This window comes from Pongo abelii, chromosome 3, assembly GCF_028885655.2.
Source record: "Pongo abelii isolate AG06213 chromosome 3, NHGRI_mPonAbe1-v2.0_pri, whole genome shotgun sequence".
NCBI classification, from domain to species: domain Eukaryota; kingdom Metazoa; phylum Chordata; class Mammalia; order Primates; family Hominidae; genus Pongo; species Pongo abelii.
Window position 1 is genome coordinate 31938280 of NC_071988.2, and position 144179 is coordinate 32082458.

Genomic DNA, 144179 nt, shown 5'->3' on the forward strand with positions numbered 1-144179 from the left:
CCTCCTTCCTATCATGTGGGGTAACCCATGCCCCTTAAGGTCTGTGAGCATAGTGTGTTTTTTCAATGATAGTTATCTCCTGAATTGTTGCCCTTACCATGCATAAATAACAAAGAAATCTTCATTAAAACAGTGTTATATTTTTCAAAGTAGAAAAAGTATAATATTATTTTTTGAAAATAAGCTTTGTTGACTTGGAACCAACCCAAATGTCCATCAATGATAGACTGGATTAAGAAAACGTGGCACACATACACCATGGAATACTATGCATCCATAAAAAAGGATGAGTTTATGTCCTCTGTAGGGACATGGATGAAGCTGGAAACCATCATTCTCAGCAAACTATGGCAAAGACAAAGAACCAAACACCGCATGTTCTCACTCATAGGTGGGAATTGAACAATGAGAACACATGGGCACAGGAAGGGGAACATCACACACCAGGGCCTGTTGTGGGGTGGGGGGAGGGGGGAGGGCTAACATTAGGAGATACACCTAATGTAAATGACGAGTTAATGGGTGCAGCACACAACGTGGCACATGTATACATATGTAACAAACCTGCACGTTGTGCACATGTACCCTAGACTAGACTTAAAGTATAATTAGAAAAAAAATTGGAAAAAAAAAAGAAAATAAGCTTTTTTTGGGGCGGGGGGGAGTTTTACATTCACAGCAAAAATGAATAGATGGTTCTCAGAGATTCCCCATATACCTACTGCCTCCACACATGCATAGTTTCTCCCATTATCAACATCCCCCACCAGACTGGTACATTTATTAAAACTGATGAAACTACACTGACATACCATTATCAGCTACAGTTCAGGATTTGCGTAAGGGTTCAACCTTGGCATTGTGCATTGTACAGGCTTGGAAAAATGTATAATGACATGTATCCACTATTACATATCATACAGAATAGTTTTATGGCACTAGCAATCCAATGTGCTCTGTCTGCTCTTATCTCTCTCCCCCCGACCCCCGGCAACTACTGGTCTTTCTTTTTTTTTTTTTGTCTCCAGGGTATTGCCTTTTCCAGAATGTCATATAGTTGGAATCATACAGTATATACCTTTACAGATTGGCTTCTTTCTCTTTGTAATATGCATTTAAGTTCCCTTCACGTTTTCATGGCTTGATAACTCTTTTTGTGTGCTTAATAATATTCCAGTGTCAGATATACCACAGTTTATTTATCTATCCCTGTGTTAGAGTAATGCTGGCCTCATAGAATGATTTAGGAAATACTGTCTCTGCTCCTACCTTCTGAAAGGGAATATATACAATTGGCATAATCTCTTCCTTAAATGTTTAGTACAATTCTCTAGTTAACCCATCTAGGACTAGTGACATTTGGCACCAGTGAGGGTCCAAGGAGGTTGGGAACTCCTTTGTCCTTGGTCAGGTCACAAAGCTCCTATAAATGTTAATTGTTTACATACTTCTCCTTTAATCCAAGAGTTTGTTTTAAAAACTACATGATTGCTGTTTCTGCATATTTTCTCAGTGCTCTAAAATTTTTTTAGCCTACCTGTAGGAAGAAGTAAACGCCCCATAAACAATAATTGAGTTAGTTGTGTTAGTTCCTTTGCTGTTTCACTGTTAAAATTTCCCACTGTCACAGACACATTCCATAGTCTTATGAGATTAGGTATATCAGGCATATTCTCTCATCTGGCTACTTATGTGCTGAATGGAGTTAATGTGGAGTGTTTGTGGAATGAAAGTTTGTGTTTAGGTTCTTGTTTCTTTTTCTTTTATTTTTTTACTCTTTAGGAAGATCTGATCTCCCAGTCAAAAAGGATGTAGTGCCACATCTGTGGGATGAGTCGTCTTGATAGAAGCAAACTCATGGACAGAAGTTAATACAGTGTCTAGAGTCTTGACATATTGCCAGTTGCTATGTTTCTTAAAGTATTAGCTGATTTTTTTCCACTAGGGCAGAAACCTGGAATGGCCTATCATATAATAATTTAAAAGGACTCGATTTGTGTCCACTTCAAGGAGCCATTCTATTCTACAACAGAGCAAATGACAACATCTTATTCCAAGTTAAAATTAGTTCCTTGACATATTTTGGCAATGCTTCTTTTTAGACTATGGTTCATCTTTTTTTTAGTTTTCCCTAGCAATTATGGTCTCCAACATGGCAATCTAAAGGCTCTAGGAAGAGATGAGTCAAAGTTTCTCTTGCATTTCTGTAGCCATCATATTCTCATTTGAATCAGGGAATAGACAGATGTTAACTACAAAATATATGTTCCTCATATCCATAAGCAAGTTAATAAATGTGTTCCCCACTGTCAGTGGTACCCAGGGCTCTAATGGGATATGAATACAAGTTGACTAAACATGCATATTCAACAAGTGAAGGGGCTATGAATATTTATAAAGGTGGTCCGACACATGCTTATTCAACAGACATGCATGTAACATAAAACACACTTTACTTTGGGGTGGAGACAACATTTAAATGTGCTACAATTAGGCCCTGTTAGTCAAAAGGCTTTTTTCAGGACACAAAATCACACTAGTGCACTATCTCCGTAAACTGGACAGAACTGGTCCGTGCTCAGTGGTCTTCTTATCTGGTTTTGAGAGATAAAATTAGTTCAGACCCTTCAAATCAAAGACGGGCCCATAGATGTCTAAACATCTGATAACACATAATATTTATAAACAAGTCATTTTGTCACCTTTCTTTTTTGGAATGTATGCCTGTCCAACTCCATTCTTACCTAGATTAGAACATTTAAATTGGTTCTAAGTCTTTTGATTCCAAGTCCCTTGGTCATAGGAATTCTTCACATCACTGTCTTGTACTTACTGGTTCCTTTCTACCTTCCTCTATAAATAACCTTTAAATAAACTTCTAATTTTAAAAAAAATATATATTTTTCTTAATTAGAACACAACTTACAGAATTACGATAGAATTCTTTTTCTTAGTAACCTTAAATGTTAGTGAAAACCTAGGAAGCAAGAAATCCTGAACTGTCAGATGCTACCATTGTATAGATAAAACCAAGACATAATTTTTAGAAACATGTTTCCCCATATCATAACCCTCTCTAAATTGGAAATGCCCCAGACATCCAATGAGCATTTATTATTTAATTCAAAATAATTTTCAGATTTTAAATTAAACAGAAATTCACTTATAAGAATTTATCCCATTTACATGTACTCAATTGTTTTTATTTTTCATAGCTTATCTAGATTACTTTTGAAAACTGAGATATTAGACAAAGCTAGTCATCATTTACACTTATTTTCCTGTTAACCATTTTTAAAGCCTGTGAGAATCAACTGTTCACCTGAATGTGAACCTTGAAGTTAAATACGTGGGCATTTTGCTGATAGCTCAGAAGATTCAGCTGTTTTCATTGAACAATCTTAAATTAGTCTTATTTGTCAAAAAAAAAAAAAAAGAGAATAACACAAAACACACACAAATAGATGTTCTGGTTTTGGCTGGATTTATAATCTTATAATCTTTATGCCAAACCGACAATTTAAATTATCTAGCAGAGGCAAATATAAAACAATCAGGAAACCCAGATAAACATTTATGCTTAGAATTCGGAAGGCATTTTTATTTTACCAATAATTTTAAAACAATTCTTATTTACTAATGATTACTAAATTCACATGAACTTAATAGGTTTTTGGACTTAATTTATGAGTAATCATTTACTTAGAAGCCAATTTGGTAGCATTCTAAACACAGGATCTAACATAATACATGTACGTATATGTAAATACCTCTAAACATGTATACCTACACACAGAGAGAGACTGAATACCTTTTAACCTGGAACTCTAGCTATGAGACAGCATCACAAACTCACCAGCCTACAAAAGATGGCTAGATCCAAATTATTTCTGAAAAAATTGGGACCTGTCCACATGGCTAAACTTTGTTTTCCTAATAGGTAATCCAATGAAGGCTGTGGATCAAAATTTTGGGTAAAGCAGTTTTCATGGCACTTTTGATTTAAAAAATGTCTTTTACCTTTCTTTTTTCAGTTTTAAATGAATTTCCAATGTCTTACATTTTAGCTAGAACTGGCTGAACTGTCCAAGAAAACTAAAATCTCCAAGTAACTTTGAATCAGTGATTTTTACCTCAACACCAGTAGCTTAATAAATGCAGATGCAAAGTAGGTAGAAACAAGAGAGAAATAGAGACTTTTAGAAAACCCTACTTAACTGTATAGTTGCAAATTAACCATTTGAGTGCTGAATTTTATTCACTGTAATTTGCTCATTAGTTTTAAAAATGTGTACAAATAGGCCATATTGTTTAATCAAATGGATTGCCAGAAATTCTAGCATGCCTTTGAACTTTTCCATGTTTTTAAACAATTTAAAACTAACAACACAGATACTGAAACAAAAAGAGCACTTCCGGAAGTAAAAGGGAGACTGAAGAGATGACGTTAAGCATCTTACATCACACCAAACAGTACCACAAATGACCCATGCTAGATCCAAATGGCACAAAAACCCAAACAGATGAGACAGAAGATTCACAGTGTACATACTGGTTTGACTTACCCAGTGTTGGAGCCGGTCAACTCTCAGATGCTGTTTTTCTTCTCACCAACTGAGCCTTTCTGGCAGCTGATGCTGAGAAGTGGGAAAGAATGAGAATTCCCAAGACAGATGCATTCCCAGCAGTTGCTGGGATATCCTTGGAATCCTAGTTGCAGGGTCAGCTAGCCACCAGCAGCTGGTACTCAGGAGTGGTTTTTGTTACCCCCAGGAGAGTGACGTCCTAGCATGCTGCCAGTGGCCAAGAAAACCAGGAAGGCTGGCCCACCCTAAGCACACAACCCCATGATGGGTGCCATTAAAATGTAACCAAACCTAGATTTGGCTGCTTGCTGCTCCAAAGACAAACACAAGAGATGAGAGTTGGCGGGAGAAAAGGCAGGTTTATTTGGAGAGTCAGGAAACCGAGAAGATGGCGGACTAGCATCCTAAGATACTCTCTGAGGTGGGCACAAATTCCGGACATCTTTTACGTTAGGGGAGATGGGATGAAACGGGGGTTGGCATCAAGAGATGACCAATGACCACAGATAATCTGAGTGCCACAGAGAGTCTAAGGAGGTTGGGAACTACTTTGTCATTGGTCAGGTCACAATTATGCTTGTATATATTTGAATAAAACATAGTTGTTGACATACTTCTCCTTTAATTCCAGAGTTTGTTTAAAATACAGCATGATTGCTCTTTTTGCATATTCTCAGTGCTCTAAAATTATCCTATCCTACGTGCAGGTATGAGTAAAGACCCCTTAAACAAAAACGGAATTAGTTATGTTAGTTCTTTTGCTGTTTCACTGTTACAGTTCACACATGCTTCTCACTCCCTTCCCTATTCCTTACATGCAGCAGGATGGCGAAAGTGGGCTGGAGATGAGTATTTCCTTTCTCACCAATGGAAAGCTCTGATAGGACTCCAGCAGGTTAGGTTCTGCTTAAATAGTTTCTCATGAAGGTAGACCAGTTAAGAAGGACAGAAACTGCTCTTCAATAAGCTTTGGCACATTTTTAAATGACTACTCTTTTTTTTCTTTTTTTTTTGAGACCGAGTCTCACTCTGCGGTGGTGCCATCTAGGCTCACTGCAACCTCCGCCACCCGGGTTGAAGTTATTCTCCTGCCTCAGCCTCCTGAGCAGCTGGGATTACAGGCGCCCACCACCACGGCCAGTTAATTTTTTGCATTTTTAGTAGAGACGGGGTTTCACCATGTTGGCCAGGCTGGTCCCGAACTCCTGACCTTGTGATTCGCTAGCCTCAGCCTCTCAAAGTGCTGGGACTACAGGCATGAGCCACCGCTCCCGGCCTCCTCTTATTTTTTCCTCTGTTGAAAACATGAGAAAATTTAATGATTTTTCTTTTTTTTTCCTTCTCCTGAAAACTTGAGAGGATTTTTCTCCAATATTCACTGCGATAACTAACTAGGTTGAGCTCCCGGAGGTAAAGCTCACGAAAGTGTGTGAGATTCTGTATGACTGGATGCCCCTTGATTTTTCAGCTTTCAGAGTTGACCACACTGAGCTTTCAGCAATTTGTCACTTAACATTTCAGTTCCTTCATTCCACGGCTGGATCCTGAGGAGGTTTCAGTTCATGAGTTTCTGTTTTGCGGAGTTGTGACTGGAATTGGCTCATGTGGTTGTAAGGGCTAGCAAGTTCAAAATGTTAAGGGCAGGCTGGCAGGCTTGAGACCCAGGGAAGAGTTGGTGTTGCAAGCTCGAGTCCAGAGGCAGTCTTGAAGCAGAACTGTTTCTTCCCCAAGGAACCTCAGTCTTTTTTCTTAGATCAATCAGCTGATTGAACAAGGCCTTCCATATTATGGAGGGTAATATGCTTTACTCAAAGTCTTAAATGTTAACCGTATCTAAAAACTATCTTCACAGCGATATCTAGACTTGGTTTTACCAAAAATTAGGTGTCATGGCCTAGCCAAAATGACACATAATAATTAACTATCATATTTATCACTTACAGATTCATATTGAAAAAAATGCCAAAGAATTTTCTTTCAAAAGAAACATGTTGAACTCTTATTTTCTCCTAAACATTTTCTGGAATTGATATTCTCAGAATAGTTCAGATAACATTGAATGATAATTTGTAGTGTCATATACATTCCATTTGACAAAAGCATCCAAAATGAAGACAAGTTTGCTATTCATGGCTCAGATATAGAAGCAGAGTGAAATTGATTCTTTAGTGTTTTTCTTTTACTGCATATGTATAAATTCTGAATTTTCTTTATACGATCTTTGAATTTTATTTCTGGATTTGTTTCTAATTATTTTACTCACCACAATATCAGACAATTATCATCATTGAGATCTTATTATCACCAAAGATCAGAGCTAATTCCTTTACATATTTACTAATAATTAATTATCTTAATCCCTAAGGATATGTTAGTCTAGATCTCCATATTCATCTTTTGATTTGAACGCCATCAAGACAATACTAGAAGGAGGTTCTATACCTTTCTTTGCCTTTCAAGAAATATACTATTAATTGTACACAAAAATATTGCTTTCTCTGGGATTAGGTATCAGAATTATCCATGTTAATTAATTGCACAACTAATTTTTTAAACAAAGAGAAGTTAGCAGGGAGTCTGCTAATATTCATAGTCAGGAGTATGTAATTATTTTGGGCAAACTTTGTTTTTCTGTTTGCATTTCTTGCTACTTTTCTAAGTTTGAACTTCTTTTTATTATTATTATTTTATTTGATTTTTCCATAAGTTATTGGAGTACAGGTGATATTTGGTTACATGAGTAAGTTCTTTAGTGGTGATTTGTGAAATCCTGGTGCACCCATCATCCAAGCAGTATACACTGCACCATATATGTTGTCTTTTATCCCTTGCCCCCTCCCACTCTTCCCCCCAAGTCCCCAAAGTCCATTGTATCGTTCTTATGCCTTCGTGTTCTCATAGCTTAGTTCCCACATATCAGTAAGAACATAAAATGTTTGGTTTTCCATTCCTGAGTTACTTCACTTAGAATAATAGTCTCCAATCTCATGCAGGTCATTGCAAATGCTGTTAATTCATTCCTTTTTTGGCTGAGCAGTATTCCATTATATATATATATGTGTATACATATATATGTGTGTGTATATATATGTGTGTGTGTATATATATGTGTGTATATATGTATATACGTGTGTATATATGTATATACATGTGTGTATATATGTATGTGTGTATATATATGTACACACACATATTCTATATATACACACACATATATATATATATATATATATGATGGGATACTGCTCAGCCAAAAAAGGAATGAATTATATATATGATATATATGATATATGAGATATATATATAAAAATGAATGATATATATGATATATATATCACAGTTTCTTTATCCACTCTTTGACTGATGTGCATTTGGGTTGTTTCCACGATTTTGTAATTGTGAATTGTGCTGCTATAAACATGCATGTGCAAGTATCTTTTTTGAATAATGATGTCTTTTCCTCTGGGTAGATACCCAGTAGTGGAATTGCTGGATCAAATGGTAGCTCCACTTTTAGTTCTTTAAGGAATCGCCACACTGCTTGGCATAGAGGCTGTACTAGTTTACATTTCCACCAACAGTGTGGGAGTACTCCCTGACCACTGCATCCACGCCAACATCTATTGTTTTTTGATATTTTGATTATGGCCATTCTTGCAGGAGTAAGGTGGTATCGCATTGTGGTTTTGATTTGCATTTGGAGAAAATCTTCACAATCTATACATCTGACAAAGGACTAATAGCCAGAATCTACAACAAACTCAAACAAATCGGAAAAAAACAAACAATCCTATCAAAAAGTGGGGCAACAACATGAATAGACAATTCTCAAAAGAGGATATACAAATAGCCAAGAAACATATGAAAAAATGCTCAACATAACTAATGATCAGGGAAACAAACTTCTCTATGCACTGTGAATCTTGTCCGTGTAAGCTGGGTTTCAGTTTTGTTTCCTCTATTTATCCAACTTATCTGCAACTTTTGTTGTTGTTGTTGTTGAGATGGAGTTTTGCTCTTATTGCCTAGGCTGGAGTGCAATGGCGTGACCTGGGCTCACTGCAACCTGGGCTTCCCAGGTTCAAGCGATTCTCCTGCCTCAGCCTCCTGAGTAGCTGGGATTACAGGCACCCACCACCACGCCCAGCTAATTTTTTTGTATTTTTAGTAGGGACGGGGTTTCACCATATTGGCCAGGCTGGTCTCGAACTCCTGACCTCAGGTGATCCACCCACCTCACCCTCCCAAAGTGCTGGGTTTACAGGCATGAGCCACCACGCCCACCCCTTATCTGTAACTTTGATCTTTGTTTAAAGATATTCCTAAGGGTTTTTATCACTCTGTTACTTACTACTTGGTGAAAAATCAAGAGAATGAGGACATCCTTGGACCTAAAATCAAATACACACCAGAGACAATTCTAAAGGGAAATTTGGAATGAGGCTTTTTGGTAAACATGTACAAAGAGAATATTAAAGTTCTAAATTACTCATACACTTCTTGACCCAATTTCTGCAAATCATGGGAAAAAGAAGAAAATAAAAAGAAAAAATTGAAATAAAGATACACTATTTGTTTGCTTTTTACCTTGCTTTGAGTAGATTTAGAATATAAATTTAAGACACACTGTATAATCACAATTTATTTACAAATTAACATTAATTTTGTCATGTAATATAAAACAAAGCTCTTTTTCAAAATAATTTACTTTCAAGGATAAACCTTAACATATTTTATATTACAAATAGGACACCTTAGAATTAAAAATGCAATACTTATTCTACTTTTGAGCATCTTTGTCATGGGAGCACAGTGGTTTTAAAACACTTTCATAAGTATTGTTTTTTTTGCATCAAAAAATCAACATTTTTCACTTTTGTTTTTCTTACAAGAAAATTGAACCTTTAGCTATTAAGAATTACATTAGAAATGTTATATTTGTCAAGTAAATGCAAATTTCCTAATAAGAATATATTTATTTAAAAAGTAGAATTTTTTAAAATTGTAGATGGAGATTAAAATGATAGTTTTAGTATAAAATTTTAGTTATTAGAATATTAGCATAAGAGAAGTTGCTTTGTATATTTTACAGTACCCTACCCATGTTTCTTTGGTTTATAACTTAGCCTACGAAAGATAACATTTAACTGAAATAATTTACTGGCTAGAAGCTCTTAGTAGGTCTTAGAAATATTCATTATTTTCCACAGGAAATCACATATGAAAATGATTAATTATGCCTTGAAACTTGTCATTAATTCTGAACTCTTAAAGCAAATTTGTGGATTTGAATTTTAGGAAAAGGTATCTGTAAGCTATAATTGATGTTTTTTACGGTAGACAATATTATATTGTGTTTCTGTTTATTTCTGATTCACTAAGCATTTGTATTTCTGGTATTCATGAAGAAATTTCTCTTCCTCTGGAATTACTTAGATGTTTCTCTGTTTTGGAAAACAATGGTCCCAAGCACAGCAAATTATTAATATTTATTATAATCATATATTTTTAAAAACGTTACACCTAGAGTCTTTCTTATGGCTGTTCTGGGGATCCTTTTGGATTTTCATTATTAATTACAATATTTTCTCTTGTAAACAGCTTATTCTTTTTCCTCTTTTCTGTAAGTCAATAAATCACTCAAAGGTCACATATAAAACTGAAAGATCCAAAGCCAGATGTGTCTGGATTCAACCAGGAAGCTGCCTCTTGCTCAAAAGTGAACCTGAGTAAGCTGTTGCTACACACAGAATGTTTCTAAATCATTATTTATTATAATTCACATTAATTTAACTCAGAATGCCCTGGATACAGACAGTAGGTACTGTCATGATAATATGAAAAATGGCAGGACATACTAAAATTTCTAGGCCATATTTAGTATCCTTCCTTGAATATATATTTTATTCCAAGATTTTTCTTAAATAAATAATTTTTAAGTTACATTAAAAATCACTTTTAGGTTCCTGTTTCTCTTCCAACATGTGAAGTGCTTTACAAGTTATCGTTTCCACCCTTACAACAACAACAACAGCAAAAAGCCAGACAAACTGAAAAAACACTTTCTAAAAACCCGTCAGAGATTTGAGGTCCCTGGACAGGCTGCCATTCTGAAAACTGGAGAGACAAGTGAATTCAGGGAATACAGATCAGTTACCTGAAGTGGAAGCCACTGGATCCTCTGAACAAACTTCAGTGAATTATTGCAAGCTGAGGGTGGATAAGCTTTAGAGGTGAAAACGCCTAGGTGCCCAGCTTGGGGAAGGACCACATATTTTGATGGATTTTTATCTACAGGGACCCTACTGAGATCTCCTAATGAAAATCAGAGAAAAATCCCTTTTTGTTTGGCTAGGGGAGAGAAAAAGTAACCATTTGGAAATGTACCCAAGGGAAAGGTAACCATTTTGAAAGAAATCCAGAATGATCTCTCCAAAAAAAAAAAAAAAGACCTACACAGAAAGTGAGAAGACTTCTCCAGAGCCTTATCCAACGTGAGGAAAGGAAAATTACACAACTCTAGTAGCCACCGCTAGCCTTCTGTCTCACAGAACGAGGGGTGCAAAGCTGAGAAAGACTTATGAAAATCACAGCAGACGATCACAGATCCACCGAATGACTGGAACCTCATTATACGTTTGCAGAATGCTTTTCTCCCCAACACAATACAGCAACAGGGCTACTATTTAATAACAGGAATACAGCTGAAAATTCTGCAAGGCTCAGACTCTACTTAAGGACTTTCTAGGAAAACCAAGGGCAACAGAAAAGACAAAAAGTAAAACAAAAGGATACTAGAAGAGATTGAAGCCACTGAAACCAACAACTAGAGCAGTTAACGCAGCTTAACTCCCAGCCAGTTAAAGGTAAAGATTCACATTAAAAGTCTATCTCAGTTCCTATTATCTATTACAAGCATGCTAAAAGGCAAAGTGTACATCCTCGTCCCACGCCCCACCCTGCACACACACGGGAGAGCATGCAAGCAAAATAAAATTGAATTTAAAGGGAACGTTTTTTGATTGTGGAAATCATTTCAATATTTCATAGCATATTTTAGAAATGTGGGGAAAAATTAAAATAAGCACAAGGTATGTACTCGGGTATTATTACATCTCTGAAAAAACCCACATCACACTTATTTTTTCCTACTTAACATATTTGCAGAATGTTTGACAGACATGAGCAATGCATCATTAAATTTTAATTTATTTTGATGCAACTGATCTCAGAGTTATGCCAAGTTCTTTTGGGATAGTTTTATAATTTATTATTTCTCCATCATCAATGAACCTAATATGATGAACAGAGAGGAAGAATAAGAATAATCAATGTTAACACTATCAAATATAGAAAGCCTATAATATAGTAGAGGAGTTTTAAATTTAAATGTCCATCTTATTGTGCTTTTTGCTACAATCTACAGATACTCATCTTTGGTACCTGGTAATCTAAAACCAATACATGTTTTGAAGTGTTTTATTTTAATTTCGTCCCAAGAGCATTAATATTTTTCAATTTAAGTTTATTGAATCTAAATAGTTGAACTCATTAAGTAAGATGAAAACACAAACTAGTCAATGTGATAAATATCACCCCAAATAAAACTTACATAATATTCTTACTATAATCAGTATCCTTATATTTTTAATATTTTCTGGCACTCGAGATATGACTTTTTCCTGAAATTTTTAATTATAAATATCCATACAGTTTTCTAAAATCAACCACTATAATAACAACCAACACAAATAATTACATTTTCTTTTTTCAAAATCAAAAATCAAGTTTGGTAAATGCCCCTTTTTATTCTCCATCTATACCCACCACCTTATAATTTGTAACTGTCTGATAAAAATATGATTCTCTGATTATATTACCTATATAAAAAGAACTGACTGTCAGCACCAAGAAAAGAAAAATTAGCCTCTTACAGTGTACTGGAATTAACAAGGATTAATCAGTTAAAGCTGTGTATTAATAGCACATAAATAGACAGAAGAATGGGAGAGAAACTTTATAAATATACCTAAATGTATTTATTAATTGAAGGTATTATCTCAATTTGTGGGGAATAAATGGGCTTGGGATGACTAATTGACCATGTGGGGAAAAATTAAATTCAAATCTATAACTTATAGAACAGAAATCTAAAACTAATTTAATATTTAAATTAAAAACAATAACTCATGAGAGACTATAAGAAATTGTGAGATAATTTAGTTACATTCTTGGAGTGGGGAAAATCACAAAACCAATAAGAAAAGATTGAAAATTTTAGCTGTGTTAAAGAAATAGATAGATATGAATATAGGCATAGAAATATGTTACTATACTTCCCATACATAAAAGGCTACTATCCCTAATAAAGATCTTTTACAAATTGATTTTTTAAAAAAAGCACTTCACATGTTGGAAGAGAAACAGGAACCTAAAAGTGATTTTTAATGTAACTTAAAAATTATTTATTTAAGAAAAATCTTGGAATAAAATATATATTCAAGGAAGGGTAGTAAATATGGCCTAGAAATTTTAGTATATCCTGCCATTTTTCATATTATCATGACAGTACCTACTGTCTGTATCCAGAGTGTTCTGAGTTAAATTAATGTGAACTATAATAAATAATAATTTAGAAACATTCTGTGTGTAGCAACAGCTTACTCGGGTTCACTTTTGAGCAAGAGGCAACTTCCTGGTTGAGTCCAGAGACATCTGGCTTTGGATCTTTCAGTTTTATATGTGACTTTTGAGTCATTTATTGACTTACAGAAAGTCATATTTTTAAAAATATGTATAAAGGGTATAAAGAGACAGTTTCCAAATAATAGAAGATCCATTTAATATAGAAAGAAGTATTGAACATTCCTCAAAATAAGTTAAAATACACTTCAGAAAGACATTGAGATGCTAATTTTCACCTGTCAGCTTGGTAAAAGCCAAATGTTGAATAATACCTCAAATTTGTGAAGGTGTGGAAAAATGAGCTGATATGAACATAAGTTAGAAACCGATTAAGGATATTTGATAGCTTTCAAAATATTTATTGTATTTTTAAATTGTGTGTGTATAAAGATAGTTGATAGATAGAAACATAGATGGATGGATGGATGGATGGATGGATAGAGAGATAGTTACATAGATGATAGATAGATAGATAGATAGATAGATAGATAGATAGATAGAGCTGCCTTGTAACTCAGTAATTGCACTACAGGAATTTATTCTACCAATACTAGATCCACATAACACATTCAAGAAGGAATAGAGATGCACAGGACTAAAATGACTAATGTACAGGTTTATTCATCATAGCATTTTTCACTATACCTAGCACCTGGAAACAAATGCATGCCAGTAGATACCTGTTAAATAAATTATAGCACATCCTTCAAACGAAATAATTCTTTAAAATATTATATCCACTTACAGATACTCAAATGAAGAGTGAGGAAGCTCTTTATGTATGGCTAGGTAAAGACATACTGTTAAATGAAAACGAACAAGGAGTCAAGGAAATGTTATGCTGTATATTACATTAAAAAAGAGTAAGCATGAATATATATTTTATTATTTAAAAAAGTACTCTGGAAGATTAAATAAGAGACTAATACAAGTGCTTGGCTCTGGGCAGTAGGATACTCAGGAATAAGTTAAGGAACCAGGAGGATTGAGAACAGGTATCAAAGCAAAACTCCATTTTTCACCTGTTTGCTTTTGGAATCATGTGGTTGTATGATCTATTTAAAAAATAATTTAGAGAAAAACAAAACTACACAGATGATTCCATGGCTGTAAGTCATTAGTTGCAGAACAACCTGGGGGCTTTGGTGCTTACCCAAGACTGTCATTGTAGCTTTGCAGGCTCAGCTGCATAACAATGCTGGCCAGAGGGTGTTTTTGTCTTTTCCTCTTTTTTGACCATTTTTCCCTGGAGCATTTTTCATTTTTTTCAGCTAATGTACAAGATTTTAAACTTCTTCAGGCATTGCTCACTATACATAGAAACAAAGAATTGTTAACCAATTTTTTAAAGCTGCGTTTTAAGGTTAATTGTATCCCGTTAGCAGTAAGTCCATAGAACAGTAAGTCTCTGAAAACACTGAGCATCCTACACAGGGAAAGAGAAACAGTGTTCACAATTATTACCTAATTTAATACTCAAACAACTCATATACTGTATTATTATTCCAAAAATAGAGGTAAGAATAGAGGCTGTCTTTGTGTATTTAGGCTACTATAACAAAATGCCATAAACTAGGTAGTTTATAAATAGCAGAAATGTATTTCTCATGGTTCTGGAGGCTGGGAAATCCAAGATCAAGGCATCACAGATTTAGTATCTGGTGAAGTACTTTTCCTGGTTCATGGGTGAGGCCTTCTCTCTGTGTCCTCACATGGTGGAAGGGGCAATATAGCTCTCTAGGGTCTCCTGTGTAAGAACACTAATCCCATTGTGAGGGCTCTACCTTGATGACCTAATCACCTTCCAAGGTGCCAACCTCTTAATACCATCACGCTGGTGATTAGGCTTCAATACATGAATATGGGAAAGACACAAACATTCAGACCATAGCAGAGTGTCAAACATGTTAAATTTTCTAAAGTCATAAAATAAGTGATTCAGGCTGAGTGCTAAACCACATCACTGATTTTTATACTCTTCTTCCAGAAAACCATGCTTCTAGCACAGAAGTCTTTAAGCAGGAACTAATTATTTAATGGATTATGGTGGTATTAGCAATTGCTCACAGCTCTAGATGCTGATTTTCTGCTCTGGAAATAAATGAAGACCATCCAGACGAGAAAAAGCAAAGACTATTTATTCAAAGCTTACCATAGCAAGGGAGTCAGCCACCATGACTTGTGTTTGACAAAGAATCAAAGGCAGATGGGGCGTTTCAAGTCCCTGCTCTGATTGGAGATTGTGGGCATAGACCAAGTGGAGGCAGACTAAAGGGAAACAGCAACCTATGTGCTTAGTCACAAGAACACATTTGGCTTTTTCCGGTTGGTTCTAAGTTGAAATTAGGGGCAAAAATTAGGGAAGCTGGCAGTTAGAACAAGTTCTGACCTGTTTACTGCCAAAGTTGTGAGTCAGAGTCCTATCTAGTGGCCTAGTCTTTGTATATTCTGTTCCTTGCTGTCCTCAAGGAACTCACTCTGTGTTGGAGAAATATCTGACCAAAATGGATGAAACATTCCCCTTACTGTGACAAAACTTTAGATAGGCTTCATCCTGACTCTAGGCCCTGATCTCCCTTTCTTTTAGAGAATATTTACTTTAGAAAACTTGTAAATTATTTCTTTTCCCCTTTGGTTGCAAGCCTTTTTAGAAGCCTCTTGCCAGTGTTACAACCCAGGACTGTCTTTCTCAAGGACCTGAGACTCATCCTTTGATGTGCAATCACTAAGGAAGATGGCACCCCTATCTCCCAGTCTCTGTGGGAGGGTGGGAGCCAAGTTTGGTGGGAGTCTTGCTCCAAGCTGTAAAATTACTTCCTATGAAAAAGAGAAAGTTGACTTTTCTTTTGGTTGAGGCCAGTTAACAAACATAGATGGCTTGTGATCTTCTAATATAAGTTCCACTAGAACTTATTCCTCCTGTATACTCTTAGAAACTCTCCCATCCTTTGTTTCACTTGAGCTGAGTTTAGACTCTCTCCCCCTTATGCAAAGCCTTGAGGGAAGCCTTTCCTACCTGTTTCACATTGGTGCAAATTTTGCTTTGACACACACATCAGAACTTTAGTGTTGCATTTTTTCTTTCTATTCCTTATTTTAAACATTAATATAAACAGTTATAGGTAGAAGATAAGAAGCTCGGATTAAAAATACGATTTAAAATGTTAACAGTGTAACAACACATAAATGAATATTGGTTAAAACCCCCAACTAACAAAATGAGTCTGATTTACATAATCATTTATTTAAAAAGAAAAAATAAAATTTGCTTAAAAGAATTAACAAATCCATGATTAAAATGGTAAATTAATGTGGAAATACAAAAATCTCAGACAAATGAGTGCAAGTTGAGTCACAACCGGTCTTTTGGATCAAACTGCTTTAGCTTTTTTTGTGGCATATTTCATAAAGAACTTGTGGTCACGGTGAGGGTATTACCCCCAGGGCACTTTTTTTGTGTGTAATTTTGTTTAAGATTATAGTAGTTTCTCAAACTTTGATCATGCTCCACAATTCTTTTAACACAATCATTTACAGAAAATGTAGGGTTCACAGTCAGCCTATACAGAAAGGGAGGAGTTTTTAAATGGCTGCCAAAATGAACAAAAAATATATATCTGTCCAAAACTGACTATGAGAATAGTGGTTACAAGTTTTTAGTTATATTACATCCATTAGGGATTGATAATTGTACAATCTTTGGAAAAGTCTTTCAGGTAGATGTATAAATTTTGGGTAGATATATAAATAGTTAAGGGTTATTGAAATTACACCATCCAGGAGAATTTTGTGAACCCAGGAGGCAGAGCTTGCTGTGAGCCGAGATTGTGCCACTGCACTCCAGCCTGGGCAACAGAGCGAGACTCCATTTCAAAAAAAAAAAAAAAACAAAAAAAAAACCCGAAAACTTTAACAAACCTACATAAAGAGAAAAAATATGCATATAGTAACTTGGAATACTTAATAGGCATTTCCTTATCTCTAGGGGAATTATTAGTCAGAAATATCTGCCAGGTCTTATGTGACTTGTTTTCTTTGCCTCCTGGTGTAGTGTTAACTCCCTCTAATCATTCATTTAGTGCCTAGTGCTCCTCATGACAAAGCCCTACATTAGAATGAGTGTCCCATTTTTTTGGGGAAATTAACATAATGACAGAGACATTTTTGTCTTTTTGGTCCATAATATCATAAAAATCTTAATTTAACCATATAATCTTCATAAAGTGTTTGTCTATAACTATCTACCTTTTTAATTTTAAGATTGACACAAAATTGTTCTTCTATATGGGGTACAGTATGATATTTCAATACATACATACAGTGTGTAATAATCAAATCAGGGTGCTTAACATATCTACCATCCCAAATATTTATTATTCCTTTGTGCTGGAAATAGTCAAAATCTTCTCTAGCTATTTGAAAATGTACAATAAATCAGTGTTAACTATAGTCACCTTCCAGTGCTGTGGAACACTAGAGCTTATTCCTCCTATTTGATTGCAATTTTGTATCTGTTAACCAAACTTTTCCTATCCTCCTCTTCCCACTATCCTTCCTAGACTCTAGTATGCTCTATTTTACTCTCTACTTCTATGACAACAATTTTTTAGCTACCAGATTTGAGTAGAAACATGCATTATTTATATATCTGTGCCTGGCTTTTTCCATCTAATATCATGTCCTCCAGAGTCATCCATGTTGCTGTGAATGACAGTGTGTTATTCTTTTCTATGGCTAAATAGTTTTCTCCTGTGTATATACACCACACTTTCTTTATTCATTTGTTGATAGACACTTAGGTTGACTCAATATCTTGGCTATTGTGACTAGTGCTTCAATAAACATGATAGTGCATATATGTCATAGATATACAAATTTCCTTTCCCTTGGATATGTACTTAGTAGTGGGATTGCTAGATTGTATGGTAATTTTATTTTTAATTTTTTGAGGAAACTTCGTAAGATTTTTCACAATGTTTGTACTAATTTACATTCTCACCAAGAGTGTATAGGAGTTCTAATTTCTCTGCATCTTCACTAGCATTTGTTATTTCTCGTTACATTGACAATATTTATTCTAATTGGTGTGAGATGATATTGCAAGGTGGTTCTGATTTGCATTTCCCAGATAACTAGTGATGCTGAGAATTTTTTCGTATACTTGTTAGCCATTTGTATGTCTTCTTTTGAGAAAAGTCTATTGAGATCATTTTCCCATTTTTAAAATCAGCTTATTTGTTTGCTTGATGTTAAGTTGTTTGAGATACTTATATATTCTGCATATTAATCTCTAGTTTGCAAATATGTTCTCCCATTCTGTAGCTTGTCTCGACACTCTGTGGATTGCTTTTTTTGCTGTGCAGAATCCTTTAGTTTGATATCATCCCATTTGTCTATTTTTCTTTTTCACTTGCGTTTTTGAGGTCTTATCCATAAGAATCAATGTTCTGAAGCGTTTGTCCTGTTTTCTTCATAGTTTCAGGTCTTACATTTAAGACTTTATATTGAGTTGATTTTTTTTATGTTGTGAGAGATAGAGGTATAGTTTTATTCTTTTGCATATGGATATCCAGTTTTTCCAGAATCATTTATTGAAGAAATTGTCCTTTCCCTCAGTGTATGTTCTTGGTGCCTTTGTAGAAAATCAATTGTTCGTAAATATGTGGATTTATTTCTGGGACTTTTATTCTGTTTCATTGGTCTATGTGTCTGTTTCTGTGCCAGTACCGTGCTGTTTTGGTTACATTAGCTTTTTAAGTCAGGTAGTATGATGCCTTCAATTTTGTTGTTTTGGTTCAAGATTGCTTTGGCTATACTGGGTCTCTTCTGGTTTCATATTATACAAATTTTAGGATTTTTTTGTATTTCTGTGAATAATGTCATTGACATTTTGATGGGGATTGCATTGAATCTGTAGCTTGCTTTGGGTAGTATGGTCATTTTAATAATGTTAATTCTTCCAATTTATGAACATGGAATGTCTTTTCATTTTGTATGTGTTTCCTCTTCAATTTCTTTTTCAGTGTTTTATAGTTTTTATTGTAAAGATCTTTTACTTCACTGGTTAAATTTATCCCTTGAGGTTTTTTTCTAGCTATTGTAAATTGGATTTCTTTCTTAATTTCTTTTTCATCAATCTTCTTAATTGTACTGAACTAGCAGAAATCTGATTCCCTGTTATACGCTTTGCTAAATGTCTAACGTTGCTATCAATTTCCCAGAGAATGGTTTCTCTGTATATATTCTGTATCCTTAAAACTGTCCTAATGAGAAGAGCTTATGTTTTTTTAGTTTTTGAGGGAAAGAGAAAAACTTGCAGAACACTTATAACCTAGAAAAGCTCTCTCGGTAAAAACAGCCACAGTTTATTGAATGTTTACTTACTATATGTCAAGAAATGTGTAAAAGCTTTAAAATATACAATTTTACTTTTTATAATTCTGTGACACAGGTAGTATGTGATGTAAATATTATTGCTTCTCAGTTATGGGCAGATCCCCTACCCACTACCGTGACATAATATTGACTCCTTGCAATACGCATGTCCCATGAAACAATACCAGGAACCTTAGAGGCTAGAACCACAGTGAAATATGATCCTAGTTTGTGATGGCCTTCGTCTATATACCATTGTTAAGTATATGGAATCTACATTCATTCTGTAAACCCTAACAAAATTATTCAAAACACATGACCAATATTATAATAAATATATGCATCAAATATTATAAGAGGATAGAATGAGACGCTTCTCAGCAGATAATAATTATAACCAATGAAAAGATAATTAATAATATTTATCTTGTCTTTTGTTTTGAATCACTATGAACCTCTAATAGTTCTAAATGAAAACATACAATTTTGACAATGTCTTTCTTTATTATTTTCAATGGCTTTTTATTTCTAAGTATTTCTTGGGCATTTTATCTCCTCATATAAAACATATCATGATTGATTTCCTCCAAAGACCCAACTACCTCAAATAACACCTGGACTTAAAAAAATCTATTTAAAGGTATTGACAAAATAGGACATTGTTCTGTTCTAATTATTTTAAATGAGTCTAAAAATATGTGCAGCTGACATATATTTCACCCCGCATCATCTCCAAACTTTTGTGAAGAAGATGTGAGAGTGGACCTGGTATTTTCCACTTTTCAAACTTATGTAAGCTTCCTTGAACTCAGTTGCTGGTTAAATTTCATCTTGTCCTAGTGAGTGAAAAGGTCTTTGTTGCTCTTTGCTTCATGACTTCATTCTTCTCTATAGAAGACTTAGAGATTTGTCATCAAACCCTTAAAAGATACAGCATTTGGGGCGAGGACAAGATGGCCATCTAGAAGCAGCAGCAATTAGAGGTTCCCATGGAAAATATCCAAAACAGTGAGCGGGTCCTGCACCAGCAATGGAGGTATCCAGGTTCTGTTGTTAGGACTGACTAGGTGGCCAGTGTGACCCATGGAGAGGAAGGAAGAGCAGTGTGGTGTCATGGGCCACCTGAGAGCTACACGGGGCAGGGGAGTCCCCAATGCCCTTCCAAGGGAGGCAGTGAGTGTGCATGGTACCCAGCCTGAGAAATTGTGCTTTTTCCATGGAACTGTGAAACCCACGGATCAGAAGATTCCACTCAGGAGCCCACGCCACCGGGACCTTGAGTCTCAACCATGGAGCTGTGCAGATTCTCAATAGCCACTGAAATAGAATTGGCCTAAGCCTGCCGAGTTCCATGGGGGAGGGGCAGCCATCACCACTGCTGCCAGCTGCCTTCTGTCTAAGCCACCTGAGCTCCTTGCAGGAAGGATGGCAGTCAACACTGCGGCTGCAGGGCCTCCCTGCAGGCACTCCAACTCCAGTCAGTGTCTCAGGGAGAGAACTCTGATCTCCCTGGGCCTGAGCCCCTGCGTGGGATGGGGTGTGGTGGCCACAGTCTCTGCAGACCAGCAGACTTAGTCTTTCCTCCTGCTAGCTCTGAGGAATCTGCGCAGCCCAGACAAGTGGGTTTCCCCACAGTGCAGCACACCCCCTCCGCCAAAGGACAGCAAAAATGCCTCATTAAATGGTTCCTGCTTCCCAAGCCACCGAACTGGGTGAGAACCCCAGAACAGGGGGTATCAGACATCTTATACAGAAGTATTCCTACTGACATCAGGTTGGTGCCACTCAAGGTCAGAGATCCCAGAGGAAGGAGCAGGCACCCATCTTTGCCATTCTCCAGTCTCCTCGAGTGACATCTCCAGGTGCGAGAGTGAACCAGATGAATAGGGCCTGAAGTGAACCCCCAGCAAACCACAGCAGACCTACAGAAGAGGGACCTCACTATGGAAAGAAAAACAAACAAACAGAAACAATAGCATCAACAAAAGAAAGTCCCCACAAAAACTTCATCCAAGAGTCAGCAGCCTCAAAGATCAAAACTAGACAAACTCAAGAAGATGAGAAAGAATCAACGAAAAAACAATGAAAACCCAAATGGCCAGAGTGCCTCTTCTCCTCCAGATGATTGTAACACCTCTCCAGCAAGGAAGCAGAGCTGGAAGGAGGATGAGATAGATGAATTGAAAGGAGTCGGCTTCAGAAGGTGGGTGATAACAAACTTTGCTGAGGTAAAGGAGCATGTTCTAACCCAATGCAGATAAGCTAAGAACGTTGATAAAAGTTTAGAGGAGCTGGTAACTAGAATAACCAGTTTAGAGAGGAACATAAATAACTTGATGGAACTGAAAAATGCATCAGGAAAAATTCGTGATGCATACACAAGTATCAATCCCATTACTGGTTCTATACCCAAAGGAATATCAATCATTCTATTATAAAGATACATGCACATATATGTTTATTGCAGCACTATTCACAGTAGCAAAGACATGGAACCAACTCAAATGCCCATCAATGATAGACTGGATAAAGAAAATGTGGTACATATACACCACAGAATACTACGAAGCCACAAAAGGGATGAGATCATGTCCTTTGCAGGGACATGGATGGAGCTGGAAGCCATTATTTTCAGCAACTAACACAGAAACAGAAAAGCAAATGCTGCATGTTCTCACTCATAAGTGGGAGATGAACAATGAGAACACATGGACACAAAGAGGGGAACAACACACTGGGGCCTGTTGGGGGTGGGAAAAGGGAAGGGAGAGCATCAGGATAAATAACTAATGCATGCAGGGCTTAAAACCTAAGTAATGCTTTGAAAGGTACAGCAACCAACCATGGCACATGGATACCTATGTAACGAACCTGCAAGTTTTGCACATGTATCAGGAACTTAACGTAAAAAAATAAAATATATATATGTATATATAATATATATTCTTTCTCATATATATAATATATAATATATAAATAAATATAAATATATATATAGCATTTACTCATCCTCTTGCCCATGGTCCTGGTCTGAGAATCACATAAAAGAAAAGTTCGTTTATAAGGAAGAAAGCAATGTTGATTCATGAAAAGCTAAATAGTGATTGACAAGAAATATCAAACCTATATAGACAGGGTTAAGATGAGTGAAAAATTCAAGAGAGAGAATTATGACTTACTGGGCTTAACTGTAGATGTGTAGATTTCAGAAAAGTGATAAACACTGAGAAATTCATATAAATAAAAACACAATTGTTACAGCTGTGTAAAAATCTGGGAAATATATAGAGAATGGATTGACAAATCCAATGTGTGCCTTTGAGACCAGCTGTTCTTTTTAATATCGTTTACTAGGAAGACTGTAGTTACACTTCTTGGACTGATAATATATAATAGTGTTCTGCAGATTGTGTCTCTTCATTGAGTACTTTGAAAATAAAAATAATATGAAGTTTAATGTTTAATATCATCCTATATTTTATTTATATTTTTGTTGGAAATATTCTCATGTTTTCTATATTTTCCTAATGTTCTGCAATAACTATATATGACTTTTTGATCAAAAAAATACATGCTATTAAAATTAGCTAATACATAGTTATGTTTAAACTTGCTAGATGAAGCAAATACTGAAAATTACAGCATTAAAATAATTTTCTTATTTGGGTAATTTTTAAAAATGGCTAGTGCAAAGTGAAGTTAATTTAGTGACTGTCCATATTTTATGTCATAAATATTTTCATGTGAGCTTGAATATATATATAGTGGAAACCGTTCTTATTGTGTTCTTTATCTGTATTCAGTAAAACATCATGAGACTACCCATAAACTTTTAAGAAGCTATGGAATAAAATACACTAAGTAAACAACTGAATCACTGAACAAATGAATGAATAATGTATCCCAATTTGAACGTGTGGCTTCAAAATAAATTATGTCATGTACAGGTAATGCAGAATGAAATGTTCCAAATAACTGAATGAATTTAGGGTATCCTTGTGACTGATCTCAAATATTCTGAAGTGAGAAATGCCCTCATAATTGACTTTCTGCAAAAGCCATCTCCATAAAGCCATCATGCTTGACTTACATCTTAAAGTTTAGAAAAATGCTGCATCCTCTGGCGTGCTACACAGCTTTTAGTGTACTTTATAGTATTTAGACACAATTGATAATGTCATTAAATTAGACACATACCTCCACAGAGTTTTAGAGGCCCAAAGTGTTTTTTAGAAATTATTTAATCCAACTCCCTTCATCTATTGGATCATAGGGAAGTGCTATAAATACTAAAAATATTTCCCTAGTTCACACAGTAAGTTAGCATTGATGCTAAGGTTAGACTCCAGACTATCTCTGCCCACTCCTCATTTCCTATATAGCAGTGAGACTGCTTTTCTTAAGAACACACAGATATACAATTATAGGAAAAATAGACATACACTATTATTTATATTTAATCCACTCCCACCCTCACTTTCTTTTGTAGTTGTGAGTCATAACTAAAATTGAGATACATCAGTCAAATAAAATGTAATGAAAAAAATCTAACAAAGGCTATTAATATCGAGAGCTGCAGAACTCTTAACATACTATAAACTCATCCTAATCTCTGCTCTGCGATGCTTGACCACACTCTAGCATGGCTTCTAGAAGCACTCAGCTATGTGCCCCTCAGATGACCGCCTTTAAAATATCTGCCTGAGAAACATCAGTGTTGCCAGGAAAATGTACCGTTTGCTCCAGCTAAAACCTGGTGATAGACAGATATCTCCCTCAATTCTCTATTAGGACAATTACTTTAGAAATCTCTCAATTATCAATCCTTTCTGTGCTTTTTTTTTTTTTTTTTTTTAAACAGTGCTGCTTTTTCACCCAGGCCAGAGTGAAGCGTAGTGGCACAACCATTGCTCACAGTAACCTCAAAGTCCTTGCCTCAAGCGATCCTCCTGCCTCAGTCTCCTGAGTAGCTGGGGCTACAGGAGCATGACACCAGGCATGGCTAATTTTTTTTAAAGACATGGTCTGGCTTTGTGCCCAGGTTGATCTCAAGCTATTATTCCACCTCCTTCCCAAATGCTGTAATTACTGCCATGAACCACCAAACCTGAGTCTCTGTGTTTTGAGAAGCAAATCTACCAGCCAAAACTGTTTTCTCAAAGACCTGAGAGCCACCTCTGAAACGGTGATAGTTAGGGAACTGACTCTCTCAATATAGCTCCCAGGCCTGGTGAAAGTGTAAGGGCCTACCATTTGTGGGCACCTAACTTCAACTTGTTATAAAGACAGACATTTGTTTCTCCTCCCAATAAGCAAATCCAGGTGGCCCGGTCACGTGGACCTGGTCCCTTCACACCAGTCAATGCCTTTCCTTTAGCACACCCAAGCCTGTAAAATGTTTCCTGCCTTTGTTTGCTGGGATCTAAGTTCAGTTCATGCTGGACTCTTTTTCTTATTGCAATAATGTTACTGAGTTAAATCTGTCCGTACGCTTTAATTAGTGTCTGACACTACTTATCCTTGATAATATATTGCTGGATGCATAACTGAGTGAGCCTATCTCATTTAACTAGCCAGGGAGAGTACCAGGGCCTATACTGCAATATGATAACATGCACATGAAATCATTGGCTTACCTCCAACGCCTTTATTCCATACCATATTTTGATATTAAATATTTTAAACATGTACATCGATTGCTGAATGGCTTCAGTGTAGGTTGAGAACTCTACTGTGGATGCTGGAGATAAGACTGACTCTAGACCCCGTCCAAACAGTTTTACTGAGAAAAATCACTGCTCCCTAACCTTGAGGCAGGCCAAGTACATGCTCAGCTTTCAAAGGCCAGGTGGATTAAATGTGTGAAATCTTTGTTACAAATCATAGGGAGTCCAGGGAACTGTAGCTAACCAGGGTGTAGAAGTCTTCCAAGAACATTTGAATATAGAATAAAAATAAATCTTAATATCCAAGTTAATTTTGAGCCTCAGATGGCTATATTTTTACCTATAGTTCAAGATAATAATTTTATTGTATGCATGAAAAAATATTAACTATTTGGGGTTATTTTGCTTTTAGGGCTATTAAATGCTAAGATACGCATTTTCTATGTTTATAGAAAATTGTTTCTCTTTTATTTATTTATTTAATTTTATTTTTCAAGACAGATCCTGTCTTCGGTTGCCCAGGCTGTACTGCAGTGGTGCAATCTCAACTCATTGCAGCCTTGGCCTCCTGAGCTCAGGTGATTCTCCCACCTCAGCCTCCTGAGTAGCTGGGACCACAGGTGTGTGCCACTATGCCCAGGTAGCTTTTTGTATTTTTAATAAATACATGGTTTTGCCATGTTGCCCAGGCTGGTCTCGAACTCCTGGATTCAAACAATCCACCTGCCTCGGCCTCCCACAGTGGGGGGATTACAGGCATGAACCTCTGCTTCCGGCCCTGTTTCTCTTTTAATTAAGGATTGAATTGATTTATTTATAAGAAAATCATTTTGTATCTAGTATATTTATAAATGTAGTTTCTGATATATGCTATATTTGAAGAAATAATTTGTTACTTTATTTATATTAAAGAAACAAATTTCATCTTTTAAAAATTACTTCACTGGGTTTTCAGAGATACATGAAAGCTATGAACTTATCAGACACTGAAAATAAGAGGGTTTGGTACAATTTGAGAGTTTTAAATATGTCAAATATAAAGCCCAACAGCAATAATTTTTTTCTGAAAGTATATTCTCATAAATATAATTCTCTTAACTAATATAAAAATGAAAACATTTTAAACATTAATCTAGCTTTTAGTTTCTTTAATTTTGTTGGGAATTACTACTAGAAGATATATTTTTCTAATAGGAATAAGAAATTGTGAGGTCTGCCTACATTAATTTTTATTTTTGTTTAACAGGAACAGGTGTTGAACTTTAACGTTGCACCAGGAAACCAAGTGTTCGGAGAAAAACTGTGCCAAGATTTAAGAGAGAATATGTGAACCAAACACAGCAAGAAATCAATGACAAACTTAAACAACTTGATAATTTCTCTACAGAAAGGCTGAGATATAAACTTGGCTTTGTTACCTACAGTAAACACTATCCTCAGAATAGCTAGGGGTACTGGGACTTATGGTAATTTCACACAACTAATATGAAGTATTTCTTGAGTGGCTATGATATTTAAGGCCGTAGGAATTATACAACACCTAAAAAGGTACTATTAAAAGAGTTAAATCATTTACACATGAGTAGAATGAAGGATCATATGTGAGCAATTAATTTTTTACTATTATTTGTAAGTTTATCTATTTTCTTTCTCCCATGTTGAATATTCAGAAATGTTGACAAAAATACTGGAAAATTACTAGAGCTTTGGTGAACAGGATGAGAAGTTGCTCATTCTTAGCAGAAGTTGTAGAAATGGTATACTTTAAACCATTTTTAATGACAGTGTATAGACACAAAAGTTTTTGACTTTGATGAAAACATATTAAAGAAAAGTAGCCAGCACACAGGTGCACAGAAGATGGCATTTTTTTTGTTGTTCTATGTGCATCTTTAGACCCCAAATCTCACTGCGGGATCTTACTCTCAGCTTTCATCCTTCTGAAGGATGATTGTGGCTACCATCTGCACATTACTTATTATATAGAGTACTTGAAAAATAGATAATATTTACTTGCTATAAACCTTTGAGATGTTTTAGAAAAAAGAAAGCAAAAGTAAAGAGAGGAGGACTTTTTTTGATAAATAGCAGACTGATATTCATGTGGCAAATGCCTTCTTAAGTCAGTATATACCCATCCCGCTCTACTCGCTATTGCACAGATAAGTTCATTTTGTGGCTGTTAATAGGAAGGATGCTGGCTTTTTTTTTTTTTTTTTTTTTTTTTTTTGAGACAGAGTCTTCCTCTGTCGCCCAGGCTGGAGTGCAGTGGCGCGATCTCAGCTCACTGCAAGCTCCACCTCCCAGATTCACGCCATTCTCCCGCCTCAGCCTCCAGAGTAGCTGGGACTACAGGCTCCCGCCACCACTCCCAGCTAATTTTTTGTATTTTTAGTAGGGACGGGGTTTCACCGTGTTAGCCAGGATGGTTTCGATTTCCTGACCTCGTGATCCGCCCGCCTTGGCCTTCCAAAGTGCTGGAATTACAGGAGTGAGCCACAGCGCCCGGCCCCAGGATGCTGTTATGTGAGTAGCTGTAGAACCCTTACACAGAAACCACGCGTAAGGAAAGAAAATACTGGCTCTTAAAAGGCATACATTGCTAGTATAATTCATATTTAGATTACCCCCCCTAAATATTGGAGTGCTACAAAGGCTGTGGTAAATGATGTTATCTAAACTGAAAAATCCATCATGCCTCTATAGATACCTATACTTGGAAGAGTGAAGTTTGAAGACAAAGAGTAATTTTCTGGGTTTAAGAATAAAAGACTGAGAATATTTAAACAGTAAAAATAGCAGTTAACCTTAAAGAGGCTCTTTCACGAATAACTTGCCTCAAGTAAAGGATCTAGGCCCCTGGAAATAAGTACACTGGAAAAATACAATTATCATATGCAATTGAAATAACATAGTGTGACTGAGCTGAATGAAGGTGGCTTACACCATTTATGTAGCACTTTAAGACTCAAACCAGAGGCAAAAGTGGAAAGGCCATTTATTCAATTCGCAACCAAATTAAAAAGTACAGAACCAATGTTCCCTAAAAATAACCACCTGAATTAACATTTAACAATTTGAAATCAAGGGATGCTTTTTACACAGACAATATACATTTAATGACTAAATTGGAACATACCTAGTTGACAGTTAATTTCTATTGAATACTCTTCATAGTATTTTCCAGTTTATATTGAGTCAAAAAACCAAGAAACCAATACCATAAATGAAAAGATGCAGAGAAACAAAGCCATTATTATTTCATCGGTAGGAGTCCAAAAGATTAGAATACATGAAACTACTTCTAGTGGGATGAACTATTGACATAATTAAGGTATTATAGAAACTCACCAAATCAAGCTATGAATAAACCAATACTTTTAATTCAGCAGCTTGCAGTTTGTACCATATGATGTTTCTCTCTCTCTTCCTTTTTCTTTTCTTTGAATAATAATATGTTCTAATAATCAGTAAAAATATCAAAGAAAAAATAAAACTTTTATGGTGATATAGTATTTTATAACAATATCAAATTAGTTTGATAAAGTAATAGCAAACATGACTTTAGACCTATGCTGTTGATAAAATAATGTGAAATATAACTTTAGACTTGCCCTATTCATTACTATAACCTATAGTCAGTCATGTGGCTATTGAACTCTTCAAATGGTTTAGTCCAAATTAAGATGTGCTATAAGTATAAAATATGCACAGAATATCAAAGGAAAAATGTAAACTATTTCATTTCATTAACAATTTTTATATTGATTACATACCGAAAGGATAATATTTTGGATATATTGGGCTAAATAAATATATTATAAGGTTAATTATTAACTATTACTTTTTCTGTCTCTAAATATGCCTAGTAGAAAATTTAAAATTATATATGTTATCACTTATTTCTACTAGACATCATTGTTTTCTAGTGCTAGGATATTAGTTAAGATGTTAGAAGAAATGAAGAAGTTTTATGTTCTAGAATTTGATCCAATATGATGTATACTTATAGCAAAACATGGCCAATAGTTTTTATAAGAAGTTATATTGAAGTTTTCTAAAAGACAACATGCATACAATATTATATTTCAAAACTTAGGTGGCTATTTTAATATAAAGTTGATACAACTAAAATTAGGCATGAGAGATTTGATTTTTGGCATTTGTAATTAAAATAATGTAGAATTTTATTGAAATATTGTTGACTTCAAAATCTTTGAAGGAGGATCATTCAATTACCTGACTTGTTAGTTCTTTTTCTTTTTCTCCTCCAATAAGCTTGTCTTTACCCTCACTTCAGCTACCTACTATTAGTCGTAGCCCATACTTTTTCCTACAGTACTTTCAATTTCCTCACTCATAATCTGCTTAAAACATTCAACTCTCCACCTCCTTCTATTATTCTAGTTCATGATCAGTCATTAAATTCACTTTGTTTCACATGTCCTCTGATATCTTGCTCCTTACTTGTCTAAACTCTAATCCCTTTAAAAGTTAACTCTCTGCCTACTGCTGCTGAACATGGCTGGAGAAAGACACACATCCACTGTATGGGTCTCATTTTAAACTAAAGATCATTTATTTGAAGAAGGTACTTGATGTTGCTCAGAAATAAGATTATTCTTCCCTTTACTCTTTCAATTCTTCTCTTCCACCATGTATCCAATAACTCCTCCTTCATCCCAAGTCCCTGTTAGTGACCTTCTTTACAGTTGCAGTGAAGGAAGCAAAGCTTTCCTGAAGACTCCACTACCGCAATCCTTTATTTTGAAAGCAGTATTATCTAGAGCTTTTGTGACACAGACCCAGAGAACAGAGACCATCAATCTTCAACACAATGTATCTCAAGGTATTGTTAAAATAGTTGTCAAATGGCAAATGCTTATTTTTATTTTTTTTGAGACAGAGTCTCACTCTGTCACCCAGGCTGCAGTGCAGCGATTCGATCATAACTCACTGCAGTCTTGAAGGCAAATGAATGAATAAAATACAATGTGTCAGTGGGATTTTCCCCTCTTATTCCACCAAATAACTTTCTTTTGTATTAATTTGCAAAATAATACATTACTAATTTCTATTTGATTTTGTTTTCAAGAATGGCTTATTTTCTTCCAGAATCCTTTGTTTATTTTTAGTCACAAATAGACAAAAAATTTGCTACTAATAGAAAGTAATCAATAATTTAATGTTTTGGAAAACAATAATATATGAAACTTGAATTACTATTTATATCATTTGTAATTAAATATATTTTACACAAGTATTAAATTTAATTTATTATATTGACTACTTTCTCAAAATGACCTCAAATTTATGAATTTTATGAACTTATTTTTTATATTTTTTCCCTTTTGAGAGATCCTCTTTTGAAAAAAACATTTTATTTACGTATTTTTGAATTTGTTTTTGTTTTCGAAAAGAAGCACTTTTCTTATGTAACCTTTATTAACTCGATTTTCACACTGCCCCTGACATTAATTGCTAAATATGACTTCGTTTTTGTCACGATTCACAATAAGCTGCATAGATTATAAGTCAATGTCCTTGAGTTACTCAATGTAAGAATTTTCAGAGACATTAAAAATTATCTTGTTCATTTCTCTGATTCCCATTATAATACATTCAAGAAAGTATTACAGATTTTGTTGTGTTTATTGCAAGATTGTCACTGATTTCAAAGGTAGTTTAAAAGCACATACTTTTAGATAGGAAACATAGCTGTGATATAATTTTGTTCACCATGTCATAAAATACATGTGAAAACTGCTACCCAGAGTTCCCAAAGCTTTGCCCATTAACATGTACAAGTAATGCTGTTTTTTTGTTTTGTTTTGTTTTGTTTTGTTTTTGAGAAGGAGTATCACTCTGTTGCCCAGGCTGGAGTGCAGTGGCGCCATCTGGGCTCACTGCAACCTTCACCTCCTGGGTCCCAGCAATTCTCCTGCCTCAGCCTCCCGAGTAGCTGGGACTACAATCACAGGCCACCACGCCCAGCTAACTTTTGTATTTTTGGTAGAGATGGGGTTTCACCATATTGGTCAGGCTGGTCTTGAACTCCTGACCTCAGGCAATCCACCCACCTCGGCCTCCCAAAGTGCTGGAATTACAGGTGTAAGCCACCGCACCCAGCAATGCTGGGTTTTATATCCCATAAACTTAATCTAATTTTTTGTCACTGACAGTTTATTGTAACAAAAATCTTCATTAGTCAAGATTTTTAAAAAATTACCTAAATAGCTACGTTTTAGATGCCTAAGAAACAAAAGGAGTTAGCATATTCCTTAATTCAGTCTAATTCAACTAGTTATTGAAAGATTCCATATGAAAGTTAGTAGGCTGAGTGTTGACAATGAAGGATAGCACCCTGATCACTCTGGTTCCTGCTCTCAAGTGTCTTATAACTGGGTTTGGCCTGGCAGAAAGACACATTTGGAATTATTTTGTGACTCCAAAAATTCAAATAAACTGGTTCTATTTGATAAGTGTAAATGATTTGCCTTTAAATTCTTCAATAAATGCCTTAAGACTATTTATACATTTAATTTTTAATAGTGACTCTTTAATTCCTGTGATATACTAGAAAGAAAAATAACTTTTGAATGATGCAGGCCTAAGTTTAAATTAGTTTCTGCAACTTAATGATGTCTGACTCTGGGCAAAATTTTGCCCTCTTTCCTGTCTTGATTTCTTAATTTCTGAAGTGTAAATGAATATCACCCTTTCAGATCAGCTGTAAGGATTATACGTTAGGTTTACAGGTGCCTGCACAGTGGTTGAAAGTCATTTAGCACTCAAAATATGGTAGCTATTTCTCTAGTATAATGTCTAAGTAGTAACAGATGCATGTTATTAAGATTGTCAGAGACACTGGAAGAAGTTAACATTTAAAAAATAATAAAAAAGAAGAGAAACATATTTCTTCTCAAACCTAATCAAATTCCACCAACTAATTATTCAACATTTGAGTGTTTGAGACAATTAGGGTAAAAACAACAACAAAAATAGGAGATTGAAAATAGAAAAAAAAAATCTTTCCACTAGAGATTCTCAAGAATAATATTTAAAGAAGTGAAGAAGTGAAAACAAATCCATAGATTATTACAGAATTGTAAAAGTAAGAATGATTTTATAAGCTACATAATACAAATCTCTTGTTGTACAGCTGAGAAAACCAAGGTCAAGACAACTTGGATTAATCCTTGTAGTCAACATAGTGAATGAGTTGAAGACTGTAAGTTTTCTTGCCCTCTGCCAAGACCTCTTACAAGACCAAGAGCCACTTCTACTTGGAAAAACACATACTCAAACATAGAGATTTACACCATACACAGAAATGAAGAAAGAGAAAAAATGCTAAAAAATAAAAAGTTAAAGTAAGAAGCTTAAGAATAATTTACAGGTAAAACATTGATGAACTTTATATTTCTTTATGTATCTTTACTACTCTCTTTAAACAGAATTTATATAATCTTGATCCTAATCACATGATTAAGACCATTTAATTTCTAAGAAGTTATTTATTCTTTCTTTATTCATTTATTAATGTGGTATTTTTCAGGCTATTTGACAACTACCATTACTTCTGCTTACCATATAATCAATGAACCATTATTCACTACTGAAAAACTATCCAAATTGCCATTGATAATCAGTCTTTTTGTGGTAGTCTTAAACAAAACGATTTGTTTTACACGTACCATATTTGTAACTAGGGCACACATGGAAACTTGGGACATTTTTGCCGATTAGGTATGATTTATAAATGTGATATTGAATATCTGTTATATCTTGATGTACGCTAATAAGTGAAGTTCATATTCATACGCAATTCAAATTTGATTTCTTAATTTTTCATTTATTTGAGATTAATATCCAGCATTGTGAATATAGCTAATAGTCGAGTATTGTACATATACATTTTACTCAGAGAAAATTTCAAATGTTTTATTCACAAATTGTTAAATATTTGAGGTGAGGAGTATGTAATAAATTTAATTTCACCATTCCACATTATGATAAAAAATCATAACACCGCTTTGTACCCCATAAACATATTACACCTATAATTTGTCAATATAAAAATAACATTTAAGTTTCAAAACTAAAAAAAAAATCCCTTTTTAGGTACCACATTTATTTACAATTAATTATAATAGAACATTAATAATTGCCGTAGTCTATTTGGGCTTCTATAACAAAGTACCACAGACAGGGTGGCTTATAAACAACAGATATATATATTTTTTCTTAGAGTTCTTGAAGCTGGGAAGTTCATGATCCAATCTGGCAAACTCAATGTCTGCTGAGCACTCATTTTCTAGTTCAAAGATGATGTATTTTCACTAGCTGTGTCCTCACATGACAAAGGGACAAAGGATCATTAAGAGGCCTCTTTTATAAGGCCCTTTGTCCTACTCATGAATGTTCCCCTCAGGACCTAATCACTGACCAAAAGCCCCACCTCCTAATAGTATCACATTGGGTATTAGGTTTCAATATAAAAATTTTGGAGACACAGACATTCAGTCAAGATCACACATCAAGTCAATTCTGCTTGTTAGAAAATATTTTTTAAAAGAATGAGTTTGTGTGTGTGCATTTTTTTTATTATTATACTTTAAGTTTTAGGGTACATGTGCACAACGTGCAGGTTAGTTACATATGAATACATGTGCCATGTTGGTGTGCTGCACCCATTAACTCGTCATTTAACATTAGGTATATCTCCTAATGCTGTCCCTTCCCCCTCCCCCGACCCGACAACAGGCCCCAGTGTGTGATGTTCCCCTTCCTGTGTCCATGGGTTCTCACTGTTCAATTCCCACCTATGAGTGAGAACATGCGGTGTTTGGTTTTTTGTCCTTGCAATAGTTTGCTGAGAATGATGGTTTCCAGCTTCATCTATGTCTCTACAAAGGACATGAACTCATCCTTTTTTATGGCTGCATAGTATTCCATGGTGTATATGTGCCACCTTTTCTTAATCCAGTCTATCATTTTTGGACATTTGGCTTGGTTCCAAGTCTTTGCTATCGTGAATCCTGCCACAATAAACATACGTGTGCATGTGTCTTTATAGCAGCATGATTTATAGTCCTTTGGGTATATACCCAGTAATGGGATGGCTGGGTCAAATGGTATTTCTAGTTCTAGATCCCTGAGGAATTGCCACACTGACTTCCACAAAGGTTATAGAAACTTTAAATCTAATAACTTGAGTTTATTAAAAGAACCAAAACTAGCATCTCATGGAAGAAAAAAAAAAGTTTTCTTTTTTCATTCTATCAAAAAACAAAGGTATTACAGGAGGTGAGATGTCTGCCCTCCAGAGATGATGAACATTTTGGGGGTGACAAAAATCATTTGGTTTATTGTCAAATTTATGCTAACATCCAAGTTGCCTGGCATTATAACTGTATATTATTCTGATTTTAAGATATACATTTTTTAAATGGTTTCATGGATTAAATAATATTCAGCAAAAAAATAGCCTAAAGATATTGCATTTCTGCCACATTCCATTGAAGTTCATAAACCTACTACTGCTACACACACACAACAGGCACATACACACATAATTTTAATCCTTAAAATATTACGCAACAATCTTTTGTAGTTGAATTTAATAGGTTCCTTAATTTTCAAGAAAATATGTTACATTACCTCAATTGATTTTTTGATATGTAAGAATTTTCCTCTATTGGTTTTTGCTATGAGAAGTCAAATAGTGTCAGTGTACTCCAGGCTATTTCCAGGGAATAGAACCTAAAATACTCAAATCATAATGTAAGGTTATAATGAATAAGTAATGCTCATAAAGGATTGACTGAGAGATAAGTAATACATATATTTCTGTACTTGTCTAATATTCATTGGAAGATCTAGGTGGTCCACCACAGGATTATACTATTGATTGGGTTATTATTTCTATCTTCTCCAAATCTGAATCATTTTAAACATTTTTTTTTTAGTAGTAGTTACCCTCTTTCTAATACAGGGCTGCTAAAATAAAAGTAAAAAATACATTCATTTCAGCATTGTTCTTCAAGATATTGCTGTCTCTATCTCTACACACACACACACACACATACATATGGAAAGTTTTTCTAAAATGTCAGTACGAGAAAAAGAATTATCTTCCTGAAATCCTGTTAGGTATTAAATGTTTAATACTGTCAACATACTTTATTTTTTGCATTTTGCTTAAGTGGTCAGTAAATTCATATTCAGACTATTTTTCATCATAAAAGATACATATTGTGCCGAACTAGGTAACATGTGCTTCTTTTGTATCTCTCTTGATTCTGATAATTTATAGTTAATTAAATAATCAATTAATTTTTTCAGTTTACCTCATATTTTTATCCAGAATAATTATATTTAAATGCTTATGATTTTGTAAGTTATATTTATTCTTGCTTGGCTAAAAGAAAAAATAATTTAATAAATACAAAATTTAAATCAAATGGTTTGATCAAAAACATGCTTACCCAATTCGTTTCTGTAGCACGTATTTTAAGACTACGATCATCATATATTTTATTTCCTCCAGTCTGTATACATCCACTGATAATTTTGACAAAATTATTAAGAAAAATAAAGTGTTTGAATATTAATCAAATGCTCTTTTTCAAGGAAAACGGCTCTGACAAGTTAGTCTTTTGATTTATTTCTTGCCTGTACACTAGAGATTTACATTGATTTACTCAAATCCGTGGTGAGCTTATTGAAACTAGAAACTGCCTTATTCTTCATTATACCTCCTGTGCCATACATGATGCTTTGCACAAATACGTGTTTTAAATGATTTGTTGGGTGTGGTACAGGATGGGGGCAGGGAAGTGCTGGGAAGAGAAAGGCAAGGACCCTGGATAGGGCTCCACTCTCTAGCCTGTGCCCAGGAACCTAAGTGAGAACAGGCACTCCTCTTTTCACGCCCCAATGTTGCATTCTCCAAGATCACTCTAGCCCGCCATGCCCCCCATTCTGTGCCCATAGAAATCTGAGACCGTAAGTGGTCACAGACACAAGTGGCTGGGCGTCAAGAGGAAAATGGGAGCACACTAGCAGACACCATAGACACCAGCCGACCAGCAATGGCAGAACGACGCAGACCCCAGGGGAATTCAGCCAGGGACAGTCGGAGAGAAGAGTCCGGCCCCTGGGCGGCGGGACTCCGGGAGAAGATCACCTTCCCACTCCATCCTCCGCTTCTGGCTCCCCATCCATGCCGCTGAAAGCCACCTCCACTATTCAATGAACCTTGCACTCAACCTTCCAGCCCACGTGTGATCTGATTCTTCAGGTACTCTGGGCAAGAATTCAGGTTGTCACACTGGTGCCCCTGTGGTTGCGACGAAGCAGAGAGTCTATTGGGCTAACACACGCCATCTGCAGACCGCATAGCTGAAAGAGCACACTGTAACACACGCCCACTTGGGCTTTGGGAGTTGTAAACACTCACCCCTAGACGCTGCCAAGTGCGGTCACAGCCCAAAAATGCTTCCCACGACTTTTGCAACTGCCTATCTGTGTGCTCCCCCTAGGAGTTTGAGCAGTGGACCACATAAGAAGTGAGCTACGCTCCTGTCACCCTCTGTGATGGGGATAAGGCAACACTCCTGTTTCAAACAGACACTCAAAATGATGTGCTATATTGTCAAAATTGTATGCTAAAACTAAATTTTAGTTAATTTTAGGATGACAGTGAAAGGTAATATTCTGGGATATTCGAGCACATTATAAAAGTAACAAAAACACTTTAATAGCTTATTTATTTATGTTATAAAATTGTCATTTAGATGTGTACCCCAGAAAGACATTCATGACATATCAAGTGTTTGACTATACAGCATTTTTAACAATAAATTACTTTTATTGATATATTGTACTATAGAGATTTTACTCAGTTGATGTTATAATGTTCTAAAATTAGATTTCTTGGTTTTGTGCCAATATAATCAAAATGGTTAAAATAAAAAATATGAAAATTATGTTTCTTAAAATGGTCAAAATTTAAAAAGTAGTGAAAATTATATTGCAAAAAGTCATATAAAACTATGCTGATTCCTTTGTTTCAGTCCTGTTAAACTTACCCATCTTTCTTTAATTCATATACTATGAAATTTGAGATTTAATGCAAAATTATAAATCATATGCTATATTAGTGAACACACTATTAATATCTCATTCTCAGAAAAATAGATGGAGTTTCAAACATTATGAAACAATTATATAATTTTCAACAAACATAAACTAACCTTAAGTGACATTGTTGAAATAGTAATCATCTTAGCAAAAACACAGCCGGAATTTTCAAAGAGCATAAAGATATAACATATAAATAAAAAAAAAAAGATACAACAATCACTGATATAATAAACAAGAAAATTTCATACTCATCATAACATTCCTAATTCTTAAGCTAATAGATTTTTGAGGAATGTGTATGTTGGGCAGTATTATTAGTTGCTCATGTCTTCAAAATTAAAAAAAAGAAATTTGTGTTTATCTACAGTTTGCTCTGACATGCCAGAATCTCAATTCTCAATAGACTTGCAAAGAGATAAGACACTTGAAGGATGAGGGCCAGGAGCAAACAACACATTGTTTTTATCCTGTAAGAGCTAAAATAAACTCAATCAGAAACCCAGAAGACAGTTCAAAAAGGACATCTGAGAAAAGTAAAATGTAGCTTCCTAATGAATAGATTAACGGACCATGTTTTTCTAAATGGCAATATTTATTGAAAGTTCAAAATATCTTGAGTCATAGATTTGGGTTCACAAAACTAATTACTAATCAATATTTTTTGCTTTCTACCATGTGATTTTTTTCATTAGATATACCATAAATTCCAAGGTTATTATTAAGATTATCAGATACCTGGAGAGATGAAGTTCAGGAAGACCTATTGCATAAAACACGGTTGCCCAATCTTTTGACTTCCGCAGGCCACACTGGAAGAAGCAGAATTCACTTGGGCCACACATGAAATACACTAACACTAATGATAGCTGACAAGCTAAAAAAAAAAAAAATTGCAAAAAATTCTCATAATGTTTTAAGAAAATTTACGAGTTTGTGTTAGGCTGCATTCAAAGCCATCCTGGGGTGCTTGTGGCCCATGGGCTATGGGTCGGACAAGCTTGTGTAATAGACAGTAATAGACAGTAAGTGTAACGAAGAGCTATGTCATAAAAGAGGTAGGATGTTTGCTTTCTCTTCAAAGATAAACACAAGGAAAAAAATGAACTACCACTGCAGTATAAAACTCTTTGTAAGTAGGCAAATTTCATAAATAAAAAAGTAAAAATAAAACAAAGCATATGCATGAAATTTAGATCAACCATGTCAAAAAATAGAATAAAAGTAAGTCCAGCATAGGGAAATAGTTAAATATCATTCAATATCAAAATATTTAAATCATGTTTGTAAAGATTACCGAAAAGTTTTGGAAGACTAATTTTTACCCAATTCATTAATATAAATATTCTCAAATTATTTTTTAATTGGCAGAACTGCTAATTGTAAAGATATTATTTTATTTGTGTAGAGTGATGTATTGAATAATGTTGCCCATGTGTTTAGTATAAGTTTTAATATTATATATGCATGATATAGTCTCACAAATTTTAGTGAGGCTAATTTGTTGGAAGCATCCTTAGTTTGAATCTGAAGGTTTATGATTAGCATCTGTTTGTCAGGAGGTATGTGATCAAATTACTTAAACTGTCCATTGTAATAATATTGTCTTCTTAGCTATATTACAAATACAGCATTAAATAGGACAATATATCGGGGCACACTCTGTGAATATTTTTATACAAATGTCAAATATAGTTTTAGGGAGGTAGAGAATACATATATGAAATTTAAAAGATTGGTTTGTGACAGACACTATATAAGTAGAACTTGATGGCTGACTAGATCAGAGAAAGAAGATGAAAAGAAAATTAGTAGGTTTATTCCAAGATGTAAACTAAGCATCTAGAGTTAATATAGTTGCTCAGTCATTCCTGACTACTAAATGTAATATAATCCAAGTTTGAAATTATATAACAAACTAATTAGACTGCCATTTTTATCAATATGATGGGAAAATTGCCATGGTCTAGAAGGCCTGGTCATAACTGGAGATTTTTAGAAAGTAGTTTCTTAGAATGAAAATAATAATAATAATTTAGACCTCCCTATTCAAAAGAAAGAGTGATTTTGGGGTCACAATGAATCCTGTAGCATGTTTGACTTGCTTACTCATTCTCAATTCAAATTGGCAACTTCCTACAAATGTTTTTGATTTACCTTTATTTTTTCTCCAATACTGTTGGTTTCATTGAATAAAACATAGCTTTTTTGAAAAAAAATAGAATTATGAATAACTCTCTTGTACCATAGGACGAATTTGAATGGCCAAGCAGATGCCTAAATGGGAAAAGTGGCAATGTACAGCGAATAGAAGACGAAATGCTACGTGATTAACCAAAGGAAAAAGTCTCATAAGATTTGCTTGGTAGCTATGGGTACTTTTGCTTCCAAAACTGTGAAATATCATGATAATGAAGACGGAGGCTCTGGAAAGTGGAGCAGGATAGAGGATTGAGAGTTGGAGGAGGGCTCAGAGAAGTAAGCCTTCAATTGATTGCCCTTTAAGCATGTACTACTGTTTTATAAACAGTATTGTACAGTAAGCAAAGAGATGATTATGAAATCTTAACACAGATTAGTATAAAATTATAGAATCATTGCTATAAAAATGTACAAATACATGAAAATAATTGCAAAGCTAGAACTTCATCCCTAATTACAAAAAAAATCTGTAAAATTAGAATTTCCTGTTTAATAAGCCTACCATAAAAATAAAACACATCTTCAAGATTACATATATGCATATATGTAGTCATACATATATACAAAATGAGAATATTACACTTTTAAAGTACTGAATCTATGAACATAAATGATAAATACGTTATTTGAAAGAAATGTTCAGCAATTAAATAAGTAATTATTAATACCCATGTGTATCAAGTCACCACTTTAAGACTGCAATTTGCTCTGATAAACAATTGCAGTTTATTTTAACAATCAATATTTCCCTGAATATAAGAATAGGCAAAATATATTTTGTTACATAAATAGTAATAGAGATAAAAACATAAAATTATCAAAGAAGCAAAAGAAAGTCTATTTATGGGAAATATATAAGAAAATATTTTGTGACAGTCCTTCACCTGACAGACAAAAGCAGGACTGTCACTGGATAATCAAAATCAACTTATTTTAAATTTAATATACCAAATTTATTTTATAGCAATTATATAGGTTATTTTGCCATTTGAATGAATGAATAAATCAGATAATTTCTTGGTGGTTTGTTTCACTTTTCTTGAACAGACAAAATATATGCAAATGTGAAGCCGCTATGTAAAACAGCAGAGAAAATTATATCCCCAGTTAAATATTTTCATATGTATTTAGTAGCAAAATATTATTCTTATAAGCATTAACTCAGGGACAAAATACATATTTTATGACATAAGAAATAAAAGGATAATAATATTCAATACTAAGAATTTTCAAGTGTTTTCATTGTGGAGAATTCTCCACTGAGAAAAAAGAATAGGTGTAAATAAATATATTAACCAGATATCAGAAATAAACATTTTTTTCTCAATACAGTGTAATTTAAGCAATGGAAATACAATATTTTGGTGACAATAACAGCAGTTATTACACCAGAATTGACAGCTATTTTTATTGCCTTCAGGGAATCTTAGTTATAGCAGCAGTAGTACTTCATTTTAAGTTGCCTCTGGGGATCAGGTGAAATACACATGACTGTTTTCTTTTTTTTTGAGATGGAGTCTTGCTCTGTCACCCAGGCTGGAGTGCGGATCACATGACTGTTTTCTAGGTTCAGGATTAATGAACCAACAAGCAGGAAAGTTCTTCAGGCTATTGTGCCCTCTTGAAATTATTTACCTAAGCCAGCATTTCCTAACATAGAGTTCTTCACAACACTACACAGAAAGAATAAAAAAAAAAAAGCATTTACTTTCATAATAGTTTGAGAGGTATTGCAACCTGTTTTCTGGAAATGTATAAGCATGCACGCACACATGTACACACACACGTACCGAATGAATATAATTATTTATAATTACAGCTATAGATAGATAGACAGATAGATAGATAGCGTAGTTATAGTTATGGATAAATGACCAGCAGTAAACAAACCTCCTTCATTTTTTAAAATTTATTAAAAATTCTGAAATTTTATGTACAGACTGACACGTTCTCTTTCTGCTTCCCCAAAGTGCACAGAGAACTTTGGTAAATGCTGAAGTAAACATTAGTGACAGCTGGTGAATCCTTCAACACTGATGAAGGCAACCTTTTACTTTAGGCCAAAGTCAACCAAAGCTGGCTTACATGAGGGCAAATCATGTATATCAGGAACAAATTAGGAAGTTCAGAACACATTAGCAGCTGAGAAACTCATATCCTGTACCTGGAGTCCTAATACTCTGTACATAGTGATTGCTCAGTAAATTTAATTAATCTAAACCAAAAATTAATTAATTATTTAAGAGATTATGTGCAGTGCAGAACTTATGCTAAGGAATATAGCATTCACTAAAGAAGGTATTAAGCGTGAGCACATGTCCTACAAAAGTTGTTGGATTACAATCACAGGCTTATACAAATTTATAATAGATAAATTTATTTCTATCTAAAATATTATGTATATCTAATATGTAACATTTCTAGTTCTACAAATTATGGAAATTATTTACATAAAGATCCTATTGTCTCAAAGTATAATTTATTTAGAAAGTCATTCCATCAGTCTACATGAAACTTTCTGGAAAACAGAGTTACTGCATCCCCACGAAAGAACACCCTCTAGGTTCAGGCTTCTAAAAAAGAATCACAATCTGACTCTAATCTGAATAGTTGCAGCACTGAGACAAGAGTGTGTCTGATAGGTGGCTAACTTTCCTGCTGAATGCCATGGGAGTTGAGGTGGCTCCAACCCTTCTCCCTGATAAGACCTCAGTGCAACTCACTGAGAGCTCCTACAGCCACCTCTTTCAAGGCTGGGAATGTGTTTACCTGCCTGCTTTAGCCACAGCTAATTACTACCCAAAAATACCTCCCGTACTGGTCTGAAGCCTGAACCATCAAACCAATAAATAAAATACTGGAGGAAAATGAATAAATAAATAAATAAATAAATAAGTGCATGAGGAATGAGATAAAGTTTAAGAGACCACACAGGAGATAGTAAACTTGTTCACTTACTGAACACATTGCTACTAAAACCAGCATATGAGAGAGCCATCATACAAAGACTCTCTATAACCAAAGAAATCTTACAGAGTCTTTACCCCTGAAAGCACTAATAAAAGAATTAGGCTACAATTAACTATAAGCATTAAAGTCTCATACTTAAGGGGAAAAAATAAATTTAAAAATAAACAAAAAAAGTCAAAGCAAACCTAAATTCAAGAATAATTAGAAGAAATAGTCTAACCAAGTGAGAAGGAACCAGAAAAATAACTCTGGTAATACAACAAAAACAGAGTGCTGTGATAACTACAAAAGTTCATACTAGCTCTCCAGCAATGGACTCATGCCAACATGAAATCTTTGAAATACCAGACAAAGAATTCAGAAGATGGGTTATTAAGCTACTTAAGGAGATATCAGAGAAAGGTGAAAACGATTATAAAGAAATTTTTAAAAGCAGTTCAGAATATGAATAAAAAACTTTCTAGAGAGATAGATATCATCCATAAAAACCAACCAGAACTTCTGGAAATTGAGGGAATTACAAAATGCATGACAAGTTTTAATAATAGCCTGGAACACATAGAAGAACAAATTTCAGAACTTGAAGACAAAGCTTTTGAATTAACACAATCAGACAAAAATAAATAAAAAGAATTAAACAAAAGAACAGTCTCCAAAAAATATGCAGTCATGTAAAATCGACAAGCTTAAGAATAACTCATGCTCCTGAAGGAGAAGAGAAAATAGTAAGTCCGACAAAAGTATCTGATGCAATAAATGAGGGAAACTTTCCTGGCCTGGCTAGAGATCTAGTTATCTAAATCTAAGAAGCTCAAAGAACTCCCGGGAAAGTTACTGCAAAAAGATCTTCACCAAGACATATAGTCATCAGGCTATCTAAAGTCAACATAAAAGAAAGAATTCTAAGAGCAGTAATAAAAAAGCATCAGGTAGCCTACAAAGGAAATCCTATTTGACTAACGGCAGACTTCTCAGTAGAAACTTTACAAGCCAGAGGGGTTGGGGTCCTATCTTTAATCTCCTTAAGCAGAACAACTGTCAGCCAAGAATTTTGTACCCTGCAAAACTACGTTTTATAAATGAAGGAGAAATAAAATCATTTTCAGACAAACAAATGATGAGGGAATTTGTCACTACTAAATCAGAAGTAGAAGAAATGCTAAAAGGACCTCCTAAACCTTGAAACAAAAGCCAGATACTCAGTAAAATGGAACTTCTTAAAAGTTTAAAACTCACAGGGCCTATAAAACATTAACACAATGAAAAAAACTATGTAGGTAATAATTATGAATGTAGAAAATAGTACCTCACATCTCAATATTAATATTGAATGTAAGTGCCCTAAAAGTTCCACTTAAAAGATACAGATGGCAAAATGGAGTAAAAATCACAATCCAAATATCTGCTGTCTTCAAGAGATTCATGTAACATGGAAGAATTCATATAAACTCAAGGTAAAAGGGTGTAAAATGGTATTGCACGCAAACAAAAACCAAAAGCAAGCAGGAATAGCTATTCTTAAATGAGGCAAAACAAACTTCAAAGAAACAATTAAAAAGGCATATTGATCACAATATAATGATAAAAGGACCAATTCAGCAAGAAGACACGACGATATTACAATCCTAAATTTATATGTATCAAACACCGGAGCTCCTAGGTTTATAAAACAATTACTACTAGACCTTAGAAATGAGACAGACAGTAAAAAATTAGTGGGAGACTTCAATACACCACTGAAAGCACTAGACAGATCTTCAAGACAGAAAGTCAACAGAGAAACAATAGATTTAAATGACACTTCAGAACAAGTGGACTGAACAAATATCTACAGAAAATTATGCCCAAGATCTACAGAATATGCATTCTTCCCATTGGCACATAGAACATTCTCAAAAATGGACCATGTGACAGGCCACAAAACACGTATCAATAAATTCTTAAAAAATGAAATCATATCAAGTATCTTCTCAGACCACAATGGAATAAAACTGGAAATCAAATCCAAAAGGAACTCTTAATACTATACAAATACGTAGAAATTAAATAATCTTCTCCTGAATGAACCCGGCTTAACAATGAAATCAAGATGAAAATTAAAAAAATTGTTTGAATCAAATGATAATAATGGTGTAAGTTACCGAAGCCTTTGAGATACAACCAAAGCAGTGCTAAGAGAAAAGCTTATAGCACTAAGTGCCTACATCATAAAGTCTGTAAAAGCATAAACTGACAACCTAATATCACACCTTAAGAAACCGGAGAAACAAGAACAAACTAAACCTAAAGACAGAAGAAGAAAATAAATAAGTTTAGAGCAGAACTAAATGAAATTCAAACAAACAAACAAAAACAACACAAAAGATCAAACAAAATCTGGTTCTTTGAAAAATTAACAAAATCAGTAGATCATTAGCTAGACTAACCAAGAAAAGAAGAGAAAAGTTTCAAATAAGCTCAATTAGAAATGAAACTGGAGAAATTACAACTGACACCAAAAAATACAAAAGATCATTCAATACCACTGTGAACATCTTTGTGCACACAAACTTGAAAACCTAGAGGAAATGAACAAATTCCTGGAAACATAAAACCCTCTCAGGTTAAATCAGGAAGAAATAGAAATCTTGAACTGACCAAAAATGAGCAGTGAGATTGAATCCATCATTTAAAAATTGCCAAGAACAACAACAGAAAGACTATGACCAGATGGATTCACAGATGTTATCTACAAGACATTCAAAGAAAAATTGGTACCTATCCTACTGAAACAATTCCAAAAGATTGAGAAAGAAGGAATCCTCCCTAACTTAATCTATGAAGCTAGTATCACACTGATACCAAAACTGGGAAAGGACATGCACAAAAAAAGAAAACTACAGACCAATTTCTGTGATAAAGAAAGATGCAAAAATTCTCAACAGAATATTAGTCAACTGAATCCAACAGCAGATCAAAAATACAATTCATTATGATCAAGTGGGCTTCATCCAGGGAGGCAGAGATGGTTTAACATATACAACTCAATAAATAAGATATATTACATAAACAGAATTGAAAACAAAAACTATATGATCATCTCAATAGATACAGAAAAAGCATTTGACAAAATTCAGCCTCCCATTATGATAAAAACCCCTAACAAACTAGGCATAAAAGTGACCTACCTCAAAACATTTCCTCCAAAAACCGGAACAACACAAGGATGCCCACTTTTACCATTTGTATTCAACATAGTCCTTGAGGTACTATCCAGAGCAATTTGGCAAAAGAAACAAGAAACGACATCCAAATTGGAAAAGAGGAAGTCCCCCAAAAGCCTTCCCCTTTAAAACAGGAACAAGACAAGGATGTCCACTTTCACCACTCCTATTCAACATAGTCCTGGGAGTACTAGTCAGAGCAATTAGACAAGAAAAAAAGGCTGGTTCAATATACACAAATCAATAAATGTAATCCAGCATATAAACAGAACCAAAGACAAAAACCACATGATTATCTCAATAGATGCAGAAAAGGCCTTTGACAAAATTCAACAACCCTTCATGCTAAAAACTCTCAATAAATTAGGTATTGATGGGACGTATCTCAAAATAATAAGAGCTATCTATGACAAACCCACAGCCAATATCATATTGAATGGGCAAAAACTGGAAGCATTCCCTTTGAAAACTGGCACAAGACAGGGATGCCCTCTCTCACCACTCCTATTCAACATAGTGTTGGAAGTTCTGGCCAGGGCAATTAGGCAGGAGAAGGAAATAATGGGTATTCAATTAGGAAAAGAGGAAGTCAAATTGTCCCTGGTTGCAGATGACATGATTGTTTATCTAGAAAACCCCATTGTCTCAGCCCAAAATCTCTGATAAGCAACTTCAGCAAAGTCTCAGGATACAAAATCAATGTACAAAAATCACAAGCATTCTTAAACACCAATAACAGACAAACAGAGAGCCAAATCATGAGTGAACTTCCATTCACAATTGCTTCAAAGAGAATAAAATACTTAGGAATATAACTTACAAAGGACGTGAAGGATCTCTTCAAGGAGAACTACAAACCACTGCTCAATGAAATAAAAGAGGATACAAACAAATGGAAGAACATTCCACGCTCATGGGTGGGAAGAATCAATATCAAGAAAATGGCCATACTGCGCAAGGTAATTTGCAGATTCAGTGCCATCCTCATCAAGCTACCAATGACTTTCTTCACAGAATTAGAAAAAACTACTTTAAAATTCATATGGAACCAAAAAAGAGCCTGCATCGCCAAGTCAATTCTAAGCCAAAAGAACAAAGCTACCTGACTTCAAACTATACTACATCAGGTAGCATCGCGCTACCTGACTTCAAACTATACTACAAGGCTACGGTAACCAAAACAGCATGGTACTGATACCAAAACAGAGATATTGATCAATGGAACAGAACAGAGCCCTCAGAAATAATGCCACTTATCTACAACTATCTGATCTTTGACAAACCTGAGAAAAACAAGCAATGGGGAAAGGATTCCCTATTTAATAAATGGTGCTGGGAAAACTGGCTAGCCATATGTAGAAAGCTGAAACTGGATCCCTTCCTTACACCTTATACAAAAATTAATTCAAGATGGATTAAAGACTTAAACATTAGACCTAAAACCATAAAAACCCTAGAAGAAAACCTAGGCATTACCATTCAGGACATAGGCATGGGTAAGGACTTCATGTCTAAAACATAAAAAGCAATGGCAACAAAAGCCAAAATTGACAAATGGGATCTCATTAAACTAAAGAGCTTCTGCACAGCAAAAGAAACTACCATCAAAGTGAACAGGCAACCTACAAAATGGGAGAAAATTTTCGCAACCTACTCATCTGACAAAGGGCTAATATCCAGAATCTACAACGATCTCAAACAAATTTACAATAAAAAAACAAACAACCTCATCAAAAAGTGGGCAAAGGACATGAACAGACACTTCTCAAAAGAAGACATTTATGCAGGAAAAAACACATGAAAAAATCCTCACCATCACTGGCCATCAGAGAAATGCAAATCAAAACCATAATGAGATACCATCTCACACCAGTTAGAATGGCAATCATTAAAAAGTCAGGAAACAACAGGTGCTGGAGAGGATGTGGAGAAATAGGAACACTTTTACACTGTGGATGGGACTGTAAATAGTTCAACCCTTGTGGAAGTCAGTGTGGCGATTCCTCAGGGATCTAGAACTAGAAATACCGTTTGACCCAGCCATCCCTTTACTGGGTATATACCCAAAGGATTATAAATCATGCTGCTATAAAGACACATGCACACATATGTTTATTGCGGCACTATTCACAATAGCAAAGACTTGGAACCAACCCAAATGTCCAACAATGATAGATTGGATTAAGAAAAGGTGGCACATATACACCATGGAATACTATGCAGCCATAAAAAATGATGAGTTCATGTCCTTTGTAGGGACATGGATGAAATTGGAAATCATCATTCTCAGTAAACTATCGCAAGAACAAAAAACCAAACACCGCACATTCTCACTCATAGGTGGGAATTGAACAATGAGAAGACATGGACACAGGAAGGGGAACATCACACTCTGAGGACTGTTGTGGGGTGGGGGAGGGGGGAGGGATAGCTTTAGGAGATATACCTAATGCTAAATGATGAGTTAATGGGTGCAGCACAGCAGCATGGCACATGTATACATATGTAACTAACCTGCACATTGTGCACATGTACCCTAAAACTTAAAGTATAATAATAATAAAAGAAAAAAAAGAAAAAAAAATGGCATCCAAATTGGAAAACAGGAAGCTAAACTATCACTGTTTGCAAATAATATGATTGCCTACCTAGAAAATCTTAAAGATTCCTCCAAAAGACTTTAAGGTCTCAGGTTACAAAATCAATGTAAAAAACCAGTAGCACACTATATACCAACAATGGTGAAGCTGAGAATCAAATCAAGAACTCAATCCAGTTATAATAGCTGCAAAAATTAAAATATCTAGGAATATAGCTAACCAAGGAATGAAAGATCTCTACAAGGAGAACTAGAAAACACTGCTGAAAGAAATCATAGATGACACAAACAAATGGAAACACATCCCATGCTCATGGATTGGAAGAATCAATATTATGAAAATGACCCTACTTTCCAAAGCAATCCACAGATTAATGCAATTCCCATCAAAATACCAACATAATTTTTCACTGAATTAAATAAATACTATCCAAAAATTCACATGGAACCAAAAAAGAGCCCAAATAGCCAAAGAAAACCTAAGCAAAAAGTTCAAATCTCGAGGTATCACATTACCAGACTTCAAATTATACTACAAGATTCTAGTTACTAAAACAGCATGGTACCAGCATAAAAGTTGACACATAGACCACGGAACAGAATAGAGAACCCGGAAATAAAGCTAAACACATACAGCAAATTGATTTTTGACAAAGCATACAAAAACATTGCAAAATGGACATCCTATTTAATAAATGGTACTGAGAAAATTGGCAAGCTACATGCGGAAGAATGAAATGAGATTCCTATCTTTCACCTTATACAAAAATTAACTCAAGATGGATCAAAGACTTAAATATAAGACATGAAACTGTAAAAATTCTAAAAGACAACACTGGAAAAACTCTTTAGACATCGGCCTTGGCAAAGAATTCATGACTAAGACCCCAAAGCACATGCAACAAAAACTAAATAGAAGGGACTTAATTAAACTGAAAAGCTTCTGCATAGCCAAAGAAATAATCAGCAGAGTAAACAGACAACCCACCGAATGGGAGAACATATTTGTAAACTATGCATCTGACAAAGGACTAGTATCCAGAATCTATAAGAAACTCAAGCAAATCGCCAAGAAATAAAAAACAAATAATCCCTTTAAAAAGTGGACAAAATACCTGAATAGTCATTTCTCAAAAGAAGGTATACAAATGGCCAACAAACATGAAAAATATGGTCAACATCATGAATCATTAGGGAAATGCAAATTGAAACTGCAGTGACATACCACGTTACTCCTATAAGAATGTCCATTACTAAAATGTCAAAGAACAATAGACGTTGACATGGATGTGAAGAAAAGGGAACACTTATATGCTGCTAGTGGGAATGTAAATTAGTACAACTTATATGGAAAACAGTGTGGAGATTCCTTAAAGAGCTAAAAGTAGATCTACCAATTGTTCCAGTAATAACACTATTTGATATCTATCCAAAGGTAAAGAAGTCATTATATGAAAAAGACTCTTGCACACTTATGTTTATAGAAGCACAATCCACAATTGGAAAGAAGTGGAACCAACTTAAGTGCCATCAACTAATGAGTTGATGAAGGAAATGTGCTATACATACACTATGGAATACTACTCAGCCATTAAAATGAATGAAATAGTTTCTTTTGCAGCAACTTGGATGGAGCTAGAGGCCATTATTTTAAGTAAAGTAACACAGGAGCACAAAACTCTAAACCGTATGTTCTTACTTATAAGTGGGAGCGAAGTTATGAGTACATGAAGGCATACAGTGATGTAATAGACTTTAGAGACTCAGAATTGGGAGGGTGTGAGAGGGGCTAGGAATTTCAAAACTACACATTCGGTACAATGTACTCTACTTGGGTGATGGGTGAACTGAAATCTCAGAATTCACTGCTATATAATTCATCCATATAACAAAAAGCCACCTGTATCCCAAATTTAAATAATAAAAAATTTAAAAAATTAAAAATAAAATAATACATATATCAAATATATTACATTTATACTTCTACAAATTATGAAAAATATTTATAGAAAGAGCCCATTTTATCAAAGTATAATTTATCTATAAAGTCATTCCATCAGTCTACATGAAACTGAAGCTATGCACTTTGCCTAGCATTAGGAGCAATAGGGATAAGGTGCTCATTAGTGTAGCGTCAAGTTAATTACTAGAATGGCATTCCTGATAACATTATTCAACTTTGTCAATGTTCTATTGTTGCTTACACATCTGAAAAATCAAAGGCTTAGGGCAGTGCTATCCATGCCTGTAATTCTAGCACTTTGTGAGACTGAGGCGTGTGGAGCACTTAAGAAAGGAGTTTGAGATCTGCGTGGGCAACATGGCAAAACCCCAGGTCAAAAAAAAAAAAAAAACCCACAAAAATTAGCTGAGTGTGGTGGCAAATGCCTGTGGTCCTAGCTACCCAGCTACTAGGCAAGCTCAGGGGGGAGAATCACCTGAGCCTGGGAAGTCAAGGCTACAGTGAGCTGTGATTGTGTCGCTACACTCCAGCCTGGGTGACAGATTGAGACTCTATCTCAAAAAATAAATAAATAAAATCAAAAAGAAAAATCAGCCCATTATACACCTCCCTATGTGAATATTTTACTTAACAATTGCAGAATGTAAGTTTTGGCCGTTTAAGAATCTGTAAATGTAAGCCTAAATATTTGTCTGTGTATGTATTTTAGGGGAAAATAGTTATCGTCCTTGAATATTAATATTTTCCCTTCAAAAACAAGGTATTTTAAATTTAAGCTTCTATTTCATAAAGGTACGATATAAAGATATAGGTCATTCTTATTTACAAAAGATTTCCCTTACAGTTCAGGCTCTACTCTTCTCCTGGCTAAATTGAATAGGCATTGATGAATAAAGAATCCAAAGACGTTGGCTTCAGGGCAACTGAGATAAATCTCATTACACAATATTGTTAAGAAAGCTGCTAGTTTTTCACAGGGCAGCTATTATATGTGACATACAGTAGGCAAAAGATTAAATGCATATTGTGAATTTAAAAAATAAAATCATTTCAAATTAAAATAGATTCCTAAAAAGAATATGTGCTGATATGAAAAAAATATATTTTATAAGCAATTCATCCTTTAGCTTAATTCATTTCACCATATTAAACTTACAAGATTGAATAAATGATATTTTTAACTAATTTAAAATAAAATATTAACTCCATCACAACATTCTTACTATATGTTAACTTTTATTGCTTCCATTGTATATTGGATTGATGGATACATTGAAGGATATGAAATTAACATGGTTTTTATCACAATGTGATTACAATAGGATATAATCATTTTCTTAAAAATTAGAAGCAATTTTAAACAGCCTAAAAACATTCAGGCTCTGTAAGAATCTGTATTTTCATTAAGTAGTTAAGTTGTGAAATGTGGGATTTAGATGAATTATTTTCAGGAGACCAAAAAAAGATTTTCACCAAAATTATAAAGATTGTTAATTTATATTGACCAGATTTTTATTGACCAAGATTAAGCAAAAATCAATAATTTTCCAGGTTGACTTTAATTTTAATTTTATTCACAGTTTGAATACATAACTATATCTCTATAAAAATAAAACATATTCTGAACACAAAATGCAATAGAATATTATGTTGACATATTAATGTGTAATATAATGAATAATATATATGAAAATATAACAAATTATTATGCAACACATTATTTAGAAACATATATTAAAGATATCTTATTTTTGGAATTGATGTTTTAAATAAAATGAAGGCATTTAAAGATTTAAAAACATTTTGTTGGAATGAGTATTTTGCATTTATTTACCTCTGAGGTTAGATTTAAACCACTGTGTCACACCTTTTTTTAGCACCTGGAACTAGTTTCTTTATAAAATATAACTACCTATCATTTTAAAACATGCAAAAATAAATGATTTATTAAGCAAGATGAAATTGTGTTCTGTGTCTAGATTCATCATAAAATTATAGGTATGTCAATACAAATTTGATGTGGTGAGTTGAAAGATTTCAATGCCATGAGCTATTTTCTTGATATTAAGAAAGAATAACTATCCAGGTGTGGTGATATTTTCAGTTAATGTTTCTGTGGAGGTAATTAAAGGCCTATCAAATTATGACAAAGATTTAATCATATGTTAGGTCACAAAGAACTAATCTAAATCTGTCCTCAAGGAAGTTTGTTAAAGTCAGTTTGAATGTGAACTTGTGTTCAAAACTGAGGTTTGCCATTGGGGATATATCAATCACCATTTTTTTCTTCAGTTCATCGAACTCTTTTCTATTTATGCTGGCAACCAATAGATGTGCATCTTGTATGCTAATGAAATGTATAAGTTAATTCATTTAGGCCAATGAATAAGCCACTTTTTTCATGTGACGCAAGTTTATTTCCAGCCTATATGTGTTTTTATGTTCTCTTTGAATTGCATAGTGAAAATACACAGTTCTGTTGTGGGTTGATACATCCTATAGAAGTCTTTATAGAGGGAGAAAACATTACTGGAGATTAAATAGGATTAGATTCATTTAAAATGCATTTTATATTAATACATGCATATAGATCACACTTTTAAATGTTGATTTTATGTTGGACAGCCAGAAAATAGCAGACAGGTCAATTGGATACTATTCTCTAAAAGCTGACTGAGGACAGGAATGACGTGTAACAGGACCTGTCACATAGCAGGTAGAAGGTATTCAGGTAATTTGTGCTGAATAAAGGAACCAGGGAAACTGAAATTTAATACAGTTTTAAAGATGTGTATGTGATGGCAAATATCCTGGTCACTAAAGGTAATGTTGCAAAGCTCCGTCAATGTATTAGAATTTTTATTACTTAGTATAAAAATATGTTTTTGGAAATAGCTATGTATTTTACAGAATTTTCCAGTTTGGATTTAAATGTTTAACATCTTGTGGTTGTACCTATATAACAGCATAATTGGGTATTTTGGTTTTATGTGACTTGAGGCTCAGGACATTTTTTAGAAAAGACAAAAAAATCAATAATCATTGCTGCTTGGGGGATTTAGTGATGACTGGGTATTTTAGTTACATCTTCCACCCAGCATTACTGGGAGCTGGAATAATTCCTTAAAGACAAAGTATTATATGAAGGATGCTCCACTTGAATCTCAATTCTAGTCAGGGATCCATCAAAAATATGTGAGTGAGGCCGGGTACGGTGGCTCATGTGCATAATCCTGGCACTTTGGGAGGCAGAGGCAGATGGATCACCTGAGGTCAGGAGTTTGAGACCAGCCAGGCCAGCATGGTGAAACTCCGTCTCTACTAAAAATACAAAATATTAGCCAGGCGTGGTGGTGCATGCCTGTAATCCTAGCTACTCAGGAGGCTGAGGCAAGAGAATCGCTTGAACCTGGGGAGTGGAGGTTGCAGTGAGCTGAGATCACACCACTGCACCCCAGGCTGAGCGACAGAGCAAGACCCTGTCTCAAAATATATATATATGTACGCCCACACACACACACACACACACACATATATGAGTGACAGGTGAGTGAGAGCACCCTTTTTAAAGTTGTTACTTGAAAGAAGTTGTTGATGAATTGTCAAATAATGTGATGGAGATCAGTGTTTCCAAAAGTTTTATCACATTATTGTGAGTCCTGAGAGATGCTCTATAAAAAAATGTTTGTTCTCAATGAGTTTAGGAAACACTGTGTGCTATTCCACACAAAGATTTAAAATACACATTAGCATATTAAATACTCATTGAAGTCATTCAATAAATTGTTGAAATGCACTACAGAAGTGCTGATGTAAGTAAATACACAAAGGATGAAATATTTTTGTCATTATTAAGTTATATTAAATAAGAGATCATTAGTATTCTAATCTTCTTGAAGTAGATGCCTTATAAAGAGCTACTGATTTATAACATTTCAGATAGCAAAGTACCACCTTGAGGCTATATCGTAAATAAACCCTCCAATGGGGAGTAACTTTTGACTTATCTGAATTACACCTGAACAGCTTGGAGACCTCCCAGAGATATGCAACTCTAACAGCTTGCAGACCTCCTGCATAAAATAAAATAAGATATCCGGAGTGCTATAAAAAAGCAAAATGCTGTCAGTCTGTGAACGTCTTCCTATTTTCTGTTTTATTTATACTGTTTATAAAGGTAAATTACTTGTTTGAAGTACTACTCTTGAAGCTGCCTGGATCTCTATGGGGAAGTACTCCTGTGAATCCTTTTTTATTGGAAGTGGTTGATCTTTAGCTCCGGGGATGAAATCTGCAAGGTTGAAAAGCTTTGCTTTTTAAGAAGAGAGTCAATCTGATTTGAGAATAGAGGGAGACCTTCTACGAAGACCCAAACCTGGTGGAAATTATCTCTTTTAAACTGACTTTGAATAGTGTACACAGAGCAGGTTTATTTCTGTAAATAGTTGGGTACGGCTCTTCTTTATGTTTCAGCTCCAAAGAAGAATTCCAAAGGTAACATGTAAAAGGAATTTGAAACTATTTTGCTATCAGAAAGAAAGTTTACTTAGTTTCTTTTTTATTTTTATTTTTCCTCTTATTTGCAGTTTTGGTTAAGAAACAAAAATGCTGTTTATTTGGATAAGTTATTTTAACTCAGGGGAATAATTCATTCTAAATATACAAATGACATTCCTGAATCTATTTATTTTATATGACAAGAATCCATACTATATTTTCTAATCATCATTTTAGTTTGATCATCTGAAACAAAATTACATATGTGCTCCTAGCTAACAAAGCTGACTTTTATGCCTTTAATAACACTAAAACAGGGATTTCAATCCTTGTTAGAAAACATTTTTTGAGAATCAGATAAAAGCTATGAATATCATTCCTAAGAGAATAAAATAGTTTTACAATCTAATATGAGTTTCCAAGACCTCAGATTAAGAAATGAGTAGGGGGTTAGGGGAGGAACTAGCTATTAGCTTTATTCACTCTATTCTCTTTTGTTGCTCTTTGTCTCCGGTAGACAAGGGCTAAATGATTGATTGATAGACAGACAGATAGATAGAAAATAGATAGATAGATGATAGCCAACCAATGCACATTTACATACCATATGCACTCACAAATTCTCTAATTAACAATCACAATTATAATTATGAATACGTAACAGAATATGTCCTAGGAAACTTGAATTGTTCCAGGTTTAAATGGCAAAATTCAACATCCCAAGCTAATCTTCAATATGAGTGAAGTTTTTGAAATTGATACTTTTAATGACAAAATTCTCTTTAACATTCCTTATGCATACCCTGTTTGGTCACACACAGATTCAAGACAGAATGTACCAGACTGGGGGAGAAAGATATCTTAAAAGATTTAATTAAAATGCACAAATTATCATATGTCATTTCTAGAAAAATATATACTAATTAAATCTTTGCTTATTTATATGGTTTATGAAAGTAAATTACTTGCTCAAAGTAATTTGAATCTGCCCAGTTCTCCATGAGAAAGCACTCTGTGAATCCTCTTTTATTGGAAGTGGTTGATCTTTAGCTGGAGGGATATCATTTAGAGATGGCCTTATAGAAAGAGACAAGGGCATGTCACGCTTTTTTCAAATGGGAAGCAGGAAGGAAGGCATAGTGTTTTAGATTTTTATCAGCCAAATATTCTGCCTATAGCTAAACATCACCCTCAAATGTCATCCATGAAGATGACACATACGTGTGTTAGTTACCTTATACTATTTCTGCTTTTGTGCTTATGCTGTTTGTTTTTCCTTATCTGTCTCCTCTTTTTCCAATTCTAATTTCTTCATAATTGAGTTTCAATCTCTATCGATCTCAGTTTAATTTGGGACACTCTGTGAATCCTTTTTCTACCAATTCAAAGACGAAGTCATAGTGATTACCTTCTTTTCTGTATTTCTAGATAATTTTTAAATCTTATTTTTTACACTAAACATGTATATTAACATATTTTTAGAACAATTTTCCTGAGAGTAAACCTTGTCTATTCAATGACACTATAATGTTTAATAAAGACTATGAGCAAAACTTGCTTTCTAGCAATGTCTCTGGAAATAAAATAAGGGGTTCAAGTATGATTCTGGAACTAAGTCCTTGCTGTCACCTATGAATAAACATGAAATCAAATTTCAATTTCATTATCTGTAGTGAGGATCTGTTTGGGAAAAATAATGAATGAGGTAACATTTCTCTAAGCAGTGCATTTCTATTCAAATTTTTATATTTAATACAAATTCAAATACCTAGCAGAGAATTTCTCAATACAATGTCTTGGTAGGAATTTAATCTATGTTATACGGGTATATCAAATTCTTTAGGGATTATTTTGCTTCTTTCTCTTTAATATTGTTAAAAGGCATATCAATATATGTTAAGGTTTTTTTAAGAACATAGACATCTCTGAGATACATGAAATGTGAATTCAATATATTATACAGTTAAAAAAGGGGAAAATAAGACATAAGTATATATATATAAGTATCTTTATAAAAATGATCATTCTTTAAAAAAATCTAACACAAGACTTTACTTGAAGAGAAAATAATAGATAATGAGGTGTTATGATGAAGGGGTTGAATTCAGCTTTTCAGTATCTATTTAAATAACTTTAATGAGACATTTGTCTCTAAATAGTGATTTATATAAACCTTCTGTAATAAGTTACTCATCTTGCCCCCTGTATACGATTGATATAAAGAAAGGCTAGTATTGTTTACTAACTAAATGTCTCGATTATTTATAAAATATTTGAAATTTGCCATGCCATCAAAAATAGATAAAAATATTTTCTTACAGAAAGGATAAATACATATTTCTTACAAAGGTGAGTAGCAGTGAAAGAGGTGTCCATTCTTTCAGAGGTGTCAGAATGATGTCTAGCTATTAGTCTCCTACTAGATTTACATTTTAAGAAATTATCTCATTTCAATCTATCTCCACAGTGCCAATGGGTTACAGTTATTTTCTAAAATGAATCTGATATGTATTCACCTGTGTATAATCCACAAATGTGTTGTGTGTTCCTACCCTAGTTGTCACTGTCTTCCTGTCATAAGAATGGAGTCTTCATTACTGATCTGTGCCCTAAACATCATTTCCTTTCACATTCTTCAAAGCTTCCCGCATTGAATCTGCCCTTTCTCTTATCTTTCCCATAGTCTAATCGTTCTGTATTTCTTGATTCATTCCTTTCCATTTATAAGGACACTTGTTTCCCACTTGTTTCACCTATTTGAAAAAAGTCTACTCTTGATTCTTCCTTAATATGTAGCAAATGCCTTTTTCTTCTCTTCAAAACCAGACAGTAAAACGGCAGTAATTATACAATCTAGTATTTTTTTCCTTTAAGCTCCTGTTCATTTATTATGGCTTTGCAGTGTGGCTTCATCTCATTATTATCGTTTGCTTTAAAATATTGCCAATCACATCTTAATTGCTACATTTGATATGTACTTCATAGTCTACATCTTAGATAATCTCTCTTAAACACTTGACCAAATTGGCCAGTCTCGCAATCTTAAAACTCTTTTGACTTGAGCAACACTGCTCTTCCAATTCTCTTTTAAGTTTTAGCCACTTTGGAGTCTCTATTTAATATTACTGTTCCAACATGTTCTCATGTCAATGAAAACTATTATATTATCTCTAAGTGGCTTCTTCGCTGTATAGCCACTGCATTCCTTTAAACATACCATTTATCACTCTAGTTCTATTACTTTCATAGTTATTTCTACACTAGATTTACAAAAATGTATGTAATTATTTTAGTCACCTATGGAAACCTTTTCTAAAACTTCTAAGGAATTAGTTTGTTTAATAATTGATTATAATGATAAATATATCATTAGATTGATGTTATATTTTTTCTTTATTTTTCCTAATCCCAGAGACAGTAACAAATATTATTCTTCAAGGTTATTTGAAAATATAATCTCTTCATGAAAACCCTTTTCATTTAATAGGGTTAAACAATCAGATTGTTTTTACTTTGATATATAATATGGATTATTATTGTTTGCAAAAGCCTTACATGATAAAGTAACACAATGGCTGAGTACAGTGTACATTACATCCAGCTAAACCACAAGAGCCCATTTGCTGATGATGATTACAGAGAAGTTAATGATAATCATGGTAAATCACTGATTAACACATATTCTTGCCATTCTAAATTAGCATTAATTATCTATTCCAGATTAATAAATTTAAGATAAAGTGAAATCTAAACCATCCATAATTTAATAAGTGCCCTTTTGTAGTATTTATATATTCTTAATTATTTTCAGAGAATGTTATATCAATCTTGATGATGTATATGAAAGAAGATAACTATTTCAAATTAAAATTCTCAATTAAATTAATTGAAAACTTTAACTTACTTTCATCAGTGGAGGCAAGTATGAACTCTTTTTAGAGTGTAACATCATTGGCTTTTTCTGAATCTATGCCAGTGCATGCCCCCTATTACAGATTTTTATTTTATCCCCTGAAATGTGTAATGACAAGGCAATTTATCTTTAATGATATACCAGGAAGTGTATACCAGAAAATATTATGAAGAAAAGTGCAATTTGAAAGAGGTACAACTACTTTCTAAATGACTAACAGTAGGGAGCTTCTAACTCTAAGGTAAATCAGAAAATATTCAAAGTGCTTCTTTAAATTTGATTCTTGTAAAATGAATAGTGTCAGAACAACCTTGTACTTGGAAAAAAATTATATGGGAATAAAGTGTTGAGTCTCAGAGCACCTCATTTCCAAACATTTCAGAGTACATCAGCATGTGTCAACTTAAAAATTGCCAATTAATATTTAGTTGCTAATGATACATACAGTACATTAATAAAAAGTAGGCAAAATACTACATCAAACTAAATGCAGTTACAAGTTTTTCTGTCTGTAAATAAGAGTAAAAACGCTTAGGGTTAGAAATGACCTTTGGAGTCAAACAAATATGGGTTTCAGCCCTGACTCTGCCATTCATTATGTATGTCGTGGTGGGTTGAATGTTTCAGCTCTTGAAGACTAAGCTCCCTTAAGCAGAAAATGTGCATACCACCTGCCTTTCAGAGTTGTGTGAGAATTAATTATTATATATGCAAAATGTGTGCATGTAGGTTCCCAATTACTTGAAGTTCATGTGCATATTATTATTTAGTTAATAGAAATTCCATTAAGTACTTGTGAATAAAAGTACTTAAAAAAAAAAGAACAGTATGAGAATGGCATAAAATTGACAAAAAGTCAGGATCATTATTTGAATGCACACAGATATGCATGAGTTGAGCAATATGTGGTTGAAATAAACTATTGCCTTGTGATATTTTGTGTCAGGAAAACTGCAATCATAGTGTCAGGGTACATTTTTGAAAGAGATTACAGATTTCAAGGACACTGGTTGCTTAAATTAAGAAAAAATAAAATTCCTGTTTAATTCATGCAATTTAGAATGAAATAAGGAAGATTTATCAGGGAAGGGCATTTCACAAAGGGAATTTAGATTGTTTACAATATTCACACAAAATGGATTAGTATAAATACAGACCTTGTTACATGTTTAGGGAAATCTAGTTTATTTCATGGAGTAGCATAGTGGGGAATCTAATACAACGACAAACTCAGGTTAACAAAGCATGCTTGTCAAATACATAATCAGATAATTCAAGGACAGGCATAGTATGGAAACTATAAAATGATGTGGGTGAAGTGACTCCTCACATAAAAGGACTGGAGAGCAAGAAGCAGCTGTTAAATAATCTAATGATCAAAATAGTTATTTAGAGAAATATTTTTCTGTTCTTATAATCACATAAAGAATAATTCAATACTACTTGTTTTGCTAAACAGAAACATATATTTTATGAATTAGGCATAACTTCATTATTAGTATGAGAGTTTAAATTCACAGACACTGAATAATTTATTGAATAGGGGAAAACGTAATTATATCTAACTTTCTGCTATTATCAATAGTGCTTGCTGATTAGTGTTGTACTTCCGAGTGAGTCCGTAAATTTTTTCTTAAAAGAAAATCAGGTCGGGCGCGGTGGCTCACTCCTGTAATTCCAGCAATTTGGGAGGCCGAGGTGGGTGGATCACTTTAGGTAAGGAGTTCGAGACCAACCTGAACAAAATGACGAAACCCCGTCTCTACTAAAAAAAGAAAAATATTAGCCCCAGGGGGGCGAGGAGGGCGGGCTCTTGTAATACCAGCTACTCAGGAGTCTGAGGCAGGAAAATTGCTTGAACAGGGAAGCGGAGGTTGCAGTGAGCCCAGATAGCACCACTGCACTTCAGCTGGATGACAGAGCAAGACTCCATCTCAAAACAAAAAAAGAAAAAAAAAGAGAGAAAGAGAGAAGAAAGAAAGAAAGAAAGAAAGAAAGAAAGAAAGAAAGATCACAGAGATAAAAAATAATGTGGCTCTAAAAACTGATAAATAAATGTTGTGCATAGTATCAACAAGTAAATTATGGTACAACAATGCAACTTAGAATGTATCAGTTCAGTGCAACCTAGAATAAATTAACCAAAAAATGGGAGAAACTAAATATGTAAATTCAAACATTTTGAAATAATCTTTGCCTTTACTCATTTATTATGGAGACATGAATAAACATATCTATGGTTAGTTAGACTGTTATGAACTGCCATAGATAAAAAATAATGAAACCTCTCTTCAAAGGGGTTACAATTTGATTGCCATAGCTTTGTTTTTTCTGTTGACTTGGAGTGCAGTCACCATGGAATGCAATTGAAAAAAATAGATATAAAATATTTTACATATGAGAAATTAGGACATTGAACTCAATTGGCCTGTAAGATTTTGGTTTGTATTTAGATTTTAAAATTATATAATTAATTGGTGTAAATACATTTGGACAATATTATGTCCACAGGGGGTGTGACATTAATCGGAATTTAGGGTAGATATTGCTACTGTTGAATGAATGTACTATATCTGGAATTTATGAAGCTTTGCATCAACATGTTGAAGAAATAGAATATGTACTTTGAAATATTCTATTTGAATATCTGTATTCTTTTTTTCTTAGCTACAAAGTTGACATTGTAGTCACATTAACAAAATATTTGTGAAACAATTGTATTCTCTGCTGTTTCTGGTATATATTATAGTCATTTGGGATAGTTTTATGTTTGTTAAAGGAATCATTATTTTTCATTATTATTGAAAACCATAATGGCAATAGTATGTTGTCATGGTACGTGGTATGTCTTATAAAAGAGAGGTGAGACTGAAAGCTAAGAAGACAGTGGGAAAGTAAAGAGATAGATCTTAGATAAATAGGTGATAAAAATTGTACAAAATAGGAAGAAGGGCAATCTTAAGCTTAAGAAAACTGGTAATATAAACTAGAAATAGAAAACTTTATTAGAATGCTCTAAATATTCAGAGAAATTATGGCAAATATGTTCAGGATTATATAACATCTACAATATGTGACTTGTATTTCAGTCTTAAAGAGATAACCTTTGTTGAAAATTTTGTTCTCCTCTAAACAGTGATGCAAAGACAACAGGTGATTTCATCTTGAGTGTCTATAATCCTGTAGAGCTTTGCTACTATCAGTATCCAGTCCATGGGAAGGAACAGAATGTGTGAAGGTGTTATACCTGCCCCTTAAAAGCCTTGACCTGGAAAAGGCACACCACTCTCCTCACATTCCTTTGGTAGAATTCAGTATTCGTTTACACCTAACTGCAAGAGAGACTGGGAAATGCAAACTAATGCTCACGAGAGATTCATTATTGCATGAATTGCTGGTGAAAATCTAGCAGTCTCAGCCACAATGACATACAAAGACACGTACTCTGGAGATTTTACAAGGATAAAGCTACATCAGTGAAGAACAGATGCACCTTTATAAATACAAATGAGGAGCACCATTCTAATGTGAATTAAACAATGTAAGAAAGAACAAAGGATAGAAACCAGATCAAATTTGGTATCTGCTGATCTAAATTCAAATACTGACTGCTTAAATTATTACTTCCTTTTCTAGGTCTCAGTATCTGTATATAACATAACATTTTTTAGTACTTTGGAAGTGTTATCCAAATCAAAACATTCATAAATGCAATTATTTGTTTTTCTATAAACCAAAAACCTGATATATAAAAGAAAATCTTAATGAAACTGAGGTTAGTGAAAAAACTTGATCATCAATAATGTAAGAGCTGGAAGAATTCTTTCTGGCTGAAAGTATTGCATCATATGGACAAAAGTAAATCAATATATTTCGCCATATGGGAACATTTTCTCTGAATGCCAACTGTTTAACTGGTAGTACCTGGAATGGTATGAGCTGAAGACCTTCCCTTTTACTACTGTTTCCTGTCCCCATAATTCATGTCTGTATTTCATTCCTCACTAGAGAAACCCAGGGCCTTCTGGGAAGTAGGAAGTTCTGAATTTTGGGGCAGAGAAGAGGATGTGCCTAGGACATCCTGCTATTTCTAAAGGATGATGTTGCTCTAAACAACCTTTAAAAAAATAAAAAAGAAAAGGAAAGAATTAATAAGGTTCAATTGGCAAAAGAGATCTGAAATGTAATGCAATTAGCCAGTTCTGAAGGAAAAAATGACTTTCAATGATACATAGAAGACATATAAGATCCATTCCAATCAAACTGAGATCCAGCTAAGTTAGAATTTGTTTCTATTTTATGTGAGACATAATGTATCAAAATACTGAAGTTGAATGTGAGTGTGTGAGTGTATGTCTATACGTTTAGCAATAAGTAAAGATTGTTGAAATGATATGAAATTTTGTAAAATGTAGGCTAAAAATATGTGTGTGATCTTGGAAAATGCGGTATTGGGGGACAGGGACTTTATGCAGCCATTCAGGACATAGGTTGATTGATCATCTTCAGTATATTGCTTCCAAGATTGTCCTGGAATTTATTTCTATCTCAGTCACTGAGAAAAGCAAACAAGGGATTGGGGGAGCACACATGGTAACCTTTTAGGATCCATATCAATCACTGGCAGACGTGACTTTTACCCCCATCCCATTGACTACAACACACAAGAAAGGCTGGGAAATCTAGACATACTCTGTGCCCAGGAAGAGAAGGATCTCATAATTAGCTAACAATTTCTATGACACAATGATTTGTGTATTTTTAATAATAATTATAATACGTCTTTGGTTAGTGCTAGATAACAAATTGAACTTAGGTTCATTGCTAATTGTTCATATTATAAAATGTGTTGAATAATTAATATTTTGGGGTTTGGGACTGTTAGAAAGTAATGCTTGTGGTTATAACTCCACAGGAGTAGTAAACTCAATCTGTTAGGAGTATGACATATGGGATGGAGTTTTTCAGAATAAATAATAAAATGAAGTCTTTAAATAAATTAAGATGTAAATTTCAGAATATATTGACCTAAGATGAGACAATTTCTTTAAGCAAGATGTTTATGTGTTGTTCATGCAACAGAATCAGTTAATTGTAATTGGAGAATTTCTGGTATGGTCATCTATCGGAGAGGGAATAATGACTTTTTTTGGAAAGAACTTCATCAGGTAGTAGATGTTTGCCAGATTGAAGGAATATTGATAGTTCCATAATATGTGAAGTAATAAACTTGCAAGATCCGTCTTTGTGAAAACTCTGAAAATGTCAGTGACCATTCATCCTTGTGTTTTTCTTTTATTATTTTGCTATGTAACATGAAGTTTCAGAAGGAGAAGGAATTTGAATAAATACTTGCAATATCTACACTTGAACCATGTCTATCGTAAGTTGTTTAACAGAGTTTTTGGGTATACAGAATGTCTGTGAATGATAGTTAAACATACACACTGACCAATTATGAAAATATATTCCGCAGTATTCTATTCATTCTTCTTCTTGACATTTTCTACACCTTCTTCAGTCTGCCAGCATAATCCCTAGGTCCCCTTCAACTAACTCTTGTCATAACTTGTTTTTACCCGAACACATTTATGTTGATTACTGATCTGTCTTGTATACCTAATTAGATCGTAATCTCCTTTAGGGAAGGGAACAATTTCCATGTTAATGGACGGTCCAACTATTCAATAACATGATATGAATTCTCAGTGATTCCTTTTTATTCTGACTTATTTTTGATATTTTACACTGTCATATTATTGACTCAGATCTTTGTGTGGTATCTCTAATGTTGTCTCATCTTATTTTATCTGAAGAGACGGAAAAATATCAAGCTTTTGTCCTACTAGTATTTAGATGTATTCCTAATGAGACAAAAAAAAAAAAAAAAGAAAAAGAAAGCTTGTAAAAGAAAGAAGTGTGCAAATAAAGCATGACGGGCCTTACAGGTAACATCACTTTGTTCTTGATACCTCCATGGATTATTCATATTGTTTCTTGAAGTCTCAATGCCATGTTATCTCTGACAAACCATTATCATTTTATGTATTTTAATCTTTAGATTTGACATAGTTTGATAATATACACAACACACTCTCATTTTAGTCGAGGAATATTTGGATTTATTTGAAATCCAAAAACAAAACAAAAAAAGGAATTATAGTTAAATACAATAATGCCTCTTATAATTTCCAAAATATTGGCTTTTCTGCAAAATGACATGTGAATTCTCCAAATTCTCAATTTTTTCAGGAAATGACAGAAAAAAAGTTAGGATTTGTAATATACATATATGTTACAAGTCTATATCTGTTTTTGTATGTACATTGCTATCTGTAACTTACATATTAAGCTTGGTTATTCAGTTTAAAATTATTAATTATTGCAGTAATTCTGAGGCTTTTTTAGAGAATTTTAAATTATCAATTATTCTTAAAAAACTCTTCTGGAATATCTCACCAATTTTTTTTTTTTTAGCCAATCCACATGTGTGTTAGTTAGGGTCCATTCAAGAGAAAAAGTGATACTAGTAATTTAAATGTGTAAGATTTCATATAACTTGTGTGTAACAGTAAAAGGACTTCTAGAGACAGATAAATAGCAAATATACACAGTAGTTACTGCCTTAAGGGCTAAGGACAAGTAAATATGGATGGAACTAATAACTGAAAAGATTCCTAACACTGAGATCCAGATCTCATTTTAGAGGGTATAACTGACCAGGAGCACCCAATCCGACTGGTAAGCAAAGTTAATAGATGGTGTGGTCCAGAAGTTCACAAGTGCTCCAATTGTAGGCACAGAAAGTCATTGGAAGTGGCTCACAAAACAGGTTTTTTTTTTTTTTTGCCACTGTGATGTACAATGGGATCTTGTGCATATTTTTCTGCCAACAGCAAGATGGTAGGAAAAAAGACACAAGACTACTCTGGCCTTGTAGTGTCTTTCCAGCATCCTCTGTTGACAAAGGTAGCATTGTGCAAGTAGGGCACAGGATAGTAGGTTTGGAGATATGAGAAAATAAATTGAAAATGGGCACAGATCACTCTTTCGTGTGCTAAGCTCTTGTATGTATCTTTCTACATCCAGTTACATTCTACTTAATAAATGCTACTATCTTTCATACAGGTGAAGAAGTTCTCACTCTTCTTTCCCCAAAATGTGGTTCCAGTTTTCATTGAATCTATCCTTGATTATACCTATTAATCACTCTTCAAATTTAGTCCACCACAGTGAATATTTTAAAATTAACCTTCAATAACTTTTATAAAATAATCAATGCAATAAAGTTAAATGGAATAAAAAAAAATTCAATATATAATAGGTATGCATAACAAGAAAAGAGAAAATGAACAAAACTATTAAAACTATTACAGTCTTTATTTCTGAGATTTTTCTACTTTATTTATTTCATATTTTCTTTGTCTTCATCAGAGCCTCAGCTGGCCCACAAAAACATTCATTCACTGAGAAATTGAGTCCTTTATAATCCTGACTTCGGAATGCTGTAGCTTTCCATTAGTTATAATTATTGGTCATGGAAGCACTAAGGGCAGTCCATAGAATTCCCTGGGTTCCTGATATTGTTCTTCCTGACTTGATTTTTTAGCAAAAACTCAATTTCCTTTGGTAATTGCAGTCAATCATTCTAGCCAGTAGAATAGTCCCTTTTTGCCTGTTTGTTTAGTAACATAAGAATCCTCAAATGGCCAAGTGGCAGTCTCATTATGAAGTTTAATGCAACCCTCTTGGAACCCCAATGGAATAATTCCCTTTACTGGAAACTAAGAGCACCAAACCAAGATAGTTACCAGGACAAAAAGTTTAAAAAGCCTACAAAGGGGTTATTATGTTTAACAGAGAAACCATTTCCATTTCTTGATTTCCAGACTTGTTTACCTGACTATAGGTGAGACATACCCATGTAATCATCTCACTTCAAACCATGTAATACACCTGTAAGAATCCTAGTATTTCAAGGTCTTATCTCTCAGCTGGTGCCATGACTAAATTTTTAATAAGCCATTCCATCTTTGCATTAGTCTAATTGACCCTCATTTATGGAGGTTATAGAAAATCTATTAATTCCATGCACATGAGCCCATCGTTGTACTTTTTCTTTTGGCTGTAAAATAAGTTTATTGATCAGAAGCAATGCTGTGCAGACTGCCATTATGGTGGAAAATGCATTCCATGAGTCCATGGAGAAAGCTGCAGGAAGATGTATTAATTATCTATTACTCCCATGAAAAATTGCCATAAACTCTGTGGCTTAAAGTAATGAGATTGATTACTTTTCCTGTAGGTAAAAATCTGATGCAGGTTTTACTGGACTAAAATCAAGGTGTCATCACTTTGTGTTTCTTTTTGAAGTTTCTAGGGGAAAATCCATTCTGCCTTTCATTCTGTTTATTTGGTTCCTTGCGGTTCTGGAACCAAGACCCCCAATTTATTTCTTGGTCTAAACTGTTGGTCTAGAGGCTGCCTCATTCTATGATTCATGCCCTTCTTCTTCTATCTTCAATGTAGACAGTGGTCTAATCTTTGTCATGCCACATCTTTATGACTCTTCCTCCATAGTTGCCTATCTCTCTCTAGCTACAGCTGGAAAGATTCTCTATTTTAAAGACTCATATGATTAGGCTGAGCCATCCAGATCAAAGCCACTGTTTTCTTTTTTTTTTTTTTTTTCATTTCAGTCACTCTTATCTGCTGACCCATTTTTATATCACTGAAAAGCTAGAAGTCACGAATGTGAACTCTCTCAGTTAATCATTCACAAATCTTCAATACCAGCAACTATTGCACACATCATTTTGCACTTTTTTGTAGGTAGAAGGGAGAACATATTTTTTCTCTAAGCAAGTTGTGACCCCTACTTGTACCTATTCAGAGATACCAAATATACCTCAGCTGATTTAAATGATGAGAATTTTTTGACCTGTTTTGTTAATAGACATCTATATACTTCTAAGAATCTTTTAGTAAGGTGTGTATAGACCTAAGGAAACAAACAATGAATGTTGAAGCCCCCTGAGACTGGTAACAATGGAAAACCATTGCTACTGCTAGAGCTAAAGGGGGAGAAATTATGTCACTCTTATTCACTAGAGCTCAGCAGAGGACGGGCCAGCCACACTGCAGGAACTGGCTACGGAGCCTTAAAATCACTGCCAGAGGCACAGCGATAAAGCAGGGAGAAGAATAGGAAAGGCATAGCTTGACTTATATTTCCTTCTGCTTTGGAATATCTTGAAATGTTTCTCTTTGGCTAATGCCAACTAGAAGCTTGATAGAAAGGGAGCCCGGTTCATTTTTATGTGAAGATCAGCTTCTAACATATAGAACAGAACAAAAGAGAGTAGAGAATAAATAGGAGTAAATCTAGTTAATAGCAACCTGAACACTCCTTTTGGCCATTCAGAATTCATTTTTTTCCATTTATTAAGATAAAGGAACACTCATGTTCATGGCTAATACAAGACAAAGGCAAACTCCTATCAGCTGCCATATAATTAACATCAACTCACTTATATACTCAGAATTAAAATTGCAATATTAGCCACTACCAAATGTAGATAGAAGAAAATAAATGAAGAAACCAGTTAATGTAAGAAGATATGTAGAGCTGCTATAGTTCATGCTTTAGTACGCAGTCTCAAGCCCGGGTTTAATTATCTTAACTTCCTTTCACTACCAAGTCTCTGTTATCTTTGCCAGTTGGCATAAAATAGGATTTTTTTTTTACCTGAGGAGGTGATCTAAACTTTCCTCCTCAAACTCTATATGTGTCTTTCTTGCTAATATTGAGAAGTGTTTTTATGTTAATGTTTGCCCTTTATTATTTTACACAGAAGTTAGTTATATGAGCCACTTCAATAAATTTCCTCATTCCCAAATGTAATTTCTTTTTCTCACATTGCATAACAACACATCCTTGCCTGTGCATGTTTGAGGGTGATTCTCCATGCATGTCTCAAGTTTCTGCAAGTCCTGTGAGTAGAGTCACTACATGCCCATTTGTTGTATCTGCCTTTTCTTTCTTCCTTCTTTTCTTTGTTCCTTCCTTCCTTCTTTTCTTTCTTTCTTCTTTCTTTTTTTCTTTTTGATGGAGTCTCACTCTATGTCCCAGGCTGGAGTGCAATGGTGCAATCTTGGCTCACTGCAACCTCCGCCTCCCGCATTTGAGTGATTCTCATGTCTTAGCCTCCCAAGTAGCTGGGACTACAGGCACGTGCCACCACACTTGGCTAATTTTTTGTATTTTTAGTAGAGACGAGGTTTCACCACGTTGGCCAGGATAGTCTCGATCTCCTGACCTCATGATCCGCCAGCCTCTGCCTCCCAAAGTGCTGAGATTGCAGGCGTGAGCCATGGCACCCAGCCTGTGGCTGTCTTTTCAAGAGTGTTGATATAGTAAACAACCTTGAGAAATATGGATAGGATTTCCCTCCAAACTAAATGGAATGTTTGGTTACTGTCTTGTATAGTAGAGATAATGTCTCCCTCCAGGGAAATGGTCAGGCAAATTTACTTGCAGCGTGTTACAAAAAAAAAGTGGGTTTCTTAAGCACTGGTTTCCTCGGCTATTATAGAAAACCGCAGCATATAGAATTTCCACCTGGGTACTACTGTTTTGCAACCAAGTGTCCCAAATCATGTTACTACTGCTTATATTTCTCTTGAGTTTCAGTTTCGTGTATCCAGTTGTTTGTTGTACATATTTCCTTGTTTGTCCATTGATACTATACTCATCTTTTCCTGAAAATGTAGTTTCTATCGTCCTACCTGAAATGCTCCTTATTATAATTTTTCTGTTGCTAAATAATATAATCACATGATCAAGTCAATCACATGATCAAGTCAATCACATGACCTTAGTGTCATTCCAGATACTTTTCTTCACCTATCATTTTCAATAGTTCTCTTCCTTCCCTACTTATATATACAATACTAATTCTAGTTCCAAAACATTTATTGGGTCTATCCCTTTGCAATAATCAATATTAAAATTGGCCTTCTTTATGCCTCTAAAATCCCTGGGTCCTTGCTGTCACCCTTTTCCCTTTTTCCAGTACTGACACCTCCAACTCTATTATTTTCCCTCTGTCAGACTGATTACTCCTCTGCTTTATCCTTTGCAGTAGTGAGGTTCACTGCATGCTCATCATGGAAGTCTATGCTGTGCTATTATTTATTTTGATTCCTTGCTCCAAAAAAAGTTCAACTATCTTATGTTCTTCAAGACGCTCTTTTGGTATCACCTCACAGTTAAGTTTCCACAGACTTCTCAGATTGGGTAATTTTCCACTACTGTGAACAAGTAAAACATACTTTTCTTTGCTTTTTATTGAAATTAAATATTTGGTAGGTTCAACAGTCTCCAATAGATTATAAGAACTTATGATTAACAAACATGTTTTTTGATATACTCTTAACTCTCAAAACTTCACCTCAAAGTAAAAAGCAATATTTGCTTTGATAATCATTACATCTAAAGTTAAAAATAAATTCTTGGTAAAACAAGCTAGGCAATAATTTATGTGATTTGAAGATACTCAAAACCTTGGACTTTCCAGGATGATATGTAGATTATATAAGACATTTTTCCAACTCCAAACAAAGGCAGCATATTTTATAAACAAACAACCAAACAAATAGACAAACAAAGTAACTCAAAAATAGTAACAATTTAGTGGTTTTTGCATATATAAAAGTTTTCAGTGTGAAACAGGTTCTGAAATGTAGTTTTTACACATTATAACATATTGAATTTATATAGGAATGATTTATCATTCAACTATTTAATATCTACATAAATACATTAAAAATACAGACAATATTTACATTTTTGTATCTCATAAATTATTTTCTAAAAATATTGAAACCTGTTGTATAATATTGCTTGACTAATTGTTGATAACAGAAATTGCCTTATTAGCATAAATCTTCAAATTAAAATTGTCTTTATTATTAAAGAATTCTACCAATGTGTACAAAGACACATTTTGAAGATGGGAAATTTATGTGTAATTATTTGTAAGAAAGATCTCCAATAAGATTATTTCAGTCACAGCAGAATAAAAATAAATAAACTTGATTATAATGCAAAATTGGGTAGAGGATTTATTGTACTTTATAGAACTCTTTCCTAATGTTTTCTCTGGAGATATGATGTATAACCATATACAATTCTCTGATTTTTAGGATTAGAGAATTATACGGTTTGGCTGTGTCCCCACCCAAGCCTCATCTTGAATTCTAGTTCCCATAATTCCCACATGTCATGGGAGGGACCCAGTGGGAGATAATTGAATCATGGGATCAGTTTCCCCCATACTGTTCTTGTGGTAGTGAATAAGTCCCATGAGATCTGATTGTTTTACAAGGGAAAACCCCTTTTCCTTGATTCTCATTCCCTCTCTTGCCTGCTGCCATGTAAAACGTTCCTTTTCACCTTCTGTTGTTATTGTGAGCCCTTCCCAGCCATGTGGAACTGTGAGTCCATTAAACCTCTTTTTCTTTGTAAATCACCCAGTCTTGGGTATGTCTTTATCAGCAGTGTGAAAACAGAGTAACACAGGGAATACATTTAAGTATTTACCACTTGCTCTATCTAAATAATACATATGCTGCTTTAAACAAACCTGAGATATGTAAATTCAACTTTTCTCACAAAAGATAAACCAGAAAAGCATTTTATATTGGGAGTCCTAAGTCCTGGAGCTACAGAATGGTACCAGTCTGGGCTCCAGGAAACTGGGAACTGGGCTCTACAGCAGGAGGTGAGCAGGAAGTGAGCAATCACCACCTGAACTCTGTCTCCTGTCAGATCAGTGGTGGCATTAGTTTCCCTAGGTTGCACACTCCTTATGAGAATTTAGCTAATGCCTGATGATCTGAGGTAAAACAGTTTCACCTAAATATGAGAATTTAGCTAATGCCTGATGATCTGAGGTGAAACAGTTTCATCTAAAACCATACCCCTACCCCTGTCCACGGAAAAACGGTCTTTCATGAAACCAGTTCCTGGTGCCAAAAAAGGTTAGAAACCTCTGTTGTAAAAAACATCTAAACTTATAAAAACAGAAAGAGAATTGTTTTCTCATTTAATATAATTTGAATGGCATAATGTGGATGTCAAAATTTTGTTGAAATTTGGCAATTCATGGCTTACGCTAAAATGATTCATTGTGTTAGATAATGGGTTACATGCATTGCTTAATTCCTTTCTTTTCTTTTTCTTTTTAATTTGTGGCCCACCAAGTAATAGCCCAAGTTGAAAGCAAGGGTCTCACATGGTCTCCTATATTCCACCACTCTCCTTTAAGTTTTTCAAGCTATGGTGTATGAATAATTCATTTTTATGTTCATATTAATTCACAGCTGAAATCTATATATGTATATAAGAGTTTGAATTTTTTGTCCCCATTCTGACTCATAAGTGTCATCCACATTTGTATCTGGTTCTAGGTCCTCTCCTGCACCACATTTCAAATATTCTTTGAATATACATTTCAGAACCTTGTATAATTGACAATGTTCAGATCTCTGACTTGGCAGGTGTTCTCAGTCTAGCCAAATCTTCAAAACTAGTATGCTCCTATCACCTACAGGAATGATTTTCCGAGCTGTCAGCCTCTTAAAAAAAATCTTAAACTTCTATATCATCACAATTGGTCTTATTTGACTGACTTATCTATTTAATTGTAACTTTATTTGATGTAATTTTATAAATCTCTCCTTCTTCTAGCCCTTGGTGATATAAATGCATATGCCACTGTATGCACTGTAACTACTTACGAGCTTTAGAAACAGAAAGAGTTTGTATAAAATTATCGACCAGATTTTTTTCTTATAAGGATTCGGCATATGCTGTCATAATAGAAACAGAATGAGAACAACAGCAAAACACACTATATAAGTTGGAAAACAAAACAATTAAATCTCACTAGAGACTGACACCCAGCTAACAAGTCCCTTCAAATCTGTAAATACCCTTGTCTTTAGCCTTCCTCATTAAGAATCAGTAAAACTGGGTTTAGTCACTATGACTTCTAATAACATTATTTTGAGCAAGGCACCCAAAAGAGTCAGAGGAACAATAAGGTAATTCTCGTAACAAGGTTGACTATCGAACCTGAAAGTGAAGTTGAAACTCTCTGAGTTAACACCAGACAGAATCTTTCCACAGTATTTGTACTCTCTGTTGTCACCTAGATTTGTCCCCATGACCCAACTTTTATTTTTATACCAGGATGATTGCCATTATCCTGTCAGCCCCTGAAGATCCTAACATTTTTGTTCAGTCATCTGAGATTTGATCCAGGCAAACTGTGGCGATATAAAAAATGTATGTATTTGAATATAACCAGTTCTATTTATACTGCTTTAAATATCATCAAGGTGAATTTATTTTTGTGTCAATTTAAATATGCTCTTGGGAAGGTTTACAATAATCAGTCTCTCTCTCTCTCTCTAGAAGATTTACAATAGTCAGTCTCTCTCTTTCTCTCTCTTTCCCCTTCTCTCTTGCTCTCTCTCTCTCTCTCTCCACCTATTTCTCTCTCCCCCTCCAGTACATAGATGTACATATGTACACTCCATACATTTACACACACTCAGTCACACTTGGAAATTCAAAGGCTTTGAAAATAGTGGCTCTCCTACTATATAATATCAATTCTTCAGCTACTGATATAAAGCTATGCCAATATTCATTAAAGAAAACGAAGAATTACACCCTTTGGTGATTTATTTGAAATAATTTTGTTGGATGGCCAAGGTTCATGTAAATAGCAGCTTACTCAACAGCTTCTCTTGCCTTTTCAATAATCATCTAAAGCTTAAAATGTTTATGTTTGTTTACTCGAGCTTCCATAATAAAACACTGGTTGGCTTAAACAACAGAAATGTACGTCTCACAGTTTTAGAGGCTGGAAGTCCTGGAACAAGGTCCCGTAGGGTTTTGTTCCTGGTGAGAGTTCTTTTCTTGGCTTCTCGCTGTGCCCTCACATGGCCATTCCTCAGTATGTGCACATGGAGGGAGAACAAATTTCTCCTTTTACTCCTCATATAAGACCACTAGTCCTATAAGATTCCGACTCTCCAAACTTATGACCTCATTTTACCTTAATACTTCCTAAAAGCCCTATCTTCAAATACAGTCACAATGGAGGTTAAAGTTTCAACATAAGAATTTGGGTGTACACAATTCAGTCCATACCAATATCCAAAAAGGAACTCTGGTCTTCCCTCAAAAATCTATGTACTCACAATTTTCCATGCCTCAGTTGAAGACAATTTTAGGCTTCCATGTTCTAAGGTTAGAAGCTTCAGTCCATGGTGAATCTCACTTTCTCTCATGCCTTGCTTGCCCTCTGACCTGCTCTCATGTACCATTCCCCAATCATTCTGTTGCAACTCCATTGACCACCTTTCTTTTCCTTGGATGTGCAAGACAGACTGTTCCCTTAGGTCATTGCTCATACCTAATACCTCTGCTAGAATACATTGGCCAACCACCTTAAATTATATACTCAAAGGAGCTTATTCTAATCACAATGTTTAAAATTGCAGCTTATATGCTTCGTATTCCTAATGTTCTTTATCTCACTTAGAATTTTCTTGAGCCAGTGGCATTTAGTTATTGCCTTCCAATATACTATGTTACCAATTGTCATATTTATATTTTTATTATCCTCCCATCTAAAATATAAGTTCCACATTCAGTGATGTATCCCAAGTGCCTAGAACAGTGATGAGCACATAGAAAATAATCATAAATAATTTGTTAACTACATGCAATATTTTTGGGTTCTCAATTTAGATGTCCTGCTACGAAAACGTACGATTCATGTCTGACTTAAAAGCTATATTAGTTTTCTATTGATTCATAACAAAAAAACATAAATATATTGATTTAGAATAACACTCACGTTAGAGCACAGCTTAGCTGGTCCTCTGATGAGGGACTCAAGGCTGGACTGTGCTCTGATCTGGAGGCTTCACTGGGGAAGAATGTTTCTATGCTCATTCAGAATACTGAGAGAATTAATTTCCTTGCTGCTGTATGACTGAGCACTCCCACTTCTTAATGAGTGTTTGGTGAAATTTGCTCTCCTATTCTAGAGGCCACCCATAGCCACCCCACCACGTGGCTTTCTCCTAGCATGGCAATTTGCCTCTTCTGGTTCTAGGTCCCCTCCTGTACCATATTGCAAATATTCTTTGAATATACATTTCAGAACCCTGCATATTTGACAATGTTCAGATCTCCAACTTGGCAGGTGGTCTCAGTCTAGCCAAGTCTTCAAAAACTAGTATGCTGCTATCACCTACAGGAATGATTTCCCATTCAAGATCAGCGAAGAGAATCTCTCTGATAGTAGAGAGAGACCAGTTCAAAAAGTACCCTTGCTTCATGAACTGAGGTCCAACACAAAAAATAATCTTTTTGATTAATTAAAAATTATCTGATTGAAACCTTATTTTTCTATGTACAAGCTCTTCACCTTGCCATATAAGGTAATCTATTCAAGGGGGTAACTTCCCATCATCCCATCAGCTTTGCTGTGTAACATACTTTAATTATAACAGTGACATTCCTTTTTGTTTGCCATGTTCTGTCTTTTTTTTTTTTTTCTTTTTTTTGAGAGGGAGTTTTGCTCTGTTGCCCAGGCTGGAGTGCAGTGGCATGATCTCAGCTCACTGCAACTGCCACCTTGGGGGTTCAAGCAATCTTCCTGCCTCTGCCTCCTGAGTAGCTGGGATTATGGATGCGCACCACCATGCCCGGATACGTTTTGCATTTTTAGTAGAGACAAGTTTTCACCACGTTAATCAGGCTAATCTCACATGATCTGCCCGCCTTGGCCTCCAAAGTGCTGGGATTACAGGTGTGAGCCACCCCATCCTGCCTGCCATGTTCTTTTTACCAGAAGCTAGTTTGATCACTCAAGCAAGAGGAGGTTAAACAAAGGCATGAACACAAAAAGGCAGAAAATCATTGGGGGGTCACCCTAGTTTCTGCCTGCAGTGCAAACAAATAGGTGCTTATAAACAGGCTGCAATTTAAGCAATTTTTTCTATGTTAAAGCTCTTAATATTTCTAGACACAATGTAATAGTTCAGGTTATGTACTTGAAAATACTAGTTCACCCCTCACACACAGATACATAGACACACATGCCACATGCACACAAAGTGAAACAAGTAAAATTTAACATGTGTACCTATTAAGTATGAAAACAAGCCCTCTGACCTCGTTTTTTCTGACTACTAATATATTTAGGTATCTTGATACTAAATGCTTATTAGTGATAATCACTTACTCTTTTTTGCCCTTTTTTTAATTGAATCTTCCATTTGTATGTGTACTTTGCTTTTTTTATCTACTCTTTATATTAGATTTATGTTGGTTACATTGTTTTACAAACAGTTCCTTGAATTTTGAAGATTTTATTTTCATTTCATTAAGAACTTTTTTGCTTTCCATTTAGTTAAATTTATTAATTTTTTGATTGGTTATTGTATTTCTTGTCTTTTAAAAAATATTCATATCCTTTGTTTGAAATAATATATTTTTTAATGTTTTAAAATTTTGTTTTGACACTCTTCATTTTTGGGGGTACTTCTAGGACCACTTCTGGGCTCTTAGTTTATTCTATTGTTCTTTTTTGCTATACAAGCACCATGTCATTTTACTACTAAATTTTTGTAATGAGTTTTTATATCTACTAGGACAATGTTTTATTGTTTTTTTCTCCTTCAGAATGTCTTGGCTACACCTGGCAATTTAAATTTTTCATACATATTTTAATATAATTTTTCAAGAGTCACAAAAAGAGCAGCAACATAAACCCTGATGGTATTTTGATTGGAGCTGTATTAGCTCTATAGATAACTTTTAGTAAAAGTTTTTATCTTTGTAACATTAAGTCTTCTTATCTGTGGGCATGAGATAAATTTCTCCATTAGTTTAGATTTTTAAAAATTATCTTTCAGTAAAGTTTTAGAATATGCTATGCACAGAACTTGCACATCTTTTGCTAAATTTATTCCTATGCACACTGTATATATTTTGCAGTTTTAGATAATACATTTTTCATTCTGTTTTTGAGTCATTTATTTTTGGCCTATAAATTGAATTTAATTGTCACAGTTTGATCTTATATCCGGCCCTCTCAAGCTTTCTTACGTTCAGTGAAACTAACTTTTATAGAAATTCTTCTAAAGGGTAGGATATTTTTTCATAATATCAATCATTCATAGATTTCAAATTGACTAGATATTTCATTTCATCAAGTCTAATTTGAGACAGCATTAAAAATAAGTAACAAAAAGTAAGATCACAAAAATATCAAGTGTTAAAGAATGTAGATTATCTGAATGTTTTATACTTTGATGAAAATATTTTAAATTGATACAGTTTCTTTGGGAACATTTCACTGTTAAAAATTTATACTCATGGCTAGGTGAGGTGGTTCATGCCTGTAATCCCAGCACTTTGCGAGGCTGAGGCAGGCAGATGACAAGGTCAGGGGTTTGGGATGAGCCTGGCCAACATAGTGAAACCCCATCTCTACTAAAAATATAAAAATTAGCTGGGCATGGTGGCACACGCCTGTAGTCCCAGCTACTCGCGAGGCTGAGGCAGCAGAATCACTTGAACCCAGGAGGCAGAGGTTATGAGATCGCGCCACTGAACTCCAGCCTGGGCAACAGAGCGAGACTCCACATCAAAAAAAAAAAAATATTCTCACATATCCAGGAATTTTACACATGGATGTGTTCCCAGCAAAAGTTAACATATATGTAAGATTGAAAGCATGTATAAGAAGTCCCATAAAAGCACTGTTTATAAGAGCAAAATCCCCTCAATTCCCATAAGCAGTATATGGAAAAATAACTTGTGTACAATAGTAAAATTAATGAAACAATGTAAATGCAGCAACATGAATATACCTTAGCAACATAATATTTTTTGAGTGTAGATACATACAATCATACACAATATACATTTCACAAAAAAAGACATAAATGATAATATTTTTAAAAATTCTACAAACAATTATAATTTACAAACAAGAACACTTAAAATGGAGCGAGAGAGAAATATTGACACAAAATTTACAATGACTGTTACCTGTAGGTGTGGGTTTATGAGGTAGGTAAGGGAGAATTAGAGCTATAGAGTCAACTACTAATGTGGGTCTTGCTTATAATTTGGGTAGCTAATTAATGAATATTTATTGTATTATTAAGTAAAACTAAAATATTATAAAAATACAACAAAGTAGATATGTACATGATATTATGCATATAGAATTATATACTACAAATGAAGAGACCAAATCCCTAAAAAAGAGAAATTAACATAATGTAATGTTTTTGTTTTTATATTTTTCTTATTTATATAAAATATACTTAACAAATATTGTTCCTGCATGCTGTTTTCTGTTGTTGAATTTCTTTGAATAATAACATTCAGAGGTACATATATGTGTACATATATTTACACATTTATATTATTTAGAGAGAATATAGTATAGGAAGAGGACTAAAGCATGATTCCTAATTATATTTATTTTAGAATTGACCAGTCTTTCTTTGAATCCCAACTTCACCACTTTCAAATTATGAAATTGAAGCCTTGCCTATTTTTGTGCAAAGTATAAATACTGTTTACCCAACTGGCATATTTTAGGATTAAAGATCCAATACCTTATAAGTGTACAATAAATATCTAAAATATTTAATGCTATAACTAATAATAGCTGTAAAAATGACCCCTCTGTATAACAACTTCAGTGTCTTAGTTTGGATGACCTTGAAAGCAGATTCTGACATAAGGATTTAAGTGCAGATAGTTTATGTGGTAGGTTGAGGAAGCAGCCAACAGGGAGAAAAGTGACACAATAGAAGGCAAGACGGCCAATAAAAGGCACACCAGAGTGAGAATGTTCTCCCCAAATTCATGTGCTGAAATCCTAACCCTCAGTGAGTATTAGGAGGCGCTGACATTTGGGAGGTGATCAGATCATAAGAGCAGAGCCCTTGTGATCGAGAATACTGCTGTTGACAAGGGTACCAGACAGTTCTCCTCCCCTCCTTCCACCATGTGAGGATACCAGAAGACAGCAGTCTGCAACCAGAAGAGGACCCTCGCCAGAACCTGACTGTGCTGCCACCCTGATCTCTTACTTCCAGCCTCCACAACTGTGAGAGATAAATTTCTGTTGTTTATAAGCAGTCTGATCTATTGCTCTTTGTTATGGACTAAGGCGGCATGCTGTGAAGCTAACTACCAGAGAGTTTACTGAAACTTCATCTTGTGAGAAAAGAGTAAGAAATGGTACAAATACAAACACCAGAATTATCCCACCAGAGAAGTGGAAAAAAGAAGCTGTAAGGCTGGGCGCAGTGGCTCACACCTGTAATGCCAAACTTTGGGAGGCCAAGGTGGGCGGATCACCTGAGGTCAGGAGTTCAAGACCAGCCTGGTGAACATTGTGAAACCCCATCTCTAATAAAAATACAAAAATTATCCAGGTGTGGTGGAGTGTGCCTGTAGTCCCAGCTACTTGGGAGGCTGAGGCAGGAGAATCACGTGATTCCGGGAGATGGAGGTTGCAGTGAGTTGAGATCCAGCCTGGGCTAGAGCAAGCCTCCATCTCAAAAAATAATAATAATAATTATAATAAATAAAAAAAAGAAAGAAAGAAAAAAGAAGAAAAAAAAAAGAAGCTGTGATATTTTAAATACCAAAACAGTCAGTAGCAGCCTTCTCCCTCTGGGGATTGGAGAGTTTCTTTACCCCAGCCCTTCCTTAAGCAGAGGTTCTTTTTGTGTTCCCAGAAAAAGCCTTCAGGCAAAAGTTGCATGCTTGCAGTTGGAAGTCAGCTGAAAAGCATTGAAATGAAAAGGTTTGGGCAACACAAGGAAGGCACTCACTAAGTGAGTTACTCTTGGCACTCTTTCTTGAGAAGAGAACCTTAAAATTGCTTCAAAAATAGGATTTTTACATTTGAAATTATTCAAAGCAAACAGCCATACATGGCTCCCAAGGGGAAGGATTCAAACCAATGATAAATTCTGAGAGGTTCAAGTTCTACAATGACTTCTATCATAATCTTTTGTTTACATAAGATGATTCACAAAAACCAGACTTGGTGACAAGATACGTCGGTATCAGACTTAGCGGTATTGATTAAATAGTCCTACCTTTGGATTTAGGTCATTTACATGGTAATTTTAGAAATTATTTTTGGTTGAAATTTTCACCCAAAATACAAAAATTTTCTTCTAAGAATGGTCTAGATTTCTTCCACTGCATAAAAATGTGAGAAATAATTTATGCCTTAAAAATTCTCAGCGTTCTTGTCTAATACATCTTACGATACCATCATTTTTACAAAACCACCTTATTTGAGCGATTTATGCTTTTGTGAATGTTTTGTCCATGTCTAGAATGATCTTTCTGATGCTCAATCTAATGTATCTTCTTCAATATTCTTTCCTGCAATATGACTTGATACTAGGTCTTAGGTACTGGATTTACTAATTTATAAAAAGACTCATAAATACAACAAAACATAAATAAAAACAAAAATTAAAGCAAAATTATGTATCAGTTGTTAGCATGGACATGCTATTGATCAACAAAGTTTTCTTTGTTGTTCAGCCAAATGTTGAATGGAAATATTCTAGATCATATATTTTTGAAAAAATTACTTGAGTTATTGTACTTTTGTTTCACGATTTGTTGATTTTGTTTTGCTTTTGTATATTCATGTGTGTGTGTTTTAATAAACACTCTCTCATCCATTCTATTTTGACTTTGTCTCTAACTACATAGACTGATTGAAAAGAAAGTGAAGATTAATGTACAAGATAAATTAGTGTTGTCTCTTTTATATAACTTGCTATAGAAATAATGATAAGCATTATCAATATATTTTAGTAATTTCTGTAAAAATAAGTGAGTATGTGAAGATGTGACTTATCATTTACCACTCTCATTAATAACTGACCAATGAGTTGAGCTTTGTTTCATATGCCATGACTTATGTCTAACCTGTGGCAGGCTAACAATACAGAAGAACAGGCTCATTTTAGTGCTATTCTCTTTTGTTCCAGGAGGAATCTCACTGCAACAGTAAAAATAGATCTATAAATTAGAATATTATTAATGGAGTTGAATCTCCTGTCGTAACCTATGTTTTAAGGATTTAGGCAGCTTAACAGATAAGGAATATATCAAATTGCTACATGGCTATAAATTAAGAAAACATATCGATAATAGTACTTAGTTAATTTTTGTAATTAAAGTTTAAGTCAACAGAGCTTGTTTGAAATAAAGAATTGACTTATTTCAGTTTCATTCAAACAATATAAACTGAAGGTTTTCATGTGCCAGTCACCCTGCTCAACGCTATGAATGAAACACTACTGTTTGAATCTTTCCCTTTTCTCCAGGAAGCTACAACTCATTTGGCAACAATGAAACGTCAATATATAAAACAATCTGAGTTGACCATGGAGCTGCTTTTAATCAGCCTAACATAGTTGCTGGAAGCATCTGCTGAATTAGTTTTGTTCAGCTACAAGTTCAATTCCAAACTTAACATCATTGCCCTTGCAGATGTGGCTCTGTGTCAGGGTAGGCAAGAGGCTAACAAAATTTGTCCAATTTACTCTAAGCAATTTGATTTAACTGGCAGTTGTTACCTTTGTGTCCCATCTCCAAACAGGCAGATTTAGAGCCTTGCAATATCCAGGCAGGCTGCACGCCAAGGTGTCAACACCTCATTGTAACTGCCTGCCCTGGCTCTTCCTACTGTAATCTCTATCAACAGCAAACAGATTAACATTTCACAGTCAAAACACAGGGCAGTGGCTAAAACTCCAAGTAGTGTGTGTGTGTGTGTGTGTATGTGTGTTTGTGTGTGTGTGTGTAATAGAAGCTTTTCACTTGTTTGGATAATAAAGTAAAATGTCTTTCTTGTGTCCCAAACTTGGCAAGAGGCAACTGATTTCTCACTGTATTTACAAGGATGTATACAATTTATAAATCAAAATGATTTGTAATATTAAGTAGGTGGTACGTGTGCATAAATACAAAATCCAAACCTCAGATCACCAATTGTGTTGGCTCTGAAGTGGATTATGTTGATTCAGAAGGCATTTGGCTACCTACTGCAAGCATAAAAATGTACTTGAGAATGTTCAAATGCAATGTTGCATGGTTGGTTATTCTTTTGCCTAGGTGTGCAGTGCTTATTTATGATTGTATGTGTTTGCAATAAGGTTGGAGATATTTTGTTGAATTGTAGAAGCAGGTATCTTTTTTGAAGAGTGTATCTGTTCCACATGCATAACTCACTGATAAAATGATGATAAGCCAATACAAGCTCTGTGAAGCCATTCTTCTTTTCTAAAATTAGAATTGGCTTTCTCACTTCACCTGACTATCATAAGAATTTAGGTCATAAAGATCTATGAACCAGGAACATGGTTATTCAATACAAAATCATTGAGTAAATCACCTAGTAAAGATTTTTGTAACTATATTCTGAACAGCTTTTATATTATGAATGGTAACTGATTATTCTTTTCTAATTCCCTATCTCTTTCCTGACTTTCCTGAATTTTTCTAGCCCCATCCATATTCATATAATTTTTAATTTCCCAATAAATTTTACTACTGAATAAGTATGTAAATACACATGATTTACTATTAACAACTATAAAATAATTATATACTAATATAAAAATCGTTTCAGAAATCGTTGTTTGCTAAGAATCATGGTCTGAATTTTGGTAATCGTTTTCCTTGTTATCTTTAACACATGTATATTGTCACAATCTTTCAAGAATCTTCACAATGAGTGACAGTGTGTTAGTCTCCTAGGGTTGCAAAAATATATCACAAATGTAGTGGCCTAAAGCAACAGAAATTTATTGTCTAATAGTTCTGGAAAAGTCCAGAAGTCTGAAATCAAGGGGTTGGCAGGGCCAGCCTTCCTCCAAGAGCTCCAGGAGGGAATCCTTCCTGGCCTCTTCTAGCTGTTCCTGGTTCTTTGCACTCCTTGGCTTTCAATCTCATAAATCTAATCTCTGCTTTCATCCTCACCTGGCTTACTCCCCTGTGACTTTGAGTCTCAGATCTCCGTGTGTCTTTCTCCTGTAAGGATATCTTTCATCGAATTTAGGGTAGACCTGCCTTATATCCAAGGTGATCTCACCTTGAGTAACATAATTACACCAATAAGAAGTCTGTTTTTATGAATGAAGCATCATTCACAGGTTCCTGGTGGACATAACTTTTTAGGAACCACAATTCAACCCACTATCGGTAGTAAAGAATTTATGAGGATAAATCTATTTTATTGTAGAAAGAAATTTAGTAGCAAAATGAGTTATGTTATTAAATTTAAGAAATGTCTATAGGTCAGCCAGACTATGAGGAGAAATGAGTAAATGAAACACTATGGTGAGAAAGTGGGGATAGAAGGTGAGGATAGGTGAAGAATGCTTACTCTTAAGAATATTAAGAATGTTCTTGCAACTGAGTGAAGATATGATTGAAGTTTGAACAGATACAGAGATGCCAATAGTTATTTTGCAAAGAATCATTCTTGATTATCTAAGTTACGGGAACCCACCCACCTCCTGACTATGATAATACAATGAGAAAAATATATATAAATTCTTACTAATTCTTTCTCTTTTGTACTCATTAACCATGTCCACCTTTCCTGAAGTTCCCCATGACCCTTTCCAGCACAACAGGGTGACGATAGTCAATAATAACTGAACTATACATTTTAAAATAACTTTAAGGGTGTATTTGGATTGTGTGCAATTCAATGGATAAATGCTTGAGGGGATAGATACTCCATTCTTCATGATGTGTTTTTTTCACATTGCATTTCTGTATCAAAACATCTCATGTACCCCACAAATATATACACCTATTATGTACCCACAATTTTTTTTAAATTATCATTAAAAATATGTATCCAATCAATTGTAGTTAGTGGAAAAGCAATATGATCCAGCTATCTTATACATGGAAGGAAAACTAGAAATTAGTTTTTAGAAAATATGCACAGCAAAATATGAGATTGCATGAGGAGGATTTTGAATAATAAATTTGTGATGAAATTGCAAAACTGATAAATTTCCCACTGACTTTCTTTATATTCATTAGAAATAGGCTGGGCGCGGTGGCTCACGCTTGTAATCCCAACACATTGGGAAGGTTAGGAGGGTAGATCACTTGAGGTGAGGAGTTCGAGACCAGCCTGGCCAAGATGGTGAAACTCCGTCTTTACTAAAAATACAAAAAAAGAAAAAAATTAGCCTAGCATGGTGGCAGGCACCTGTAACCCCAGCTACTCTGGAGGTTAAGGCAGGAGAATAGCTTGAACCCGGGAGTCGGAGGTGCAGTGAGCTGAGATTGCGCCACTGCACTCCAGCCTGGGTGACAGAGAGAGACTACGTCTCAAAAAAAAATAAAAGAAAAAAGAAGAAAAGAAAAGTAATTAATTATTTGTGGACCTATATTGTCTTCCCTGTCTTGTCTGATAATGAGGATAAGAAAAATCACTAAGTAAGATGATTAATTATACATAATGAGAATGCTGAATTGGAAAACATGATTACCAACCTCGACCACCTCATCACCTGAAGAAGAACTGTGTGTAGAGAAGTAAGAACACTAGCACAACATTCTGCATTTTTGTCTACATCTGGATTCCATTTGAGATAGGCTATTTTTGGTGAGAGACCTGCCCTTTTTAGATGGAGATGGAGTAATTAAACATACTTGGATATTTAATTATAAGCTTGTTCAGGGAGTTATAATCCTGGCTCCTCCATCATTCTGATTGATGCGGGTGTAAAATTTTCTCAATGTACTTCTAATTCCTGGTTCCACGTGAGGGCCTGAATATCCTTCTCAGAGAAAGAATTAAGAGAAAGAACCAAGTGAACCTGTTCTGAGATACTGGACTGGTTCAGATAAATTCAAGACATTCACAAAATAAAGAGAGATGCAACAGTGGTGTTTCTTATACCTCATGATGTAAAATAAGTTGAGAATTAAGTGGCCTAAATGTTTACACACTAACTTGCTCAATAATTATATTTTGAGTGACTATGTTCCTGGCCTATACAGACCATGAACTAAATTCTCTTGATAGATAAAGTGAGAAAAACGATCTTAGTTTTATTAAAGCTTTAACTATGGATCAGGTCATATTAGTATAGGACACCCAGAATCAGTGATTCTGTTTGTACATCAAAAAAGAAAAAAAGACAGAAAAAGAAATATTAATGAACTCCTATATATTCCTTATTTCTAAAAGAATATGATATAACATAACTTCTGTTTAAAAAGACTTAAATAATTTAAGGTATACAAATAGGAAACACTGAAAATTCATCAGAAGAAAGTAGAATATAAAATAACTTTGAGGTTCTCAGCAGATTAAATAATAAATATTCTTTAATTTGGAAATTTGGGTTAAATATATTTTTTCTTTAAGGGCCCTTAGTGAAAAGAAAAATGTGTAAGCCTATTAATCAACTTATTTGATGTAGAAAAATGGCTCATTAGTTATTTTCCTTGCCGAAAAATCTGATCTTTTTTAATGAGAACAAGCTATGATCCCAGTATTATTTTGTTATTAAAATAAATGTACTAATTTATTTCTGTATATATTGTAATTCAAAATATTAATTACAGAAAAAAGATCAGAATCCACTATATTAAAGACATCACACTCAGAACTAATAGAAATATAGATTAGAATTTGGATACTTCATCTCCTATATAGTATCTGGTATCTATGCTGCTCATAACATAGAATAATGTATTATTGGCAAATGAGCAGCATACATAGTAAGCTATTTAAAAAATAATGACAGCCTAAGGAAACAGAGTGAAACATGTTTTTAGACTAACACACACGTATACATTTTTGGAAGAAAGTTTCTTATATATCTCAGAAACAAAGTGTGTTCCTTTATGTAATTGAAAATAATGGTGCTAAAAACATACTAAATGCAATATATCATGGTTGATTTCCAAATATTTATCCAAAAATTCTTAAACACTTTGCTGCCAGATGCTACTTTAAATGCTTTCCAGTATTCACATACTGCTGAAAACCATCCTATGAAGTAAAATTAGTACCGTACTTCATAAATGAAGAAACACAAAACCAGGAATTAATTTGCCCAAAGTTGCACAGCTAGCACCTGGAAGGACAAAAAAGGTGACGCAGGAGAGTAAAAGAGAAAACACATTTGAAAAAGTGTCGTAGAACAGTAGGAAAACTAGAATTCTATTTTTTGACCCTTTTAGGTACTCATGAAAAATCAGATTCACTTAACAAACAAATGTTTCTCAGTGTCTTGTAGAGATCTGTGTTTTAACAATTCCTTTATTTTTTAAATGAGTACAGCCAAGCTAATATTAATAAATTGATGTAAATAATAAGGAATATAAACATTTTATAACATAGTATCATCTTATTTTATATGTCCTGGGCATCTTTCACAAACTGGAAAAAAATAATTTTTCTGGTCAGACATCTGTTAACATATATGCTGTTTAAAATCACATCCAATAATAACACGAACAGTCTTTCAGGGATGTTTATTACAACACAGTATTTTTAATGGCTTTAGGGTGCTTTATATTACAGTTTTTCTTTAATCTGGCAACACTCCTGTAAACAAAGTAGATCTTTTGTATCCATTTAAAAATGATGAATCTCGTACATAAAGAAGGTAAATAGCTTCCCCAAATCATGCGAAAGAAAAGCAAAACAAGCAATGAAAGACACTCAGATATAAGATCCTTGATTCCATGTTTAATCCAGTGTCTGTTATATTTGATTCTTCTGAGGAAAAATTCTCTGCCTTTAGCTATGCTATCTGATACAATAATTGGTTTCAGTAAACTGCATAAACATTTGGATAAGTGTGTATTATAAAGGGAGCAATGTAAGGGGTACTTTGTGGTGAATTATGATTTAGGATTTTATAAGAAACATTTATAAATGTTGGACTAGATAATTGCCTCTGGGTGAAAATTAAATAAAAAGCTCAATGATGTGTTAGCTACATGTAAAAATAACAAAAATATTCCTATATTTCTCAAATTATGTTAGCTCTGGAAAGGGAATCCTTAATTTCTGATTTATTAAATGTATGTAAATTTATAGACTTGGCAAACACAGCACCACAAAATGCACCCACAGCCATATGTACACACACAGACACATATCCATGCCTATGATCCCTCTAGATGCTGTAATATTACACAGAATAATACACAAAATGCTATACAAATTAAATCAGAAGAGATATATTATTGTTCTAGGACTCTAGGTCTTTAAATTTGCTAATATGCTTGTGCTTAAATAATTCGCCAAACAGCTTGAAACCCAAGATTATATCTCTGATTCAATAGATGTGAATCTCTCCCCTTCCATTTGTAATAAAGAACAGATTAAAGATTTCACTAATGAAAATGATTGAGATTAATCCAGAAAAGCTAAGAGAGACCTTTCTAATAAATAAACCAGCTTTAAACACTGTTAATCTGATGAGGCTAGGGAGAGTTTAATTAAAATTCTGTCTCCCATTTATCTAGTATTCCGCAGTAAAATAGCTACCAAAACAGCTCAGCTTTCTCTTTTAACATGACTATTATGTATTTATTTATGTATTTTGGGGTGCTGATCGAACAAAATATTTAAGTTTCAATAGACAAAATGTTCTGTCGACTTTATTTTTTTTTAATGTAGGTGATAAGAATCACAGGTGTGAGGCTAGGCTTTTTTTTTTTTTTTTTTTCCCCAGAAATGTCCATTGTATTGGTCAAGGGTTAACACAGTATGGAGAATTTAAAACTCTCTTCCTCTCTCTCTGTTTGCTTATCAATAACTTTGGTAAAAGATTTTGTGTGGGCTTTTGGATTGTGTGTAGATATCATACTTTTTTTCCCTATTCCAATGCCTAGTATAATTGGGCCTGATATTATTCAAGAGATCAACATCTCCTCTTCAACTGGCCAAAGGTTAAGAAGAGAAACCAGAAGATACTGCAGGTGGGAATGGGGGACTAAGAGAAACCACTATGTCTACCCAGTGACCCTGTTGGCCCCTCACGTGGCACTGAAGGTAACATAATGTGAGCATTCTATACATGTTTTATTAAATGCTCAAAGAAAGATATTTTCAAGGCTGTAAGAAAGTAACAAAATGAACTTCGTCACTTGATTCTCGAGTCGGTGATCCAAGTTGGTGACATGCATTCAGTAAACAAATAAAGATGATTACTATTATTATATTCAAATACACATTGTACTGTAGTGGAAAAGATGAGAAATAGAAATATTTTCTAACTAATCCAAGCCTACAAAGATAATCAGTTCTAATTAAAAGAACAAAACCCAAGTTTTGATTGGCTTACCTGTCTGGCTACTAAACACTATCCTACCAACTAAACCGTTAACAATTTATCTTATTCTTATATAATATTCAGGGGTTTTATGAAGAAACAGTTTATATTTATATTAACACTTTCCAAACTTAGGAATTCCTAAAATTTTATGGAAAAAAAAAAGTTTGAACTTAGTGTTGCTGCTGCTTTTGTAGGGACATAATAGACATAATACGTTTGATCTGGTGAATTTGGCATTTTGGATATGACACATTATATAATAAATACTTACGAGGTAGGAAGTGGGACTCGGCTCAGGAGGCAGGGCTCGGACACCAGACCAAATTGAGGACTAGCTAAAAAAGGCATAGGGAGGAAGCAGCTCTCCATAAGTCACTCCCACCAGTGTGCCATGTCAGTTTACCATTGCCATGGCAACACTGGGTTGGGGGCTGTTACCATTTCTTTCCATGGCAATGAGCTGATTACCCAAAAGTAACTACACCTTACTTAAAAGTTTCTGTGTAAATCACCCCTTAATCTACATGTAATTAAAAGCAGGTATAACCATGACTGCAAAACTGCCCTGAGCTGCTACACTCAGCATGCTACCTGTGGGGTAGCCTTGCTCTTCAGGCACAGTCACAGAGCTATAACACCTCAGGAGCTGTAATACGGCCACTTTAATAAAGCCGTTTTTTTTTCTACCCTATGACCAGCTCACCCTTGTCTTCTTTCCTGGGCAAGCCCAGAACCCTTGCAGGATAAGCCCTACTTTGTGGCTTGTTGGCCCTGCATCAGTGTGGTGCCTGGCCAGGGGCAAAGAGAGAAGATGGTGGCACGAGAAACAGCAAGAGAAGTGGCAGTTAGTGAAACCACAGTGAGAGAAGCAGCAGTCAGGGATTCGAGGGTCGGCAGTTGGCAATCAGCAGATGGCATTGGTAAATGGCTGGTTGGCAGTCAGTGGTAGGGAAGTTGGCAGGATGGCAGTAAGCAAGACGTCAAGAAAAAGCGATCTGCGGCACGACAAGCTGGGAGACGATGAGAGGTGGTGAAGCAGAGCTGTTAATACCTAAAAGCTAAAACACCAACCAAAGGCTCTTTTCAGAGCCATCGTTTTCCTTGGCCAATAGGGGAATTGAGCAGACAGGCAAGCAGCCATAGTGTCACTGTCTCGTGTGAGACTTGTAGTTCTGATCAGCAGGTGGGTGGGTAACCAGCCCCTGTGCCAGCCTCTCTCACCACTGCAGCTGAGCCCATCAGCAGCCATAGTGCCACTGCCTCGTGTGAAACACGCTGCTCTAACTGGCAGACTGGTGGGTTAGAGTCTCCATGCTGGCATCTCTCCCCATGGCAGCTAATCCCACCCAAGCTGAGGGATCCTGGAGAGATCATCACGCAGGTTTCCATGTAGAAGATTGTCAGCACCATTTGGCTCTGGTGGATGGGTGAGTGTCCCCTCTGCCCCCACCCCCATAGTATCAGGAGAACTAAGGAATAAAATAAAAGCCTTTGGCCAGGTGATCAGTTTGAAGCTCCCTTCGTTTGAGTGCTCCAAAGCATGTCCTCATCACCCCTTCCCCTGTTCCTTTCTCCTCTGACTCCATTTTACTGTTCCATCAGTCATTTTATTTTCAGTTTTAAAATGTATGTTTTGTTTGCAGTCTTATGTTTGCCTTTAACTTTCTGTTACCTGTGTTTTGGCAATTGTTTAAGGCAGGACACTTGGTTTTGAGAGGTCCCCCATTTTGTTGGCTCTGGGATGTTACAGTCATATAGTTTGGTGACCTCAACTTGGTCTTGGGTTCACCATCAGCCACCCCCTTGGGTGTCCCAGGTGTCTTGGCATTTGATGTGGGAAACTTCATTGGCTGAAACTCAGGCACTCTGGGTTTTCAGCATTGGTTTTAACCACCGCTAGATGTTCTGAGGTATTCAGCATTGACATTTTCTCTTGGATTGTGAGTTATATACTTTTCGCCTGGGGAAATATCAGTCTTGCCTTTTGATGCCTTGAAATTAGATATATTATTTTTCTAATAGCCAGTTGCAAGCCCCTTTCTGTGTGCTGTCTCACAACTGCCTTGCTCAAGTCCCTCTTGGTCAAAGGAACTGGGAGTTCCCAGGCTCCTGGCCAGATTCATAGCCATATACAGCGGTAGACAAGTGGAGACCTGAATTTCTTTTTTTTTTTTAGTGTCTCTGCTACTGGGTAGGTGCTCCAACAGGTCAGAGCCCCTGAGGTCTTCCCTTGGGGAGCACTATTAACTCCTTTCCCTTCCTCCCTTCCACTGTCACTATTTGTTTAGCCTCTCTCTGCCCAACCCTCACTCTGTGGAATTTAGACTCAACATCCAACTGCCCTTTTGTAGCTGGTAATCTACTTTAGTAACACCTTGCTATGCATGTTTTGTAGAAAGTGGGAAATTAGAAGGGAAAAGTAACTAACTATTTGCTACACGTAGGCTAACCGTAACTCCCTGTAGAGATCTTTACTAGACATGTGGACAACAGCAAGCATCCCAAAAGTCTTGCCACTAGGGTGTTCTTTAGACTAATGGAGCAAATTCCAATTATTGGACAAATTGAAAAGGAAGAAAACTCATTTACTACTGTAATAATATTTGGGTTCAATACAAATTGGTAAGCCAACAGATTGACCTAGGCATGGTTCTTTATGTTATAATGATATTGTACATTTACACTGGCTTTGTAAAAATTAAGGAAAATGAGAAATTTCTTATGTGCAGGATTTTATGGCCCTCTACCAAGATCCTATCCTAAAGGCTAGCTGTAGAATGTGTCTGGCTCGTGATACTCCCAGGCACCCAGAAGCTTTACCAGACATCCTAGATGACCCCTTCCTAGCTGCTCCCCCTAGGAGGCCTATGCTTCCCCCTCATTCAGAAACTCCTCAGTCCCCTAGTTCTGAGGGGTGCTCCACCAGTCCTCCAGCACAGAATGCCACCCAAGGTCATCAGACACCCCTTCCTCTTATCCAACAAATCCTGGCTCATATCCCCTACTGCCTGAGAGGTAAACCCAATGAGTCCACAAGGAGTGAGTCCTCATATCAGCACTCCAAATTGAACTTGTGTCCATTACAGAAGATAGCTGATGAAGATGGAGGAACAATGAGTATAGGTGCCTTTTTCCATGTCTGATCTGGCTTTATGACAGGAAAAATTTGATCAGTTTTTGGAGGATCCAGGGTAGTTTGTAAAGGTGTTTGATAAGTTCACCATATCTTTAACTAAACTTAGCATGACATGCAAATATTATTATCCACTTGCACCATAGAGGAAAAACAAAGAACTCTAAGTACTGATCGCCAACATGCAGATGGAGTGGCTGTGCGTAACCCAGGCCATGACATTTATTGTGTGGCAGGAAGTGCAGTTCTAGATCTAGACCCTTGACAGGATTTCCAGAGAGGATCACAAAATCTTAAATGCAGATATCATATGCTAATTTGTTTAATAGATAATGTGGAAAAGTGTGTGGTGAAGCCTGTTAACTATAATAAGGTAAGAGAAATAGGAGAAAGATGAAAATCCCACTCTATTTCAGGGCCACTTTGTTGAGGCACTCAGGAAATATACTAATATAGCCCCAGACTTTTCAAAAGCATGAGCTCTTCTGGGTGTGCATTTTATTATTCAGCCTGCCTCTGACATTAGGAGGAATCTACAAAAGGTAGCAATGGGACCATAAACCTCCATGAGCTAACTCTTACACATTGCCTTTGGGGTTTATAATAATGGGGACAGGGCAGAAAAAGAGGTAAAAATCCAAAGAATTGGCCAAAAAGTACAATTGTTAGAGGCTGCTTTAGGCCCCCTGCTGCCTCAGAGTTATTTATCTCAAGGAATGAGTGAGATCAGCACCTAGGACACTCAGATAAGAGCCTCCCACTCGTTGGCCTTGAGGCCAAAATTAGTGTGCCTTATGTAAGCAAGAAGGCCACTGGAAGAGAACTGCCCCAGGCTTAAGAGGGATCCTGAGATACCCAGACCCATAGTGGCCAAGAAAGCAGAGGTTTGACGGGGCCTGAGGTCTTCTACAGCTCCCACTGGACACCTTACCATCTCCATAGAGGAGCCTTCATTAACCCTTGATGTAGCAGGCCAGAATACGTATTGGACACAGGAGAATCGTACTCAGTCCAATCGTATGTATTGGACACAGGAGAATCGTACTCAATTGTAACCCATTTCTCAGGGCCACTGTCTTCCCAGTCTTGTACAGTAACAGGAATTGACGGCCAGCCAAAAGTTAGGAAGTTCACCAACCCCTTTGGTTGCACCATGGAGAATCATATACTTGCCCACAAGTTTTTACTCATGCCTGAGTGCCCTATCCCTCTACCCCATTACAGGCTACAATGCAGTTTTGGGGTGTCTCAAGAGAAGGCAACAGTCCAGGAAGTGATGCTTCTCCTAGCTCTAAGTGTTTGCCTTAACACAGATAAGAAGACCTCTCTTCCACTACATATTGCATCTCAAGTAGATCTTTGTGTTTGGGACATGAAAGTTCCCAGTAGAGTGGTGAAAGTGCCCCAAGTCCATGTTATTTTAAAACCCCAAAAGAAAGCACTATGGAATTGCAGCCTCCTCAGGCTAAGAGACAGTTAGGAGCCTTTTTGGGAATGGCTAGATTCTGCTGGATCTGGATTCCCGAATTTGAGCTTACAGCAAAGCTACTCTATGAATCTCTAAAAGGGATGATTATGAGCCTTTGAACTGGAATGGAACCTGCCATTATGCATGCTTAACCCTTAAATACAAACTAGGAACAGCTTTTGATTTGGCACTCTCTAACTTAAAAAAGCCTTTCACCCTCTATGTGGCTGAAAAACAAGAGACAGCTTTGGATGTCCCAACTCGAATGCTCAGGAATAGTTCTAAACCAGTGGCTTACTTTTCTAAACACCTAGAGCAAGTGGCAGCTAGGTGGCAAGGATGCTTGTGAGCTGTGGCCACTACTGCTCTATTGGTAGAAGCAGCCAGTAAGTTCACCTAGGAACAACAATTATATGTCATGACCCAACCACCTACCCCCAATCCCAACACCAAACACAGAGGGCCCTAGAAGCAATAGGACACCAATGGCTAACAGGAGGTCATGCACTTAAATGTAAGGCCCTTCTTCTTATACCACAGATGTTATCCTTAAAGTATGTCGAGCTTTAAACCACATTACCCTGTTGCCAGATTTCACTTCCCAGGATACAGATCCCCAACTTGCTCACTCCCGTGGGGAAACCATAGAACAGACCTACTCTAGAAGATGACTTCAGAGAAGCCCCTGTCTATTCCCAGCGTTGAGTGGTTTACAGATGGTAGTTGTTTTATGCATGAGAGAGTAAGAAAGGAAGGTTATTCAGTAGTTAGCCAATGAAAAGTCATTGAGGCAAAAGCTTTAATTAGGGATTGCCAATTAGGAAAAAAAAAAATAAGAGTCAATATATTTACCTATTCCAAATATGGGTTTCTAGTGCTCCATGCTCATGTGGCTGTACGGAAAGAAAGGGGACAACTAATGGGTAAGGGATTCCCTATACAACATCATTCTGAGATCTTGGAACTTTTAGATGCCGTCCAGCTCCAAAAGGAGGCAGCGGTTATTCACTGCAGGGAACACCAAAAGGGAGACCTCTATTATCAAAGGAAATGCTCTGGTAGACAGAGCAACTAAAGCCACAGCTAAAACAATACCACGAATACAGTCCACTTCATTAATGCCAGGTACTCCATCCAGGTCAGCAACACCATACTATACCCCTGAGGAAATTAAATGGGTAGAAAGTCTTACAAAAGGATCCCTCAGGAAGTTTATGAAGAAGCAACAAACTCTTCCTCCTTGAGGCTGAGCAATGGAAAATAGTTAAGTATCTCCACGGTTCCTTACATTTGGAATGGAATTCCCTACTGAAATTATTTTCTCAAATTTTTTTAGGAAGGAATCTATTCTAGACTGCGAAGAGTGTCACCAGGGCTTGTGAATTTTTTGCCTGTAATGACCACGAAGACACCCCATCCACCATCCCCTACTCAAATCTGTACAACGTAAAGGAACATATCCTGGGGAAGACTGGCAAATAGATTTTATACAGATGCCACCCTATAGGGGACGAAAATGTTTGCTAGTATTCGTCGACACTTTCACCAAGTGAATAGAGATTTTCCTCACAAGGACAGAAAAGCTATTAGAAGTGTCCACATTTTTACTCAAATAAATCATCCCAAGGTTTGGGTTACCTAAAACTCTGCAGAGTGAAAATAGACCCTCATTTGCAGCTAAAGTAACCCAGCAGGTTTCCTCAGCCTTCAGCATTCCTTGTCACCTTTGCTCCTCCTGGAGACCTCAATCCTCAGGTAAGGTGGAAAAAAACTAACCATGTTTTTAGAAGGACATTAAAGAGAAGACAAAAAGTAAAGCTCCTATTCCCACCCACAGCATCACATTAGGACTTTGATTGGAGTGTTGATTCTTTTAAACAGGTAGCGGAGGTCATTCAAAGGCTCACAGATGTAGGTTGTTTGTGTTCTCCTTTTGTGCCTGTGACTCATATGAAACAGTTTTAATCCTGGATTGGCGTACTCAACATGTTATTCCATGAAATTTAACAGCAATGGGGGTACTTGACAACACCCCAAAGAACACTCAACACAAGACTCAAAAACTCCTCTATCAGGAGAACCCATAGGCCTGGGTTTCTATACTACCCATAGCCCACTTATAGGTAAGGATGGCCTCAAAGGGAACTCTAAAACTTAGTTCGAGATGACATACAGGAGGGTCTTTTTAACTTTAGACCTCCTCTTTGATGAAGAGACACATAGAATGCTCACCCATATTATCAACCTGGGCCAGGATCAAAAGGCCCTCCAAACATAGGGAAACAAAATATTGCCCCCTGCCACAAGGGAAAGAATAAACCCTCTTATTCAACCAGGAGGCTTAATCTTGCTAAAAACTTGGAAAGAAAGACCCCCTGAAGACCAATTATAACCAGAATGAAAGGACCTCTTTCGGGGGTCCTTTATCCTTAATCCACTGCACCCTAGCCTCGCCCCCTAGTAAACTCTGAAATGCCACTGTTATGAGACACCAATGTCCTCCTGATTGACAGATAAGTAGACATATTTAATTATAGTATTTAGCTTCAAGTGACATAGTGGACTCTTCATGATGTAAGATTTGTGGCTGCCATGGCAGAAAGAACTATGTTGGTGATTTTCTTCAACTCTGGCTCCTACTTCTCAGTGAACTTCCCAGGTTCCTTATTCTCCTCTGCCCATTCTTTACATTGTTGGTGTTCTTTTGTTTTTTATAATTTATACAGTTTTACTAGACAAACTTATTCTTTTCTTTGAGTTTGACCACACACACAACAGTCTGCACAATATAGTCGTTTGGATAACAAGGAGACACCTCAAATATCCAATGAGCATTTATTGATGTTAATTAGTGGTGTTGATACTAAAAACCCAATTGCCATTTATTTGTCCACAATGTATGCCAGGTTATATATATTCCCTTGTAATCTTCACAATTTTTCACTTAGTGGATTATGATGAGTTTTAAATGTAACATTTCTGGTAAAAAAAATAAAAATAATAATAAGATAATAAAAATAATAAAATAATAAAAATAAATTATTATATTAGCTCAAAACATAAATGCTTATTAATATATAAAGTATATTACATTTCAAATATATTTAAAACATATATAAATTATAAAATAAAATCATTTCTTTTTCTTGACTATTATTTAACTGAAGTTTTGGTTTTCTCTTTGATTCCAGGGAAAAAAAGATCACTTTCTTACTTTAGGGTTTGTTTACGTAGAAGCCAAGGGAAAGCTTTCCTTCTGCCCTCTGAAGGTTCATTGAGAATGAAGTGACAATAGACAGATTAATAGGAGAAAAGGCACACAGATGTGTTTATTGTGCATAGCACCAAGGGAACACAGGAGAATGATTACCCAATAACCCAGTAGGGTACAGAGGCTTATATACCCTTCTTCATAGGGGAGGGGAGATGAGGTGAAGGAGTAAATGATTTTTATGGGAGAATGAATGGACCTAATGTTTAGACAATGGTTAGTAAACACTTCTCTTTGGAAATTTAATGGGACCTGAGAACAGATAAGAGTCTGAAATAAAATTCATTCAGGCTCTGACTGATAGGAATTTTAATCTTTTCCGGTTAATACAATTTTAGTAAAAAATATCAAAGCAAACTATGTTTGTCTTTCAGAGTCTTCCATTTCTGTGTAGAGGAGGTAACTTCCCAAAACAGCCTCATTCTGTGCTCTTTGGGAGAGACAGAGGATGAGGTCAGAGGGTGTAGGAGGAAGGTTAGGGTGACCTTAAAGCTACTTCTTTAGTTTAGCATGTCAAAGTATAATATTTTGGGTTATCATTTTTGCAGACCCAACATTTGTTTGCTTGTTTGTTTTTGTGATTAGTACTCTTCTTAAAATAGAACCAAACTATTACTATTGTGAGAAATATATTGAAAACTTTGATGCAATATCTATGTATGTATGTATATATATATATGTATCTCTCTGTTTCAGTGAAAGCTTGACTAGGAGGTTCATTCCTCTATTACCAAAGTGTAGTGTCAGCCAATTATCTTTTGATTAAATCATTAAAATTAATTAGTCTGATGGGTTTTGTCTAAACAATGTTTCAAAAACTGAAAGATGTGTTAGAATGTTGTGATAGTTAATACTGAGTGTCAACTTTATTGGATTGTAGGATACAAAGTATTGATCCTGAGTGTATCTGTGATGGTGATGCCAAAGGAGATTAAGATTTGAGTCAGTGGACTGGGAAAGGCAGACCCACCCCTAACCTGGGTGAGCACAGTCTAATCAGCTGCCAGTGCAGCTAGAATATAAGCAGGCAGAAAAATGTGAAAAGAGAGACAGGCCCAGCTGCCCAGTATACATCTTTCTCCCATGCTGGATGCCTCCTGCCCTTGAACATTGGACTCCAAGTTCTTCAGTTTTGGAATTTGGACTGGCTCTCCTTGCTCCTCAGCCTGCAGACAGCCTATTGTGGGACCTTGTGATTGCGTGAGTTAATACTTAATACTTAATAAACATATATATACACACACACACACACACACACACATCTATTCCATTAGTTCTGTCCCTGTAGAGAACCCTTGCTAAAACAAATGACAAATGTCTTTCATTGCTAGTTTGTTTAGAGCATTAATCTTAATATTTCAAAGAATGATCGCTATGTATCTTTTCAGATATTTTATTGGGATTAAATTTATAAAACCTAAAATTAACCTTTCTAAAGTAAAAAATTCAGGAGCATTTAGCACATTTACAGCACAACTGCATCTCTAGTTCCATCCTCTATTTCTACCATATTTCCATCATCTCAAAAGGAAACCTCATGCCCATTAAGCAGTTATTCACCATTTTATCACTGCCATCACCAAGTCCCTGGGTATCACAGTCTGCTTTCTGTCTTTATACTTTCACCTATTCTAGATGTTTTATATAAATTGAATAATACAATATGTGATACTTTACGTTTTACTTTTTTACTTAATGTATATTTGAGGTTCATTTATATTGGAGCATGTATCAATATTTAATTGATTTTCATGGTTAAATAACATTTCATTGAATTTATACTCCACAGTTGGTTTATCTTTTTATTCACTGATGAACTTTTGGGTGGCATCCGTATTTTGACCCTTGTGAATAATGCTGCAATGACCGTGTGTATATGTGTATTTGTTTGAGTACCTCTTTTCAATTATTTTAGATATATTCCTAAGAATTGAAATTATTGAGTCAAGGGATCATCCTGTTTAACTTTTTGAGAAACTGCTAAATTGTTTTTCGTAACAGCTGAATCATTTTACATTCCTATCAGTGATGTACAAGGGTTCTATTTTTTCACATCCTCACCAACAATTGTTTTTCATTACAAATAAATAATAGTTTTTCTAGTGGTTTGAAGTGGTACCTCAATATGGTTTTGAGTTATATTGCCCCAATGATGAATGCTATTGAGCATCTCTTCATGTGTTCATTAGTCACATTGAATATCTTTCTTAAGTAAATGTATATTCAAGGCCAATTCTCATTTTAACAGTTTCTTATGTTTTTGTTGTTGAATAAGAGTTTTTATATAAACAAGATACTAGTCTCTTAGCAGATACATGGTTTGCAAATATTTTCTCTTATTTTAAAGATAGCCTTTCTCTTTCTTGATAATGTCCTTTGATGTACAAAGATTTTAAATTCTGATGAAGTTCAATTTATCTACTTTTTTCTTTTGTTGCTCTTCCTCTTGTTATTGGTAAGAATCCATAGACACATCTAATATAATGAAAATTTACCCATATGTTTTTACGGTTTTATTTCTTATATTTTGGTCTTAGACCCATTTTGAGTTATCTTTTTACATGGTGTGAGGTATGGATTCAAGTGTCTTATTTTGCTTGTGCATATCTAACTGTTTCAGTAACATTTGTTAAAGAGATTATTCATTCTCCTATTTGATTAAATGTACCAAAATCACTAGGATTTTGGTACATTTGTCAAACATCAACTGACCATTGATATATTGGTTTATTTCTGAAATCGAAATTCTTTTTGATTGGTCTATATGTCTAACCTTATGTTAGTATCACACTATGACAATGCTTAATCAATCATCTCTAAATAATTTACTTCTTAAGTCTGTATTATCTTGTAATCCTAAAATTGGAATATCGTTGTGAAATGTGAGCCCATCAGTCTGAAATTTTGGGCTGCATATTAAAACTTACAGTACAAGTTGACTAATACTTATAAGATACATTAAGGGCATTGTGCTTGAACAACAAAAGCACTCAGTGTATTTTTCATGTCTTTAAACATTTTGCCTCCTTTTATTTACCTTGTATCTTAAGAACTAATAGATTACCACTTAAAGTGTATTGCAAACCAACTCAAAAGAAATGAACCTTTAATCCTAGCACTTTATGAGGCCAAGGTGGGAGGATTGCTTGAGCCCAGAAGTTCCAGACAAGCCTGGACAAGATGGCAAGACCCTGTCTCTACAAAAATAACTTAAAAATCAATTGGTCATGATGTTATGCACCTCTAGTCTCAACTACTCAGGAGGCTGAGGTGGGAGGATATCTTGAGCCCAGGAGTTCAAGGCTGCAGTGAGCTGTGATCATGCCACTGCACTCCATCCTGGGAAACAGAATGAGACCCTGTCTCTAGAAAAAGAAAAAGAGAGTAATAAATTTTCAGTCACTTTAATACTGAGACTGTTGCTTCTCAGTGAGCTTAAATTTTAGGACACTAAGCAGATTTACGCCATTGTACTTTTCACTTGCCATGTCTAATCAAATCTCTAATTAGTAATGAAGTATCTCATTTTGGTTTTTAGCTTTATTAACAAGTTTCAGTTTAAATATTGATCTCCCACAATGGCTTATGAGGTGTAACAATAGAGGAAGGGATTTCTGAATAGTAGGAGCATATTAATCTCTTCTCTTGCTGCTAATAAGGACATACCTGAGACTGGGTAATTTATAAAGGAAAAAGGTTTAATTCACTCGCAGTTCAGCATGGCTGGGGAGGACTCAAGAAATTTACAATCATGGCAGAAGGCAAAGGGGAAGCAAAGCACTTTCTTCACAAGGCAGCAAGAAGAAGTTCAAGCAGGGGAAATACCAGAAACTTATAAATCCATGAAATCTCATAAGACTCACTCATTATTGTAAGAAAAGCATGGAAGAATCCACTCCCATGATTCAATTACCTCCTCCTGTTCCCACACTTGACATGTGGGGATTATAAGGATTACAATTAAAGGACAGATTGGGAGGGGACACAGAGCCAAGCTATATCATCCTGCCCCTGGCCCATCCCAAATCTCATGTCCTCACATTTCAAAACACATTCATGCCTTCCCAACAATACCCCAAATTCTTAACTTATTCCAGCATTAACCCAAAAGTCCAATCCAAAATCTCATCTGAAACAAGGTAAGTCTCTTTCACCTGTGAACCTGTAAAATCAAAAGCAAATTAGTGACTTCCTGTATACAATGGGGCTACCAGCATTGGATATATACAACCACTCTATATGGGGGAAATTGGCCAAAACAAAGGGCTACAAGCCCCATGTAAGTTCAAAATCCAATAGGGCAGTCATTAAACCTTAAAGTTCCAAAACGATCTCCTTTGACTCCATGCCTCACATCCAGGGTCACACTGATGCAAGAGGTGGGCTCCCACAGCCTTGGGCACCTCCAACTCTGTGGCTTTGCAGGGTAAATCTTCCCTCCCAGTTGTTTTCACAGGCTGGCATTGAGTGTCTGTGGCTTTTCCAGGCACACAGTGGAAGCTGTCAGTGGATCTACCATTCTGGGGTCTGGAAGATGGTGGCCCTCTTCTCACAGCTCCACTAGACAGTGCCCCACTGGGGAATCTGTGTGGCAGCTCACATGCCACATTTTGCTTCTGCACTGCCCTAGCAGAGGTTCTCCATGAAGGCTCTGACCCTGCAGCAAACTTCTGCCTGGACATCCAGGTGCTTCCATATATCTTCTGAAAACTAAGCAAAGGTTCCCAAATCTTAATTCTCTACTTCTGTGTACCCACAGTCTCAACACCATGTGGAAGCTGCCAAGGTTTGGGGCTTGTCCCCTCTGAAGCAATGGCCTGAACTGTGGCTTGGCCCCTTTTAGCCACAGCTAGAGATAAAGCAGCTGGAATGCAGGGCATCATGTCCTAAGGCTGCACACAGCAGGCAGCCCTTGGGATGAACTCAGGAAACCATTATTCCCTCCTAGACCCCCAGGCCTGTGATGGGAGGGGGTACTGTGGAGGTCTCTGAATGTCCTAGAGAAATTTTCTTTGTTGTCTTCATGATTAACATTTAGCTCCTAGTTACTTGTGCAAATTGATGTAGCTGCCTTGAATTTCTCACCAGAAAATGGGCTTTTCTTTTCTATCACATCATCATGCCGTACATTTTCCATACTTTTATGCTCTGCTCCCTCTTAAATACTTTGCCACTTAAAACTTTCCTCTGCCAGATACCCTAAATCATCTGTCTCAAGTTCAAAGTTACATAGATCTCTAGGGCTGGGGCAAAATACCACCAATCTCTCTTCTAAAGCATAGAAAGAGTGACCTTTACTCCAGTTCCCAACAAGTTGCTCATCTCCATCTGAGACCACCTCAGTTTGGACTTCATTGTCCATATCACTATCAGCATTTTGGTCAAAGCCATTCAGTAAGTCTGTAGGAAGTTTCAAACTTTCCAACATTTTCCAGCCTTCTTCTGAGCCCTCCTAACAGTTCCAACCTCTGCCTGTTACCCAGTTCCAAAGTCACTTCCACATTTTGGGGTATCTTTATAGCAGCACTCGACCCCATTGGTACCAATTTACTTTATTAGTCCATTCTCACACTGCTTTATAAAGACATACCTGAGACTGTCTAATTTATAAAAGAAAGAAGTTTAATTGACTCACAGTTCAGCATGGCTTGGGAGGCCTCAGGAAGTTTACAAAAATGGCAGAAGGGGAAGGGGAAGCAAGGCACCTTTTCACAAGGCAGCAAGAAGGCGAAGTGCAAGCAGAGGAAATGCCAGATGCTTATAAAACCATCAGATCTTGTGAGACTCACTCATTATCATGAGAACAGCATGTGGGAAACCACCCCCATGATTCAATTACCTTCACCTGGTCCCGCCCTTGCCACATAGGGATTATGGGGATTGCAATTCAAGGTGAGATTTGTATGGGGACACAGAGCCAAAGCATATCAAAGACAGTCTCTGATTACTGGGTAACTACCATTTATGTAAATCGAAAGAGACATGAACCTTTAAAACAATAATCTCATTAGTAATTAACTCCTGTTGTACTGAAACTCAGTTCTGAAATAATCAGTCATATGGTTGAAAACTAAGTAGAACTCAATGACATTTGGTTAACTACAGTTTCTGTGTTTTTTTAAATGCCATATATTACCTTTAGCCAGATTTTTCTTCCCCATACTATCTTTCATTGACAATGGTTAGATAGATTATTTATATTAATAATAAGGGTTGTGAAAAGAATTTAAAATGGCTCCTGATTCATCAGTCTACATACATTATACTTATAAATTTGAAGTATATTTTTACACAAAGTACATTGTATTGTTTTTGATTTCTTGAAATAAATGACACATGGATGACACGTATGACATCATTAGCCAGAAAATACCTTCATTTTGAATTTTATATACCCTTAATATTGTGAATAAATAGGTGTTGAATATGCATACATACAAAATGCATGCTTTGTTCCTATAGGTTTCATGTAAGTAATGAATGATAGAGTGCTACCTACTTCTATCTCTCTGCTTTTAAGATAATTGTAAATTTATTTAGAGTTTCAAATATTAAAGTTTCTGAATGAATCTATCTCTGTGGACTGCACTGAGGGAAACCTATTTACTTTTTTGTAGTTATAATTATAGAAGGCCAACAATATCAGCTACAGAAAATAATTGGTAAATGTCTGAGTTGAGCACTATGAAGTTCTAAGCAGCACATTGCCTTTAGACAGCCTGATTAGTCTGTACAGGGAGAGTTCTCTAACCATACAATGTTGAAGAAACCAGTCTTTACAAACTATTGATTGTTCTTTGGTAATACTTATTTACTTTTCAAATCATACAGTTTATTATGAACTGGTAGGAGTCCTAAATGTACTCTATTCTAAATACCTCAGAGTTGAAGAAACAGAGTTAAGAAATGTTCAAGTATTTGATCATGTTCAAATGCCAAGGTTAGCATCTTCATTTCTTAACTCCCAGTGCAGTGATTAACAAACCATAAAAATAACATTTTGTAATAAGGGCACAAAAGACAGAGTGCGAATTTTCACAGGAAAAGCTTAAAAAAATCTTGGAAAATATAGTAGGAGAAATCTATGAGAAACTTAAAACACACCTGTTTTCATTTTATCCCTTTAAGAGGATTATGAAAGGTAAGTGGTGCTTTCAATTCCAACTATTGTTTCCTCACTCATGTTTTTCAAGTTCCTAAGAGTCAACGTATCTAATCTACTTTCCTTTGCTCGTTTCATGGTGGTACAGAATGTACTAAATGCCAATTATACCAATGATAATTATTCTAGTTTTTCTAAGATATCTAAGGTGTAAATAATATGCCCATTTTAAAACTGAAACTATGTACTCAGATTAACAAATGGTATAGTATGATTCACCTAGTAAATGATATAATCGGGATATTAACCTTTGTCTGAAATTCTTTCAAGACTTTCTTTCAATGCTGCTACCTGCATTCTAATATATCATCTTTGTTTTCATGACTTTTATACTTGTGCTCATAAGGCATCATGAGACTATAAAATTTCCACAGTCAATAGATGCATTTGTCTTTACTATTGCACATTAAAGTTTTACAAGTGTTTGGGTAGAACTTTGGATATATCTTGTGGGTCAAACCTGCTCTTTTCATCTTTGTTAATGGCGACTCTATCTTTCCAATTGCTCAGGCAGAAAACTTACATTTTTCTTTAACTTCCTGTTGGCACTAACCTTAATGTGCATTCAGTGCTCATCCACTTCACAGCTTTTTCTTTGTTATAACAGTGATAGCAGATGCCCTCAATTCTCACCTGAATCATTCCAATAGTCTCCATCTCCTAACTCTTCCTGTTTCCGATCTTGCCCACATTGATTCTATTCCTAAAAGAATTAACAGAGTTATCTTTTTAAATGGCAAATTAATCATATCTTTCCTCACTTCAATTCCTCCATCTCACTTACAATAAAAAGTGAGAAACCTTAGCATGTCCCAAAAACACCCAGAGAAACTGGATCCAACCCTCATACACATGCAAACAGATACAAACACACTTCTGACCTTATCTCCCCACTTCCTCTTTAACCCTTTTCCCCAGTCAGTATGACCTCCTTATTATTATTCTCAAATCTACTAGAATGACACTTTTGAATCAGGACCTTTATAATTATTGCTTCTTTGGCCTGGAACTCTTTCCTTTCAGTTGTATGCACTGCTAACTCCTTTATCTCCTTTAAATCTCTGGTAATATTATCAATGTGGTTATCTTTAAATACCTTATTAAGACAGAAATCAATTATATAGTTTGGGTCGTCCAGAAGAAGACTTCATGAGTTACCTACATTGAAGAAACAGCTCTTTAAAAATTCAATGTTTTGCAGAATGGTGCATTTGTAAAATAAAGTAATAATTGTATGATAATGTAAAATTGCTATAGAAGTTTTTAAGCATTTACTCTCACTTTCTATATTTATGTAAGTATACTATTGCCACAAAGTTATGTAGACCAGCATTGTGTCTCATCTTATATTCCATATGAAAATAGCATAGCTACAGTTAGTCATCAATTTCTTTGACACATAAAATCAAATACAGAAAAAGGAAATAAAACACAGCTGTTTTAAATATTTAATTATTTTTTATTTAATAATCTAACAAAAAGTAATTATCGATTATTATCTTACCTTTTAATGTTTAGAGTACCAAAAATTGTAAGAGACAAGGAAGTACTATGAACTCTGCATATGCATACATGTTAGCTGGGGATCATGTTACAGTGAAGATTCTATTTTATTAGACATGTGATGATGCCAGAGATTCTGCATTCTTTTTTTTAGCTTTATTTTTTTGAGGCAGAGTCTCGCTTTGTCACCCAAGCTAGAATGGAGTGGCACGATCTTGGCTCACTACAACCTCCGCCTCCCAGGTTCAAGAGATGCTCCTGCCTCAGCCTCCGGAGTAGCTGGGATTACAGGCGTGTGCCACCACGCCTAGCTAATTTTTCTATTTTTAGCAGAAAAGAGGTTTTGCCATGTTGGCCTGGATGGTCTCAAACTCCTGACCTCAGGTGATCCACCTGCCTCGGCCTCCCAAAGTGCTGGGATTACAGGCGTGAGCCACCGCGCCCAGCGGAGATTCTGCATTTTTAACGGATTTCTCCGAGATGCTGTTCCTAATTCGTACTTGAAGTAGGAATGGCTGGAAAGCAGAGCCTGAAGTAAAGATGAAAGTGCCCACATTTTATTTGCAATTCATAAGCCTCGAGTGGTTTGAATGAGAAAAAGAGAAAAATGAAGAAAGAAAAAAGAGGGAAAGAAGCGAGGAAATATGATTCTTTACGACATTCACTGCAAGGAGTTAAAATTGTCAAAAAAGTTTCACTGATGTGTAGTCACAATGAACTAAATTTTTCATGAAAAGGTGCAAGGATGAAGTTAACCTTGAGAGAGAGAAAGGGATTATCTTCAAAGCTTGTCAATTCTCACTCAATGGACAGCTGTTTCCTTCATGCTTTTCAGTATCATCAGCTGGCCCCTCAGTGACTTCTTAGAAATCTAGATTCTTTCATCATGGAGGCAGTATTTCAGCTAAGCCCAAAAGTATAAGGGAACCACCGGAAACAGGCAAGGTGCTAAGAAAAAGAAAAGAGAAGCAATGTGTAAGAAGGCCCAATATTCACAACAAATACGTTATTTCTCTTTCTTCCAAGCTTATTTTACTTTTTCCTCCATAAAAGGTATCACCACTTGATGGTGAATATATATTTTATCTATATATAAAATATTTAAATATAAATATATTTATATTATATATCATATATGTTTATAATAAATATATTTATTTATAATATATTAGGTAATATATAATAGTATATGTATATATAATATATAAAATACTTATGTAATATCTTATATATCATATATGTGTATATATATGCATGCACGTGTGTGGGTATATATATATAACAGGTTTGTTTTTATTTTCTTCCATTATAATAATGTATTGTACTTGAGAGCAAAGATTGTTTTTGTTATCTAGCCCCAGAATAATGTCTAACACATAGTAGCTGCTAAATAACACTATGGTAAATAAATAAATGTGTCAGTAAATTTTTAAAAGGTATCTATGTGAAGAGATTGAGTCCAAAATGAAACAGTTAAAATGATTTTTCCCTTCACTCTTGGTTATATAGTTTTTCCCCATGGCAATGCATTTTCCTGTGCTAATTCTTCAAATCAGGGAGTCACACAGAAATTCACCTGATGAAAAGTTTTGGATTAGCATTTCATTTGCTATTGCAGATTAATTAACCAAAGCCAAAAATTAGCATGGTTTGTGTTTGGGGCAATTTGTGACAAATCATTTTTTCAGAAAATAATATCTCCTAGGCTAACAGAAATTATAAAGTTCTGATAAAAATGAGCAAGTATATTTTGCTAAATTTTGATTATATTTCTCCTTGATTTAGAAAGTAATTTAAATCATTTTCAATACTGTCTTTATACAGTTCATTATTTTTAATTTAATTTATTGCAAATAGGACTATTTTAACGAATTTTAGGCATAATTTTAAATCATACTCTAGGTCGAGAAACCTTTTCCTACAGGATAGATATAAGATATTTTAAGGTATATTACTTTAAAGCACTTTATTTTGACATTATAAAATAGTATTTATTAATGTATCTGACATTGTAGCTTCATGGTAGCACATCTATGAGTCTCCTTTTCATTTTGCTCCACATTTACTAGTAGTTTTATTTATATAATTTCTGTTTCCCAGTAGAAATAGTGAGAGAAAAATCAAATTAACTTTGTTTTATATTTTTGACTGTTATGCTTAGATGTTCCTTTTATCAAATTCAATATGTGATGCATTTTTTTCAGTGTTTACAGTACATGCTAATATCACAGATTGTATTTCTACAGATAATTCTTTTACTAAGAGAGAATTATAATTTCACTTACTCATGTATTTATCATTTATTTTGTGATTACTATACATGTATTACCATACAAAGCATTTATGGGCAGACTGAAAACGTTGTATTCTCTTTATATTTCCTAAAAAAGAGATCATTTTGCATTAATAGTTGCCGTGACACAGAGAGATACTATACTGAATACTGCAAAATAACATAGCTGTTTCAAATATAAAATATTTGTATTGAAAATTTGTCTTGCTTGTTAAGAAACTTCCGTAACAGTTTGACCTGTTGCGTCTTTTCTTGTTAGGAGAAGGATAATTTTAAAATAACTTTATATTTTAGTGACTATATCTCAAGGCATAGGCAACCTGTAGACATAAAAATAGGTTGGGGCAATATTTGCTTTTATAATCTTTCATTAATCTACAACAAAGAAATGTCAGAGATTTGTATATTTTCCATTTGCGTCTTTTAATAGTTTTTATTTCTCTGCTGAGATTTTTTTCTCTCTATATATTTTTCTATCTCATTGTTAAAATATGTGTTTTTAAATATTTGTCTGCTAATATTAACTTTTGGGTCATCGTGGGTTTCTTTTTTCCCTTTGATTGGCTTTGAGTTATATTTTTCTAATTCTTATTGTGCTGAGTATTTTTATTGTATTCTGAACATTTTGAATATTATAATACACAGTACATTTTGTTATATTCCTCAGAAGAATGTTAATCATTTCGCTTAAAAGCAGGCAATTTTTGTAAATAAACTCACACTGAATACTCTCTCTCACTCTTAAATGACATCTTCAACCTCCTGTAAGTTTGTTTAAACTTTAGCTGGTATCCGTCTTGCACATATATGGTTCAGAGATATGAGCAGTGTTTATAGGCAGAAATTAGGTTCCACATTTTGACTCTCATATTTAAATAATCCCCATCAAGTGTCTGTATAATGATTATTTTCTATCAGAGATTTAGGCATCTTATTTCTTCCAGCTTCATACTTTTGTTCAATCTTTAGTGGCTCCATGTAATTTCAAAAATGTTCAGAGTTTATAGTACTTCCTTGTCTCTTACAATTTTTGATACTCCAAACATTTAAAGGTAAGATAATAATCGATAATTACTTTTTGTTAAATTATTAAATAAAAAATAGTTAAATATTTAAAATAGCTGTGTTTTATTTCCTTTTTCTGTATTTGATTTTATATGTCAAAGAAATGATGACTAACTGTAGCTATGCTATTTTCATATGGAATATAAAATTATTCTGTCTCAAGTTACATCTTCTCTTAACTATAGAATTTTATGCCCAATTGACTTCTTGATCATTGTAATGTCTGTATGACATCTCTAATTAAATGTTACATAGCATCTCAAACTTAATAATTTCTAAAAGGCATTTCTTAATTTTCTAACAAAATGTTTCAGCCCTAATTCCCATCTCAGTGCCACTTACAAATACCTGAAGTAAAAAATCTATGGATTTAACTTTTGAATTTTTTTCTCTCAGTCTCTAAGTCCAAGCTATTATTCAATCTTATAAACCAAACCTTGAAACAATAATGTGAATAAAACCCACTTAAAATTGCTAATAGTATTCCCCTATTACAATTGTAACATCAGTAGTTATGTCTTCCCTCTCACTCCTGATAATCTTAATTCATATATTCTCTTTTTGCCTGTATAGGAAAGTTAGTTGTTTATCAATTGTATTGATATCCAACAGCCAGCTTTTGTTTTATTGATTTTTTACATCATTTTTCTGTTTTCTATTTCACTGATTTCTGTTCTTTATTTCTGTGTCGGTCTGTTTTTGTGTTTCTATAAAGGAATGTCTGAGACTGAGTAATTTATAAAGAAAAGAAGTTTGTCTTGCAGTTCTGCTGGTTGTACAGGAAGTGTGGTACTCTGCTCAGCTTCTGGTGAGCCCCAGGAAGCTTCTAATCATGGTGGAAGGCAAAGGGGGAGTAGTGCCTTACATAGTGACAGCAGGAGCAAGACAGAGAGAAGAGTGAGGTCCCAGATGTTTTTAAACAACCAGATCTCTCATGAACTAGCTGAGCAAGAATTCACTTACCATCAAGGGGATAGTGCTAAACTATTAATGAGGGATCTATCCCCATCATTTAATTACCTCCCACTAGGACCCACCTCCAATACTGGGAATCACATTTCAACATGAAATTTGATGGGGATAAACTTCCAAAACAAACCAATTACTAATTTCTTTCTTCACTTTATTTTGCCCTTAATTTGGCCTTCATTATTTATGGTGGAAATTTATATCATTGCTTTATGAACTTTTCTAAGATAGATATTTAGTGCTATAATTTCTCTTTAATTTATTGTGTTTACTTTTACTTAATTTCATAGACTTGTTCATTCTCCTGGTGTTTTTTTCTTTAACAAATGAGTTATTTAGACATCTGTCACTTCATTTTAAAATAATTTAAGATTTTTTAGACATCTTTCTATAAATCATCTCTAACTGCATTTCATTGTTGTCAAAAGACACACACTGTGTGACTTCACTACTTATACATTTGTCAAGTCTTATTTTCTGGGCTATACAATTGTATATCTTGGTAAATATTCCTTGTGAATTTCAAAATTATGTGCACTTTCCTGTTATTGTGCAGTGGTTACAGTGTTCGATGGGTGTCACTTTATCCAAGTTGGTTTATGGTTTGTTTAAGTCATCAGAATTCTTACAAAGTTCTGTTAACTTATTCTACCAATTTTTGACAGAAGAGTGTTTACATCTTTGATTAATTATAAAGTAACAATATCTTATTTCAGTCCTATCGTTTTTGCTTCATGTATTACGAACATCTGTTATGAGGTGAATAGAAGCTTAATATTGTTATGTCTTCTCAATCAATTGATCATTGTAAAATTACTTTAAAAAATATCTAGTAACATTCTCTAATCTAAAATCTAACATTGATATTAACATAAGTCATTCTAGACTTCTTTTGATGAGTATTATCATTGTAGATATTTTTCCACTTATTAAATAGCTTTATTATAGTCTACCTTAAGTAATGTTATACTACTTCTTATACTATAGTACAAGAATTTAACCCCAGTTTTCTATTTCCACTCTCTTGGACTTTGTGCCACATTTTAAAGTTTAACTTATTTATTCACATTTAAAGTGAGTTTCTTAGATCTTGCTTTTATATCTGATCTAACTTCTGCTTTGGTTAGATGTAATTAGACCATATATATTTTGCTGTGATTATCTTATAGTTGAGCTTAAATCTCCCACATTGCTTCTTTTCTTTTATTTGTGACATCTATTCTTTGTTATTCTCTTTGTTTTGTTTCTCTGTGCACTCTTGGGTTATTTTTAGGCCTCCATTTTAGTCATTTTTGGCTCCTTAATTATGCCTGCTTGTGCTTTATTCTTAGCGATTGTCATAGTTTTTATACTAAGTATCTTTATTATAGTCTACCTTAAGTAATGTTATACTACTTCTTATACTGCAATGTAAGAATTTAATCCCATAATTCTTCCATTTCCACTCTTATGGACTTTGTGCTGCTATGGTCATACATGTTAACTACACATATGTTATAAAACCCACAATACTTGCTAATGCTTTAGCTTTTAACAATTATTTTAAAAGAGCTTTGTAAAGGGAAAATATAATATTTTATATTTACACTCATATTTAACTTTTCTATGAATCTTCATCCATTTACATGAATCCAGATTTTTACCTGAAATCATTTTCTTTCTGCCAGAGATGTCTTTCAAAATTTCTGATGGTTTGACTCACAATAAATTTGTTCAACTTTTGAAGATATAGGAGAGTATTAACTTTTCCTTTTTTTCTTCCTCTTTTTCTTTGCTGAGTATGAATAATAAGGCATTGTATGACTCTTTCCTGGCTTGTTAAGACTAAATGGGAATATGCTGTCATTCTTTATTTGTCTGTAAATAATCTGTCTTTCTAATTCTGGCTGCTTTTAAGATTTTCTTATTATTTCTGTTGTTAAGCAATTAGTGATTTCACGTAATAGCCTTCATTTTTTGTTTTATTTTGTCTGCGTGCAGTTTTTTCAGTTTCTTGAATATATATGTTCATGGTTTTCAACAAATTTCATAAAATTTGAAACATTTTGTCCATTACTTTTGTCAAATATTTTTCTGTGCCCCTTTCTCCTATAAGAATTTTAATTACATGTATATTAACCAACTTAAAATTGTTCCACAGCTTACTGATGCTCTATTCTCATTCTTTTTTTTCTGTCTTTTTAATCTTTTGTTTCATTTTTCATAGTTTTCCTTGCTGTGTCATCAAGTTCACTTATCTTTTCTTCCATGTTGTTCTGTTGTTGATACCCTCCAGTGCACTTTTTAGCCAAGAAATTTTTTCTCCAAAAGTTTGACTGGGTGTTTTGTTTTCTTTTTCCAATATTCTTTGTTGTTAACATCTCATACTTTCCTCCTCATTCTTGAACTATCAAATATGATTATAATAACTTTGTTAATACCCTTGTCTACTAATTATAAGATTTTTATCATTTCTCTGTTAGTTTTGATTAAGTTTTTTTAAGTTTTTTTTTTGTTTTTTTTTGTTTTTTAATTGAGACAGGGTCTTGCTCTTTCATCCCGGCTGGAGTGCACTGGCGGGATCTTGACTCCCTGCAGCCTCTGTTTCCCAGGTTCAAGGGTTTCTCCTGCCTCAGCCTCCCAAGTAGCTGGGATCACAGGCATGCACAACCACGTACAGCTATTTTTTGTATTTTTTAGTAGAGATGGTATTTCACCATATTGGCCAGGCTGGTCTCAAACTGCTGACCTCAAGCGATCTGCCTGCCTCAGCCTCCCAAAGTGTTGGGATTACAGATGAGAGCCACCATCCCCTGCCTGATTAACATTTATCTGCTTATAGGCTACATTTTCTTGCTTATTTGTATGCTTGGGGTACAGATAGTCTATAATGTATCTTTTTGAATGCTGGACATTTTGTAATTTAAAAAAGATTTTATTTCCAGTTTGAGACACAGTGAAGTTATTCAAAAATAGTATAAATCTTTCAAGGCATACATTTAATCATCAGATGAGCAGGGCAAGAGAAGTCTTTAGGTTTAATCTTTTTGCCTACTAATGAGGCAATAGGATTCTGAGTACTCTACTTGATGCCCCACATATTACAAATTTATTCAACCCTTGCTAGTGGAAACCAAACTATTCCAAATTCTATGATCTCTTATGATTTTTCCAGACTCTTCTTTCTGGTGTATCCTCTCAACACCCTCTTCCTGCCTTGTGCTATGTAGGCACAGAAATTTGCTGATAATTACTCAATTGAAGTCTAGAAGGGAATGCTTTGCGGGTCTCCTGAGCTTCCTGAACTCTGAGCAATAATCTAATTTCCATGCAGTTCACAGTTATCTATTCTGTAAACTCTGAATGCCGTTGTGGCTTGAAAATCTTCCCTCTGTCTCTCCAGTCCAAGAAGACATCCTGCTCTGTTTGGATGACCTCTCCTAGTAATGTGGCCTGGACACTCTTTCTAGGCATTAAACTAGCAAAATGGAGGGCTCACCTTGTTTTTTATTCTTTCACAACAGCTATCTAGTGCTGCATATTATCCAATGTCTGCAATCTATTTTTTAAATATATTTTGTCAATTTGTTGATATGCTTAAGGCAAGAGATTAAATCATTACTTGTTACTCTGCCATGGCTTAAAAGGAAAGTCTGAAAATGGTGATCGAATTTAAATTTGTAATGAAATGGATGTTGAAAGCTATCTTTCAAGAATTTGTTAAACTTTTTCTGCCACTTTATTTTCTATTAATTAAAATTAAGATATTATACATACTAAAGAAGCTAATTTCTTTACCAGAAGGAGAAGGTCTTCAGCCTCAGGCACCTAACAGGTATGGAAGGATTTTTCACTGCAAGTTGTGTGAATGTAAGTGCTGTTAGTTCAAATATGTATAAAAGAGTCTGCAAACACCCCAGGGCAGGGCAGCTATTCTACTTTAAGAGTACCCTGAATCAAATTATTCTTTAACTTCGATAGAAAATGTGTAGACACAGCAGGAATCTGTTACATTTATTATGTTAGCTGAGTTGTTAGTGAAGACATTTACCCAGTCTATTTATAACAGGAGCCTGCTAGCATATCTCCCAAATTGAAACTGCCTCCCTATTAATTCCATCTCAAGGCAGTCAGTGAAGATTTTGTATTTTGTTCAGGCAACCACTGCATCCTTTTTTCTTTTCATCCTTCTTTCTTTCTTTATTATTTTTAGTAAAGTAAATCATATTGGATTACCTCTCTGATGAAAATCATTCAGCACATTCTTATCTGACTTAGAGTAAAATCCAGAATATTAACAGATACTAAAAACCCTGCATTATCTGCCTGCTTATTTTAATAACCTAGCAGTTTGTCCCTCTTTTTAAATATATCTTCTTTCAAATTAATTGAGTGTTTTTTATGGTATCATTGTATTTCCTTGTTTCACTATTAGCTATACTTTTCTGTGTTATAAGTTGATATTTCAGCCTTAGGTTTTATAGCATAAATCTTTACACTTATTGCCATCTTCCTTAAAGTAATGTTATGACACTTCTGATATAAGAAACTGATAGCGCTGTATTTCTATGTCATTTCTTCCAGCTTGTATGCTATTTCTAAAGGAAATACTTCAGAAAGAGGGAAAATATTTTTAAATAGAAATCTAGATTAATTCAAGAAAATGAACAGTATTAGATATGATAATGTGAATTCCCAAAATTTGAGACAGGTATCAGCTAATTTAGAAAGTTTATTTTGCCAAGGTTGAGGATGCGTGCCCATGACACAGCCTCAGGAGGTCCTGATGACATGTGTCCGAGGTGATCAGAGCATAGTTTGGTTCTGCATATTTTAGGGAGACATCAGATCTCAATCAACATATGCAAGATGAACATTAGTTTGGTTTGGAAAGGCGAGACAACTCAAAGTGGAGAGGGGGCTTCCAGGTCATAGGTAGATACAAGACAAATGGTTGCATTATTTGAAGTTCCCGATTAGCCTTTCCAAAGGAGGCAATCAGATACGCATTTATTTCAGTGAACAGAAGGGTAACTTTGAATAGAATGGGAGGCCGGTTTGCTCTAAACAGTTCCAAGCTTCACTTTTCCCTTTAGTTTAGTGATTTTGGGGGCCCAATATAATTTCCTTTCACACTTCCCCCCCCTTTCCTTTTTAAAATCTTTTGGATAAAGCATTTTAGAAGAAAATGATTCTCTGTTTCCAGGTTTCATCTGAACTCTCATGACTAGGATGTTTTATTCCTAGACAGGTAGGTATTGAGTTATTAGGAAAGCTCATTTTTAGAAGGTTGTGAAGTCTCATGTTCTGTGAAGATAAAATAGGGGGAGGAAGGGAGAAAAACAACAACAAACAAAATAACAACTCTGGAAAACTGATATAGGACACATTACTCCAAAGTCCATGCATCAGTAGACAGTATGAAAGTGGTGTATGTACGTACATAGGTTGCCATTATTTTCTTCTGAATTTAAGTTGTCTAGCTTCAGTTTGCAGGACTTTACGAAAGTACAGCTTAGTTTCCAGTAACTCCAAATTAGGAAAAATGGGAAAAACAAAGTTGAGAACTTGTAGCCAAGAAAAGTTAGAATTCCGTCCAAAGTGTAGAAAATAATAAAATTGAAAAACATTCAGCAAGACTAAGAATCTAACAACAGCTGTACTACAGTTTTTGAAACATAATTTTTCTTTCTCCAGTTACCCATTTTTACTAAAAACAAATCATGATATGACTGATTTGCTTTATTGTACTTGGTCTAATTACTTGTATACAGTGCAGCAAGAATAATTATTTTTTTACGTGGGCTTTTAAATTGGCTTTGATGGAACTTTGTTCCATAGAAGGAATCTCAGATAAGAGTTTTTTGAAACCAAGCCAAGCCATAGAATTGTGCCATCAAATACCTATAAGTTCAGTGATCCTTTCATCTTTAAGTTCCAAGATAAACTTGGGGCTCCTGGGCCAGTTAGAAAGTGACATTCTTTACTTACCACAGGTCAGGAACCCTGTGCAGTGAAGGTATGAGGCCAGTTTCCCAAGGGGCTTTATTGGCTGTATAAGTCAAGTTTTATTCCTTAAAGGAAAGACATCATTCTAGTCAAAGCCTTGGTAAAATAACCAGTTTCTCCAATTGTGTCCTGTTGCAAAATGAAAACAGATTCTTGTTGCACTTATGCAAATAACTGTATTGCCATAAGTTAGGAATATTCACAAATAGTTTTCAAATACTGGAGAAATCAGGTAGAGAGATAAAACATATGCTCCAAATTTTGTTCATAAGAGTATACCAAATTGTATACTAAACCTGACCAATAGCTCAAAACAAAAGTTTCATTGACTCTGAAAAAAACAAAAACAAAAACAAACAATCAGCAATGTTTAAAGCAAAAAAAGCCAAAGAGATTATTTTAGTTTTCTAACCATTCAGTTTATGCACTTAACTTCTGTTCTGCTTGGTATTCATGAACATTTCAGCTCTCCTTGAGAGTTCTGAAAGTTTTTTCCTCTATTCTAACGTCACAATTTCCAAAGTTATCAGAAATTTTCATTTTAGAATACCTGTTAGAGGTCTATAGCTGATAATAAACCATCTTCTAAGGAGGATCAAAACAGGACAACAATTGTTTGTGGATAACAAAATGTTTTAGGGCAGCCACAGTCAAAGACACAATTGACAAGGAAATTTGTTACCTCTGTGGTACACAATAACTTAACATAGCAATTATAATTCTTACTGATAACATATACTAGGTTACATCAGAATTATAGGAGTTTCCCATGATTTTGGAACACATACCAATAACATATTTATACAAATACAGCCTAGAGTAAATCAAGCACCATTTCAAATTTGAAAATGTTTCCTGTATAATTTTTGTACTAAATAAGCCAAACTACGTCATTTTTTGACTTTAGGGAACATAATATCTTAAAGGGTTAATTAGGTTAGAAAATATACAATATATAATCTTATAATTTGATTTTGGAAAGTTTGTCAAATATCAAAGGTTTAAAATTCTTGATATAACAAAATAGGATCATTCATTTAACCAAAGTGATAAGAAAGATTTCAAAAATGGTGAAAACCTTCATTCTTCAAGACAGGAGACTAAATATTCCACACAATAAGCCCTAACAAAAACAGCATGAAGCCAGTTAAATTTGTGTTTGAAAATGTTATAAACAGTCAATAAAATTTTAATCTCGACCACAAGATACAACTTCCATAAGCCTTTTATAACCTTTATAAACGTTATTAAGGAGTCAGTTAATGCTTCAAGAAAACCTTGTTAATTTGACACAGGGGCCAATATGCTGATCGTGCGTCAGTGTGTCTTTAACATTCATGATTAATTTATACTGTAAATAAACTTATTTTATCCTTCAAAATCGGCCCTTACAATTTCATGCACCCACCTCTTCTGCGATAGTCCCTGGGTCTTGAGCTAAAATAGTTTTAATTTCTGGCCTTGTGTCTCAGGAATGTGATAATTTTGATTGGCATCTTCTATGGGGTCTGCATATGGGAATTTAATTGCTATTAGTGCTTCAAATTTAGCAGGATTGGTGTCCTTTTGATCCCAGGTGTCAAAGCCTTGTAGATCAGTGTCACAGTACTTTAAAAGCACACACAGAGGGATACATGGATGTAATAACCTTATTTTTTTAAATATTAATCTCATTTTTTCCTAAGCAAACTGGAACTTAAATAATGATATACAAACTTGATTTTATAGAAATTTTTTTGTTGTTGTTTATAAATCCTCTTATTGTGACTTACACTGACCATTCATGATATGCTTGGACTTTTTGGTTTGTTCTGAACATCCCACTTTTTAAAACAACTAGTCATTTTATTCTAAGACTAAATTTGCCATACAAGAGCCTTTCTTATCTGAAATTATTTCCGTTTAAGCATTTTTACGAAAAAAACCTCTTTATTTTTTACAACTTTCTTTATTTTATTTCCTGGTGCCTTTTACCTCATTTTTATACATGACATTTAAATAAGCTTTTAAAGAGACAAAAATAGTTCACTTTTTTTTTTAAGGACACAATTTTTTAAAGAGTGTTTTCCTACAAATATATTTTTAAGAGAAAATACCCAGATAATGGCATATGTATTATTTAATTTAACTTTAAATTCTAAATTATGATGAGTTTGTCTACAAATATCTATTCTATTATTTCTTCCTAATTATTTTATTTCAGTTGCTTACCTAAATTATTGATAATATCTTCAATTGTCATTATTTAAAGTTATGGAACCATATTGCACAATTATAACTGAGATAGTGAAAAAGATTTGACCTCCCTGACTCCATCTGGCTTCTAACCTCCAAGCTGTCCTTGTTTATTCCTGGGTGTAGGCTGAACTAACTTTGTGAGGAACTTAGTTTATAGTTTAGCTTTGAAACAGAGATGATAACAGTCCTTTCCCAAAACAAACAATACTGTTTATGGACTAGACCACCTAAAGCCACAAGGTTAAAATTATGGTAATATTGCTAAATTCAAGATGTAGCCATTTTTTATTAAACCAATATAAATGTCTTATTTATTAAAGATTACACAGCAAAGATCTTTCTGTCTTGGGCTAGGTGTATAGTTTTGTAATCCCTATGCCAAATTTTGACATGTTACAGTATTTGGCAGGGATAAGTATGAAACTGCTTGATGGATAATTGCAAACAAAAATGTATGCCAGCAATTCTTAAGACATTACTAGTATTACTTTACCAATAATTTAAAGCTAGCTTATTCATTAAAGATTTTACTTAAGTTATGTAAATTTGAAAAAGTATTTGACTAGTCTTTTTTTATAATAAAGTGCTTGATTCAAGCAATTTTCTTTTTTATTTCTTTTTCTTTAATTACCTGTTTAATCTAGAAGTTATAGGACTTTGCCAATGGTCTATTTCTTTTTATTTTATTTTATTTTTCTGTAAGTCCTGGGATACATGTGCAGAACGTGCAGGTTTGTTACGTAGGTATACATGTTCAATGGGGGTTTGCTGCACCTATCAATGCATCATCTAGGTTTTAAGCCCCTCATGCATTAGGTATTTGTCCTAATGCTCTCCCTTTCCTTGCCCCTCACCCCACGATAGGCCCTTGTGTGTGATGTTCCCCTCCCTGTGTTCACGTGTTCTTATTGTTCAACTCCTACTTACAAGTGAGAACATGAGGTGTTTGGTTTTCTGTTCCTGTGTTAGTTTGCTGAGAATGATGCTTCCAGCTTCATCCGTGTCCCTGCAAAGGACATGAACTCATCCTTTGTTGTTGTTGTTCTTGTTGTTGCTGTTTTTGAGAGGGAGTCTTGCTCTGTTGCCCAGGCTCAAGTGCAGTGGTGCAATCTTGGCTCACTGCAAGCTCCACCTCCCAGCTTCACGTGATTCTCCTGCCTCAGCCTCCCAAATAGCTGGGACTACAGGCGCCTGCCGCCATGCCTGGCTAATTGTGTGTGTGTGTGTGTGTGTGTGTGTGTGTGTGTGTATTTTTAGTAGAGATGGGGTTTCACCATGTTAGCCAGGGTGGTCTCGATCTCTGGACATCGTGAGCCACCTTCCTCAGCCTTCCAAAGTGCTGGGATTACAGGCATGAGCCACAGCTCCTGGCCAAACGTGTCCTTTTTTATGGCTGCATAGTATTCCATGGTGTATATGTGCCACATTTTCTTTATCCAGCCTATCTTTCATGGGCATTTTGGTTGGTTTCAAGTCTTTACTATTGTAAATAGTGCTGCAATAAACATACATGAAGCACTTTTATTTTCTTAGCCCATTAATTAGAGCTCTTTTATATATTTTCAGTATTGAAAAATTGTGTCTCCAATACATAAATACATAGACATATTAGGTATGCCAATAGAAGTACATCTTATAGATTTATAAACACCTTTTGTTTTCCTATCTTAGACTTTCAGATTCACAAGTCTAGACAGTTGTCAGCTAAATTGCATTAAATTTGCATATTAAAGGAAACAGCTCAGGTGAAAATCAAATAGCAAAATTTACATAATAAGATATAGAGAGAAAAATTCTGGTGGTATTAGAGGGAGATTAAAGATGGATGCCAAATCAAACATAAAAGTATAGAACTGTATCATAGGATTGTATAAGGAGACTAATTTTATTTACATAGGGACTAGCTATCTTTTAACTGGATCTCTGAGCCCTAGTCAGAGCCCACACTGAATCCTGGGTTTCCAAAAAGGAATACTTTTTATGAGATTAGACCACGTCATGCTTTTACAGTGCACTTACTTTTTTTTAAAAATAAAAACATTTCTAAGTTTCTAAACCATATTCTTTCTTAAAAACCTAAGAGTAACCTCTGTTGCAATAACTATTTTAGGCAAAGAAAAAAGAAACAGGTAACACAGTACAAGTAAGCAGTTTAAGAGCTAAGATGAACTTGTCTGTTTACATTCTTGGGGTTCCACATGGAAAATCAGGTTTCTTCCCCAAAGGGAGTCTGGTACCTTCTTTATTTTCCTTAAGGAACCCCAGGCTATTATAAACTATTTTATGTCCCTGATTCAGCAGAGGGTGCAAGAGAAAGAAGAGACAGCAGAAGCAAATGAAGAAAACATAATTCAGTCAACTGAGAAGAAAAAAACTGTTGCTCAAAAAAGACAAAGTCCTAGGAGAAAAACAAAGCAAAAACATGAAGGCCTTTTAAATACAACACACAAACATATGCACACATGCAAAAACACATCATGGATATTAGCTTTTAATTAAGCTGACTTTTAACCACTGAGCTTCCTTAAAAAAAATCTTTTAAAATCTCATTACCATATTTCACCTAGAACAAATTGCTGCTATTTCAGAAGTACAGCCATTGCTCTTTCAGTTTGTCCTGGGTTGCAAAAAGGTGGCCTTGTTATGTAAATAAAGTCTGTTAATAATCAAAAATCTTTCCTCTTTTTTCCCCTTATATATATATCATAATATTTATATATATTTATATATTATATATGTAAATATATCATATATATCTATATATTATATATGTCAATATATCATATATATCAAATATTATATGTAATATATTTTTATATTATACATAATATATACTTATATATTTATAATATATAATATATGATATGTCACATATGTATTATATATAATATGATATTATATATATCATATTATATATAATACATATATGACATATCATATATTACATATATCATATATGTATTATGATATTATATATTAATATAATACGTATTATGATATTATATATAATACATATATGACATATATTATATAATACATATATGACATATTATATATTATATAATACATGTATTACATATTGTATATTATATAATACATATATGACATATTATATATGATATATAAGATCATATATAATATATAATATCATATTATATAATGCATTATATATAATATATTATAATATATAATATATGTTTATATATTATATATTATTATATTTTTATATATAATATATGTTTAATTTTAAAATATTATTATATATAATATATGTTTAATTTTAAAATATATGTTTAATTTTAAAATATTGTTAAAGGTAATTTGATTGTTTAATGCAAATATAACATTGTCATTCTATTCTTACTCCCTTTTCTTAGCATACATTTTGTCCTCCATTCAGTTGTATAAACATTCCAAGAATGCCATCCTTTAGGCTTAGACTGTTTTTTCTGCCTGTAGATACAGCATCCACACCCCATATGCAAGGACTCACTCCAGTGTTGTGGCTCACCCTTTTGTTTCCAATATCTCATAATGTCTCAGCCAGCTTTCGTCTCCCCAAAAGGCCTTCCCGACTCATATCATTTAATTACCAGCCCTATCCATTATTCTTTACTTCCAGTTTCCTCAGTCTTCCCTTTCACAATTTGTAATTCTATATTTATGAAATATTCTCCTCTAATAGTTTGGTAAGTTCCATGCGAGTAGGAAACATGATTATATTGCTTACCATCGTATTTACAGAATCTAAACACTGTCTGTGATGCAGTCACTGAGTAACTCTGGAATGTATGCAGGATGTACTTAGAATAAATTTTCTTCTAAGTTGTTCTTACAAAAGTCCCAGAAAGTAATGTTTCAACCTATTGTACATAATACAAAGAGTCATATGAAGTTATTTAGATTCTCTTTATTTTGTCTTGTGTTCTGTCTACAAAATAGGCTTTAAAAAATAGGCTAATAAATTGTGTTTTTAACATATTTTCAGAAACTAGAAGAAAAAAGTTAACATATTTTTTTTTAATCCCTTGAGTTTCTTTGAAGTGACCCTGTCAACATCTCTCAGTGTTTCAGCACTTAAAGTTGTTTCTTGGTCTGTTGCCAAAGGACCACCACAGTGATTTATACTGGCAGCTTCTTTAAAAATATATATACAGAACATTTTAAAAATAAGGTGTACTTTGGAGCAAGTCAAATTACCGTTACTTGCAATGAAAAGGCCATGTGCAGATATGTCATTATTTTTATTTTTAGGGCTGATAATGGGTAAGATTCGACAATCAACTGAATAGTTAACTTCCACAAGAGGATGTCAATGGACTTTGCAACCACTTAGTCTGAAGTCAATGTAGTTTTTGAGCCAGTGGTTGCAGATGCTCATACACGTATGACATGAAACCTGTAGCACAGAAAGAGCTAAATAAAACCTTTAGAAGATATATAATGGAAAAGACATTTCTAAATCTATTTTTTATAAAAACTGTTTTTCCTTAGACATTATTTTTACTTATGTAGGTTATAAGTAGACTTTTTACACACACACATATACACATGCCCACACACATTATATAAATGTTACATTTGTATTTCATAAGGCAATTAGCTTTGGAATGGTAACAGCAGACTGTTGAATATCTTGATGGGGTTGCTCGAGTTCAACTATCAGACACCCAAATTAACATATATTTGACAAAAACTAGCTGATTTGGTGGTGGGCGTCTGTAGTCTCAGCTACTAGGGAGGCTGTGGTGGCAGGATCACTTGAAACTGGAACTCGGAAGTTGCAGTGAGCTGAGATCTCGTCACCATTCCAGCCTGGGAAACAGAGCGAGACTCCATCTCAAAAAAAAAAAAAAAGAAAAAAAAATACTGACTACTTTAAATGTTACCAGATCATGGCAAATGTAAGAACATTTATTTGGCATACCACGCACAGCAACAATGAAGAGATATTTTATTATTCAGAGTTCTCTAGGGAAACAGAACCAATACAGTATGTATCCATATGTGTATATATAGAAAGAGATTTATTAAAAGGAATTGGTTCATGCAATTCTGGATAGAAAAAAAAGACTTATTAGAAGGAACTGGTTCATGCAATTCTGAATACTGGCAAGTCAAAATCTTTAGTGTGGGTTGGCAGGCTCAAGACCCAGAAGCGCCAAGAATGCAGTTCCAATCTGAAGTCTGGAGCCCAGGGATCCAGAAAAGCCAATAGTAAAGATGAAGTCCAAAGGCAGTTTTCTGGAGAGAGATATATGTATCTAGAAATATATATATATATATATATGTAAATACATACACACACACACGTATAGTTGCTGCAGATAATGTCAGTCTTTTTGTTCCATTTCTTCAGTTGATTGAATGAAGCTTACCCACGTTATGAAGGACAATTTGCTTTGCCTAAAATGTTAATCTCATCCAAAACACCCTAGCAGAAACACCTAGAGTAATGTTTGACCAAATATCTGGGCACTCCCTGGCCAAATCAGGTTGGCAACTTAAAATTAACTATCACAGAGGTCATGGGTTTAGCAATAAAAAAAAAAAAACAAAAATCAACAAAACAAAGTTGAAGGAGCATATGTGGAATGTAATATTAGAAAGAACTAATAGTACTCCAGCATAAAGTTTATACCTGAAATAATAGAGTGACATTGAATAATTCCTAACTGCAAAGGTGTAAGTTGAAAAACATTGTGTTACCCTTATAAAATCCAAACTGGATGTTGCCACTGATAATTGAAAAAATTGCAAAATCTGGACATAGCCTAACTGGGTAGCAAACCCAGACTTCCCAGTGTTAGTGAAGTGATTTGGAGCAAGTTGAACAGCTGTTCTGTGCCTCTGTTCCTCATTTGTAAGAAGGGAATAATAATATTCATAAGGTCTCTGAAAGATTAAACTACTTAAGCTTGAAATAAGCTTAAAACATATTTAGCACATAGTTAACCTTTGATAAATAGTCATAGTTCTATTGTTATTATTATTACATTCTTTACTAGTACCTATCTCTCTTAATCTCCTATACTTATCATCTGTACTTATTACCTCAAAGTAGAATTCTTCAGATGGTATTAAAAGTATTTTTACTGTTAAAAACAAAACCAAACCAAACAAAAAACTTTGTGTACTGCAGTGAGGCAGAGTTGTTTCTATCGTGGACTTCACAGATCTGAAATTGCTTCTGAGAGACACTGAGCTTTGACCTATGAATCAAACTATAAAGTCAGCCAGTTTATTCAGTCTTTTGTCTGAATGACATGAAAGGATCAATCAGGTAGAGAAGTAATTAAAGCTGAGTGTCTTTCTGTATATTTACCTAGAGGCAAAATCAATGAGCATCCCCAGTTAATAATAAAAAGTGATAAATAAATAAATAATCACATACATTTTCGAAAGACACTGTGTCTCAGCCTTGAGGTAGTTGTCAGTCAGTTGGTGAAAGACCGATTCTGGCACTTGAAATTTTTGAAGCCTATCTTTAATGTCCATCGTATAATGCAGCTTATTTCATTTTCTTTTGAACGAATAAATGACTGCCTTTTGGTCCCAACATTATTAGTGTAAAAAAGGTTTTCAGAAGGGCAAGGAGACCAGAGCTTATCAAACTTATAAAACAAAATATCCCAAAATGTTACCATTAAAAAAGCCTCATTACCATGCCAGTAATGTAAATAAATGGACTCTACTTTCTTTCTTTTCTTTTCTTTTTTTTTTTTTTTTTTTTTTTTTGAGACAGAGTCTTGCTCTGTCGCCCATGTTGGAGTGCAGTGGCACAGTCTCCGCTCACTGCAAACTGTACCTCCTGGGCTCAAGTGATTCTCCTGCTTCAGCCTTCAGCTTCCTGAGTAGCTGAGATTCCAGGTGTCCGCCACAGCGCTTGGCTAATTTTTGTATTTTTTCAGTAGATACCGGGTTTCACCATGTTGGCCAGGCTGATCTTGAACTCCTGACCTCAGGTGATCTGCCTGCCTTGGCCTCCTAAAGTGGTGGGATTACAGGCATGAGACACCACACCAGGCCTGGACTCTACTTTCGAAATACCTCTCTTCCCCGGTGTATGGCTGATTTTTAATATAAGTCAAATTTATACTATAATCAAAATTTGTACTATAATCAAAAGCAAATGTGAGCCATCTGTGCAGGAAAACAAGGTATATTATGAAAATGTGGAAAAGGTGAACGTGTGTGGCAAGAGTCATAAAGGATTATTATTCTGTTATCCAGATTCATCCATTGTGATTTGACCCATTAACATAAGTTTTGTGTATTATCCTAATGAACAGTAACATACTATGGTGTAGAAAAGATTTTTCACATATTACATGTGAAAGTAATATAAAACCAGAGAGACTGCTGATCACGATTCAGAATCCAAGAGAATGCTTTGAGATCTTGATTTCATTAATAATTTAGGCCTGAAATATATTTCCATGGAAATCATTAAAAAAACTCTATCCTTATATCAATGTGAATATCAATTTTGTATAACATCAAATCATGTCTGATTGTTTCTGGTCTAGATCATTAAAGGATTCTATTGATATTATCTTTAGGCCAGAAGATTCTAAAATAGTTAAGTCATTTAGAATTTAAGGACCTCATTGTGGTAAAATTTAGTGAGTATTAAGAATGTAGCTGAAATAATTAGGCTTGTTCTACTTCAGAAAACTCACTCCCTGGTGGCTTTTGGAAAGAAATGATGTTGGAAACTAATTGGGGTTTAAATAAAGTCGTTAGTGTCTGCAAACTTCTTACAGGCTTCTCAGTCATGGGTATGATTAAAGCTTAAGTCATATATAATTTGCAATTAGAGATTATGATGAAATTTTATTAAATATAGCTTTTTTCTGAGAAAGTAAATATTAAGTTCTTTTGAAAATCTCTTAGAGAAAAATAGGTATTTTTAAAGGGGTATTACAGAAAAATTGAAGATGACATTTTGAATACCCATTCTTATCTTTATCCATTCAAGAAGAGGCTTCTTCCTGGTGTTTGGAAGTTTGTTTACACAGTGTCTTAGTGAGGTAGGAAACACAAATTTACAGTTTGGAGTTTAGGCCTGTGGACATTAGCTTTAGCCATGAAAGTTGATGTCATATTAACTTAGAAAAGAAAAGGAAAGAGAATAAACATATTAGGAGGTCCCCACAATATACAGAGACAGCAAGAAAGAGCCATAAAGGATGCTAATTTGGTCAGAAAAAGTGGTAATAGTAAAACTAGTATAGAACGAAGCCAAAGAGAGGAAAGAATTTTAAAAACTCAGTAGGTGAAGAGGCTATATGTGACAAGAGAGAAATTAAATTAACGGTGTTGAATATTGCAGCATTAGACATAAGGTGGCCACAAAGAACACACTGAATTTCACAAAGAAATAATTGGAACTTAGGCAAACAGGTAATATTAAAGAGATTTTGACTAAATGACGACCGACTGTAAATTATGAAAATGGAAATGTTGTATAAATATTTTCTTCAGGAAGCTTAGCGAAGAAGAGCAAGAAAAAGGATGGAGGGTGTATTCAAAAAGGCAGATTGTTATTCTATTTATAATATGACTGATTTCTGAAATATTTGTACACAGAAGGAAGAATTCAAAGAACACAGAAAATGTTGAGATAGAAAAAAAATTAACTGATTAACAATATGAAGCCTAGTAAGAGGGAGAAAGAGAAGCAATTCAGCTTACAGGGCTATATATGGTGAAGTAGACAGCATTCAAGGAGGAAAATAGTATTTACACAGCAACCATTTTTCCAAGCACTTGTCTTGGATACTTAAGAAGTCCAACTTTATTTAAACACATGTTTACTCATTGTTCTCTAAGATAGTAAAATATTACTGCTAAATGTTTTCATAATAAATGCTTGGTTTACAAACACCACATATTCTCACTCATAGGTGGGAATTGAACAATGAGAACACATGGACACAGGAAGGGGAACATCACACTCTGGGGATTGTTGTGGGGTGGGGGGAGGGGGGAGGGATAGCTTTAGGAGATATACCTAATGCTAAATGACGAGTTAATGGGTGCAGCACACCAGCATGGCACATGTATACATATGTAACAAACCTGCACGTTGGGCACGTGTACCCTAAAACTTAAAGTATAATAATAATAAAATAAAAATAAAAATAAATAAAATAAAATAAAAGCAAAAAAATAAAATAAATAAATGCTTGGTTTAGAAATAATTGGTTTCAAAAAGGAAGTTTCTCAAACTCAAACATTTTCAAAAATTTCTCATCTCTAAAATTTATTGCCTACTCTTTTTTTCTTAGTCAACAAATATTTATCAAGCACCTGTTATGTGTCAGGCACTGGTCCTGGCACAGTGACTTAAAAGGTGAAGAAGGCAGGTTGAATCCCTGCCTTCTTACTGCTGCTAAGTCAAATAAATACTACATATGTTAAAAAATTAAAATAACTAATGTTGTGGCTTTCAGAAGTATTAAGCAGTATAAAATATGTAACATGGCTTGAGAAATGTACTAGCTAAGGTAATCTGAATGCATTTTCCCTGAGAAGACATTTAATTGAAAATATGAATATAAAAAATGAAACTATAGTATTTTACAGACAGTATTTCTGGAAGAAAGAACCATTAAGTGTAAATGACCAGAGAATAAACAAAAAAAATGCTTTATTTAAAGCATATTTATAGAATATAGCATATTTATAGAATATAGAATATATTTAAAGAATATTTAAAAAAAGATAAAAAATGGTTACTGGAATATATACAAGAATAGAGTGATGTTAGAGGGAGCTGCATTTGGATGTTAGGCTGGCACAAATATTATCATTGAGGAACAGTCAGATTGGATATTTGTTTTGAAGTTAGAGAAGATACAGAAGGTATAGAGGAATCATAGATGATGCCGTTTTTTAACCATACAAACGAGTGGATAGTGATTATATTTAATAAGTTGGAGATGACACGAATAGACTGCATCTTGAGAGAATTTTTTGGTAAAAATCAATAGTTCTCTTTTAGACATGGTAATCTGAAGGTACATTTTAGTGATACCTACACACAAAGAGAAGTTGTATCCAGACTATTGGTGACTGCTGAAGGAATGAATGCAAGTAAGGAAGACTAAGAAGAGATAGTGAGATAAGAAAAAAAATCAAGCTATACAGTGTTGTAGAAGACAGAGAAAACTGTGTTTTTTTGAAGGCAGGGTGAGGCAGTGGGAATCTCAAAGGTGGAGGTTGCAGTGAGCCCAGATTGCACCACTGCACTCCAGCCTGGGCAACAAAGTGAGACTCCGTCTCGGCAACAAAGTGAGACTGTCTCAACAACAACAACAAAATGAATAGAGATTTAATTATCAGTGATTAGAAGGAAACATATTGTACATAGAGGAAGCATCCCTAGTACATCATAAACCCATTTATTCATCTATTAATTCATCCCTGCAACATATATTTGCTGACCTAATATGTGCCTAGCACTTTTAAAGTATGGTAAACTAGAGTGTGGAAAAATGATTGCAAAACCAGCATGTCTGGCTGGTGTTACATGAAAGTCAATGCATAAATGACAGTTATCTAAATGATTATTTCAAACTTAAAAATCACATTTTAGAAAAGTTGATGCAATAAAATATATCACATAATTTACCCTAACACAGAGCATGATATATATAACATATGTTAAAACATGTATTCTATTATATTAAATATGTCCAATGTATGAGCATATTTTAACATATATCTAATGTATTCAGTTCTCTGAAAAAGTATTTATATCTTACCTATCTTATGCTTCTATATTTAAAAAACATAATATAATCTGTAGCATGATTCAGAACTGTGTGATTTTAAAATGCCATTACTTACATAGTAATCATTTTATATATATGCATGATGTTTTATGAGGATATATTCATTCTACTTACCTCATCCTCCCCACAACATTTGAATTAATTTCAGCAGCAGTTTAGAAACAAGTTTACTCAATTATTTCATTTCATCCGGTGCTTAAGGACTCCAATTAAATAGATTGTTTAACTAAATAGATTGTTTAATTATTAAATATTATTAATAATTATTAAATATAATTAGTATATTTCATATATTAAATATATATTATATAATATATAAATATATAATATTATATTATATAATATATAAGATTATATAATATAAATATATAATATTATATTATATAATATATAATATTATATAATATAAATATATAATATTATATTATATTATATTATATTATATAATATATAATATATATATTAATATTATATTAGATATATTTGTATAATATATAATATATATAATATATATTATATATATTATATATAATATATATAATATATATTATATATATTATATAAATTATATAACATATAATATTCTATATTATATATTATATATAAATATATATAACATATGATATAAATTTATATAAATATATAAATATAAATAATTATTAAATATTATTAACAATTAAATGGATTGTTTAATAATCCACAAACAAGACTCATACTGCATTGCAGATTTATTTAAAATTTATTTCACTTTACTTAACAAAATGTTTTAACCATTATTCTTTTTAATCATATATTTGATTACCGGTGTTTTGTCATCTTATGCTTAGGCAGATACATTGCATGGTCTCATTTTTCTTCATTGATGGAAGGATTATAAGTTACAATGATAAAACCTGGTTTAATTTTTAACTAGTTGGGATCATTTAACTCCTTGCTTTTAGTCAAAATATCAGTATTTATATTTAACTATTGCAAACTGATTTTGTATATGTATCTTTTTTCATGAAAAATGATTCATTTCAAAAAGTAAATTATGTGGCTAACTGCTTTTGCACACCTTCAATTTTCTCACTTACAGCAACTTCACCTCCAACTGTTAAATTCTGCCCAATATTTATGGATTCAAATTATTCAAAATGATTGCATTTCTATTTTATCTAATCCCTTATTTCTAGCAACTAGACATGAGCCATTATTGAGCTTCAGTCCCCAAATTTGCACTATGTTTGAAATAACATTGTCTCTATCCTGTTGCCATATGCCTAAACACTTGACCTGACACTCTGATTATAACCTAGTTCCTTCAGCAGGGGATCTTTCTTCTGGTCATCAGATCTGTTACATCCTCTGGTTCTGCACCTGCCCCCTACCTGGGACACGATGTATTGTTGATCTTTGCTATTTCACAACATCTGTGAACTGTTTTTATTTTCTCTTTGCACTATACATAAAATAGGGATAATAGCAGTACCTCCTATGTTGTGAAGAATATTACCAAATTACTGATAAATGTACTTATGTCTTACAAGTGCTTATTCAATGAAAGCAATTATTATCATAAATAATGTGCATCTATACTTTATCCCACAGAAACTATCCATAATATTATTAACATAACTTTAGACTTGTAGCAAAAGAAGCAGGCATAGAGGTATTCAGGATCTAATTAAATGCATTTAAACTACTTTTATAAAAAAAGCACATTTAAATTTAATGTTTTAACATTTATGGCTAGAGAAAAAAAATTAAATGATGAAGAACTCCAACAGACTTCAAAATTATTAGTTGAAGAGTTGGTAAGTGTAGGAATATGGTTGCAGATGTCATTCTAAGTAAGGTTTAAGGATATCTCTTAAACCAGGAGACAGAAACTACAATGGTGAGAATTTATCTGCAAGAAGAAATGGACTTCCAGCATCTCTAGAATGCCTTAAAAAAACCTCAATGTGAATACTTTTGTAGCTTATCAAGAATAATTGTAGAAACATGTAACCTAATTTCTTGAGCCCTTGTTTCTAGGTTTGATGTATATAAACCCATAGCATGGTTTTCACTTTTGTCTTGCCATGAATAATTAACATGACATAGGAAGCTCAATTAGTCTGGAATAAGATTCTCAGCTTGCCTGAGATGATAAATTTTCTTAGAGATTATGTATCTTCTAAATACTTACAAATTTAAACATAAATACAAAAATTAAGAAGTAAATCAAATCCATACTTTATTACTCTTAAATTTAGAACAGTGTGCATATGTTTGTTAATGAAACTGGTTTTAATGTTTAAAAAATGTGTCATGTTGGATGATTGACTAGATTAGCATGTGAACCTAATTTAATATTATTTCAATTTTTTGAATGTTTTAAAACTTGTTTGAGGCCTAAGATATGGTCTATATTTAAGAATGATCCATGTGCTGGGAAAATAATGTGTCTTCTGCAGCTGTTGGATGAAGTGTTCTGTAAATATCTATTAGGCCCATTTGATCTATAGTGCAGATATATTTAGTCCAATGTTTCATTGTTGATTTTCTGTCTGGAAGAGCTGTCCAGTGCTGAAAGTGGAGTATTGAGGACTCCAGTTACTACTGTGTTGGAGTCTGTCTCTGTCTTTCACTCTAATAACATTTGCTTTGTATATCTGGATGCTTCAGGGTTGGGTGTATATATATAGACATATATTTAAAATTGTTATGCCCTTTTGCTGAATTGACCACTTTATCATTGTATAGTGACCTTCTTTGTCTCTTCTTACAGTTTTTTGTCTTGAAATTTATTTTTCCTTATATAATATAGCTACATCTGCTTTGTTTTAGTTTCCATTGGCATGGAATATCTTTTTCCATCCCTTTATTTTCAGTCTATGAAATGTGTTTCTTGTAGGTAACAGTTCATTTTGTCTTGTTTTTTTCCTTAATCCATTCAGCCACCCTGTCTTGATTGGAAAGTTTAGTCCATTTACATTCAATGTTTGTATTAGTCCATTTTCATGCTGCTGATAAGACATATCCAAGACTGCGTAATTTATTAAGAAAAATAATTTAATGGACTCTCAGCTCCACGTGGCTGGGGAGGCCTTATAATTATGGCAGAAGGTGAGAGGCACATCTTACATGTGGCAGACAAGAGAGAATGAGAACCAAGTGAAAGGGGTTTCCCCTTATGAAACCATCAGATCTTGTGAGACTTATCCACTACCAGAACAGATGGGAGAAACTGCCCCCATGATTCAATTATCTCCCAATGGGTCCTTCCCACAACATGTGGGAATTATGGGAGTTAAAATTCAAGATGAGATTCTGGGGGACACAGCCAAACCATATCAATGTTATTATTGATAAGCAAAGCCTTAAACCTGTCATTTTGTTATTTGTTTTCTGATTGTGTTGTGATCTTTTCCTCCTTTTTCTTTCTTCCCATCTTCCTTTTACTGCAAGTGATTATCTCTGGTAGTATGTTCTAATGTCTTGCTTTTTATTTTTTGTATATCTGTTGTATTATTTTGATTTGAGGTTACCATGAGGCTTATGAATTCTATCTTGTAACCCACTATTTTAAGCTGATAACAGCTTAACACTGGATGCATAAGCAAACAAGCAAGCAAGTAGAAAACCAATAAAAACTCTACATTTTAACTTTGTCCCTCCACTTTTTAACTTTTTGCTATTTCTATTTATATCTTCTTGTACTATCTGTGTCTTGAAAAGTTATTGTAGTTATTATTTTTTATTCGTTCATCATTTAGTTTTTTTCACTTAAGGTAAGACGTAGTGTATACAACACAGTCACGATGTTATACTATTCTGTGTTTTTCTGTGTACTTAATATTACCAGTAAATTTTCTACCTTCAGGTGATTTCTTATTGCTCATTAACATCCTTTTCTCTCTGAGTGAACTTTCTGAGTGAAGAACTCCCTTTAGCATTTCTTGTAGGACAGAAATGGTTTTGATTAAATCCCTCAAGTTTTGTTTGTCTGAGAAAGTATTTCTCCTTCATGCTTGAAGAATATTTTCACCAGATATATTATTCTATGGTGCAATTTTTTTTTTCTCCAACACTTTAGATATATCATGCCACTCTCCCCTGGCTTATAAGGTTTCCACTGAGAAGTCTGCTGCCAGACATATTGAATCTCCATTGTCAACATGTTATGTGTTTCTTTTTTCTTGTCACTTTTAGGATCTTGTCTTTATTCTTGGCCTTTGGGAGTTGTGTTATTAAATGCCTTGAAGTAGTCTTCTTTGGGTTAAATCTGATTGGTGTTCTCTAATCTTCTTTTACTTGGATATTGATATATTTCTCTAGGTTTGGGAAACTCTGTGTTATTATCCCTTTGAATAAACTTTCTACCCATATCTCTTTTCTACCTCCTCTTTAAAACCAGTAACTCTTATATTTGAGCTTTTTTATTTTCTAGATCTAGGCATGCTTCATTCCTTTTCATTCTTTTTTCTTTTGTCTCCTCTGACTGTGAATTGTTAAGTAACCTATCTTCAAGGTCACTAATTCTTTCTTCTGCTTAATAATTTCTGCTATTAAAAGACTAATGCATTCTTCAACATGCCAATTGCATTTTTCAACTCTTGAATTTCTGCTTGTTTCTTTGAAATTATTTCAATCTCTTTGTCAAATTTGTCTGATAGAATTCTGAATTCCTTCTCTGTATTATTTTGAATTTCTTTGAGTTTCCTTAAAACAGCTATTTTGAATTCTCTGTTTGAAAGGTGACATATCTTTCTTTCTCCAGGATTGGTTTCTGGTGCCTTATTATTTTATGAGGTTGTGTTTTCCTGGATTGTCTTGATGCTTAAGGATATTTCTCTGTGTCTGGGCATTGAAGAGTTAGAAATTTATTGCAGTCTTTGTAGTCTGTGCTTCTTTGTACCCGTCTTTCTCAGGAAGGTTTTCTAGGTATTTAAAAGGACTTAAGTGTTGTGATCTAAGCCATATATGCATTAGGGGACACCCCAAGTCCAGTAACATTTTGGTTCCTGTAGACTGGTAGAGGTACTGCCTTGGTAGCCTTGGATAGGATCCAGAACAGTTATCTGAATTACCAGGCAGAGACTCTTGTTCTCTTTCCTAACTTTCTCTGAAACAAATGGAGTTTTTCTCTCTGTTCTGAGCTGCATGAAGCCAGAGGTGGAATGACGCAGTACCCCTGTGGCCACCATCACTTGAACTGCACTGGGTCAGATCTGAAGCCAGCACAGCACTAGATCTCACTCAAGGCCTGCTGTAACCACTACCTGGCTAATGCCTATCTTCACTCAAGCCTCTGGGGCTCTACAATCTGCAGGTAGAGAGGCCAGTCAGGCCATTGTTCCTTCCTTCAGCACAGCAAGTGTCCGCAAGCCCTAATTAGGTCCAGAGGTGCCATCCAGGAGCCAAAAATTGGAGTCAAAAACCTGAGAAGCCTACTGGTGTTCGATTGCAGGATGGCTGAGTTGGCACTCAAACCATGAGATGCAGTTCTTTATACTCTTCTCTCCCCTTTTCTCAGTCAGAGGAGCTTCTTCCCATGGCCACTACAGCCACACGCCCGTGGGGAGTACTTCCAGGCTCCCACCAGTGTTCACTTAAAGGCCCAAGGGCTCTTAAGTCAGATTATGGTGAATGCTGCCTAGCCTGGGATTCACCCTTCAGGGCAGTGGACTCCCTTCTGGTCCAGGGCAGGTTCAGAAATGCCATCCAAGAGCCAATGCATGGAACTGGGGGCCCCAAAAGCCCATTTTGGGCTCTAGCCCCTGTGGCTGAGCTGGTACCTAAGGTACAAGACAAAGTCCCCTTTCTTTTTCTCTCCATTTTTCTCAAGTAGAAGAAGTCTCTATCTGTCACACCAAATGTGCTAAGTCTCACCTGAAGCCAGCGAGTGTCAGAGTCTCTCCTACATTAATCCATTTTCACACTGCTATAAAGATACTACCTGAGACTGAGTAATTTATAAACAAAAGAGGTTTAATTGACTCACAATTCAGTTCTGCATGAATGGGGAGGACTCACAAAACTTATAATCATGGCAAAAGGGAAGCAAACAACTTTTTCATAAGACAGCAAAAGAGGGCATGCATGAGGAAATGTCACACTTTAAAACCATCAGTGCTTGTGAGAACTCACTCACCAACATGATAACAGCATGAGGGGAACCTCCCCCATGATCTAATCACTTCACACCAGTTCCTTCATCAACACATGGGGATTTCAATTTGAGATGAAATTTGAGTGGTGACACAGGGCCAAACCATATCATCACCCAAGGCCATGGCATACTACCTGGGTATCACTGCTGGTTATTCATGGCCCAAGAGCTCTTTAGTTAGCAGGTGATGGATCCTGCCAGGACTGGGTCCTTCTCTTCAAGGCAGTAGGTTTCCTTCTTGCTCAGGGTGTGTCTAGAAATATCATGTGAGAGCTAGGGCCTGGAAACGGGCCTTCTGACTGATGCCCTATTCTACTATGGCTGAGCTGGTATTGAAGATACAAGACAGTCTTCTCACTCTTGCTTCTCTTCTCCTTAAGTGGAAGGAAGTTGTCTTTTTCAAAGCCGGGAACTGTGCAGCCTGGGATTTGGGGAGGGGTGGCAAAAACACTCCCTTAGCCACCCTGGCTGGTGTCAGTAGGTTGCATGCCCCCAAGTTCATTGGCTCTGAGCTTAATTCTTTCTTTGGACTCAGCTAGCAGTTGCAGTTCTTGTATCCTAGATTGCCTTTCAAGTTAATTGTGAGCCCCAGAGTCCTTTAGCCTGTGCTGGTGGGACTTGCCGGAACTCATGTCTCAAATCCTGGGATGAATAATTCCCCTGTAGGTAGGGCTGGTTTAAATACTTCTTCCACAGGAGCTGAGGTCAGCCCAGTTTTGCTTTCTGCTATGACGGGGAAGCACTGAGTTTAATGCAGTGCCTCACAATTGCTGTGCTCACTCTCTCCCAAGAGTTCAAATTCTCTCTCTGTGCCACGTGGCCATTGCTGGGGAATTGGAGAGGGATGGCCGTGGTGATTCAAGACTCTTTTTTACCATCTTCAACGCTTCTTTCAGTGATATGTAGTTAAAACCATGTACTGTGAGTGCTCATATGATTTTTTTTTATTTTTTGAGCTGTTTTGTGTGCGTGTTTGTAGATAGTTGTTAAATTGGTGTCCTTGAAGTGGGGGACAAAGAAGCCTTCTATTTGGCCATTACAGTTCTCCTCCTTTCCTGTGAACCTAATTCAAAATGTCACTGAGTTCACATTACTGGTAATGATGAAGTAGCTTTATAAGAAATTATTTTGCATGTGGCAGTTTTACATTTTAGACAAGAAAAGTAAAAAAAAGAATTTATTGAAGAAAAAAGCAGTAAAAGAACTATACAAGATTTGATTCTTAAAAAATGACTGAGCTCTGTAAGACTTGAACTTAAATGGCTTCTTAATGGAGTAGGCACTTCCTAGTCTGTCTTGTGTAGGGTGGCTACAACTGAAGCAGAGAGACATGTACAATCTTATTAGATTACAGTCAACGAATGGAATATGAGACTAATAGAGTATCTAAAGTGAATGGGAAAATCTGAAAAGTAGAAGCTTAAAGAAAGATGAACCCTTAAAACTGCATAAAAACTCCATCCCTAAAGTGTGCACGCTTTGAGGCTTTGAGGAGACTCCAATATTCCTAGCCAGAAGGAATAGCTGAAAGCCTGAATGAATGGGGCTATCACATGTGTTAACCTCTGCAGAGGTAATTGAATTCAGAATTTGAGTACAGTTAAATTACTTCCTGCTAGAGCAATAAAAAATTAAGAGTCTTCAGAAAAAAAAAATGAAACCCAGAAACTTTAAAATAAATCACCTGGAATGTACAGTATGCAATAAAATACTACCAGACAAAAAACATCAACCAATATTAAAAATAAAAAAATTCAAGAGAAATGGACTCCACAATGACCAAGATGACGGAATTAGCACACAATGGCATTTAAGTAGCATTTGTAAATTTGTTCATGTTAAAAGAAAACTATGGTCATTGTAAAAGAAGTGATGCAGAATCTCAACAATGAAATAAATACTATTTTAAAATAATGGAAATTCTAGAACTAATATGAGGAATGAATATAATAAAAATTGAAATAAAAAATTGAGCATCAATGTGCTCTGAAAAGATATCAAATGCTACAATAAAGGTGGTGTGTAAGTAGTTATTAAAAAGTTGGACAGAAGTTGCCACATATTTTGAGAAATGCATATATCTCCAAATGATTCCCGAGCAAGATATTTGTAAAGTAAATCAAACCTAAGTAATTACTAATCACCCTGCTAAAAGCCAAATATAAAAAGAAGATTTTAAATTATTCAGAAAAAGGTGACGAGGGAAAAATGATATAAATTATCTGGCTGATTATCAGAATCAATGAGAACCAAAAGACAAAGAACAACACCTTCAATAGACTAAAAGTAAAAAACAATAAAACTGTCATCCCAGAATTGTAGATTCAGAGAAATACTCTTCAGATGTGAAGACCAATATTACAGTTTTGGGTAAACATACACTGATAGAATCAACCACTAGCAGATCTATGCCCTACACTGTGAGAAATGATAAAAACTTTCTTTTTTCAAGATAAATGGAAATGACACAAGGTTATGTAATTTGAATTTACGAATTTATAGGAAATAATAAATATGTTATCATGTATGTATTTTTACTCAATTATAATTAACCACAGTTAATATTAATACAATATTAACTCTAATAAGAATAGGATTAGAAAAACACATATTATAATCTTAAAGTAATGACTAAATACTAATGCATAAAATATAGCTAATTAATAAATAAAAATAAAATACTAAGCATATTTGATTGACAAAAGCAGATCAAGGAAATAAAGGAAGAGTAGAGTAAAACAAAACAGATGATGACACAGCAAAGTGGTAGACATAACACTAACCATAGCAAATAGTATGCTAAATGTAAATGAAATCAAAGCAAATAGTACTTTAAAATGTAAATAAGTAAAAACTCCAATTTAAAAAAAGGCATTGTCAATAAAAATTAAGATGTAATTAGATGCTACTTATAAAAGATTAATTCTAAACATAATGGCATAGTAGTATAAAAGTAAAATAAGGTAAACATTAAAAGATTAATCATAAAACCAGCCAAGATGGCTAAAATAATAACGGTATAAATACATTTCAAGGCAGAGAGCATATATACAGATAGATACATTTAATAGCAATAAACATGTATAGTTTAGGAGGGAGATAGTAATAATATACATGTACTTAATAATAGGGGTTAAAATATATAAAGCCAAAACTGATAGAACTGATAGAACTGATAGAACTTCAAAATGTCAAGATGAAAAAAGAGAAGAAATACTTCATAATTTTAGAATAAAATATGCCAAATATATAAAATAAAGAAATGCGATACGTGATCATGAGCTGGAATTTGTAATAGAATATAAAGGAAGATATTATTAAAATGATTAATGGCTTTTTAATACGGACAATGAATTAGATAATATTACTGTATCAATGTTAAATTTTCTGATTTTGATCTTCCTAATATGGTGATGACAGAGAATGTCCTTCTTCTTAGGCAATGCAAATTGAAATGTTTAGGTGCAAAGGACAATGATATCTCCAACGTAGTCTCAAATAGTTCAGAAAAAATAATTATATAGAGCATGAGAGACATAGAATATAAACACATAGTGAGAAAACATGTAAATAGCAGGTTAATCTGGATAAAGGGTGTTCAGGAGTCTCCTGTAGCATGCTGATAATTTTTCTGCACTTTAGAAATTATATTAAAATAAGACAAAAGTACTCAAAAAGTTGTGTTCTCTTGGAATATTTTGAATATAAAATTTGATAATTTGACAGACAGAAAAAAATAGTTTTAGAGCACTTAATTTATGTTTTTAATAATTTTATTTCGTTAAATTTGTAAGAATCATTTAGGTATTTTGCATGATTTTTCTTATTATTTTAAGCTTGTTTGTTCAGGCATTTTGGGGCTTGAAAAGAAAACTGAGCATTTTTAATATATGTAAAATTTCATACTTTTTTTGTGTGGCTAATGATTAAAATATGTGTTTGACTTGTTCTAACTATAATCAGAGCCTCCTCAGAAAGTAATATTTCTTTGGAAATTAAAATTTAATAGACTTATGAATAAAATAACAAGATATAGGGGTATCACTTAAGAACATAACTAACTTTTCTAGTTAGTTAACAGATTCTGACTTTTTAAAACAAAATCTGACTTCTACCAATTAAAAAAAAAGAAAGATAGAAGACAGAAGCCCACATTAATTCATTTCAGTACTTGGATCATATTCTTTGTATTGTAATTCACCTACCAGGGTGTTATCACTCCAGTGACTTGCAAAGTATTCACTATTTACTTATCTAATTCAGCCCTTTATTGCCAGTAAGACTGTCTCTGATAGGACTAGCAAAATCCCGTTGTTTCAAAATTAAAATTGAGTGTTTATAACATAATTTCTTGAAAGAGTACAGAATCATTTAGAGTAGATAATTCAATGTATATTACTAAGAATTGCAGAAGTATGTGCCAATAGTGGAAACCACTTTCTTTTTGGAAAAGCTGAGGTTACTTGGCAGCTCACATTCCTCTGGAGAGGTTAATCTTGCCTGTGTCTGAAACATGTTACCATAATTTTTGACACATTTTTTTACTTGATCGTATTTGACAGCACTTAACAATTAAAGACACCATATTTTGACCTTGAATTCTTAGGGCATTTCTATAGTGACACTTGTGTTGGTTTTTGTTGAAAGGAAGGATTTGTCTTGATTGCTGATTTGCCTTTTGTATCATTTGATGTTTTAGAGTCTTGACATATCTGTAAATTCAAGCTAAGAAATGTGCTGATGTGGAGAAATACACAAGCATCGGGCTTGCTTTTCAACTTTGATTCTGCATCTGAGGCAATGTGAAAAAGAGACTGATGTTTAATAGGATAAACCCATAGACCCGAGATGTGCTTATTATAAAACCAAAGTAGAAAAGTTGTTAATTTTCGATTGGTTCAGTATAACAAGTCCTTCTCAAGATAGTTTCATTGATGAAATTTTAAAAAATTATCTGAAAAATAATAGTTAGAAAAGGACAACTTCATACCCAATTGATAAACTTTAATTTTTAAATTAACTTTAAATAAACTTTTAAATAAACTTTAATTTTAGAATAGTCTTTTTATTTACAGAAAAATTGATAAGTTCATGCAGAGCTCCCAGATACCCTTCACTTACTCTTCCCCATTGTTAACGTTATATTATTATGGTACACTTGTTATAGTTAATGAAAACATATTGACACATTATTGTTAACTAAGGTACCTAGTTTATTCTAATTAATTTAAACTTTAATTTTTAAATTAACTTTAAATAAACTTTAATTTTAGAATAGTTTTTTTTATTTACAGAAAAATTGATAAGTTCATGCAGAGTTCCCAGATACCCTTCACTTAGTCTTCCCCATTGTTAACATGTTACATTATTAGGGTACGCTTGTTATAGTTAATGAAAACATATTGACGCATTATTGTTAACTAAGGTACCTAGTTTATTCTAATTAATTTAGTTTGTATCTTTTTTTAATTTTAGAATCCTATCTTGGATACCACATTACTTTTAGTAGTGATGTTTCCTTGGCTGTGACGATTACTCAGACTATATTAGTCTGATTTCATACTACTATAAAGAACTGCCTGAGACTGGGTAATTTATAAAGGAAAGAGGTTTGATTGACTCTTAGTTCATCATGGCTCCAGAGGCCTCCGGAAACTTACAATCATGACAGAAGGTGATGGGAAACCAAGGCACCTTCTTCACCAGGCAACAGGAAGGAGAAGTACCCAGTGAAGGGGGAAGAGCCCCTTACAAAACCATCAGATCTCATGAGAACTCACTCACTATCACAAGAACAGCAAAGGGGAAACCACTCTTGTGACTCAATTACCTCCACTTGGTTTCTCCCTTGACACCTGGGGATTATGGGGATTATAATTCAAGATGAGATTTGGATGGAGACACAAAGCCTAACCATGTCAAAAAGCTTCCTTATTTTTGACATTTCTTGTTTCCTTGTTTTGGACCAGGACTTCTCAAAAACTGTAAGAAAGACAGTGATGACTTCTAAGCTCTTCAAATATCAGAACTGAAATGGGAAGTCTAAATGATATTTTCAATTTTTCACTAGTTAATGCCTTCAATGACACTTCTCTGTATATGCTTGAAAAAACAAATTATGATTAGCCACATTGCCTTAGCAGTAATTGTTTAATTGAATAGTTAATGAGTAAAGCTTAAAATTTCCCAAGGGCCTTCAAAACATTTAACAGCAGGTAAATTTGTTTTTAATTTTTAAAAAATTTGTTTTTAACATAAGGTTAAGACGACTGTGATGCTTACCATATGCTTTTGTAGGAACACGTTCATCCATCTGTTAGTTCATTCAGTGATTAGGAATACGTTGTGAGAAATGTGGATTTGCAACTTCTGTGATTGCCGGCATCTACCACAACCTTAGTTCTAAAGAGATGGTCATGAACCAGGAGCAATGAAAAGTCACTTTAGGAAATAAATAAATAAATAATAAAAATTCTCTCCTGAAGCAGAGAATAAAATCCTACTAAAATAAGGTTTCTTTTCAACTGAACTAAATCTGAGAATAAAAAGCTTTATAAAAATTGAAATATATTTCCTGGGTAAAATGACCTAAAAATTAAATAAACACAAGTTGAAGAAATAGATTAAAAATATTTTAAATTAAAATAATTCCTGGTAAACCAAAATGATAGAGAAGCCAAACTTTTAGGTGCCAACAATCCTTTCTATGTGGAACATGATTAATTACATTTCTAGAACAATGAGAACCAATACATATCAAAATAATGTTAATATTTATTAATATAATAATTTGTACCAAATATTTATTTAGCACCTACCACATACTAAATACCATTAGAGAATAAATGAAGAATGATACAGGTCTTTCTCTGAAGGTATTGATGCTCCCAATGCCATAGAACAGATACATCTGAGGTTGATCTAATACAGCACTGAGTCTGACGACTATATTAAAAGTCAAGGAAATGAAAGACCAGAGAGTGAGATGATTTGCCTAAATTCATATAAATTGAATCTCAGGATCTCCAAATCCTAGTCCTTTGCTATAGTTACAAGAACAAAAAGAACATGCATTAAAAAAAAAAGATAACAAAAAATTGTGATACAAAGGATAGCGTTTAGTTCCATCAGAAAGTGCTAATAAAATATTTGTGACTAAAAATATTTTATGGATAATAAATCAAATGCCACATCTATATTATTTTGAACTTACCACTTCAGTATTCAAAGTGATATAAGAGAGTTTTATTGTTATCGGGGATAATAAAGTTCAAGGATCTCACCAGGACTTGAAAATATATTCAGATTATCTATTTGTTTAAAGTAATGAGTCAGCTTGGTTTACCATATAAGCTTCCCTCTTGAAAAAATCCTGACTTTTGTCTCAATAGCTGTCTCCCCACACACAGCTTATGTCAAAATATTTCACATGTAATCATAAAATCTTGGCTAAGCATCTCATACCTGTCTTCAGTGTTTCTGTTCCAAATAAGCACCAGTAACACTTATCAAATATTGAGTAAACAATATGCTAGAAAAATCTCAACACCTTTGGTAATCATCTGTTTCAAATAATATGGTCCCAAAATAGCAGTTAGTAGAATGTGTGTAATTTTACAACTAGTGTTTTTGGCAATACTACTAAAAATAACATTTGGTGATGAAGTCATTTCTGGCAGTATGTGTGTGTGTTTTTTTATTATCAAAGACAATACATTTGTTACCTTCACACTGGTATTTGAAGAAATAAAGTATAAATGGAGATGAAAAATATGCTAGACGATTTGTAGTAGGCAGATTTTTATATAGCTCCTAATAGTTCTCTTCCTGGTATTCATAGTCTTGTTATTGCGGACTGGACCCAGTGACCTGCTTCTAATAAAGAGTATATGGCAAATGTGACATGATGTCTCCTCAAGAATTAGGTTACAAAGGACTGTGGCATCCACTTGCTACCTTGCTCTGTCTGGTAGTACTGTCTTCCTCTATTGCTTGCGTACTCTGATGAAGCAAGGTGTCATGTTGCAGATTGACCTATAGAAAAGCTCATGTGTCAAAGAACTAAAAAAAGCCTCCAATGAGTAGTTTGTGAGGAACCGAAGTCTGATTCAAAAATATGAGAGGAGCTGAATCATGCCCAATATTAGCTGAGTAAGCTTGGAAGTGGAACAAATCAGAACCTGTGATGACTGCAGCTAAGCTATGAGTCAGAAATTCTTGACTCACAGAAACTGTGGTGTAATAAATGCATGTTGTTTTATGACTACAACATTTGGGGTAATTTATTTCACAAAAATGAATACATAATTCATTGTTCTAATGAAAAATGCATGTCATTGACAATGTTCATCATGATGTACCATGATAAAACTTTTTCTCCCAATTGTTACTACCACAGAGTAAATTGTATTGCCCCGTGTCACCATTTTAAGACTCAGGAAAGATACAAAGGCAGAAAAAAAAACTGAGTTTACCAATACATTTCTTCCAAGGGGTATTTTTATTTAAAAGAACAAGCTGATGGGGAATACAATTGAAGTTCAACAAATGTCATTGAAATCAAATCAAATTGGAACCCACCCATACTTCCTTCCAAGAACTAGCCTCCCAGCCCTGATTGTGAGGCATAAATGTACCCTGAATTTTTACTAGAGGGTAAAGTGATTCTTGGAAGATGGCACAAAGGTTCTCTTAAGTAGCACAATGGCCGTCTGCAAGTTATTTCCAGGTTCAGCATTCTCATCTCAGTGGAAAATTAATTATAAGAATATCTCAGCTTTTAATGGATTTTAAATGATCTAAAAACCCTCTCGGTACTTTAATATATAATTCTTTTATATTAAAAGCAGAAAAGATATGAGAAATAAACTTTATGAAGCATACAGCACATCAATAACTCTCTATGTATTTGAAGTTCTTATGCTTACATTTTTTAATGTATGCCCTGAATAAGATTAATTTTCTCATAAAAAGCATTTGCAATCTAGCTGAAAACACTTAATGGATATTTGTTATTTCTTTAGAATGAATGGTGACTACTTTTCTTTCTTGCTTGTTTAGCATAACTCTTTTGTTAAAAATTTATTTGAAAGTCATTTTCATAACTGTAACACAAATATTTTAAAGCATAAGAAAATGTTTTGTTTTCTAATATAAATAGTGAAACTGTTTTAATCAGTGGTAGTATTCCATTCAAAAATTTCAAATAAGCTATAGAGCCCAAAGGATCACTGTGAGGTATTTACAGTTAATAAAGATTTGGTAAAAATGTGTTTATTTTAGATGTTGCAAAACTGCAACATTATATGAACCATTACAGAGTTCACCAAAAGTAGATCAAACTATCATTCAAAAAGTAGATCAAACTATCATTCAAAAACATTATCAACTATGAAATTTGACCTTGGGCCCTCTGGACCTCAGTTTTCCCATTCACTAAAATGGGGAACCATGGTACTGGTGTGTTCCAGGAAATCTTAATAAAATGCTTTACATAAATATCTACTATAAGATGATCACAAAACTTCTAATAACTTAAGACAATTTTAGACTTTGTATTAATCTCAAATACCTAGTTCTTAAAAATTTTAAACATAGGCCGGGTGCAGTGGCTTATGCCTGTAATCCCAGCACTTTGGGAGGCCAAGGTGGGTAGATCATGAGGTCAGGAGTTCCAGACCAGCCTGACCAACATGGTGAAGCCCTGTCTCTACGAAAAATACAAAAATTAGCAGGACGTGGTGGTGTGCACCTGTAATCCCAGCTACTCAAGAGGCTGAGGAAGGAGAATTGCTTGAACCCAGGAGGCAGAGGTTGCAATGAGCCGAGATGGTGCCACTGCACTCCAGCCTGGGTGAC

General features: G+C 34.5%; 1 long non-coding RNA gene across 1 annotated transcript; it reads right to left on the minus strand.

Moving 5' to 3' along the window:
* Positions 1-40983: 40983 nt before the first annotated feature.
* LOC134761265 (uncharacterized) lies at positions 40984-89091 on the minus strand. The gene is made up of 3 exons (XR_010139654.1): positions 88562-89091; positions 84005-84145; positions 40984-41334 (listed from the first exon to the last, which is right to left on the minus strand). It is a non-coding gene; the product is annotated as an uncharacterized LOC134761265 (long non-coding RNA).
* Positions 89092-144179: the final 55088 nt, after the last annotated feature.